Source organism: Martes martes, assembly GCF_963455335.1.
Source record: "Martes martes genome assembly, chromosome: 13".
NCBI lineage: Eukaryota > Metazoa > Chordata > Mammalia > Carnivora > Mustelidae > Martes > Martes martes.
In genome coordinates this window covers 82,998,747-83,138,327 of record NC_137901.1, presented here as the reverse complement: position 1 = coordinate 83,138,327, position 139,581 = coordinate 82,998,747, and the positions used below count along the sequence as shown (strand labels likewise).

General features: G+C 53.6%; 5 protein-coding genes across 8 annotated transcripts in view; 4 read left to right on the top strand and 1 right to left on the bottom strand.

Moving 5' to 3' along the window:
- OAS1 (2'-5'-oligoadenylate synthetase 1) overlaps positions 1-7,026 on the top strand; it is a 10,169-nt gene extending 3,143 nt beyond the window's left edge. Inside the window, exons 3-6 of the mRNA XM_080821127.1 lie at positions 1,945-2,129; positions 4,720-4,952; positions 5,306-5,459; positions 6,514-7,026. Of these exons, the coding sequence (XP_080677253.1) occupies positions 1,945-2,129; positions 4,720-4,952; positions 5,306-5,459; positions 6,514-6,675 (734 nt within the window). The 3' untranslated portion in view covers positions 6,676-7,026. The remainder of the gene's footprint in view (positions 1-1,944; positions 2,130-4,719; positions 4,953-5,305; positions 5,460-6,513) is intronic.
- A 5,531-nt stretch (positions 7,027-12,557) lies between these two features.
- On the top strand, positions 12,558-32,873 carry OAS3 (2'-5'-oligoadenylate synthetase 3). 2 transcript variants are annotated; one of them, XM_080821123.1, is made up of 16 exons: positions 12,558-12,825; positions 15,173-15,455; positions 17,088-17,263; positions 18,338-18,576; positions 20,185-20,338; positions 20,774-21,118; positions 22,214-22,496; positions 22,812-22,987; positions 23,777-24,027; positions 24,461-24,605; positions 25,546-25,719; positions 27,012-27,297; positions 28,355-28,530; positions 28,859-29,097; positions 29,845-29,992; positions 30,189-32,873. In XM_080821123.1, the coding sequence occupies exons 1-16, from the start codon at positions 12,649-12,651 to the stop codon at positions 30,198-30,200; spliced, it is 3,264 nt and encodes a 1,087-aa protein (XP_080677249.1). In that variant the 5' UTR covers positions 12,558-12,648; the 3' UTR covers positions 30,201-32,873. The 2 variants fall into 2 exon arrangements, with proteins under 2 accessions (XP_080677249.1, XP_080677250.1); XM_080821124.1 differs by having other exon boundaries at positions 12,567-12,825; positions 25,633-25,719.
- A 6,928-nt stretch (positions 32,874-39,801) lies between these two features.
- Positions 39,802-58,297, top strand: OAS2 (2'-5'-oligoadenylate synthetase 2). Of its 2 annotated transcripts, XM_080821125.1 has the most exons (11): positions 39,802-40,118; positions 41,680-41,950; positions 44,682-44,860; positions 45,991-46,226; positions 46,686-46,827; positions 50,073-50,246; positions 52,061-52,343; positions 53,499-53,686; positions 54,687-54,925; positions 55,815-55,968; positions 57,153-58,297. In XM_080821125.1, exons 1-11 carry the CDS (start codon positions 39,942-39,944, stop codon positions 57,243-57,245), a joined length of 2,136 nt encoding a protein of 711 aa, XP_080677251.1. In that variant the 5' UTR covers positions 39,802-39,941; the 3' UTR covers positions 57,246-58,297. The 2 variants fall into 2 exon arrangements, with proteins under 2 accessions (XP_080677251.1, XP_080677252.1); XM_080821126.1 differs by lacking the exon at positions 57,153-58,297 and having other exon boundaries at positions 55,815-56,912.
- An 18,642-nt stretch (positions 58,298-76,939) lies between these two features.
- DTX1 (deltex E3 ubiquitin ligase 1) lies at positions 76,940-109,457 on the top strand (the record flags this gene model as incomplete). 2 transcript variants are annotated; one of them, XM_080821674.1, is made up of 9 exons in its annotated part: positions 76,940-77,198; positions 92,609-93,290; positions 105,641-105,702; positions 106,035-106,196; positions 106,474-106,535; positions 106,872-107,030; positions 107,123-107,284; positions 107,390-107,479; positions 108,134-109,457. In XM_080821674.1, the coding sequence occupies 9 exons, from the start codon at positions 76,940-76,942 to the stop codon at positions 108,356-108,358; spliced, it is 1,863 nt and encodes a 620-aa protein (XP_080677800.1). In that variant the 3' UTR covers positions 108,359-109,457. The 2 variants fall into 2 exon arrangements, with proteins under 2 accessions (XP_080677800.1, XP_080677799.1); XM_080821673.1 differs by having other exon boundaries at positions 106,872-107,051; positions 108,134-109,456.
- A 687-nt stretch (positions 109,458-110,144) lies between these two features.
- RASAL1 (RAS protein activator like 1) lies at positions 110,145-138,514 on the bottom strand. Its single transcript, XM_080821592.1, has 21 exons — positions 138,171-138,514; positions 134,059-134,115; positions 131,410-131,523; positions 131,210-131,271; positions 126,933-127,062; positions 124,821-124,902; positions 124,610-124,741; positions 122,857-122,945; positions 122,077-122,194; positions 121,795-121,948; positions 121,360-121,424; positions 120,900-121,012; positions 119,740-119,932; positions 116,752-116,889; positions 116,047-116,191; positions 114,664-114,836; positions 113,540-113,677; positions 113,313-113,448; positions 112,408-112,528; positions 111,497-111,573; positions 110,145-111,245 (listed from the first exon to the last, which is right to left on the bottom strand). The coding sequence occupies exons 1-21, from the start codon at positions 138,233-138,235 to the stop codon at positions 111,106-111,108; spliced, it is 2,442 nt and encodes an 813-aa protein (XP_080677718.1). The 5' UTR covers positions 138,236-138,514; the 3' UTR covers positions 110,145-111,105.
- Positions 138,515-139,581: the final 1,067 nt, after the last annotated feature.

Sequence of the window (139,581 nt, the reverse complement as noted above, 5' to 3'; positions counted from 1 at the left end):
ATCTTAGAATGAATGAGGTCATAACCGGCCACAGGGGGTGACAGGAAACAGCAAACTGGCACAATTTGGGGGCAAGACATTTCTCAGGGAATTCTCGTCTGGCTGGCTGCTTCTACTTGGGACTTCTCTGGCTGAAAATGAGGCAGCGTAGACCCGGCCTAGAGTCAACACGTGAACTGCCTCTTTTACCCCAAACACGAGGAGACCTCGCTAAACTTAGCTGAGGGTTGGAATCTCTAGATAATCTGCAGAAACATTTGGACGGGAAGCATCACCTCTCGGAGGTTCGATTCCCCCAGTACAAAACTGGTTAAACCAGGCCAGCTAGGTCATGCACTTGCTTTCAGCATTAATGATCATCTGCCTTAAGCTCTTACACAGGGTCTGACCCATGGGAGGTGTTCAAAATGTAAGTTCCCCAACTGTGTCCCGAGGCACCCTTGGGGACCACAGTGAAGTAACTCATAGGGGTGGATGGAATAATTTAGATTTGAAATTTTGGAAGGAAACACCATGACAGCTGTCGGATGCTGCAGAAACGACAACTGGTCCCTCGTACTCAACTACATACATGGAACTGGGGTGGGTTTTATTGTTGTTTGGGGTTTTTTTGTGGTTGTTGGTTGGTTGTTTTTTGGGGTTTTTTTTTTGCTTTTGTTTTTGTTTTTGTTTTTGTTTTGTTTTGTTTGGCATAGGGGACCTGTGAGAATAATACCAAAACTCTAGAAGCACCTGGAAATGCGAACGTTTGGGAAATCTTTCCTTGGTGCCACATCTGGTGTTGGGAGCTGGCATTCCATTGGCTACTAAAAACATAAGAGGGGGAGAGGGAACGGGGGCGGGGAGGACATGCCAGGCGGAGGGAAAAGCACAAGCAAAGGCCCAGAGAAGAGAGGTCAGGTTGGTTGGGAGATCTGAAGGATGGTTGGGGGATCTGAAGGATGCTGAGGATGAACAGAGGGTAGAGGGCAAGGGGGAGCGGGGGAGGCGAGGAGGGAGGGAGCTGATCCTGCAGAAGCCTGGACCCTTGGCCGTGGATTTCTCCTGAACACGTTGGGTAGCTGTGGAAGGGTTTCAAGCAGGGTCAGATTTCTCTTTTAGAACGACGGCCCAGCTGTAGTGTGGAAACAGGTGGGAAGAGGGGTAAGACCAGAGGACAGAGACAGCCGATCAACAGTGATAAGCACAGACTATCCACTGGCACCTGTTGTGGACCAGGCATTGTTCTCTGGCCATGCGTGAACCCAACAGGGAGCATAAGTACGGAAATAAATGGAATGATACCTGCTGTGACAAAAAACGTAAGAGGATTGACACAATGGAGAGCAACGGAGGGTGGAGGGTTTTTTCCAGACAGAGTGATGACGGAGGGTCCCCTGAGGAGGTGACATCTGAGCTGAGGCCCAAGGGATGGGTAGGAACCCACCTGGGGAAGATCTGGGGGTTCCAGCAAGTGCAAAGGCCCTGAGACAGCAATGAGCTTGGTGCATTTGAAGATGAGATGGAAGGCCACGTGGTGTCCATGGCAAGGGAGCGATGTAGGAGGCGAGATGGGAGCGGTGGCAGGAGACAGATCCCATCTAGTTTCATAGGCCATTGCAGGGATGCGGGACGTTATTCCAAATGTTGTAGGGAGCAAGAAGCCACGTGCCCAGGTTTTGAAAGGCCTTGCTGGGAGCTGGGTCGAGAATGGGCTGTGGGGGAACCAGTGAGGAGGCTGCAGCCGGAAGTCCCGGTGGGAGAGGGGGGTGATGGCCGCCTGGACGGGGTGACAGCAGGAGATCTGGGAGAAGGGAAGGCTGGGGACAGACTCCAGACCCCCGGGCTCTGGGCCTGCTGCCCCTCCTGCCGTGCCCCACTGCCAGCAAGCTTGTTGCCCCAGAACAACTGAAAGGACCCTAGAGAAGCGCTGACATCTTCAGGTTATGGATTTGTCCCTAACAGGTCAGTGGACCAATAACGGCCAACCCAACCCGGAAGTCTACATCACGCTCATCCAAGAGTGCCAGGCGCTGGGGAGAGGGGGCGAGTTCTCCACCTGCTTCACCGAGCTGCAGCGAGACTTCCTGAGGCAGCGCCCAACCAAGGTGAAGAGCCTCATCCGCTTGGTCAAGCACTGGTTCCAGAAGGTATGTTCCTCCCGCCTGGGGAGCAGAGGAGGAGGAGGAGGGAGCGAAGGAATGGGGGGAGGACTATAGAATGGAGGGAGGGAAATAGAGGAGAGAGGTGTGGAAAGGGGAGAAGGAGGGGGAGGAGGAGAGGGAGGAATCAAGAAGGATGAGACGGCAGGAAGGGGAGAGGAAAGGGAGGTGGGGAGGGGATGTGTGGGGAAGGAGGGGCTCCCTGCTCAGCGGGGAGTCTGCTTCTCTCCCTCTCCCTCTGCCTCTCTCCCCAGCTCCTGCTCCCTCTCTCGTGCACACATCTCTCTCCTTCTCTCTCCAATAAATAAATAAATAGAATCTTAAAAAAATTAATTAAGGCAAAGCAAGACAATCCTTTATTTGCCAGACATCCTAGTTTGCTGTTCAAGGAAATGGGATCACGGAGGCTGAGCATCTTAGAACTTACAAAAGTGGTTCTTGACAAGTGTAACAACTGCCCCCAAGGAGATTGAAAATTCATGAGGACGTTTTTGGTAACCATGGCGATAGGGGGGCAAGGAGGCTACTGACAATTAGTGGAAAGAAGCCAGGAATATTAGTTGTTTGACCATGAGCAAGACAGTCCCACACGATGAGGAACTGTCTCTCTCCCTCCATCCCTCGGCTCCCTCCCTGCCCTTCCTCCCCTCCCCTCTCCCTCATTCTTCTTTCCATAAAACAACATAGGAATCCCACCCTACTCTAACTCCACTCACCACCTCCATCACCACCTGCAACTTACATGCCACGTTGTTGTGTGTTTCAAGTCTCTATATCTTCAAGTACTGCAAAGCGTTCCTATCATTTTCCATACCTAAAGCTCATTTCAACTATGTGTGTATTTATCACATTTTTCACCATCAGCTCTTTCTTATATCTCTCTCCTTCCTCCCAGGAACATGTTCCTTCTTCCTGAAGTGTGTCCTGGAAGACTGATTGATTGATTGATTGATTGATTTTGCTGATGGTCTTCTGATAATGAGCTCTTAGTTTTTGTTTACCTGAAAATGTCTTGATCTTAACCTTCATCGTTGATGGGTACTTTTGCTGGATTGGCAGCCATTTCAGTACGAGGAAATATATTACTCCGTCTTCCAGGGTCACTAGTGAGAAGTCAGTTGTCAGTCTAACCGTAGATCCTTCGTAGGTAATCTGTCTTATTCCTCTGGCTGCATTTATATTTTTCTCTTTGTCTTTGATTTTGTTTCATTTCAATGTGAGGTGTCTTTTTTTTTTTTAAGATTTTATTTATTTATTTGACAGAGAGATAGAGAGAGCCAGAGAGCACAAGCAGAGGGTAGTGATGGCAGAGGGAGAAGAAGAGGCAGGTTCCCATATGAGCAGGGAGCCTGATGCAGGGGTTGATCCCAGGACGTGGGGATCACAACCTGAGTTGAAGGCAGATGCTCAACCAACTGAGCAAGCCAGGTGCCCATGTCTGAGGTGTCTTAATGATGATTCCTTTTTTACTTTTTGCCTGAAGTTCACTGGGTCCTTCACTGGGATTCCTGAATCTGTGAATGGATATCTTTCATCAGTTTTGGAAACTCTCAGCCATTCTCCTAAAACATTGTCTTTCTCTCTCTTCCTCGCCTCCTGGAACTCCAATTAAATGTATGTTAGACTTCACTCTATCTTCCATTATCTTTATACCCTCTCCCACATTTTCCATCTTCCTGCCTCTCCATGCTTTATTCGGAACAGTTTATTCTAACATACTCTCTAATTCATTAATTTCCCCCTTAAGTGTATCTAATTTGCAGCTGAATTATTAATTACAGTTTTTGTAAAGTTTTGTTCAACGATTTCAATTTTATTCTCTTTCCAATATGCTAAGTTACTTCTCATGGCTTCTAATTTCCTGTAGTTCAAGCTCTTCTTATATTTCTGTAAACAGAATATTTCTACTTGTTTTAAAGTCTCTATCTGATTCTTCAGTATTTAAAGTTTTGTGGACTTATTACTATTTTCACTTTTTTTTTTTTGATGGTTATTACTCTTGGTGTCTTATTTCCTTGTGTGCCTGGTTATTTCTGTGCCAGTCCTGGTACTTGAAAATTACTTCTGAAATCATTTGGGGCTTTGGGTTTCCTATCTTACTCCAAAGGGAATTTTGTTTGGCTCTTAGGAATTCTACAAGTTCTTCCTCTCAGTTAATTTTCACAGTATCCTTCTGGGCTTGGTGCTATGACGACCCTTCACCTGGCGGGTTTGAAAAACGAGGCTCCACGAGTCTGAGTTGTCTTCCTGGAATTGGACACCAATGGAGCCAAGACTCAAACCCACATCACTCAGAATCCAGAGCCCAAGCTCTTAGCCCAGGAGCGAGTAAACATTTTTCCATAATGCCCTAGGTAGTAAATATTTTAGACCTCGTGGGCCACAGGGTCTCTGCCACAACTACTTAAGTCTGTATTGTGGAAGCACCCTAGACTCCATGGGAACGAATGGCCGTGGCTTTGCTCCGCGGAAATGTTATTTACAAAAGCAGATGGCAGGCTGGATTTGGCCTTTGGGAAATGTGCTTTCTGCCCCAGCTGGACAAGTGCATGTTTCTGATTCCTTTTCCTCCTCTCAGTGTAAGAAGAAGCTTGGGAAGCCACTGCCGCAGCAATACGCCTTGGAGCTCCTGACGATCTATGCCTGGGAGAAGGGCAGCAACAGAACAGAGTTCAACATGGCTCAGGGATTCCAGACCGTCTTGAAATTAGTCCTGAACTACCACCAGCTCTGCATCTGCTGGACAAAATATTACAACTTTGAAAACCCGATTATTGAACAATACCTGGAGGGGCAGCTTGCAGAGCCCAGGTACCCTATCTCCACATGGGTCAGCTCTCCCATGTAAATGAGTCCCTGGGTGCGGGCGTGGCACCTTGGCAATGAGGGCTCCTTGTTTGCTGGTCCTTTGCCGTGGCCAGCCATTGTGCTGAGCTTTTTCCTGCTGCCATCTGATTTAAAAAACAGCCTCCAACAGCGACGATCCTAATTGCTCCCGGGGATGAAGGGCTTGATGTAAGACTAACGCCCCACGAAACAGCCCCCCGCTCCTGTCCTGAGTCCCAGCCTGTGTCAGGCTGGTGTTTTGCCCTGCTGGGAGCTTCTGAATCCCCCAGACACGGCCCTGGTTTGTGACCCATCCCTCTCTCACTGTTTCTCTCCAGGCCTGTGATTCTGGACCCGGCTGACCCGACAGGAAATGTGGCGGGTGGAGACTCATACCCCTGGCGGCGGCTGGCAGACGAGGCCAGGGCCTGGCTGAGCTACCCGTGCTTTAAGAAAGGAGATGGGTCTCCAGTGGGCTCCTGGGACGTGCCTGTGAGACCTTCTGCTTCCTCCCTGTCATCCCCCCCCCGCCCCCTCTACACAGCATGGGCCATGTGAGACTGATGCATTCTAACGTACTTATAAGCGACTATGGTCATTATCTGGCGTGTACTGACCTCTCATTACGTTCTAAGTCCTGTGCGGAGCATTTCGCATGTTTTGTCCCATCTCTAACCTCCCATCGTGTCCCTTGAGATAGGCGTGTCCTACTCTCCCCATGTCCCAGGTGACGAAGCAGGCTTAGAGCAGTCAAGTGACCTTCATTCTCTCCAGAGAAAGTGTTCTTTGCTCCAACTCATATCCATAGGGTCTCAGGCTGTGCTCCATAGTTTCCGTCATCTTGGCCCCATTCATCGGCTTCCTGGGATGTGCATATCCCTTGTCCAGACTTCACTCTTCAGTTAACATGACCCTGGCCAGAGGCAACTCTGTCGGCAGCCCCAGCGGGCTCATTCCTCTATGAATAAGAATAAATCATAACAACCACCGCTTGCTGAATATTTGCTTTGGGCTCAGGTTCTGTCCTAAATGCTCCCTTATTTCATTAAATCATCACAACACCCTTTGAGGTGTGTATGTGCTACTCCCAATCTCACATATGAGAAAAGGAGGCTCGGAGACATGAAGTCACCTGCTCCAGGACATTTATCTAGGGAGCGGTAGAGCTGGGATCTGAAGTGAGTGGACTCCAACGCCAGAGCTCAGCGCCCCCGTGCTCAGCTCTCCCTGTGCCCACACAGGGGGTAGCCTTCAGAGTTGCCCGGCTCTGGTCTGGGGGTGGTCAGATCTGTCCCTGCATGTGGGCAAGTCAGGAAGGGGCATAGCCTTCAACGTGGGGCTCTCTGTAGTCGAGGCAAGCCTCCAGGGGCTGACTGCTGGCATCTGTCTGCTGACCCCCGCCCCAGCAGCTGAGACTTCTTTGTCCTTCCTCAAGAGGGATCCGGGGGGCCCTGTCTCACAGTATGTACCCTAACTGCTCACGGAGACCCAGCGCCGAGGTGGAAGGATCGGTTCTCCCAGGTGATCGTGTGCTTTACGCTTTCAGCTTGCGGAAGACATCGAGGACCGCTGGGCAACTTGTGAGCACAGGATGTATTCTCCCGAGGCTTATGGATGGCACCCTGTAGCTGCTGGGAGGAGCCTCAGCGCAGGCATGATGCAGTCCACTGCCCCAAAGGAAGATGACTGGGCGTGTGCCATCCTCTGAGCACCAGTGAGCCTTACGGGGAAGGGTTCCAGAATCATCTAGGCCTGCCCCCTCATCGCAGGGGTCGGGGGAGGTCCCTTGATCCAGAGGGCAGAAGACGACGCGGATCCCAACAGTGAGTTGGTGTCAGACCTGAGACGGGGATGCAGGCTTCCTGACCCCCACCCTTCCCCTGTTCTGTGCTCCTCCTCCTCTCAGCAGTGATTTCCCTGCAGCCCCACCTGCCCCAGCCTGGTCTCTGACCATCATCTCTGGGAGACAACCAGAGAGCCTTAACTTTCTTCTGTGTTCCTGGTGCGGGGCCTGCTGTCCAATTTACCATCAGTAACAATAAAAAGATCAGCAAATACCATGTGTTGGGTGTTTATTAACTGCAAGTCCCATGGCCAAGATCTATATATCTGCATATTATAGGTGTGCATATATAAACCGATTCAACTTGAAATATGTATTGAGCACCTACTGTGTTCTGGGCTCTGGGATCCCTGCCTCCTGGTCTGATGTTTGCATGCACTGACTTTTAATAGTGGATCATTTTGGATCCTTCTAACTTTCAGAAGGATCTAAGACTGGCCTCTTTGATTCATTCATCCCCTGTCTACATTTCTGATTATTTATGGGGGAGAAGTTTCAGAACTGCCCTGTCTGATGCAGTAGCCTTGAGTCCCACGTGGCTCCCTGGGCACTGGAAATGCAGCTGGTCCAATTCCAGATGTGCTGGGGGAGTTTGTTAAACACATGCCTGGTTTCAGAGACTTAGCACGCACACACCAAAGAGAAGAATGTCGCATTCTTTTTTTTTTTTTAAGACTATTTATTTATTTGAGAGAAAGAGAGAGAGCATGAGTGGGGGGGGGGGTCAGAAGGAGGGGGAGAAACAGGCTCCCTGCCGAGCAGAGAGCCCGATGCGGGGCTCGATCCCAGGACCCCGGGATGGCGACCTGAGTCAAAAGCAGACCCTGAACCCACTGAGCCACCCAGGCACCCCAAGAATGTCACATTCTTGACAACTGATCATGTTTTATACTGATTGCATGTTGAAATGACAAAACTTTTTGAGATATTGAGTTAAATCAAAGCAGATTCTGTTTCTTTTTGCTTTTTACCGCGGCTCCTAAAAATGTTAAAATTATACCCTGCGGCACACCTTTGATTTCTATATATTCCACAGCTCTGTCCCAGAAGGTGACTCGCTGGATTCAAGAGTACCCTAGGCCATCAGACATTGTCACACTGTCTCATCCTTGGTACCAAAACCAGCATTTCATTTACAAGTCTCGAAATATTTAAAAAAAAAAAAAACAACCCAGGACCAAGCATGCTCTTATCACCTGGGTCACCGGTCACCTTGAGTGGCTGACCAAGTCTTGGGCTTGTCCATCTTCCTACTCCTGCTTTTAAGTCTCCAGCATCCCTGTGAGTTGCGTTTTATTCTTGTTGCCATAATAACACACTGAGGTCAGGACAATTGCTTGGGGTCACCTGGCAAGAGAGACAGAGCCTGAACTTGAACCCTAGTCCTTGCTCGGGATCTCATCAGGCCCTTGATCACTGCTGCATGGTCTTAATGCATCTTCGTTCCCCACTCTGGCGACCCCGAGAACACACCTAGCCCAGGAGCTCCCAGGAGAGGGAGTCCCAGCTGCTGCCCTTCCAAATCCATCCACACGCTGACAGCCAAGTCACCCCGCACATGAGCTGCTCAGTGAGGCAGGGGCACTAAGGCAGCCCTGTTCCTGGGAGACATGGGGCTCCTCTGACAAGTCACAGGGCTAAAGGACTCCCCACTGGTCTTGCAGACCTTCTCTAGACTGCAAAGTCAGCTTTTCTAACTTCTTGCCTTTGTTCAGAGTCAGACTCAGACTCAACCAATCAAGGCCTACCCTTGATTGAAAGGCCTACTTTCCCGGAGGCTCCCATCTTCCTCCTCAATTTCTCTTGCACATTTGATCCTACATCTGCTTCATGGAGTTACCAAGACCACCAGGTTTATACCCAAAGAATACAAAAACACTGATTTGAAAAGATACATGCATCCCTATGTGTATTACAGCCTTATCTACAACAGGCAAATTATGGAAGCAGCTCAAGTGCCCATTGATTGAAGAACGGACAAAGAAGGTGCGGTGTATATATGCAATGGAATATTACTCAGCCACAAACAAGAATGAAATCTTGCCATTCGCCACAACACGGATGGATCTCGAGAGTATAACGCTAAGTGAAATAAGCCGGTCAGAGAAAGACTAATACCATATGATTTCATTACTATGTGGAGTTTAAGAAACAAAACAAACGAACAAAGGAAAAAAGAGACAAACCAAAACAGACTTGTAACTATAGACCAAACAGGCGGTTGCCAGCGGGGGTTGGGGGGGGGGGCGCGGCGGGGAGGGGTGTCAAACAGATGAAGGAGATCAGGAGCACACTTACCTTGAGTAATGTACAGAATTACCGAATCACTGTCTGGTGCCCCTGAAACTAATATAAGACTGTATGTTAAATACACTGAAATTAAAAATAATAATAGTGATCCAAATTGGAATCAGCTGTTAGAATCTAAACTCAAAATGCTTTTTCCTTTTCCTAGCCAAATACACTTATCTCAATTACTCTGCTTCCAACAGTGAAAGCGATTAATCTTTGTAAATCCACGGGAGAGTCTCCTGGAAATCATGGTTACTATTAAAAAGTAATAATAAATAAATCTTATATTGGAGGGGGGAGCCCTCGCCTCCCGTGGCCCTCTCTATTTCTGTGTTAATTTTCACGCAGTGTATGAAGTTCCACCCAAAATATGGGGAGGCAGTGGATTGGAATCATATAAATAAGTTTAGAAAGAATGACATCGATATTCTAGTGAGACCGCCATCCATGAACTTGGAGTTTCTCTTCACTGATTTTTTTAATGACACTGTAACTATTATAATTTTGCACTGTGTACATACCTCATGTCCTCTGTCATATTAGTCTTACATATTTTTTTCTATGTTACTGTACTCAGTATGCTTTCTTTAATTATATTTTGTAGCATTTGGTTCCTGGAAGACCTAAATGTCTTCTTAAATATTTTTATTTGTTATTTATTTGAGAGAGAGAGAGCAAGAGAGCACAAATGAGGGGAGGGGCAGAGAGAGTGGGAGAAGCAGACTCCCCCCTGAGATCAGGACCTGAGCTGAAGGCAGACACTTAACCAACTGAGCCACCCAGGGGCCCCTGACTTTGTCAGTTTTGTGCAATAAACTTGTATTATTCTATGACCACAATAAAGGAATTTTTCTTGCAAAAATAATAAAGCGTTTTGGATAAGCATTTCTCTCCTGCTAAGCTCTGGTAGCTTATGCAAAGCCAGCCAGCCCAGGGTTATAGAAAGCTCTAGGCACTGGTATGCTGAGCTGCTGGTTCCCGCACACAGTCATGAGGTTTGGAAACAGAGGGGCAAGGTGTGTAAGGAGGAAGGAAGTGATCAGATGAAAATCACAGCACCTGAGTCACACATTTCTACATTCTCAGAGGTCTTGCCCCACTTCCTGGCAAGGAAATGAAACTGAGAAAAGTAACTTTCAGTCCACAGAGATGAGGGCACAACCAGAAGGCTGGCAAAGCGAGGAAACGTGTGGTTAGGAAGCTGGAGGTCCAGGATTGATGCTGAGGTTCCCCCCCCAGCTCAAGAAAAGAGGAATTTTAAAGTAATCTCACCTTTGAAGGCCGGAGTTAGCGCTCCCAGCCACCCACACAAAGCCCTCCCTGCTGACCCCTTTGAGTCCCTCCCTCCCTCCAGCTCCTCAGAGCCCTCCCCAACGTGCAGAAGCACTTTCTCCCTTCTGTGTGTCAGACCTAAGTTCCCCTCCATCCCGTCCCGCCCCTGGGTCAGGGGTCTCACAGCTTCTGCTCACCAGTGGTGCCTCGACTCAGGGTCCAGCAACATGAGTACATTTTTTTTCACGCCTTCCCTGTGATTTCTGGTGTCTAGGGCAGTAGTTGAAGGCTTGTGTATGTGAGCAACCCACCATCTTCATCCAAACTTGACCCTCTGCTTTCTCCTTTCTCAACATCCCTCAAATGTTCTGGTCCCTTGACGGCGATCTTTCTTGATTTCCAATCCATCGAGTGAGCTGCACAATACTTTTAACATACTTTGCTGTCATCATGGTAGAATCTCAGGCGCGTGTACAGGATACCATCCCCCCATGGGGGATTTCTAAAGTGACCTGTGAATCAAGAAGATGACTGATGGATGGGAGAGCATGAAACCGGGGCTCTATGGCTGAGGACACCTGGCTTGAAGCCCCCCAACACCCCTCCACAACATCGAGCCTACAAAACCATCTTCTTCCTACACTTGAATACCTCCCAGTGATGTGCCACTCACTCCCCAAAATACAAACCCGGTGCACACGGTGGTAGTCTGGCACCTCTTCCTCTGGTTCACTATGAACTCTGACGTTCACCCTCTGTTTCCTTTAGGTTAAGGCAGACTTCAGGAAGTCCTCATTAACATTCATTGCTGCTGGAGGTACACTCCGAATCAGAGTATATCCCTGAGCGATGAGACAGAGGACTAGTTTTGAGTGACAGAAAGGAGGAGATGGACTGGGAATGAGCTCAGGTTCTGGTCCACTGAGTAGAGGAGCAGCAGCCAAGCCACCAGAAAGGGAGAAGACAGGCGTGAAGACAGAAACATCAATGAGCTACCTGGTAGATTCAGGTCTCCACTCTACAGCTTTCTATCCGCCTCATTTTGTGCAGGTCCCCAAAGAGACTTAACTCCCCTCATAGCTTTATAACATCTTAAAATGTAGTTTTGTGTGAGGCATCATTCTACGCTGACCTTCCTTCCTCCTTTTTCCCTCCTTAAAATAATTCTTACAGACGGACTCCAGAATGATATGTTTGAAGTTTTTAAAAAATGGAATTGTAAACATTTTGGAATTGCATTAAATGTATACATTATGTAGGAGGAGTTGGCTCCTGTAGGAACACAGCGCTAGTACTGATAGCTTGCGCTGGGTTCCGGTCCAGTCTGAAAACTGTCCAGCTATGTATGTGACCTTGGCCAAGGTGCTTCCATTCTCTGTACCTTAACCTCCTCCTCTATCAAATGGGTATGATAAGAACAGCACTTACAGGGGCGGGCACCTGGGTGGCTCAGTGGGTTAAGCCTCTGCCTTCGGCTCAGGTCGTGATCTCAGGGTCCTGGGATCGAGCCTCACATCGGGCTTTCTGCTCACAGGGAGCCTGCTTCCCCCTCTCTCTGTCTGCCTCTCTGCATACATGTGATCTCTCTGTCAAATAAATAAAATCTCAAAAAAAAAAAAAGAATAACAATTACATCCTGGTGGTTAGGAGAACTCAAGGGGAGGATGGTCGAAAAGCAGGAGGGACACCTGTTTTGCATGTTTTCTTTGTTACTGGCGGTGTTTAGAATGCCTCCTTCAGCCAGAGAGCCAGCCAGGGGATCTCTGAGGGAACAGGCTCCTCCAGGCTGCTCAGCTGGAGGTGTGACCACGTCCTCCCGTGAATCCTGCACGTTTCTTAAATGCTCAGGGTCCGTGGTTCGGTGAGAGCGCTCGAGCTCTGTGCACCTGCTGCTGTCCCGGCGACTCGTTCAGGCGCGCGCTGTTCACAGGAGCTGGCGGCGGGGCGGGGCGGGGCGGCGGGCGCGGGTCCAGGGGAGGCGGGCCCAGTGCTGGCAGCCGGGAGGCAGAGGAAAAGAAACCAGGCTTGGGACTGGAAGGCGGAAGTGTGTGCAAAAGTCTGGAGCTGCGGAAAAGAAATGAAACTGAAAGCGGGAGGGGAGTGGCATGTCTGCGAAGTTGGGAAGGAGGGACGCGTGGGCAGGCTGGGGCAGCAGTGCCGCCCCACCCCCGGCCTCTGCGCGCAGAGCCGAGGAGGCCTGGGGTTTGCAGGCACCGGGGAGCGCGCAGAGCGCGAGAAGGAAGCCAGGGCGCATCAGGGTACCTGAGCCGGGCCATGGACGTGTACCACACCCCCGCCGCCGCGCTGGACAACCTGGTGGCCAGCAACCTGCTGCCGTCCTCCGAGTTCCTGGCGGCTGCGCGGCGCGCCCTGGGCGACCTGGCAGCCTCCCTGCGTGAGCGCGGGGGCCGCGCGGCTGCCCAGCCTTGGAGGGTGCTGAAAATCGCCAAGGTAGGCGCCTTGGGAAGGGGTGAGGGGTGTCACCTAGAAACGGGAGCAATCCTCGGAGGATGTTGGCGCGTGACCGCGGGCTTCGCGGACAGGGATGGTTTCTATCGGCTCTTTTCATTCTCGTCTTTGAGATTTAAACAACACACGTGCTGTGCGCCAGCGCTGTTGGAAGTGCCCTGAAAATAGACAGCACACCACAGACCCGCCAGGTAGGGACAATGAACCCCACCTGACACATGGGAAACTGAGGCACAGAGACGAAATAATGTTTCCGAGCTTGTAAAAAATCCAAAATTCATTGACTCACTCAGTGCTTCACCTGGTCCAGACAGACTCCAGTCCTCACACCACAGCCTGATCCTAAGGGTACAGAATCACAAGTATTCTATAATAGCTATAATAGCCATAATAGCCTAATTTACTGAGAAACTACCCAATAACAATAAACGTCTCGTTAAATGAGTCATCTCGCTTAATGCTCACATTCAGTGAGGTGGGGATTATTGTACCTGTTTTAGGACTTGAGAAACTGGGACTGGATGTGGGTGACCCACCGCCGCAGGCCACTTTTTGTCACCCCAGGATGCCCACAGACTCAGGGAGGAGACGGGCGTCACCCACGAAACCCTCAGCACAAACTCAGGGGCGCCAGGGGAGCGTCAGGGGAAGCTGGCTGGAGTAGAGGGACTTGGAGCTTGTCCCGGAAGGGATGAGCAGGGGATGACCCCAGAGCAGCTGGTGGTTTCCTAGGGCTGAGGCTTGGCTTGGGAGGCAGGAAAGAGGAAGGAGAAGGAGAGACTCGCAGCCTATGAGATGTGGAGGTAGATTTCTGCCTTGGAGGTGGACAGGGAGAATTTCTTAGGAGCAAGAGTTTAGGAACCTCTAAAGCTTTGGCATCCTTCGCTTCCCTGGAAGATCTGGAAACAGCTCTCGTGGCTGAATGTAGCTTATGGCCGCCTGATCGTTCCAGGCTTTGAAGGAGGCCTTGGTGAAGTAGGTAAGGGCTACGGGCTACCTTTCCAGTCTTGAGATGCTGCTCCCTGCGGAATGGGCTCCTTGGAAGAATGTCTGATTCCAGGGCGGGGGTAAGATGCGACATGAGCCTGGGGCTTCTAGGTAGACCAGAAAGCAAGGAAGGCATGGCCTCTGGAGTCCTGTCAAAAGACACACCCTGCCAGGGCCAACATGAAGGGGCTCCCCTGCTCCAGCTAGGACCACCAAAAAAGTCTCTTGGCATTGCCAAATGTCCCCTGGGACAAATGTCACCACCACCCCCCCCCGCATTGGGGACCACCATGTTCAAGATGAAATGACACAGTGGCTGGAATTTCTTTTTAAATCGTATAAGGAAGAAAAGAGGGGTCGAATTAATGGAGCAAATGTGGCAAAGGTCTTTTTACAACCCTCTCTTCTTTTGTGTAGGTTTAGAAACGTTCATAATAAACAGTATTTTTTAGTGAGTTAATCTATGGGGGAGGGGTGCAGGAAGAATGTAGGCTTGGAGCCGGACCTCGGACCTCCCAGAGTTGACTTTCTGAGTTCAAAGCACCCGGTGCTGCCTCTGGGCGGGGAGTTGGTAAACAACCTGCCCTGCACTTTCGTTTTCCTGTTTCCTCCTTGGTGAAGTGAGAGCAATGGTGATACCTTTCTCCCAGGCTTGTTAGGGAGCCTCAGTGAGACGATCGTGTGCAAAAGAGCTCAGTCTACACTATTTCTCTTTGCTCTGCCCCGTTTCCCCTCGGTTGGCAGCCCCCGACGTGAGGAGCTGGCGGCAAAGGAACTGGGATACCATTGAGGTAATGAACGATCCCAGCTTGGTGGTGCTGGTGCCCCTGGAGGGCTAACTCTGGTTCTGGTCTTCTCTGGCTGTTACTCACTTCACCACCCTGAACCTCCCTGTCTTGTGTAACCACAAGGAAACCACATCAGGGGTATTACTTGGAAGTGAGACTATGGTTTGGCAGACATTTGACAGGGGGGAGATTCTGATCGTGTGTGTTTCCTTCCGGAGTCCTCGGTGGACAGCTTTACAGGGAGAAACACCTGTGAGAAAAGTCCCGAAAACTCAGGGAGTCCGATCATAGCTCTGGACCACATCCCAGGCAAAGGTCACAAATGTGTTCGGCAAAACAGAATTTGTTTCACCCACCGTTTTCATTTTTAAAAAAATTTAAAAATTTTGAACTCACAACAATGGTCGACATCGGTTGCCAACATTTAGAAATCAAGGATTCGCAAATGAAGTTGGCTTTTCTCAAAAACCCAGGGCCGGCTGTGCTCGACGCGCCTTTCTGCATGGAGTCGAATGCCAGGAGCTGTGTGCCCACGGTCTCCCCTTTCTTTGTAGGGAGGCTCCAACGGCCGGGGCACAGCTCTGAGCGGTGGCTGTGATTCCGAACTTGTCCTCTTCCTCACCTGCTTCAAGAGCTACGAGGATCAGCGTGTTCACCGGGCAGAGATCCTCAGAGAACTGCAGACCTTGCTACAATCCTGGTGGCAGAAACCCATCCACGGTCTGAGCTTCGAGTTTCCTCGGCAGGACAGGCCCGGGGTCCTATGGTTCCGCCTGGCATCCCCGGACCTTGAACACTGGATGGATGTCAGCTTGGTGCCGGCCTTTGACGCTCTGGGTGAGGGGTGCCTGGCCCTTTCCAGGCTTGGGGGTGGGATCATTAGGAGTAAGACAGAGCTTCCAGTTTGGGCCCTGTTCCCCCCGCCCCGCCCCCGACCTTCTGTGTGGCCTGGGGAACCGTCTCTGGGCTCTGGTGTCCTCACTGCCCATACTGAGTCTGGGCCAAAAAAGCCCAGTTGCTCCTGGGTCTGTGGTCTTGGTGTCCAGATGCTTGGCCCTCGCTTAGGCAACTTTCCTTCAGCCACTGCCTAGAACTGGGGCTGCTCAGCTCTTCCACAAATACCCCAAAGGAGAAGGCAAAGGGGCATGCGCCCGGCAGTAGGGGGCTGGGGACAAGGCCAGAATTCTGCAAAGTCTTGTCTTTTATCTTAAAAGCATCAATGTGATCTTTGCGTTCCCCTTCCCAATATACCCATGCCTGATTTAATATAATAATGAGCCCCTGTGCCCGCATCTGTAAAATGGGGTTAATAATAATGGGACCCTAGTTATCCATTTTACGGAGTTTTTGGAAAGACTGTGTGTGTTCATGTATGGGATGAATTTTGAATGGTGCCGGGCACATGGTGGGGCTATATGAGGGCTTGCTTCTCTTCTTCTTCTTCTTCTTCTTCTTATTATTTTCCACTATTATTATTATTAACCATGATGCCCCTGCAGATAGCCCTCTTGAGTTTCTCCAGTTATGAGGTCCTGGCAGAGAGCCACACTCTCCCCCACCTGGACACCCACCCGCTTGGTACATAAACATTAATCATAATAGCTACTCCTTATTAAATGCTGCCCTATTCCAAGCACCTGACATATTTTTATCTCATTGCAAACAAACTGACCGAGCCTGTGCTGTCTTAGCTTCCTTTTCACCAAGAGGGACGCTGAAGCACAGAGACAGACAGTAACTCACCCAAAGTCACACAGCAAGTAGGCGGTGTCAGGAACCTGGGAAATTACGGAGCGTGCTTACTTTTCCCAGGCCGGGCCCACGGGAAGCGGTGGCGGGAAAGGCACCGACTGTGAAGCTGGCCCGCTTTGGGTTCCCATCCTGTCTCCATCACTGGCCGGCTGTGTAACCTTGGGGAGAGCCTGAGTGACTCTGCGCCTTGGGGTCCTCCGCTGTGACATGAGGCGAAGACTACTTGCCCGATTGGGTTTTGGTGGGGCTCTGGGGGACTCACGTGAAACTTTCAGCCCGGCGCCCGTCTGGCGTGTCGGGTGCACTCAGACATATTAGCCGTCGCTCGCTGCTAAAGCATCAGGACCTTTTGCCTTCTACTTCTCCAGCTTTGTTTCCTTTCCCTAAGGCACTGATTAATTAAAGGTAGGTTTGGCGTTATTCTAGCGCTGCCCGAGGGAGCCTCGGGGAGGGAAGACTGCGAGGTTCTAGGCACTCCCGACCCAACCGGAAGCATCGCTCCTACGGCTGCCCTCCTTCAGCCTGGCCCTAGCTTTGAAAGGAAGGGACTCCTCCTTCTGGTCTCGACCTTTCCTCTCTGCCTTCTGAGAAGCTCCAGGCTCTCGTCCTCATCCTCCAAACTCCCATGCTAGTGGATCCCCTGCCACCAAATTCCCCCCAGTGTCTCCGTCCTGTGCCTCAGAACCTATCCCGACTTACAGCACTTCCCACCCCCAGGGCCACTCAATTCCAATGGCAAACCCGCGCCCCAGGTCTACTCGACCCTCCTCAACAGCGGCTGCCGGGGCGGCGAGCACGCGGCCTGCTTCTCAGAGCTGCGGAGGAACTTTGTGAACACTCGCCCGGCCAAGGTGAAGAGCCTGATCCTGCTGGTGAAGCACTGGTACCGTCAGGTGAGGCCGCCACCGAGGCTCCTTGCGCCAGGCACTCGCGACTGTTTGAATTTGTGATTTCATGCCAGCGAGAATATTTTCTGAGGCTTCACAGCCATTCATGTGTCTCTTTATGGGAACTTGCCTGTTCCTGTCATTTGTTTATTATTTTCTACCGCATTAGCTGTCTTGTTGTTGTTGGCTTGTTGGAGATCTTTATATATTCTGGGTGCGAATCCTTATTGCGTTGATATAACGCAAATCTTTTTCTCCTAGTCCCAGGCTTGTACTTCCACTTTGTTCATAGGTCTTTCGTCACAACAAATGTTTGAATTTTAATGGAATCGGGTGCCCTCATCTTTTTCTTATGTGATTTGTACTTTGTGTCTCGTGTAAGGAGGCTTTGCCTATCCTGACTTTCTAAAATCATTCTTCCGTGTTTCCTTTCGAAAGTTTTTAAGATTTTTCTTTTCCTGTGGTTTCAGGGCTTTGAAACTATCTGGAATATTTTATGTATGGTGTGAAGTAACGTGGAGTTTGTACACCTCCCGTCCCAGCCTCAGGAATAACGCCCTCCCTCCGAAATATTCATGTTTGTGGATAGACTCTTGGTTATGGAGGAAGGGGTGCCCAGCCTGTGCCTGGAGGAGAGGGGTCAGCCCCACAAAATCTTAGGGCACCTAGCTTGGTCCTTGTGCCAGACCACGCATCCTAAAGCAAATCTGGTACGAGGAGGTGCTGGATAGCCGTCCTTGCTCAGCCGCTGACTTGCCCTCTGACCCTGGGCGAGTTCTGCCACGCTTTCCCTTGGGGAAATCTGTAATGATCTCACACTGCCCGCTAGTCTCTCTCTGACTGCTCCCAGTCCCAGCAGCTGGGAGCTCACATGAGCCCACGACTTTGCTGAAGCTCCAGGAGTGGGGGCGGCTGAGAAATATCAGTTTGCTCCTAGAACCCAGCCTCTCGTCCCCGGCTTCCGCCTGCGGGCTCCTGCGGCCCCGAGACTGAGCGATCCAGCCAAGTTCTGCAGAAAGCTCTCTCCTTCTCCTTGCTTCTCTTACCTTAAGCTCTTAAGCTCTCCTTACCCTCTCACAGGTGTGCCGGGAGGAGGTGAGGAGGGAGGTGCTGCCTCCAGCCTATGCCCTGGAGCTGCTGGCCATCTTCGCCTGGGAGCAGGGCTGCGGGAAGAATGCCTTCAGCCTGGCCCAAGGCCTGCGGACCGTGCTGGGCCTGATCCAGCAGTATCGGCACCTGTGTGTTTTCTGGACCCTGCACTATGACTTCGAGGACACTGCGGTCAGCCGATTCTTGAAGCAGCAGCTCAAGAGACCCAGGTACCTCCCCACACCCCCTCCCCACTCTCCTGGGCTGGGGGCCACGGGAGATCATTGGGAGATCATTAGCAATGATAAAATAAGTCTCCTCGGGGTGCCTGGGTGGCTCAGGGGGTTAGAGCCTCTGCCTTCGGCTCGGGTCATGATCCCAGGGTCCAGCTCTCTGCTCAGCAGGGAGCCTGCTTCCCTTCCTCTCTCTCTCTCTCTGTCTGCCTGCCTCTCTGCCGACTTGTGATCTCTGTCAAATAAATAAATAAAATGTTAAAAAAAAAAAAAAGTCTCCTCTCCTGCGGGCCTTTGTGGGGGCCGGAGCCAGGTGCCGCCCGTGTGGTTCCCAGTCCCTTGGACTCGGCCCCAGAGGGAAATTGCAATTCCTTGGGGCAGTTTTGTTTTTAAAGATTTTATTTATTTGAGAGAGACAGAGCACAAGGAGGGGTGCAGGGGCAGGGAGAGAGGCAGATTCCCCAAGGAGCAGGAAGCCCGATACATAACTTGATCCCAGGACCCCGAGACTATGACCTGAGCCCAAGGCAGATGCTTCACTGACTGACCCACCCAGGCCCCCTGCTCGGGGCAGGTTTTTGTTTTTTTAAAGATTTCATTTATTCCTTTGAGAGAGAGAGCACAAGCAGGGGGAGAAGCATAGAAAAGGTGAAGCAGACTTCCTGCTCGGCGGGGAGCTCGATGCGGGGCTCCATCCCAGGACCTGGAGATCATGCCCCGAGCCAAAGGCAGACGCTCAACCATCTGAGCCACCCAGGCGCCCCTCACGAGAGTTTTTTAAAAAGATTTTTCTTGTGTGAACATACTGTGTGCGTGAACATTTTAGCGACGCACAGCATACCCATCCAAAGGGCCCGTTTTGTTGACTTAGTATAAAGTGAAGGTCCACCACCAGATCAAGGGAGAATATTTCCAGCGCCCCAGGAGTTTCGCTTTCCTCTCTCCCGCTCAGTGACATCCCTGGGGTGACCCCATTCTGACAGTTACCCTCCCAGTCCTATTTTAAAATCTTACTGAAAGGGAATCAGAGGGCACGTGCTTTCGTGTCTGGCGTCTCTTCCTCAATGTTAAGTTTGTGAGGTTCTGCCGCATCTTTGTGTGTCTTGTTGATTGCTGTGCATTGTTTCGTGCGGCTGAATCGTCTTCCACTGTGGGGATTTATCACACTCCGCCTCCCAGTGCGCTGATGGTGGACATCAGGCGGTTTGTGTTAGGAGAGGGCTGGTAGGAGCCGCCTTGTACGTGTGCTCCTGTGTGCATGCCGGGTTGGAAGCACGCGGAGGAAAGACAAGGCTAACCTTAACCCTAACCCTAACGCTAACCCTAACGCTTCCGTCTTACGACTCTAATGTGCATCTAGAGTTGAGGACTCTATCTAAGTCGCCCCAATTTAATAACAGCCCATAACAGCCCACCGAAGCAGGCACTGTTGTCATCCCCGTTTTGCACAAAAGGAAACGGGCTCGGAGGAGGGAAGTCATCGACCCCAGGTCCCACAGCTGGGAAGTAGAAGAGTGGGGATTGGCACCAGCTCGGCTTGACCTCAGAAGCCCCAGTCTTGACCATCGTACTAACCAGAACCTTCCTGTCCCTCTGGCTTTGCAGGCCTGTGATCCTGGACCCAGCTGACCCCACGTGGGATGTGGGGAACGGCGCAGCCTGGCGCTGGGATATACTGGCCCAGGAGGCAGGGTCCTGCTACGAGCGCCCATGCTTTCTACAGGCGGCAGGGGGCGCTGTGCAGCCCTGGGAGGTGCCTGTGAGTGAGGGGCTCCGGGGATCCTTGTTAGGTGTAAAGCCACACCTACTTCAGGGGCGCAGTGTTTCCTGAGCATCATCCACCGGGCGCTGGGGCCCCAGGGTGGGGGACAGAGTGGGGAGTGGGGGCCGCGGACACGCGAACAAGCTGTTCACCAAGCCCAGCCTGCTTGGAGGAACACCTCTGTGCTCGCGGGCTTATTGTCTGCTTGTCACACCGTGTCCGCCCAGCACAGGGGTCCTTTCTAGAACTGATCCTGTCTGTAAGCGCATCCTTTTCTAATCTGCACAAAGGCACCCTATGGGCTAGCGGTGGTTCTCCCGCTTCCCCATTCTGAGTCTCAGTCACCCTGACTGTCCATTGGGAGGGGGCTGGTGAGAGAAGGGATGGGGAAACTTCAATGCCTGTAAGACAACTCCTTCTACATACTTCCAGGGTCTTCCGCGTGCTGGGGCCGCAGGTGTAGACCACCCCATCCAGCAAGGCATTGCCCAGAGGCCCCCTGAGGAGAACAGCAGTCTCCATGCTGTGTGCCCCAGGACAGGGGGCAGGTGGCCCCCAGGCCCAGCTCCTGGCCGCTCAGGGGCAGCCAGCATCATCCCTCCCACGCTGGGGACGGCCTCGGATCTGTCCCAGATTGCTGCCAAGGACCTGGACCGCTTCGTCCAGGACCACCTGAAACCAAACCCCCAGTTCCAGAAGCAGGTCAGCAAGGCCATTGATGTCATCTTGAGCTGCCTTCGTGAGAAGTGTGTCTACAAGGCCTCGAGAGTCAGCAAGGTGAGTCTGTGGGGGGAGACACTGATGGGACTGTCCTGGGGCACCGCAGTGAGGAGGGGAAGGAGCCGAGGGCCGGCAGGCAAGTGGACATCCGTGGAAGGGGAGTTTGCTGCCCTCCGAGGTGAATATCTGAGTGCCAGCTTTTAAAAAAACTTTGATGATGGTTTTTTAAACTGCTATTACCATAATCAGACAGCTTCCCTCCTCTGCTCAAAATCCCCTGCTGTTTCACGGAGTGTAATGGCCTCACGGCCCGTAGGATCTGGTCCTGGGTCTTTCTCTGACCTTCATTTACTCCGTACCGGCCTCCTGGCTGCTTCTTGAACTCACCAGGCACTGGCTGGTGTCTCTTTCTGGAAGGCTCTTCCTCTGATCCACTTGGCTCCCTCCCCTCCTGTAAGTCTGGGACCCAAGTCCCCTTCTCACAGAGGCCTGACTGCTCAATTTACAATTACAACCTCCCTTCCACCCCTGGTCCCCCTTCCTGACTGACTTGCCTCCACACAGCACTTAGCATTTTCTGGGAGCTGTTGTCTGCTGACTGTCCCTCCCTCCTCCCCCCTCTGCTAGAATATAAATTCCGGGAGAGCTGGGACATTTTATGTACTCCCATATCTTGGTACACTTGAGTGCTCCATAAATAAGTGTTGAATGAATGAATGGGTGAATGATGGATGGATGGATTGGTGGGTTGATTGAAACAGGCCAACAGAGCACATCTGCAGGCCCCATCTGGCCCTGGAACCTCAATTTGCAACCAGTGATCCAGATGTGCCATCAGTAGGTGCTGCAGATATTTGGCTAAAATCTTTAATACCGCGCCCCCTGTTATCTGTTGCTGCACGTTGGTCTGATTTTGTGCAGGGCCCGGGGGTCAGAGGGCAGGTGCAGACAGGTATAGTCAGACTCTTCCAGGCTTCCAGGAGTCAGAGGTCGCAGCCCTCGTGCAGCCTGCCTCTGTCGTGCTGTCCCCGGTCCTGGCCTCAGTGAGCCAGTCACATCTGGGCCACAGATGGGGACCAGCAGTTGGGGTCAGAGTCTGACCCCTGAGCTCACGGAGACACTGGTGGGTCTGAGATGGTCCTTCCTCTGCAGGGGGGCTCCTTTGGCCGGGGCACAGACCTGAGGGGTGGCTGCGATGCCGAACTCATCATTTTCTTCAACTGCTTCAACGACTACAAGGACCAAAGTGCCCGCCGCCCAGAGATCCTTAGTGAGATGCGGGCACAGCTGGAATCCGGGTGGCAGGACCCAGTCCCTGGCCTGAGCCTCAAGTTTCCTGAGCGGACCGTGCCCGGGGCTTTGCAGTTCCAGCTGGTGTCCACGGCCCTAGAAAGCTGGATGGATGTGACCCTGCTGCCCGTCTTTGACGCCGTGGGTGAGGGCCGCCTCCAGCCTGTGCCTTGGAGACTAATTCCTTTACCCGCTATGCTACATAGCTTGTCTGGGGTCAAGATCCCCCACTTTGCAGAGTTACTGGGTGCATTAGTGAAAATTACTAAAAAGCACCCGGCACGTATTTGGTGCTTAAAAAAAGAGTCCCGATTGCTGTTCTGTTGTACATTGTGTATTGTTGATTGCAGGGCTACGTAATTAACGTTCAAATATTAATAAGGGCTGGTGAGTGGCTGGGTTGGGACATGCAGATGTCTTCGTTAGAGCTCTGCCCTAAGAGCGTTTCAAATTTCCACAGGGCAGCTCTGCGCTGGCGCCAAACCCGCGCCCCAGATCTACTGGACCCTCCTCAACAGCGGCTGCCAGGACGGCGAGCACGCGGCCTGCTTCTCAGAGCTGCGGAGGAACTTTGTGAACACTCGGCCGGCCAAGCTGAAGAGCCTGATCCTGCTGGTGAAGCACTGGTACCGTCAGGTGAGGCTGCCAGACCCCCTTGCTCCACTCAGGAAGCAGCTGCTGTCATGGCAGCTGCCTCAGCCAATCAGCTCCTCTCCTGGGCAGACATCTCCCTTCCTTCACTTCTTACTGGCCATCCCCAGTAGAAGGACCACCTCCTCCATCTCCATCCTCCACTTCCTGCCCAGACCGGAAGCCCATAGCTACGAGGAAGTCTTTTCTCCATCGGACCGCCAGGGCTCGTTTCTTGTGGCTGAGTTCACCATCCTTCTCTAGCTGCTCAGTTTCTCCTCGCTCCTCCCACTGCTAATGCTCTCCCTTCCCCTCCTCCCCCCAAGCCCTAGCTTATGCTGTTCCACCATCACTGCCCTCTGTGCAAATTGTATTAAATAACCCCTGAGCATCTTCCGGAGCGGCCCCACCTAACACTTCTCTGAAAGCCCTCGCGGTCATGTGCTCATTCAACAAACACCTACTGAGCACCCACTGCTGCTTACATCACTATGCTGACAGATGTTGGCATCCCAAGCTGAGGATATTGCGGCCCGCATTTCTTTACACTCTGAGGAGAGACTCCAGGCAAAGACCAAGTCTGAGATTCTTAGTCTTAGGTCACTGTGTGACCTTGGACAAGTCACTCCCCAACCCCCAGACCTCAGTTTATCCACCTGTAAAATCAGAAGGGTTCTATTTTTAACGTGGCTTTGTTTTTATATACCCCTCCCTCTCCAAGTCCCTGGGGCCATGCTTAGCACATAGTAAGATGCTCATGTCCACTCATTCTTTGATTGGCTTTCGGTGACATAGGTCGCAGCTCAGAACAAAGGACAGCAGCCAGCCTGTGCCTCTCTGCCCCCAGTCTATGCCCTGGAGCTCCTGACCATCTTCGCCTGGGAGCAAGGCTGCGGGAAAGATTCTTTCAAAACGGCCGAAGGCCTAAAGACCGTCCTAGAACTTGTCCAGCAGCACCAGCAGCTCTGTGTCTACTGGACGGTCAACTATAGCTTTGAGGACCTGGCTATCAAAACACACCTTCTTGGCCAGCTTCAGAAAAAGAGGTGCAGACCCACTTCCCCATTGCCTTTCCTCCATCATCCTTCACCTCCCTCATTGTTGCCCTGGAGTCATTGTGTCCAGGAGAGGTCCAGAGTGGGACCTGGGTACCCCAACCCCATTTGTCACTGTGCTTCCTTCCGGCCTCTTTCCTGAGGAAGCATGGACACAAGGAGCCCCCAAAGAAGCCAAGACCAGTTTCATTAACACAATAAAATACCATTTCTGAAATTAAGGGACCACCCAGTACCTTCCTGACCGAGGTGGCCAGGCAGGAACCCTACTACCGTGCTTAAGAGAGACTGGGCCAGCCCTAAGGTCCTGACACTCTTCTCCTTCTCCCCAGCTCCCACACCCTTCCCTAGTCTCTCCCACCCCCTCTGCTCCTTCACTGATTCCCACCTTCCCCACCTGCCCGCCCACCCACTCTGCCCCCAGGCCCCTGGTCCTGGATCCTGCCGACCCCACCTGGAATGTGGGCCAGGGCAGCTGGGAGCTGTTGGCCCAGGAAGCAGCAGCTCTGGGGACACAGGTCTGCTTTAGGAGTGGAAAAGGGACGTCTGTGCAGCCCTGGGATGTGATGGTAAGAGGGGAGTCCCTGGAGTGGCGGACGGTGTTGAGGCCCCCCTTCGCAGATCGCCTCTCCCTGCTGGTGCACACATCCCCAGCTGCTGGGAGAGGTCACTGATGATGCCTCGCCACTGAGACATAGGTGGTTCGGTCCCAGCCAATGCATGAGTGACATGGGATACAAAAGGCCCACCCTTGTTTGAAGGTGAGGCCGGCTCTGTGATGTAATTCTTAGTCCAGTGTTCCCCCGGGGGGGCTCAGCAGAGGCTTTCTCCAGCTGGAGCCTTACTTAGCTCCTTCCCTGGCTCTCTCCTACTTCCCTCACTCCCCTTCTCCTGCAGACACCACCCCCAGTTAATCCATGCACAGGAATCCCCATCACGGGCTCTGCTTCTAGGGAACCCCACTTAAGACGACAGCCAGCTCCCAAAGGGATGTGAGTTTATCGCATTTGCTGTTGTTCAGCAGAATCTCATAACCAGCGCTTAACACTCAATTCAGCCCGTGAAGCATGGGCCTTGTTCTTGCCCCCATTTAAAGTAGGGAGACTGGGTGCCTGGATGGCTCAGTGGATTAAGCCTCTGCCTTCGGCTCAGGTTATGATCTCAGGGTCCTGGGATCGAGCCCTGCATCGGGCTCTCTGCTCAGCAGGGAACCTACTTCCCCCGCCCTCTCTGCCTGCCTCTCTGCTTACTTGTGATCTCTGCTTGTCAAATAAATAAAATCTTTAAAAATAAATAAAGTGGGGACACCGAGGCTTTGTGATGGTGGTGGATCCAGAACTCGAACTCAGGTCCTGTGGATGCTACTACAGAGACCTACCAACCAGCTGAGAAAGTAAAATGTTATGGGAGATAGTGAGAGTCTCATCCTCTTAGGATATCAAGAGTTAGGGCCAGGACGGTCACAGGGAATCCTGCCTCAAGCTGGCCCTACCCGGATTCTTTCCATAGCCTGCTCTCCTTTACCAAACCCCAGCTGGGGACCTTGACAAGTTCATCAGTGAATTTCTCCAGCCCAACCGCCAGTTCTTGACTCAGGTGAACAAGGCCGTCGATGCCATCTGCTCATTCCTGAGGGAAAACTGCTTCCAGAATTCTGCCATCAAAGTGCTCAAGGTGGTCAAGGTAAGTCCCCGGAGAGCTGTGGGCAAGGCGGGTCCTGCAGGCTGGTGATCTTTCCTAGACCAGGGCCTGGCCTGACCCACTTCTATCATCCTTATGACAATCAGCACAAGGCCAAGCCTAGAAGAGAAACCAGAATGTGGTTGTGGGTGGATGGCAGAGGAAGGACCCAGACATGTCCAACACATCTCTTTTGTTTGCTTGTGACAACTAACTCAAAAGGAGGAACAAAAAAATATATAATAGCTGATGCAAATGGAAAGCCCTGGAGTGGTGCTACTATCAGGTACAGTTCGATCTAGGAGCCCATGCAGGGTCATCAGGAGTGAGCTTTTCATCCCAGCTCTTGGCTCTGCCATCTTCTGTTTTGGACAGGCCCTTTCCATATGATGGTCCTTGGCATCTCTAAACTTCCAGAAAAGGGAATTCTGTTTTCTTAAAGTTCAAATAGAAGTCTTGGAATTGAGTCTCATTGACCTGACTGGGATTTATACCCATCCCCAAACTAATCCGTGGGGCCAGGGAGACATGCTCTGACTGGCCAAGCTTGGCTCATATGATGGAGTCCTTTCCACATGGACCTGAATGTGTGGGAGGAGTGATTCCCCAGAGAAAACCGGGACGGTGATCCCAGAAGACAGAAGGGATGCTCTGTGTTAAGAAGTCACATTATCCACTGTATCAGATACAACCTCAGTCCACAACTGAAGTCACAAGTGAGACCCAGGTCAGCTCCAGAAGATGGTCAGCATGGAGTCAGTCATTAAAAAGTCCCTGGTGATTTGCTGTGTGACCTCAGGCAAATACCTTTCCCTCTCTGATCCTTATCTTTCTCGTCCATAATACTTGAAGATGATAACCTGGTTCACTGGTTGTCCACCATGGTTTCACTTAGAGCCACTTAAAAAATTATACTGATACCCAGTCTCCCTCCCAGGCCAATGAAATCACAGTCTCCGGGGCATAGGAGCCAGACATCCGTCGTTTTTTAAAAAAAAACTCTCCTGATGCAGATAGGCTTGAGAGCCACAGGCCAAAAAGAAAAAAGAAAAAAATCTCTCAAATCTCTCCCAGCCCCCAAACGTGATGGGATGAGAAAGTTTACATTTGTTGAAAGGTTTAAACTTCTGTCTTGCACATTTCTTTTCCTCATAATCATACTATGTATTAACCTCATATGAAAGAGGTAAAACAGAGAGGTTAGGTGACTTGTCCAGGTTCACACAGCACGTTTCTGACCCACAGGCTCCAGCAGGAGTCCTTCAGGGGTCAAACCACCTCTGTGTCCTCCCCAGGGCGGCTCTTTAGCCAAAGGCACGGCTCTGCGAGGCAGCTCGGATGCGGATCTAGTGGTTTTTCTCAGCTGCTTCAGCCAGTTCGCGGAGCAGGGCATCAAGCGGACTGAGGTCATCTCGGAGATCCGAGCCCAGCTGGAGGCATGTCAGCAGGAGATGCAGTTCGAGGTGAAGTTCGAGATCCCCAAGTGGGAGAATTCCCGCGTGCTGAGCTTCTCCCTGACGTCCCAGACAATGCTGGATCAGAGTGTGGACTTCGATGTGCTTCCAGCCTTTGACGCCTTAGGTGAGGTACCCAGGCATAGTCTTGAGAAGGGGAAAAACGGAGGCTGGGCTGCCAGGGATGGTATTCGGGGTGGTGCTTTGCACAACCAGAGCACAGCTGCTCACAGCATAGGCCTTATATGTGGGCATGTTTATCATCACCCTCCTGCAGAGTGTCTGGAGAAAGGGACACTTTTCTCTAATTCACGCAACAGTGTTATGTGGCCTCATGGTGGCTCTGGGCTGGGTCCTAGTGTCAGCAGTTGCACCGGCATGGTGGTTGACCTTGAGTGAGGGACTTCCCTGCCTCGAGCACCAAGGTCTTCCTTCACCTGACGATGCAGGTATCGGGGTGTCACCCTGCATCCCGTCTTTACATACCTGTGCGCCTTCTCCTCCACCTGCCATGGACCCATAGGATCCACGAGTTCTGTAAACGTGCCGCATATGTGCCCAGCATTCTCCAGGCACCGAGGATAAAGCCCTGAACAAAACAGACACAGACCTCTTAGTATCGGTTCAGTTCTGAGTTTGCCTCGGCGAGTTTGCAGGAGGACGTCCCCTGTATCTGAATGTATTTGGTTCCCGAGGTTGGGAAAACAAGTGACAAGGAAGGGATTCATCCAGAAAAGCATCCAAAGCTACACGGTTTCTTCAGAAAGCAGGAGTTTGAATGTCAAGGAATGCCTTTAAGGACAACGAAACCAGAGAGTGACATCAGCTCGCCGCGTGCGGTCCTACCAGAAGCTCTGAGACCGAGGCTCTCCCTTAGTTAGAGACGCTTGAATGAGCATCCAAGAGCCCTTAGGGATGTGTTAGCTCCCAGCCGAGACTTTCCTCATTATAGGTAAACGGAAGGGTTGAAAGGGGACAGGAAGGAAAATGAGATATTTTAACACTGGGTCATGCCATGTCTGTGCTCCAACTAAAATCACCCTGGGACTCCCCGCCGCCCCCCAGTGGGTCCCAGCCCAGCCGTTAGGGAGATGCCCAAGTAGGAGGTCCTGGACATCCTTGCTCAGTTGGCCCCAGCAGGACTCTGGGGAATGAGCTGATGGTGGCCTCCTCTCTTTCTCCAGGCCAGGTGGTCCCCGGCTACAGGCCCCCATCTCAAGTCTACGTCGACCTCATCCACAGCTACAACCACGCGGGCGAGTTCTCCACCTGCTTCACGGAGCTGCAGCGGGACTTTATCATCTCTCGGCCCACCAAGCTCAAGAGTCTGATCCGACTGGTGAAACATTGGTACCGGCAGGTGTGATGCGAGGACGCTCCCCCCAACCCACCCGCCACCAACCTTCCCATCGAGGTCCTGGGCGGGGGCAGGGGGCAGAACCCTGGGTTGGTAGAGCAGAAGGAGCGGCACTCCCCAGCCTGGGGGACCTTAGTTAGCTTATCTGGAAAATTGGATTGATGTCACTACTAGGTCACAGGACTTGAAGGGATAATGCACGGCCGGGCGTCTGACACGTGGAGGTGCTCTGTAAAATTTGGGGGTGGGCTTGCCAGCTCTGGAATGGTCCCTCCTGCTCCTCTTCATTGCCAGTGTGAACCAACACATCCTCTTTCCCCTTATTCCCCAGTGCAACAAGATGCCCAAGGGGAGAGGCTCCCTGCCCCCCCAGCACGGGCTGGAACTCCTGACGGTGTATGCCTGGGAGCAGGGCGGCCAGGACCCCCAGTTCAACATGGCCCAGGGCTTCCGCACTGTCCTAGAGCTGGTCAGCCAGTACCGCCAGCTCTGTGTCTACTGGACCGTCAACTACAACAACAAGGACAAGACTGTCAGAGACTTCCTGAACCGGCAGCTTCAGCAGCCCAGGTTCTGGTCCTCCCTCCCCATCACAAGGTCTCAGAGATGGGGTAGCTCACTCTCCCACATCCGGAGGGCACAGAGCAGGGAGAGCAAAATCCTCTTCCTAAGACCGAGCTCCTTTCTAACAGGGATCCCCTTAGCACCTGGGGGACAGGCAGTCCGTTTCCTCGTCCCCTGTAAATAAGGTTGCCAGATGAAATGCAAGGCTCCAAGTCAAGTACCAATTTCATATAAACAAGGAATCACTTTTTAGGATAAGTATATCCCATGCAGCATTGGGGATAGACTTATGTTTATCCAAAACTCAAATTTAACTGGGCATCCTCTGCTTGCATTTGTTAAATCTGGCAGCCCTACCTGGTAACCCGCCAGGTAATGTAGGCATGCCTTATTCTTTGGGATTTTGCCTCTCTCTCAAATGGTGCAGAGAGAGCAGAGATGCTTTCACACCTCCAGCCCGTGGGTAACTTAGCATGGTGTGCTGAAAAAGACTCTGAGGTGGTGCCATCTGCCACAGATGTAGGAAGGGAGGGTGATAGGACCGGTGCCATGATCAGTTATGGATGCCAGGTACCTGCTGCCAGGGTGTGGCCCAGATGAACACAGTGATCGATTAGTGATGTCTGCCCTGGATGCCGATGGGAGAAGTGGCCCGTGCAGAGTGTTGGCTGAGGGAGGAGACTAGTCCAACCAATCTCTCAGGAGACACCCCGATGTGACCAGGAATAAGCCTGACTCTAACGGCAATTGCAGGCCCATCATCCTGGATCCGGCTGACCCGACGGGCAATCTGGGCCACAATGCCCGCTGGGACCTGCTGGCCAGGGAAGCTGCCGCCTACATGTCTGCCCTGTGCTGCATGAGCAGGGATGGCACCCCCATCCGACCATGGCCGGCGAAGGTAGGAGAGCGGTGGAGCAGCAGGGGCAGGCTTCGTTGGGGGCAGCGTGCCCAGGGAGGGCCAGGACTCCGGCCAGAGGGGCAGGCCTTGCCGTGGCCCCACGTGCACCCCCTGCCCTGTACACTCAGGGTCCCTGTGGTCTCGGCTTCACCGGGAAGGTTAGGGCTAACCAACTTCTTCTGCCACCTTCCCCCAGGCTGCTGTGTGAAGGCCAGAGTCCATGTTTGTACCAGATGGACAAAAGGACACCAGCCCTCGGCATGAGGAAACTCAGGGTCACCTACCAGATGTGTGTGTGTCTATGTGAGAGACACACACACACACACACACACACACACACACACAGACCGATCCAGCCTCTCCGTCCAGCCTCCCCATTCCGTGCTCTCCTCCTACTCTGTGCAGCCTGCCCACCTGATACGTGTGGGTCTGTGGGCTGGCAGCAGCCTGGGTTCCCAGCCTCCCCGCCGTGCTTCTGCTCTCGGACAGCGACAGTTGCATCCCACACTGCCCCTGCTGAGAATGTCCTCCTCCTTCCCGACTTCTGTGCCTGTCCACACCAGCTCATGTCTGCTGCCAAAACCCCTCCCTGTCCTGCCAGTGGCCTCTCCTTCTTCCCTAGTCCAACAGCTTCTCACAGAGAGGACAGTCTTCATGCCTTTTGTCAGCCACGGTCCGTTGCTAGTGACTGCCTGGAGCCCTGTGTCCTGGAGGATTCTGGAGAATGGATACATACCTAGGAAGAGTGACCTAATCAATTAGTGATGTCTGCCATGGACACAGCAAAGGAACGTCACGGCGTGATGCTGTGATTGATTAGCAGTGTCTGGCCTGGATGCAGGAAGAAGGTGCTCAGGGGCCTACAGTGTATGGCTAAGCTCCTGAGTTGCTCTCTGAGCTCAGCCGCTGGCAGGAGAGCATGCTATGTGGGCTAGTTTTATCTGTTATACATGGAGTGGGGCACATGTACCATGCAGCCCCTCTCAAGGGATGCCTGACTGCCATTTCGCCAGAGCCTGATTTTCTTGCCCCTTCCTGCTGCACTCATTCCCCACATGTGCATCCCGAGACCATGCCCTGTTGGCCTCCTGAATTTTTACTGGGCTCTTGTCTTCTCTCCTGGCCTGTGGGAGCGTCACTCGTGGGATTCTCCATCCCCAGAGCCTGGACATGAACCAGTGCACCAAAGACAGTGCTCAGCCTGCTTCTCTGTGACTTTAGAGCAAAGGCACCAGGTCCGTGCAAGGGGCACTCCTGACCCCTGGGCCAGCAACAGCATCCCTTAGTCATGGCTCAGCACAGAAAACAAAACAGTCCAAGAATCGTAAGCAGAAAGGGCTTCCATCTAAATCTCTGGGTGGTCTGGAGGAGCGAAGGGCAGGGACCATGACCAGACCGTTGGGGTCAAGATTAGACCAATGTGGTTAAAGCAGAGGTCAGGAGGCCACTGCCACCGCTGACACTCACACCCACAAAGCGGGGGGCCGGACCCAGAACGTGGGCTCTGGTGGTCACAGGCATCGCTCAGGGCTTGCTGGCCCCCAGCACGGCAGGAAGATGCCTCCGGTCCCCCTCTGTCAGCACGGTCTAGATTACAGCCAGAACTCGGACAACGGGGCAGACTGGAGGGGGCTTGTGTCTCCCACCCACTGTAGCACAGGGCGGAGCAGGTGCCCAGTGCCGACAGCCCAAGTCGGGGATGGCAGCCCCAGCAGATGCACTGTGAATGTCTGTTGGGTGGGTGAGCGGGTGGTCCATCCCAGGGGGAGAAGCAGAAGGAGACAGAAAGGAAGGAGCCCCAATGCATGCCCTGCGTGCCCCCCGCGGGCCTCAGCAAGCCTGACTCCCCATGGCCCGTGGCTGGGCATGCTCTAACAGAGTATGTCAGATCTGCTCTCTGGGAGGGAGACCGTGACCGAGAACGGTTCCTCTGCTGCCCCTGGGACTATAGGGAAGTCTCAGAGACCAAGCCCACCAGCACCTCCTGTGCACCCCCATCTGGTGTGAGGGCACATGATGCCAATAAAGTGTCAGACTCACCTCCCTGACTGCATATCCGGGGGTGGGACTCTCAGGACCCCAAGTCACACCTTTGTGGTTGGCCAGTCCCCAGGACTCAGGACTGACACTTGCGGGCCACAGAGACCTGCCCCCGCCAAGCACGCAGCAGCAGGTGAGGACCTGGCCTTGACCTTGCTCCTCCCGGGGGGAACCGGTGATGGGTCTCAATTCGGTAATTCCCATCTTCATTGCACAGACTCTAGCTCTCACCCCCACAAAATGGCTCTTGAATGAGGGGAGTTGTGAGATAGTGGGAATTGATGTAGCCCCAGTAGGCAGGAGGTAAGGAGGACCTGTCCATCACCTGGGCTGGGCTGATCCCTGCAGGGATTTATTCTACTCTAGCTCCTTGGTCTTTGACAATGACTGCCCTGGTATTGACACAGTGACTCCACCATGACTTTGGAGGGCTTAGCCATAGCCTTAGATGGATGTCCGTACCAACTTGATTTCTACATTTAATGATCCTAGAGATACTCCCCAAAATGCCCACGAGCACTTTTCTCTGGAACTAAAGGTCTTAAGGAAACATACACGTGCAAGGAAAGTTCAGATAATGCAGGGAAAAAGAGCTCTGAGGAGAGAGTAGCCCAGGCAGTATTAAAACTTACTGTGGGAGGGGACACCTGGGTGTCTCAGTCGGTTAAGCGTCTGCCTTCAGCTCAGGTCATGATCTTGGGGTCCTGGGATCGAGCCCCGCATCGGGCTGCCTTCTCACCCAGGAGTCTGCTTCTCCCCTCCTCCCTCTCCCTCTGCGGCTCCTCCTGCTTGTGTTCTCTGTCTCTGTCTCTCTCAAATAAATAAAATCTTGGGGAGGGTATGTGCTATGGTGAGTGCTATGAACTGTGTAAGACTGATGATTCACAGACCTGTACCCCTGAAGCAAATAATACATTATATATTAATTTTTTTAAAAACCACCTTAGTAGGAAGCCTTAGGGGATAAAAAATAACGAAAAGCTAAATGTGATCAATCAGCCATTGCGAGCCCCGCAGAGCCAGGGGGCCTCCCCGGTAGCTCACAGAGGCTCTATCTCCTGCGGCTGGAGAGTTGGGGAGAATGAGGGCCCGGTCCAGAAAGGCAGCACGCACGTAAAACAAGACTCCAAAGAAAGTGTCAGGTTTGTTTGTTTTTTTAATGCTTTAATTTAATTTTTAATTTTTAAAAAATCATCCTTGACATGTAATTCACGCACGGTGAATCTTGATTTATAAAGGGAACAGCTCAGCGGTTTGGGGATAGTCACAAAGTTCACATTTAGGATACTCACCAGGTGAGCCATGTCACAAGGGGCATCCGCTATCCTGATTCTAGAACATTCTCACCAGCCCCAAGGGAAACCTGAAATCCATCAGAACTCACTCTGCATTCCAGCGGCCCCTCCCCACCCAATCCCTGGCCACCCACTCATCGGCTTCCTGACTCTATTAGCAACACTTCCTACAAATGAGATCACACCGTATTTGTCCTTTTGTGTCCGGCTTCTTTCACATAGGGGCACGTGCTCAAGGTCCGTCCGCGTGGTGTGGGAGCTTCTACGTCCGTGGTTCCCCCTTATTGTTACTGGACGATATTCCACTGGGTGGAGAGACCACACCGGTGGTCATCCCCTGGTGGGCGTTTGGACTGTTTCCACGTTTTGGCCTTTATGAATGTTGGCGTGGGATTTTACGCAAACATGTATTTTTATTTCTCTTGGGTGTATCTAGCCCGGAGTGGAATCGCTCGCTTGTATGATAACTCCGGGTTTAACGGTGACGAACCACCTTAACGAGTCCCCTGGCTCTGTGCCAGTCACCCCGCCTCCAGCAGTGAGGGGGGCTTCTCCATATCCTCCCCAACACCTGCTATTGGCTCTCGGTTTGATGATAGCGCCCCCTAGCGGGTAATCAGGTCTGCTAACTAAGGTCAGGACCCTGCTCGGGAAAGAGTGGGACTCTAGACACGCAGCCCGGCGACATAAGGGCTGGAGACCCTGAAGATCTGGATTCCCCAGATTCCTCTGAACCCTCAGAGCGGCTCCCCTCCCGTTAAAAGCTAGCACCTCCCCCCTTACAAGGAGACCCTGCAGATGCCTCTCTTCTATAAATCATCCCCCTGCGGGGTTTGAGGGGTAGGAAAAGAATAAATGAAACGAGATGAGATCGGGAGGGAGACAAACCATAAGTGACTCTTAATCTCACAGAACAAACTGAGGGTTGCTGGGGGGAGGGGGATCGGGAGAAGGGAGTGGGGTTATGGACATTGGGGAGGGTATGTGCTATGGTGAGTGCTGTGAAGTGTGTAAACTTGGCGATTCACAGACCTGTACCCCTCGGGATAAAAATACATTATGTGTTTATAAAAAAAAATAAAAAATTAAATAAAAAATTGAATAACTTATCTATAGGATTCAAAGAGGAGATCGTAAAATAACATTGAGTGGAAAAATAGCTGTAAAATATTAAATATAACTTGTATTATTAACATAATCTTCATAAGTACTCAAAACAATATCTCTTATTAATTTCCAGCTAATATGTATAGTAAAGTGATAAAAACATGAACTTGATCCATGACCTTGGATACTTCTGGGGGATAATGATGGGAATGTGATTGGAAAAGAAGGGATTTTTGACTTTATCTGATTATTGCTTTTACAAAGACCTGCAACAATAATAAAATATTAATATTTTTTTAATTGGAAAAAAAAATCATCCCCCTGCCCCGTGAACTGCACCCATGCCCCCTCCTGCCCAGTGGGTGAAGTCCCAGAACAGCCCAGCCGGGGATGCTGGGCCGAATAAGGGACAGATGGACCTGTACCCCAAACAGCCGGAAAACCCAGCCAGCGCAGACCAAGAAAAGCCAGGTGGGTGTGAGTGGGAGTGGACCCCAGGGTCCGCTGACCAAGGGAGCCCCCTGTGTAAGACCGGATGAGGAAGAGCTTATTGATTTGGAAGCCCCACGTGGAATTCAGGACTTCATACCCTGGCCAGGAGTCCAGGAGAAGGGGCAAGCTCGCTGCTAGCAAAGCTTCTAGAAAAATGGAAAAGGTGAATAAAAGCCAAGCTGAGTGAGAGCCCAGTGATGATATTGCCTGAAGGATGGGGGCGATGGGACTCGAAGGTCGGGGAGGTGGGCATGGGGGGGCGGGGTATGCCACATAAGGCCAGAAGAGCCACCAAATCATCACCCATGGAAAAGCAGAGAAGACACCTTCCCCGGGCCAGGAGGAACAGGCCAGTGAGCAGAGCCGGCATCACTAGGAAGCTCGAGTAGCCCCCTCCATAGAAGACATCGTCACGGTCCCCAGATAGCGCTGGGGATGGGGGGACTTTGAACTAATATCAGCCACAAGACAACACTGAGCCGTCAGGTGGACAGAATCCTCCTGTGAGAGGTAGGGGTGAGGGGGCAGTGGGGAGGCCCTGAGCCCCAGAGAGTTAAAGAGCTGATAGTAAAATAGGGCGTCTCTAGGAGCAGACTAAATGGGTCACAAACCAGGGAACTACTCAATTTGCACCATCAAGATACTTCAAAGACAGATAATTAGGACACGGGGAACTTTCCCCCCAAATGACACCGTCCCTTCCCCAGCGCTTCCCAGGAGTCCCATCTGGGACCCGTGACAACTCCGTACGATCCTGGAGTGGGGTGAGGACGGCGGGCGGAGGAGGATGTGAAGATCAGTACTAGAATAACTATTAAAATTTGAATAGAAGGATTTATTCTTTATATGTGCTGTAAGAAAGGATAGCATCGTATCAATCTTAGAATTCTAAATCACATCACTGCTCTGTGTTTATGTAACAAGATATCCATATGTTTAGAGAATACATATTGAAATATTTAAGAGGAAAGAGGTCTGGGCAATTCTGACATGTAAACAGCCTCATCGGTTCAAACAAACATTCCAGTTGAGGTGGGGGGGGCGTGTTGATAGTGGCAGAGGTTGTGCTTAGGAGGGTAGGGGGTCTCTAGGAAATCTCTGGGCCCTCTGCTTAACTTTACTTTGAAATACGAAGTCTAGGGGCGCCTGGGTGGCTCAGTGGTTAAGACTCTGCCTTTGGCTCAGGTCATGATCTCAGGGTCCTGGGATTGAGCCCTGCATCGGGCTCTCTGCTCGGCAGGGAGCCTGCTTCTCCCTCTCTGCCTGCCTCTCTGCCTACTTGTGCTCTCTCTCTCTCTCTCTCTATCAAATAAAATCTTTAAAAATAAATAAATAAATAAAATACAAAGTCTATTTTAAAAGAGAGAGAGAGATGGGGCACCTGGGTGGCTTACTTGGCTGAACATCTGCCTTCAGCTCAGGTCATGATCCCAAGGTCCTGGGATCGAGCCCTGAGTCTGGGTCTGCTTCTCCCTCTGCTTCTCCCCCCGGCTCGTGCTCTGTCTCTCATTCTCTTTCTCAAATAAATACATAAAATCTTTAAGAAAATAAGAAAAAATGGGCATAATATCTGTAACATGCACTCAAATAGAACTGTGTGATACCCATAAGATGTCCACGTGGAAAGAATGAGGAAACAATGTGCTGAATGAATATTGTGGGGGAAGGGCATAAGGGATTTCTTTATACTCACCTTGCACATTTTCTCAGGGTTTCAAATTATTTCAAAATAAAATTTTAAAAAATAATCATAAAGCATGGACTTTGGAATCAGGTCCTGTGGAGTGAGAGCCTAACCGGACAACCTACGAGCTGTGGGACTTCCCACCTCTCTCTCCCCACCTTCCTGTTCTCCTCTAGAAAAGGAGCCTGCTGATCCCTGACCAGCCTACCTCTAGATGTGGCAGAACAGTCCTAAGGACAAGGAGAGATGCTCACAGGGTGAGTGTGGTAGTTAAGATTCTCTATAGAGAAACAGGACCAATGCAGTGTGGAGATCCAATTCAGGGAATGGCTCTGGCTGTCCCAAAGGCTAGCAAGTCCAAATTCCACAGGGGGAAGGCTGGAGACCCAGAAAGAAGTTGATGTTGCAGCTTGAGTCTGAAGGCCACCTGCTGGTGAATTTCCTTCTTCCTCAGGAGAGGGCAGTCTTTTTTCTATGAAGGCCTTCAACTGATTGGATGAGGCCCACCCGTGTTATGAAAAGTCTTCTGCGTTATGCAAAGTCTACTGATTAAAATGTTAATCTCATGGGGAAAAGAATAAAACACACACACACACAAAAACCTTCACAGAAGGATCTAGAATAAGGTTTGACTAAATATCTGGGTGCCATGGCCCAGCCAAGCTGACACACAAAATTAATCATCACAGCAGAGAAGGGCCTTGTTCTTCCCACATCTCAGGGAATTTTTGCCCTTCTGCATTATTTTTTATTGCTAGATGGAGAGAGCCGGTGGGAGCCATCTGGGGGGTTTCATTTTTCATAGAGCTCTGAATGGACTTGCACATCTGACTCCCCTTTGGCCTGTGCAACCCTGGGCCCATGTCCTACCCTTCCTGGGCCAGGTAAGCATGTGCTGAGACCCCACAAGTATCCACAAGCATGCTGACCAGTCCTGGACCTCTATGTGCCCAGGGATGTAGCTGTGGGATGTTGGTGTGTTTGGTGGGGTCTGAAGCCAACAACCAAGAAAGGATTCTTGAGGGACGCCTGGGTGGCTCAGTTGGTTAAGCGGCTGCCTTCGGCTCAGGTCATGATCCCAGCGTCCTGGGATCGAGTCCCACATCGGGCTCCTTGCTCCGCGGGGAGCCTGCTTCTCCCTCTGCCACTCTGTCTGCCTGTGTTCACTTTCTCTCTCTCTCTAACAAATAAATAAATAAAATCTTTAAAAAAAAAAAAAAAAAAAAAAAAAAAAAAAAGAAAGGATTCTTGAGACGTCGTTGGTGCAAAAAAAGGTGGTTTTGTTAAAGCACGGGGACGGGACCCCTGGGCAGGAAGAGGGGCTGCCCTGGGATTGTGAGGGGTGACTGATTATATTCTTTGGGGGTTCGGGAAAGTAAAACTAAGGCAAGTCCCAAACCAACTAACTTTCTTTCTTTCTTTCTTTCTTTCTTTCTTTCTTTCTTTCTTTCTTTCTTTCTTTTTTCTTTCTTTAAAAAGATTTTATTTTTTATTTGAAAGAGAGAGAGAGAGCGAGCCCGAGCTGGGGGAGCGGCCGAAGGAGAGGGAGAAGCAGGCTCTCCCTTTGAGCTGGGAACCCGATGCTGGGCTCCATCCCAGGACCCTGAGATCACAACCTGAGACCAAGGCAGCTCCCTAACCGACTGAGCCAGCCCGGTGTCCCCCGGAGGGTTTCATACGCTGAAGAAGACTCAGCATCCTGGAGGCCTTGCCATTGTCAAGCTCAGGCGGCGTTTCCCTCTAGCAAAGCGCTAGCATTAAGCCAGTTGGGGGTTTCCCAGAGGAACGCCGTCCTCCGCGTGCCTCCTCAAGAGTTTGTCAGGCTGCAGATTTGAAGGTGTTTCATTTTATCTACATTTCCTTCTGCCTTGGTGTCCCACATCACCCAGCAGCACAATTAGAACCTGCGTCCGGCTCAGACTTCGCCTTTCTGTGTGTCCCTAAGCAAACCAAGTCCCCTCTCTGGATCCCTTTCTCCTCGCTGCTCTCATGGACTCGGACTTCCCAGGCCTTGGACTCGATCCCAGGACCCCGGGATCATGACCTGAGCCGAAGGCAGATGCTCAACCACTGAGCCACCCAGGCGCCCCCTTAATTACAGTTTTACCTATGCCTGGAATGTGACCCTTGAAGGGTCAGCCCGAGATTTCCCCAGGAACACTAGGGATGTCATCTGTAGGATAAACATGCGGCCGGCCAAGTCCCTGGGCCCCAAAAAGGGGCCCGAAACATCCTTTCTTTTCCTGTTACCAGCTTCTTGCCCCGCCCTCCTCCCTATGAAAAGCATCATGCAACAACTTCTGGAGCTCTTTCTACTTTCTAGATCGGATGCTGGCCCATTTATGAAGCACTTAATGAAGCCAATTAGACCTTCAAATTTATGCCACTGAGTTTTGTTTTTTAACGAGGGGAGAAGGGAAAGAGCCCCGAGAGATGACCTCAGTCCCCTGCAAAAGCTGATTTGATTAGCAGCTTTTTAAAGAGCATTTGCCAAGTGCCCCCTCCCCATTCTTCTTCTTCTTTTTTTTTTTTTAGATTTTATTTATTTATTTGACAGACAGATCACAAGTAGGCAGAGAGGCAGGCAGAGAGAGAAGGGAGGAAGCAGGCTCCCTGCTGAGCAGAGAGCCCGATATGGGGCTGGATCCCAGGACGCTGGGATCGTGACCTGAGCTGAAGGCAGCGGCTTTAACCCACTGAGCCACCCAGGCGCCCCTCCCCCACTCCCCATTCTAACGTGAACCCTACGAGAGAACTACGTTGTTATGCCATTTCACAGATGGGCAAGTTGAGGCACAAATAGAGCAGGCAATGTGCTCAGGGACATGCTAGCTTAGATCAAGCCATCCTAAGGGGGCTCCAGAGTCTGTTTAAGTACAAAGACAGGGGATGCGGCACCTGGGTGGCTCAGTCGATTAAGTATCTGCCTTTGGCTCAAGTCATGATCCCAGGGTCCCGGGATAGAGTCCCATATCACGCTCCCTGCTCTTCAGAGAGCCTGCTTCTCCCTCTCCCGTCTGCTCTGTTGCTCACTGGCTCTCTTTCAAATAAATAGATAAAATCTAAAAAGAATTTAAAAAAAAAAAAAAAAAAAAAGGACGCCCAGGGAGGAGCTGACCACCGGCCGCCCACCCTGCGGGGGTGGGCAGAAATCTCAACAAGGAAGTCAGCTGGGAGCATTCTGTGAGTTTCGGTTTCTAGACTCTCGCCCCCGGTCATTTGCAGTTTCCTGGTTCTTGAATGTGAGTTTTGGTTTCCTGGCTGTAAGCAAGGGAGTGGATCCTTCTCCTCTCCTTTCCTTCCCCCGACACCACTGCCGCCGGCGGGAGCAATGGGCATCTGGGGGTCGCATCTGTACTCCGTGCAGCCTGAGAAGCTGGACGAGCTGATCGAGAACTCCCTGAGGCCCTATGAAGAGTGTCAGAGACAGATCCATGACACGGTGAACGCCATCTGTGCCATCCTGCAGGAAACGGAGCAGATCCCCCCCACGATAAGTGTGGTCAAAGTGAGTGGAAGGCTGGGGGTCTGGGCTTCTGGGACCCTGAGGTTCCGTGGCCATCAGAAGGAGGAGTGACGGGGTGCTGAGTGCCTTCCGGGCGACAGGCTTTGGGTGATCAAGACATCCTCTTGCCCTCCCCACCCTCGAGGGAGGTGATGGAGCACGAGAGTAGGAGCACTCTGCTTGGCTGCTGTGTGCCCCGGGGCAGGTTGCTTAACCCCTCTGTGCTTCAGTCTCTGAGTCTGAAAAACGGGAGAGGAAGAATAAATTCAGACTGTAATGAGGATTAAGCATATAATGTTCTTAGTATGGGGCCTGGGGCATAGTTAGTCCTTGATAAATGAGCTGTGATTCCTCTCCATCGTCGTTTCTATCCTCCCCATGTCACGGGGCAGTAACTGAGGCTGGGAGATGCAGTGAAACTACCCCAAGGTCGCTCCATGGTTTCTCAATGGCAGGAAGGGGTGGATCTTATCAAGTGGAAATGTTTGGTGCTGGGGGTACAAATCCCAGGGCTGAGGCTGAAGATCAGAGGCTTTAGGGGGAGGAAAAGGTGCTGGGAAAAGTGCCAGGACTGCAGGGTGGGAGGGACTTAGGGGTCCGCCAGCCCCAGAGCCCCACTTCTCTGCACGCACCGTGCCTCCTGGCATCTGCCTCATGCATGCGCAGCAGCCCTGACAGTAAAGACGCCTGGATACCTGGCATCCCTTGGGCTTGGCCCAGATGAGGAAACTGAGGCACAAGGAAGTGACTTAGTAGCTGGAGGCAGAGCTGGGCTTTCAGCCCAAATAGTCTGCTTGGTTGCACGTGCCCTGAACCACCGCCTTTCAATATGGTTCAGTTTTTCCTGACGAAAATAAACATAGGAAAGGGGCACAGATCTAAGTGTACAGCCTGATGGATTGCCACAAATAACACACCTGTGTCACCTATGCCCAGACGGAGAAAGGAAACGTTCCCAGCCCCAAGAGCCCCAGGACCCTCTATCCAGTCCCCGGGACCCCTAGTCCTCCCCTAACCACTCTCCAGACTTCTGATAGCCTAGTTTCGTTTTGCTGTTTGTTTGTTTGTTTTAATTTTGCGTAATTGTGGGGTGACCAACCATATTGGTTTGCCCAGGACCGAGGGGTTTTCTGTGCTGAGACTGGGAATGTCCTGGGAAAACCAGACAGGCTGGTTACAGGATATGAAGGAAATCATGCCCAGTGTAGCTTTGCTGCATGGCTTCTTGGACCCCATCCTGTTTAGGAAATGTACGTTGTCGTGTGTGAGCGTGTGTTTATTGATTCGACGCTGGGTAGTGTCCCAGGGTGCGAGGACACCGCCTTTGTCCCTCCTCCTGCTGACCGCCGCTTGAGCTGCCTCCCGTCGAGGCTCGTATGAGAGGTGCTGCGACGGGCATCCTCGTTCAGGTCTTTGGGCGGACAAAAGGACACCTGCCACTCAATTTTAAGACTCTGGTGACACTTGTGGCTTTGGCTGGATTTGAGAAATACTAAAGCCTGCTGGGGCATCCGGCGACCCCAGAGGGTCCAGAGTCTCACATCTGTGTCTCTGTCACTGGCAGGGCGGCTCCTATGGCAGGGAAACGATGTTGAGGGGCAACTCCGATGGGACGATTGTCATCTTTGTCAGTGACTTTGAACAGTTCCAGGATCAGAAAAAAAACCAAGATGAAATCCTCACCAAGCTCTGGCTGTGTCTGACAGAGTGTCAGTTCACCAGGAAGATGCCGGCCAAAATGGAGGTGCAGAAGTCCCCCAGTGGGCTCACCTTCCAGCTGTCCACAAGATCGCAGAACATCACGTTCAAGGTGCTGCCTGCTTACAACGCTCTGGGTGAGTCCCTCCTGGGTGTGTGGACGGCACTGGTCTGGAGAGGGGTGTTGAGAGAGCAAAGCCAAAGAAAGGGGTGTCAGACAGCCATGGGGGTCCTTGAGGCTGGGGATGGGATAGACACCACTGGTATGTTCCAAAGCCAGGGGCCACATCCCTTTAAGAGAGGGGGTCCCTCCTGCCCTAGGCTTACTCTCTTCTCTAGAACTTTCCCCCCATCTCCTAAATGACTTTGAAGAAAATGTCCTAGATTCCAGAATCTAGAACAGAGTTTCTCAAACTATGACATGCACACAAATCACCAGGGAACCTTGTTAAAGTGCAGGCTCTCATTTGGAAGATTGGGGCTGGGCCATGGACTCTGTATGTCTATCCAGGGCCGTGCTGCTGGTGCTGGTCCACACACCACCCCTGGGGATTTAGGCTAGAATAAATGTTGATTAGAGGAAGAGGATGGGGCAAATATCTGGGAAAAGTTCGGCCGGGGCAGGCATTTGAAGTCTGCTTTCTGCCCAAGTCAACATCAAGGCAACTGGTTGCCCTTCCATGGGCAACTGGTTGGACAAATGGATGGTTGGTTGGTTGGATGGATGGATGGATGAATGGGTGGGTGGATGGATGGAAGGAAAGAAAGAGGAGTGGATGGGGCGCCTGGGTGGCTCAGCGGGTTAAAGCCTCTGCCTTCGGCTCGGGTCATGGTTTCGGGGTCCTGGGATCGAGCCCCGCATCGGGCTCTCTGCTCAGCGGGGAGCCTGCTTCCTCCTCTCTCTCTGCCTGTCTCTCTGCCTACTTGTGATCTCTGTCTGTCAAATAAATAAATAAAATCTTTAAAAAAAAAAAAAAAAAAAAAAAAAAAAAAAAAAAAAAAAAAAAAGAAAGAGGAGTGGATGGATAGATGGATGGTAGATGGGAAGGAAGGATAAAGCTCAGCCTAATGACAGCATAGTCTCGAGCACAGGTGCATGTAATCACAAACTTAAATGCTAGAGCTGAAATTAAACCCCTCATTAAGCAAACAGGAAAACTGTAGGGAAAAAAATGTCCCAGAGACACACACCAGTTACTGATAGAACTAGAAACGAAAGCCCAGATCTCCTAAGCCCCAAGCCAGGATGCCTTTAAGATGAACACACACACACACACACACACACACACACACACACACATACACACACCCCTCGGTGACTTGCATTCACGGGAAGGTAACCAAGTTAGAGAAAAGTACACCCATCTGGAAGGTAGGCAGCTCTCACTTCTATCCCGGTCCCACCACTTACCTACTTTTGCCAACTCTAAGATCAGGCTCAAAATGGCTAGTTTACAGGCCCTTTAAGATGATAGGGACTACCCCAAACAAGGTCTGGGGTCAAGGTGAAGAGACCTCGTGTGTCTCAGAATTCATGGGAAATCCTATATTCTCTCTTGTTCAGAGTATGGTGGCTGGAGACTGGGCCAAAGCACCTTCTGCTGGGTTCAACCCCAGCATTGCAAGGACGGTGTGAAAACGACACACTCTTCCTCGCATGTGGTATCCAGACGCTGCCACTAGATGGCGCCAGAACTGCACATTCCCTGCTGAGATCCCTCTGGGGAAGGACAGGATGAGGATCTTTTTCGGGGGAAAGGAACCTACTGGGGAATTCTTAAATATCTGTGGGAGTGAATGAAAGAAACAAGCTGGCTCCTGGCTCCTCTTGTTTATGTCTTTGTAAAATGTGCTTGGAAGCAGTAGAGCTCAGCCAGCAAGAGGGGAAATCTTATTGAAGTTCTGTGACCCTATCGTTATCCTTCCCCTCTGTGCACAGGCTTCTTTGGCCCCCACACCAGTGGTTCTCAGACGTCCCTGGGGATCAGCATCCCCTGAAAAACTTAGTTAAAAAATAAGGGGCGCCTGGGTGGCTCAGTGGGTTAAAGCCTCTGCCTTCGGCTCAGGTCATGATCCCAGGGTCCTGGGATTGAGCCCCGCATCGGGCTCTCTGCTCAGCAGGGAGCCTGCTTCCCTTCCTCTCTCTCTCCTGCCTCTCTGCCTGCTTGTGATCTCTGTCTGTCAAATAAGTAAATAAAATCTTAAAAAAACAAAAACAAACAAACAAAAAAAACTTAGTTAAAAAGCGAGGCCCGAGCTCTCACCACTTGAGTGTCAGATCTCCTGCAAAGCTAATCTGGATTTAAGAGCCTCTTGGGCCCGTACTCTAGATTAGCAGGGCAGCAGGATTCCGATGGGCACCCAGTTTGAGAACCACTACCCGGCATCACAGGGTCCCGTTCTGAGGGGCCCACTGCCTCTAACGCCAGCCTCCAGGGCCCTGCCTTCCCCTTACCTGCCTCCTCAGAGTCCCGGTCCCCTTGACTCACCGGCTGGGCTCCAAAGCAGAACACGCCGTGTGCATCCACGGACCCTATTTGCTTCCAGGTCTATGCCAGCCATGCCAGCCCCAATTGTTCAAGAAGCCATCTTTCCCTCCCCTCTCGGAGCTCCCCCTTCCTCATTTATATTGTGTTTTCCACCATCCCATTTCTGTCCATCTTGCCTCGAGCCAGCACCGTGGGGTTTTCACGACAGTCATTGAATTATTGCGGGAGGCGCGCCTCCCTTTTAGGCGAGCACACCGCGTCCCTGACAGGTGAAGCCACCGACGGGTGCTGCCGAATCCCAGCAGACCTTCACGGCTGGCTCCATGGGGACAGGGTGCCCCAACACCACCGCTTCTCCATCTCTCTCTTTTCGCCCCAGGCTTGAGCGAGAAGCCCACCCCCCAGACCTACCGAGAGCTCAGAAGAGCCCTGGACATGACCAAAGCCCACGCTGGCGAATTCTCTGTCTGCTTCGCTGAGCTCCAGCAGAGGTTTTTCCACAACCGTCCGAGAAAGCTGAAGGATTTGATCCTCTTGGTAAAGTACTGGTACCAAAAGGTAATTTTCAAATTCCGTTTCTAGGGCGGTCGTCCGATTCCCCTTTGCCAAGACCATCCACAGCCAGGAAAATATGGTGCTCTTAAGTATAGAGCTCAGTGCATTTTTTAAAAATTCATTTATTTATTTATTTATTTAGAGAGAGAGGGAGATCATGATGGGGGAGGAGGCAGACAGAGAGAGAGAGACTCTCAGGCAGACTCCCCGCTGAGCACAGTGCTCCGTCTGAGGACCCCGAGATCATGACCTGAGCTGAAATCAAGAGTCAGACGCTTAACTCACTGAGCCCTCCAGGCGCCCCCAGCTCAGTGCCTTTTTATAACCTTTTGAGCAATGTCCAGATCAAAATAGGACACCTTTCCTGCCTCCCAGCAGCTGCCTCAAGCCCCTTCCCAGTGAATACTCCCGCCAAGTGACCGCTGTCCTAACGTCTGTCTCCACCAGTCAGTTCTGCTTGTTTTTGAACTTGAAATCAGTGGTGTGTACCATCTGCTCAGCGTGAGGTCTGAGACATGGGTCTCTGTTGTTGCAAGTAGTTGTGGTGTCTCGTTGTCCTGTAGGATTCTGTCGTCTCGGCTGGCCACACCTTTCTCCATTCTGCTAATGGACACTTGGGTCGTGTCCAGATTGGGGCTATTACGAATTAGGTTACTATGGCTATTCCCCTACGGGTCTTTTTTGTGAGTTTAAGCACTCATTTCTCTTGGGTAAATATACAGGAGTGGAAGTGCTGGGTTGTAAGTTATCTGAATACATAGATAGATAGATACATATCTACGTGACGTATTTATATATGTATATATGTGCACATAATAAATACATATGCAGGCTATATAATATATTATTATATGGTATATAAAACATATATCATTACATAAATGTATATAATATGTTAAATATATGTAATAATATATATATATTAAACTTTAGGAAGTACTGCCAACCGTTTTCCAAAACGGTTGTCCCTAATAACACTCCCATCAGCGACGTATGACAGTTTCAGGTTCTCCACACCCTTACCAACACTTGATACTAAAATCCATCGGATCTGAGGCATGGCGTCCTTTAGGCATAATGGTTGTGCGTAAGTGGGTCCCCAGATTAGCCACTGTCCCTTTCTTCTCCCACAGTGCCAGGAGAAGCTGAAAGGTCTGTCCCATCTACCCGGGTATGCCTTGGAGCTGCTCACGGTCTATGCCTGGGAAGAGGGGTGCAGAGCAGAAAACTTTGACATGGCGGAAGGCATCCGAACTGTCCTGGGGCTAATCGGACAACAGGAGAAGCTGTGCATCTATTGGATAGTCAACTACAACTTTGAGAATGAGACAGTCCGGAACATTCTGCTGAGCCAGCTGAGGTCACCCAGGTAGCAAGCTTCCTTCCACCCTCTCTCTTTACCTGTTCGCCTGCAAGCCAGGCTGTGCTGTCCGCGTGAAGGCTCTGCCCCGTCCTTCCCGGCCAAGGATGCTCCAAAGGAACCCCAATAGCGGTGGGGAGGGAGGCAGGGCAGGAAAGAGGGGAACCTGACCGATGCCTTTCACATTTCAGACCATCGTCATATTTTGCCCCCCAAACAAACACTCGAGAGGTGCCTCCCCTTAGGGAAGGAAGGGACTAACCATTTAATTATGTTGCTCACAGAACGTCTCTGCAAAGCACAGAGGGCAGGCACAGAAGGTCTAGCCGTCTCAGACAAAGCACCCGAGGAACCGAGAGGAAGCGTGGGTCTGGGTTACCAGATGCCCCGTCCAGTCCTCCCTTCCCAGCGCGGACTTCTACAGGCAGCCCAACTGATTTTTTTTTTTTAATCTAATGGAATTTATAGGCCGGTAATCTTGGATCCAGCCGACCCAACCAATAACGTGAGCAAAGATGAGGCGTGTTGGCAACTGTTAAAGCAAGAAGCTTTGAGCTGGTTGTCTTCTCTGAACCTGAATCAGTCACCTGGACCATCATGGAATGTTCTGGTGAGAGAGCTTTGCAAATACAGCTCATGTCATGCTGCAGGGAGGGTGTCCTGAACACCCTGTGTGGATTTCCTATAGCTGGGGTGACAAATTGTGCGGATTTCCTATAGCTGGGGTGACAAATTGTGCGGATTTCCTATAGCTGGGGTGACAAATCGTCATACGCCGGTGGCTTACAGCAACAGAAATGTATTCTCTCGCAGATCTGGAGGCGAGAAATCTAAGGTCAAAGTGTGGGCTGGGCTCTGTGAAGGCTCCTGGGGAGGATTCCTCCTTTTTCTGGTGGTTGCTGGTGCTCTCTGCATGTGGCTGTGTCCCTCCCATCTCTGCCTCTGTTGTCACATGGCCTTCTGTGGTGGGTCTTCACAATGTCTCTTCTCTTTGCGTCTCTGTCTCCGTGTCCCCCTCCTCTTAAAACTGAGCAAAGAGAGAAGGGCACCTGCAGATGAACGATTTCAATGAATTGCCACAGAAGAGAGCAGGTGGAGAGGTGGGGGGTGGTCCCCACGGAGCAGAGCTCCAGGCGAGTACCTGGCAGCCGCCCTCTCCCCAGACTGGAGTGCAGATCAACGGGCCGGCTTCCCCTCCCATCCCCCAAAGAGAAGTCCGTCTACCACCACGGAATGCCCCTGCGCTCTCAGAGCTTAAGGACTATGCGACAAGAATAGTCCTTAATAGTCCTTAATAGATATAGTCTAGGCCAGTGAATCCTTTCCATTTTTCTGGGGGTCATGGGATGGCAGGGGGACAAAGGTGTCATTTGAGACCACATAGGTCAACCAAATTCCACATTGCACAGACACGCAACTAATTTACATCCGAAGAACGGTGGGGGTGATTCTACATTCCATTTGGCACAGAAAGTTGAGGGTATACTGAGCAAAGATGGGATATAAGTGAATTTCCCAAGTGCCCCGGGGCCCTGGACGGGGAGGACCCTGTGGGCGGGGAGCTCCCTGCCCGGATCCAGAAGGAACATGGTCCGCCCACTCCTTGTCCCAACTTTCCCTGAACTCCGGGCTTTGCTCCTTGACCTCAATTTTCCTGGCTTCCTAAAACAGCCTTTTAAAAAAATATCCACCCCACCTCCAACTCTATTCTGAGCACTTTTAAACATACAGAAAAGTTATAAAAATGGTTCAGTGAACCACTGCATCGACCTGGACACGCACACGTTTAACCCTTGACCTCTCCAACTGCTCTCCGGTCTGCGTGTGTGTATGCACGCTCGTCATTGTCAGTGTTGTGTATGTTGTTTCCACTGGGCCACTGGAGTTGGCTGCCCGAGAGGGACATTCTCTTAGCGAACCATACTCAATGATCGAATTCCAGAGTCCAAGACGAGTACATTATTACCGTCCAGTGGTTTCCAGTTCTTCCCAGCTATCTGAAGAATGTTTCTGGTAGCCAGTTTTTCCCCAGCCCACGCTGCTTTTAGTTCTTGCGTGCTGCCCCTAAGACGTCTTTTGATCCCTGCTTTTGCTCTGTTTTCTACCCAATCAACCTTTTTCCAGAACTAGGAGGCCGCCCCTCTCACGAGAGCCGTTGGAGGCCACTCGGGCCCACAAGCTGCTGCATCAGGGCGCTGGGCACCGGAGGGCACACACGCACACGCACATGTACACACACACACACACACACACACACACGTGCCCCCCCCCCCCGCCACGATACTCAGCCGGGTGAGAAGGGCAATACTGGTAATGAATTTGCCTCCAACCAGTGGAGAAGTCCATTGCCAACATCGGGAGGCAACCAAGGTTGACCTCCAACTTTAAAACTAACCAGCCAACCCGTGTCCCCAGGGAGAGGTGGTCCATCTTCTCTGTGTTCACCAGCAAAGAGACAGTGTCTGTACAGAGCAGTGTTCCTTTTCCCGCTGGAAGGAGGGAAGGAAGGGAGGGAGGAAGGAAGAGGAAAGAAAACCACAAATTTCAAGGCTGAGGAATATCACAGATTTAATTTAATTTAAAGCTTCTAGCCCTCCATTCTCTCTATATAATGCTGATGCTCCTGCCTCCCTCTTGAAAGGACCCTGTGATGACCCTGAGCGCACCCAGATAATCCAGGATCATTCCCCCATCTCCGGAGCCTTAGCTGAACCACATCTGGAAAGTTCCACGTTCCATATAAGGAAACCGATGCACAGTTTCTGGGGACTTAGATGCGGACACGTGGGGAGGTGGGGGTGTCACCCCCCTCCACCTCCGCGGACGGGGGCCTCTAGGGTAGACGGAGCAGGTGGGGCCTCCTGTGGGGTGTCAAGACCCATGACATGTAGCAGACCGCACAGTCTGAGCTTTTCTACTGAAGAGGAAAGAATTGCACTCCTGTGCAGGCCAGACCCCACTTAGAGATCAGAATATGCTTTCTTTCCAGAAGTGACCCCAAGTGCAAGGAAGGGGCACGTCCCACCCTCCACGACCCCTTTTGGAGCACAGAAGTGTCCCTTCAGACTGAACCCACGGGTCCTCCGATCCCAGGCTGGCTCCCTGCTCAGCACACTGAGAACAGTACCGAGGGTTGAATAGTGTCCCCCCAAACTCATGTCCACCTGGGCCCTCGGAATGGGAGCTTCTTTGGAGGGGGGTCTTTGCAGGCATCATTAGTGAGCTGAGGTTATCCTAGGTTGGCATGGGCTCTGACTCCAGTGACTGGTGTCCTTATAAGAAGGTACAAAGAGACCCAGATACGCCAGTGGCTGGAGTGGTATGTCTACAAGCCAGGGAAGGCGAGTTGTTGCTAGAGCCTCTGGAAGGGCAAGGAAGGCTCCCGCCCTACAGCCTTCAGAGGCCGCCCGGCTCCGCTGACACTTTGAGTGCAAACTTCAGTCTCTGGAACACGAGAGAACATACATTTCTGTCGCCGGAAGCTCCCCAGGGGTATGTTGCTAGGGTAGCCCCTGAAAACCAATCCCCAAGGGCACGTGTGTGCAGCAGAAGCCGATGAGGTCTGAGAAGGCTCGCGTGTGAGCATTTCTCCAGAAATCCGCAGTCCCTGCGGTCAGCGGAAGAGAAAGGGGGCACAAAGGTTTAGGGGGGTCCAGCCACAGAAGGCATTGCCACACCCAGAATAGCTTCGAGTCCCGGGAAGGGTCAGATCTTTCTTGGGGGTAGGAAGGAACGACTCACCGTTTTTGTTTTGGGCTGGGGGCGGCGGGGAGGGCCTTGGGCACTGCCCTGAATGTTCCGGAATGTTCTCATGGTGTGTCGATGAAAGCACTGAGCCTCTGTCCACCTTCCCAGCCGGTGCCGCTGTTCGCCACCCCGGGCCATCATCTAGACAAGTTTATCAAGGACTTTCTCCAGCCCAACAAACAGTTCCTAAAGCAGATCGCCGTAGCTGTTGAATTCATCCGTAATTTCCTTCAAAAAAATTGCTTTAGCCATTCAAGCACGAAGGTTCAGAAGACCGTGGAGGTGAGCCTTGGCCCTTCTCCCACGTGGTTCCCGGAGCTCTGCAGAGCCCGCCCGTGGATGGAGGGCAAGGGAGGAGGGGGGAAGCGGGGGCGATGGGCACCCAGGACTGCGGCTCTCAGTGGGGTTGCCCACGCCCTGCTTCCATCACTGAGGGTCCGTATGAGCTTCTGGGGGGCTGCCGCGACCCTTCGTGGCCTTGGCCTGGGACCTGCACCTCCCCCAACTCTGCCTCTGTCTCCCCATCACCTCTTCTCTGAGGGTCTCCCCTTCTTCCTCTTGTCTCCTAAGGACACCTGCCATTGGATTTAGGGTCCGCAGACCCCTCACTCAATAACATCGACAAAGACCCTTTTTCCAAGTTAGGTCACGTTCTCACATTCCCATTGGGAACCACTGGGGCTACCATTCAAACCACAGCATCTTCTAAGCTCGGTGTGTAATGAACCAGAACGTGACCTCTTTCTTGCTTTAATGACCACAGCCCGCTAAGCCCCATCAACTGAGCTAGAGGTTCATTCTTGTCCAAGACTCAAGGCCACGGGCTAACCCGCTACCCTCCATCTGTTGGTCAGCGACCAGATCACCAGGTGCCGGTCCCAAGGAGGGAGCAGGGAGGTGCCCATACGGTGCGAAACAGACCTGGGAGCCTGCTGTCCTGAGACAGACCCGGGGACCGGTACCAGTGTCCCATGAGTGTTGAGTAAAATGTCTCACTGAGGGTCACTGGACTGAGTTCATGGTCACAGGCTGAGTTCACGGTCAGTGCTAGAATTGTCAAAGCTTGTTTTCTCCCCTCCGAGATTCCCATTAACCCGACAGTAAAAAATAAGAAAATGTATAGTGGCGTATCACAGAAGAAAATAGGAAGAGAACCACCAGGGCACAGGATGTTGCTTTCTGTCTTCCTGAAGTTGGAAAGGGTTGTCTGCTGGGTGACATGGGATGTGTGCCCTGAATGTGAGGAGGGGGCGTAGAGTGGCCTGCTAAGGCCAACACTCACAGACCAGCTGCATGAACGAAGCAGGTTTGTGCATCTGTTTATACCCTCCCCTCGCCCCTAACCCGCTGCCAGGCATTTACCACCCGTGGGTAAAACAAAGGTGTTCTTTATAAAAATTGAATGAGCTTTTTGGGGGCAACCAGGGCAGCACGTGTGAAGTTCGGTGCCCAGAGCAAAGCCCCCAGCATCGCGTGCGGAACGGTTCTCTGTGGGGAAGCTGGCTTCTCCCCCACCTTGCCCTCAAAGCAGCCTGTCAGCTAAGGTCTGTAACAGACTCTTTAGAGCAGAAAGGGAAGGAGGAAGAGGAGGAGGAAGGGAGGAGGAAATAGAGAACCCTGTGAGGCAGGGACATACATAGCCCCCATGTATTACCCGACCCCTTACGGAAAGTTTGCCGAACGCTGTACCTGAATCATCAGCATTCACCCCACGATCCACAGCTTGCAAGAGGAATCAGATGAGTCAGGGAACATTCAACACAATGAATGCGTCCAGCTTGATTTCTCTCAGGTCACAGGAATTCCCATAAAGCTAAATGCTCTTTGGGAGAAATCTTGAGGAAGTTGACATGAGAAGTGGGTGATGGGTAAAAGCCCCTCCATTGTTCATGGGTTAATAAGCACATCAAAGGGCATGAGAAAACCTTTGGAACCAAACTATTTGTTTGAAAAATTGAATGCTCTGCTTTGGACTCAGCCCTAACCGGACCCTAACCTTGGCAACCTCATTAATGAGCCCGCTGCTGCCAGCCTGTGGGGGGTGAGGGGCTCGGGATCTAGAAAATGCTGGATCTCAGCTTGCCTTTCTTCACTAGGGAGGGTCGACAGGCAAAGGCACAGCTCTGAAGACTGGCTCCGATGCCGACCTCGTCGTGTTCACAGACTCGCTTAAAAGCTACACCTCCCAAAAAACCGAGAGATGCCGTATCATCAAGGAAATCCATACACAGCTAGTAGCCTGTCAGCGGGAGAAAGAGTTCGAAGTAAACTTTAAGATTTCAAAATGGAAGGCTCCCAGGGTGCTGAGTTTCTCTCTGAAATCCAAAGTGCTCAACGAAAGTGTGAACTTTGATGTCCTGCCTGCCTTTAATGCCCTAGGTGAGACCCTCTCCCCCAGACCTTTGCTGCTGGAGGAGGAAGCCGGGTTCTGGGGTGATGGGGCAAGGAGGGTGGAGGGAAAGCCATGTGACCTAGTATTGGCTCGTAGGTCTAGTGCCCCCAACAGGCGGCACGAGGAATGGCAGCAGCCCCTTACACCTACGTACCTGTTCATTCTCCTTTCTCACCTACCCATCCCGAGCATGGCCAGGACCATGTTCCTTATATTCTTCTATTCCTGTAGTATCCCTTGCAATATCTATCAAAGAACGGGGCCACAGGAGTTCTGTACACATTTACAGACAAAATGCCACAAGTATTAGTGAAGGAAATGGAGGAACAGACTGGGAAGAATTTGAGGCAAAGACAGGAAATCTGGGTGCCTTCAGTCTGCTTTGGAAATTCGGTTCATGAACAACAGATATGTAATGTTGTATTAAAATAAACCAAGACCATTTCAGCAATTTTTCAAGTCAGAATCAAAAAGACTCTGATACCTTCCCTCTGAATAGTTCTTAGTGTCTCTAGAGAGGAAATAATAGTATAAATTGGGGGTCAGCTATTTTTTTTTTAAAGGCAAGGTAGCAAGTCTTTTCAGCTTTGACGACTACACAGTTTCTGTCACAACTACTCAACTCTGCCACTGTACCCTGAAACCAGCCATAGACAATACAGTAACAAAGAAGCATAGTAGTGTTCCAATAAAACTTTATTTACAAAAACAAGAAGTGGGCCAGATTTCGCCTGCCATCCATAGTTAGCAAACTCCCGATCAGTGCTGTCTAAAGTGTCTTTCTGTGATAATAACCACGTTCCACATCTCCTGACAGCTTGAAATGTGGCTAATGGGACGGAGGAGCCAAATTTTTAATTTTATTTCCCTCTAGTTAGTTTGAATCCAAATAGCCACATTGTTTGGTGGCTACTGTATCAGACAGTATACATCTAGATAATACATTGATAATAGCACCTGTCCTCCTACAGACCGTATAATTTTTTCACCTATCCCATTACTCCCAGTATCTTAGACATTAATCGTTCAAATATAACAACAGAATTCAGAGTCATCGAATTAAATCACATTGGGCAAAAATATTTGGAAATGGTTACTTTTATGCACAGCAAAGAATAAACGAAACATCTCCCCCATGCTAGGTCAACTGAATTCTGGCTCCCCACCCAGCCCCAAGGTCTATGCTGATCTCATCGATCTATATAAATCGTCAGACGCTGTGGGCGGAGAATTTTCCACCTGTTTCACGGAGCTGCAGCGCAACTTTGTTGTCTCTCGGCCCACCAAACTGAAGGATCTAATTCGTCTGGTGAAACACTGGTACAGACAGGTATGGCCGCTCTCACTGCAGCTGTCTGGAAGCACCCATGCGACCGGTTCCCATCAAGGGTTCCGTGGGCCCATGCTCTCCCGTGCTGGGGGCTGAGCCACTCTGGGGACCCTGTCCACTAATCCTGCTTGTCTCTGTGGCGTCCCCATCACAAAACCCATGAAGCCGGGTGGGCTGTAGAGCACCCTCTCCCATCAAAGCGGCCGCGTCTGTCTTATTTTGCCTCTGCTCTGACCCCCCAGAGAATTGGGCAGGAATCCAAGTTATTCTGCTCCCCAGGGCAGGTGAAACCAGGACTTTCCACGCCCGCAGGTCACCCGCACGGCTTAGCCCCCGCTCAGCGCCCAGCGGAGCACACACAGATGCTAGCCTTGGAAGACAGGTTGCAAGCTACAGGCGGGAACAGGGGTTACCTTTTCTGTAATGGTTCGCCTCCCTCCATTTCTGTCACTGTCTCGCACACAGGGGAGCCTCTGAGTGTCTCCGCAGCAGACACCCAGCCCAGCAGCAGTTGCTTCCTGCGTACAGAAACCTGAGCTCTGTGGTTTCCAACCCAGAAACTCAGAGAAGCTGCCCCAGGGTGCTCAGAGGGCTTGGGGCTACTGCGTGACCTTGAGCGAGTCACTTCCCCTCCCCACGCCTCACGTCTTCATCAGAAACGTCGACCTGTGCCTGCTTGGTGGGGGTGTTGGAAGATTAGGAATGATGTAAAATGTCTGGCCCCTCTGTCAGCCCGCCGTGGGTGTTCTGAAAGCGGTCGCTGTTGTAGAACTAACTCTAGGGAGTCCTATATGGCCGAAGCCCAACCCAGAAATCGGCAAGCCGCTAAGGGAGGCCCCGCTCAGATCTCCAGCAGCCCCGTCCCATCAGCCCTGCATCTCGTGCCTCAGTTGCCCCGTTGTGGCCCCAGGGACCATTAATGGGTGGTGTCTTCCGCGCTCTGAGCTCACTGCTTCTCCCGGCTTCACCAGCACTGTCTGACCTTCCCCTCTTCCCTCAGTGTGAAAGGAAACTGAAGCATAAAGGGTCTCTGCCCCCGAAGTACGCCTTGGAGCTGCTCACCATCTACTCCTGGGAGCAGGGCAGTGGGGCAGAGAATTTCGACACCGCGGAAGGTTTCCGGACGGTCCTGGAGTTGATCACAAAATACCAGCAGCTCTGTGTCTTCTGGACAGTCAATTACAGCTTTGAGGATGAGACTGTGAGGAACTTCCTACTGACCCAGATCCAGAGGACCAGGTGCCACCCCCTTTCCTTAACCAGATTCCCTCCAACGCCGTGACAGCCACCCGGATTCTCCTCCCCGGGCTTGGGATTCGGTGCTCCCCCCAAGAAACAGGACGGCGGCGGGTGGGGATTGGAAAGAGGCGAACCAACAGAAGCTCCCATAGCCTCCGGGGAGGAAGTCCTGATGGGGGAGGGCAGGAGAGAACATTATCCAGGAGGATTAGAGAAGGAAGGACCAAGGTAGGGGTCTCTGGGCTGCTTCCGTCTTCCTAGGTTGGAAGGAAAAGTGTGAATTCGTTAGCAGGTCTTAGAGCTGTGTGCAAGCGGGAAGTGTGTCCCTGAGAAATAGCGCTATCCTTCCCTTGTGGCTGATTCATCCTACAGGAGAGTTAGATTTTATTTGATTTATTGGATCAGCTCTCATCTCCCCTTTCAGACCTGCATCCCGCAAAAGCGCTATCCTTCAAGAATAGCGGGGAATCTTAGCGTGTCCACTCAGGGCTGCCGGCAGAGCCCAAAAACAAGGGAGGCAAAAGAAAAGGAACAGGAGGAGAGGAAGAAAAGCTCTGAGAAAGAATAGAGTAGAAGAAAGACAGAACAAGATACCACGGGCGTGGCCGACAGGACATACGGTTGGTTAAATTACGCAGCGTATTTCAATCGATCTAACAGGAGGGAGATGTTTCTATTATGCCGTCCTGTGTACAGGAAGGAACAGCTTTCAAAATACTATGGGCCAATATCACGGGATTCTCGAAAATCACTTTGCACTGACTCAGTACATTTGAATTACCGGCACCTGAAACGTAGGACAGGTTGTTTCGGTGCCAGAAGAGGAATGGGCCCCGATTCTGAGATTGCTGGTTTTAAAAAGCATGTCGTGTTTCGGACTCTCCTTTAGGCCCGTGATCTTGGACCCAGCGGACCCCACCGGCGACGTGGGCGGAGGCGACCGATGGTGCTGGCATCTCCTAGCAAAAGAAGCTACCGAGTGGTTGTCCTCTTTCTGCTTCACAGATGGGACTGGATATCCTGTGCAATCGTGGAAAGTGCCAGTAAGGATAATCTAAAGGAAGTGCCGTCTGGAGATGCCCCCGGGACGCCCTTACCTCCAAGAGCTTTTTCCTTCTGCAGCAACGTGGAATTGGTTCCACCCCAAATAACAGATAGTCCAACTCAGGAGCTGAGAACAAAACAAAATAGGCATTTTTGGTTGTTTTTTTCTTTTTTTTCCTTCTTGTTCAAGCAGTCCTAAGGCAGGTGACCCAGGACTCCCGCAACAGCTCTCTGAGCGGGGTTTCTCCACCAGTTGGTGTGTGGGGGTCAGCTCGTTCTTTGTGCAGGGAGTTGTCGGATGCTAAGGGCATCCCTGTTCTCTATCCCCTGGAGACTGGGAGCAGCACCCGCTATCGTGGCCACCAGAAATAGCGGCAGACATTGCCACATGTCCCTGGGGGCATCACCAGCTTTTTCTGGCCACACCTTCCTTAGCCGCTGATTTTTGTCCCGATCGCACTGCATCTACAGGCGGCAGGTCAGGTCCCGGCAGGAAGAACCACGAGGGGGAAGATACTTACCCGGGGTGTCTTCCTAGAAGCCTCATCAGGCAAATTCTCTTAGGTTTTATTGCCTGGGAGGGTCATGAGGTTCCCCGTAACTTCAAAGTGACTCCAAAAGGACGCGGTATGTGGGGCGGGGGTCTTCACTGTGGATGGAGGTTGGCTTCTTTTTCTAAGAGTGTCGGTCACACCCATTCAAAGCTCCGCCTCCTACCAGGACACCTGCCACTGGGTACTGTGGTTGCCCCACCAGCTTATTTCTCACGTTTTTCAAAGCAGGTTTTCTCAGCCTCAGCAGCTGCTGACATTTGGGCTGGATAATTCCTTGTTTTCTGGGGCTGGGAGGCCCTCCTGTACATGGTAGGGTGTTGAGCAGCAGCCCAAATCTCTACCCTCTAGACGCTACCCGGTCGTGACTATTAAAAATGTCTCGAAACATGGTCTTTTGTCCTGTAGGGAGCAAAACCCCGGGTGAGGACCCAGCTTGAGAAGACCCGCTCGACCCTAGGGTCCGCTTTGGTTATCCAGATCTGCACTAGAACCAGTCCCAAAAAGTTGTTCCTGGTCATACTAACCCTCTCGGATACACTCCCGGCTTCTTTTCCTCTGACTCTTTTAACCAATGGTGTTAAGTGCGTGGGATCTGTCTTCTTCCGGCCCATACATTTCTTTCTCTCCAGATAGTGCAGACACCAGGCAGCTGTGGCATGGGGATTCAGCCTCTGGTCAATGAGATGTTCGCATTCAGAAGTCCTAGAACCCTGGAATGGTAATGCTAGAAGAGACTTCTGGGGGTCGTCCGGCAGCTGCTTTTTAAAGAATCCGCTCGTTGTCACCGCCAGATCCGCTCTCCTCCATTCCTCCTCTCGCGTCTTTGACTCCTCTTGAAACCAAGACCGCCAAGTCCTTCCCAGCATCGCCCCGCTGGACTCTCGCTCTGCACGTGACCCGCCTTCCCAGACACACCCGCTCTCACCCAGCTTCATGGGCTCCATCGTTTTGTCAACTATGGCGTGTTTTCCATTTAGCTCCTTGCTTTTCCTTCAAGCCTTAGCAGCGCGATCTCTCTGTAGTCCCAGAGGGAAGCCCTTTACCTGCCCCTGGGATCCCATAATTCCATGATCTCGCTCTTACCTCCTCCGTCATTGCCCACCTCCTGCCTATTTCCCTCCGCACACCGATCCCTGTCTACACCTGCTGAGCCGAAGGTCTCCCTGGCAAGTAGCGAGCCGATGTCTTTTTAGCCCTTAAAACTTTCTAGAAGCTTGGATTATAACTGTTGCCTCACATGCATAATAGCCTATTGTCTTTTCCTCCTGAGCCTACCTCTCCCCACCCACCACGATGAGTGCCTTCTGGCCAGATCTCAAGGCTTTATGCTCTGGCTTTAGCTTCAGAGATACCTGGATGTCTACGTGTTTTAACCTCAAATATCCACTTCAAGTTTTACCACCCCCCATTATGCCACTACACCAACTGTCACAGAATGAAGAGGATGTCTAGTCTTTGTCCCCAGCTCCCAGCCCAGAGCCTCAGAACCCCAGGGAATTTCCCTATAGGAGAGTCTTTTCCACCCCCAAGGAGCCTCGTTCAGCCATCGTTCAGCCATCCCTGAGCTTACGCTAATGGGGTTTAGGGCCTTTGGTGAGAGTTTCCAAGGAGGGACCGGCCACGCCAGCAATGCCCGGCATGTGATGAGAGAGTAGAAAGTTTCAGCCCCTATCCCCTCAACCTCCCAAGAGCAGACTGAATTCAAGCACCTAGCTAATGGTTTAATTAATCATGCCTTTGTAATGAAACCCCAATAAAGACTCTGGACAGCAAGGCTTGGAACGCTTCCTGGTTGGTGAACAGAACTGTGTGCTGTGAAGATGGTGAATCCTAACTCCAGGGGGAAGGGCCTCTGGTGCTCCGGACCCTTCCAGCCCTCCCGTCCTGTGTTTTTCCTCATCTGCCTGTTCATTTACATCCTGTATAACAAAATGGTGATGGTAAGTATGGCATTTTTCTGAGTGTTGTGAGTCATTCCAGCAGGTTATTGAACTGAAAGGGAGGCTATAGAAACCCCTGAATTTGTAGCCAAGTCAGGGAGCAGGGGGTCCAAGTAGTCTGAGCCCCCCGCTCGCAGCTGGCATCTGAGGAGGACCTCACCCTTTCACTGTGAGCCCTGCACGGTCTCCAGGTAATGTCGGGGTTGGAGTGACCTGTAGGACCCCCAGTTGGGGTCGTGCCAATGGGCTGGGGTTGGAACACATCACTGCTCTTGTCCAGAACAAGGGCAAAAGATAGAGCCCTTGAAGAAAGAACGACCACTCTGCCTTCACGTCGTCTCAGCCCACAACGAGATGCCAGACCCTTCCAGGGGCCCCAACTCACACTAGAGACATAGAAGGAGACCATAAGGCCATAAGACACTGCCCCAGCCTCACAGGGCTTACGACGTACCTAGAGGTTACATCACCTGCACCCCTTCTCTAAAAATGAGCAACTGTGTACAGCGGTGTGATCAGTGGGACGGGTGTAGTGGGCTAAGACTTGGAACGAGAGAGAAAGTAAGCAACTCAGAGCTTACGTCCCAAAGGAAGGAAGGAACCATCCTGGGCCTTTTCTGCCACTGTCTTCTCAGCATTCGCCAGACGTTTAAGTTCATTAAGAGCAAAGATAAGAGAGCGTCCGCAGTGATCAAGAAACACGTCACTGGCTATCACTGGAAGGCACGAGAACACCAACCCTTTTCTTAGAAGTTCGGCAAGTCCCGGCAATGAATAGGGCATAACTAAGCCCATCCTTTCCTGTACAAACTGTATTTCAGGATAAACAGACAGCTATAACTAATAAGGAAAAACATCTTTTTTACAAAAGGATTCGACTTAATATTTGTTGAAAGGGTGAAAATGAGAAACATCGCCGCTCGGCAACCTTTGCTGAAACGAACAATGAGGCAGAGATTACGGAAGGGAGGGACCGAGGAGGAGATTCCGGCAGGGGGCGCTCTGTGACCGAAGTGGGCAGACCGCCGCTCCCCAAGCCCTCAGTGGGATCAGGGCATCAGGAGGAGAGGGACATGGCTGTGCCTGCGGGTGGGAGGCAGTGTCGAGCGCACAACACCATCCATTAAACGTTTTGCCAGGTTTAAAAAAAAAAAAAGACCATAAGAACAAAAGGAATTGAGTTAGCAAATCCCAGAATAAATGTGGAGGCCAGACACATTTCATAGGGGAGAACGTCAGGGTAAAAGGCCAGGAGAGGAACTGTGTGTGAAAGGGACAGGAGCCAAGACCCTACAAGAGTCCAGTTAGGCAGAGCTAAAGGTCAAGGTCCCAGGCCCATTGGCCACTCTCAGTTACCCTGGCAACAAGGCCGCCTCTTACCCCCCGAAGGAAGTAAGCAGTGATTAGAAGTGGGGCTACACATGGCAAGTGGCCAGCGGCCCAGGAAGAGTTTGGGAAGAGTTTGAGGGGGAGACCTTAAATGAGGTCATCAATGGGGAGAATTTGCTGGTCAAAGGATCCTCTGGAGCCTGTCTGCTGGAGGCTCAGCTGCTCCCAAATGAGGCTTCTCCAGCCAAGTTTGGTCAAGTCGGAGCAGGTGAAAAATGGTACCGCTCTGCTTCTGTTTCTTGACATCAGCGCCCGGGACGGATCTCACACAAGGAAAAGATGCAGAAAACTCACTCTCTGTCTTTCCTGGGGCTGCCCCGAGTGGGGCGTAGACCTGGAGGGAAGCACAGGGAACAGAATGTGAGGACTCAGTAACCCAGCGCAGCGGAGAGATGGAACCGATCAGTTCCATCTGGGCACCCACATGCCGGGCATGCACACGTCTGATGGAATTCCTCATATATGCGCCGACCCCAAGGCTTTTTTTCTTGCCTTTCCCTTCGTTGGGGGACCAGGCTGGGAATTGCAAGGGAGAAGCTCTTGTGTTCTAAGGGACAAGGCTCCAGTTGATGGCGCAGGAAGTCATCACCAGGGGAAGGGGAAAAGCTCAGCTGCTGTTAAGTATGTATATAGGGTAAGGGTTACGGGGGCAGGAAAAGGGATCCTTCCCCAAGGCTTGGCCACGGTGAAGAAGGTGCCACTGTGAGCTCTGACAGTGGAAGAGGAAATGCCACAAAGCCCACAGGAGGCCTGGGGAAGCCAGGAGTGTGGCAGACAGAATAATGGCCCCCCAAGGATGTCCATGCCCTGGTCCCTGGAGCCTGTGGATATGTTACCAGGGACTCTGCAGGTGGGAATGAGTAAAGGGTCTTGAGAGGGGGAGAGGAATCTGGGTATTCACGTGGGCCCAGTTGAATCCCATGAACCCTTAAAAGCTCAGAGCCTTTCCCACCCAAAGGTGAGAGATTCAGCTGTTGAAGACGCAGGAGGACGTGAGTGGCTGTGGCTGCCTTGGAGATGCAGAGGGTCCCGAGTCCGGGAACGCAGGCCGCCTCTAAATGCTGCAAGTCACGCAGGAGGTTTCCTCCTCTGCCCTCAATGCCAGAGAGCGGACAGAGAGGGAGGAGGAGGGAGAGCACCTTGCTATCCCTGATTTCTCCTCGCTCCCACCATTCCCGCCGTAAGAGGAAAACACCGGTTTTCTAAAAATTGTCCGCGTGATCTCACGCAAGTGAGCGTGTCAGCCCACTTACACTGGGCAGTTTCACACCCCCGGTCCGTATCGCAGGCCTGCCGGGGGTGCGACTCCGGGGGTGCCATCCGCACCGAGCTGTGTCTGTCGGGCTCACACTCTCACCCCCGTTCCTCCCGCCTTCCCCTCCTATCTCCCCGCCTTCCCCTCCTGTCTCCCGAATCTTTCCCTTTGCTCTTTGCTGCCATCTTGTGGTCATCGAGAGAATTACAAGTCCTAAAAGGCAATGAGGTATGCTTAAATGTTAGGGGAAATGGAAAATGTTAGGGGAAGAGGGAGGTTCCCTCTTCCTTGGAACCATGATCCAGACAATAAGGCATATTTAAGCAATCTGTTATTTCCGCATACTCACTAGGAGCAGAGAAGGGAAAGGCGTCCAACGGCTCTTTAAAAAGCATAGGGACACTGGGCAGATAATTACTGAATTAATCCTCTGAGGAATTTCCAAAATCATTCTATGGTGTATATTAGAGAGACAAACGGGTCTTGCAGGGCGCCTGGTGGCTCAGTCAGTTGGGTGTCCAACTCTTGATTTTGACTCAGGTCATGACCTCAGGATCATGGGATCCCACATTGGGCTTGGCACTTGGCTTTGAATCTGCTTGAGGTTCTCTCTCTCTCCCCCCTTCTGCCTCTCCCTACCCCACACTGCGAAAATAAGTAAATAAATAAATAAAATCTTGAAAGAAAGAAAGAAAGAAAGAGAGGGGTCTTTCCCCTTGACCTCAAATGTGACCAAGAGGAATAGAGGGATTCAAGTCTTCGAGTTTGGCTACCTTTCCCACTTTTAAGAATTCCCTATTAAAAGGTTAATGCGGGAGATCCTAAAATATTGATGGAATTGTGTTCATGGATTAGGAGGCTTAATATAGTTCAGATGACAATACTACCCAAGGCCAAACGCAGATTTAAAGCCATCTCTATCAAAATCCTCATGGTATTTTTCATTTTTATTTTTAAAAATATTTTATGTATTTATTTGACAGAAATAGAGAGAGCCAGAGAGCACAAGCAGTGGGAATAGTACAGGGAGAATCAGGCTCCCTGCCGAAGGCAGACGCTTAACTGACTGGGCCACCCAGGCATCCCCCTCCATGGTATTTTTTAATGGGAAAATGGGAATGGGAAATGGGAAAAACTCGTCCTAAACTTCATGGGGAATTTCAAGGGACCCAGAATAGCCAAAACAATCTTGAAAAATAAGAACAAAGTTGGAGGACTCACATTTTCTGATTTCAAAATGTGACACGAAGTTACAGTAATTGGAACAGTTTGTGTAAGAATCTGTGTAAGAATGGACAGACCAACAGAAGAGAACTGAGATCCCAGAAATAACCCCTTACGTTGATGGCCCACTGGTCTCAACAAGGGTGCCAATGTCACCCTTCTACAGAGGAGAAATTGGTCTCTCTGACACATGGTGTTGAGAAAAGAGGTTGCACGCGTGCCAAGAATGAACCTGGGCTCTTACCATACAACGTATATAAAAATTAACTCAGAACTGAACCAAGACCCAAGTTCTAGGAGCTAAAACTACAAAGCCGTCAGAAGAAAACAGGCACGGCCTTGCACTTAGCCATGGTTTCTTAAACTGTGACACCCAAGCATAGTCAACCAAAATAAAAATAAATAAATTGGATTTTGTCAAGATTAAAAACTGTGCATCAAAGGACACAACCTGGGAGCGAAAAGACCACCCACCGAATGGGAGAAAACTTTCGCAAACCCTATCCGATCAGGGTTTCATACCCAGAATATATAAAGGACAACGACTCCACAACAAAAAGACAAGATTGCCGATTTTAAAATGGGCAAAGGAGTGGAAGATAAACAAACGGCTGGAAAATACATGGAAAGATGCTCCACATCATCAGGGAAATGCAAATCAGAATCCTAATGGGCCGCACTTGGCCCCCAGGAGGATGCCTATCATTGAAAAGCCAGAGAAGACCGAGCACTGGGACGGGCGTGGGGAAGCCGGGACCCTCACACATTGCCGACGGGATTGTAACACCGTATGGCTGTTGGGGAAACAGTTTGGCAATTCTCCAAAAAGTTACATGCAGAAGTGCCGTCTGACCCAGCATTTCCACTCCCAGGGATACACCCAAACGAACGGACCACAGGAACTGCAATAGTCCTACCAGCATGATTCTCGGCAGCCAAAAGGCAGAAACAGCCCATGTGTGCAGCCACAGACCAATGCACAAGCAAACCATGGCCCATCCGTGCAATGGGAGAGCAGTCAGACATGAAAGGAACAAGGGAGGGACCTTGAAAACATTCTGCTAAGTCGCAGAAGCCAGACACAAAAGGCCAACTGTTGTATGATTTCACGTATACGAGAAATCGAGAAGAGACACCTCCAGAGACAGGAAGGAGATAAGAGGCTACCAGGAGCTGGGAGGAAGGAAGAGCAGAGAGTTCCTGCTCGATGGGGACAGAGTTTATGTCCAGGATGATGAAAAAGTTTTGGAGAGAAACAGAGGTAATGATTGCTGAGTATCGGGAATGTCGTTATGAGTAATTGTACCCCTGACAGTGGCTGATGGGGCAAAGCTTAGGTCGTGTATGTTTTAACCACAATAAGAAAATCATAAATAAATGCTCACACAACCTGGGAAAAGACCATCTCAATCAGTCCACTAAAAACAAGAGCCCAAATTGTCGTAATAAGTGGGGATAGGAGGACAGGCTGGATTGTGAAGGGATCTTGAGAAATGAGAAGAACGAGAAGAAGCTGATGGGACCTTTAACTTGCCTCGCACTGCGTCCCGACGCGTTACTAACCCTTACATCGTGAGCCCGTGGCTTCTGTAAGATCGTAAGTACGCGGAAAGCTGCAGATAGCCTGGACTCTTAGGAATCGTCCCCTTAGCACTGTCCCTGGCAGACAGGACCAGCCCCACCATCTCGCAGAGACCAGAGAAAAATGAAAACACAAGACCCCTTGTTCAAAAAACATGGAGAGTTTTTCAAGACCGTGACATCAGAGCATCGAGCCAAACACACCTCAAGTGAGGGACCCATGCGGCTGGCCTGCTGGCAGCTGAGAACTAGCAGGTGCTGAGCAGGTGCTGGGAATCCAGGGGCGCTGGACAGACGTAAAGAAGAGAGAAGAGGGGGGCGGGTGGTCCCACGGTGCCCAGTGGCGTTAGCGTAGCCAGGCCAGACTGGACAGGTGTAATACACCGTACCACACCCTCACCCCGCTCTTCGCTCAGCCTCGGCCAGGCTGGGATCAGCTCTGCGCATCTGGTCCCAGAAGGAACGATCAGAAGCTGCTGAACGTCACTGTGTTCCGTGCGCCTGGCGAGGAGCTCTTCCTTCATCATCTCCATTATCTCATTTGATTTCTGCCTACGAGATAGATACTTTCCTCCATCTGATGAAGGGGGAAACTGAGGCTCAGAATGGCTCTCTTGCTGCAGGACCCTGCCAGATCTTGACCAGGAGACCTTCTCCTGCTCACACTTGGGACCCCACCCCCCCACCACCCCACATGAGGAGTCTCCTCTCTCAGACTCAGCTGGAGGACAGGGAGCCTTGTCCCCTCCACCGGCCTTTGCAGGACTCCTGAAAGCAACAGAAGGCTCCGTGTCCTTCTTCCCCCTCCCTGCTCTCATCCTCCAAGTCTCCTGCAATAAACAGCCCAGACAGGCCCAGTGCCAAGGCAGAAACTCCATTAGCAAACCTGATTCTGGGGGCACTGCCCGGCCCTGCTATTTCAAAGCCGCTCTGAGTCAAAATGTCCCAGCTAATGGGCAAAGCATGCCTCACTGCTTAGCTTGATTTAGAAGCCCTGGAGGATGGACGCCTCTGTTGCCGCAGCAGAAAGTCTGAGCCAAGAGGGCAGGGAGGGAAGGGACCCCGCTGCTGGCTCTGTCTGGCCTGCGGGGGTGGGGGGAAGAACATGGTAAGCACCGCCAGCATGGACGGAGCACTCGGTTCCCTTGGGCCGAGAAATGAGGTAAGTGCCTCGTCACTCTAAGTCCTACAGTGATTCCCATTTTACAGATAAGTAAACTGAGACCCAGTGAAGCCACTTCCCTGGCCCAAGGGCCCACGGCTAGTAAGGGGGCTGGTGGAATTTTACCCTGGGCTGTTCTGCCTCCATATGTAAAGCTTTTAACCCCTTAACTATATGGACTCCTGGAAACCCAGCCTTGGGGGGATGAGTGAACCATGTGGATCTCAGCTTGCGCCAAGAAAAGGTTCCAAAGGCCACAGGTAATTAGAACCAAAAGATTCTCCTTGAGTGGTAAGAGATCTCCTTCCCAGCTAAGCTTCAAACCCAGGCTCCAGCCGCCATTCAATGCGGGGCCAGTGATCCCATCTCAGTTGTAATGACCCAGACCCCAAGGGAGGACCCTCACCCACGGGGGGGTCACCTGTCCCACCCGAGAGCCTGGCAGACTCCCTAGCTGCAGCTCCCAGGGCCCGCCACCGATTAACCCAGCCAGCAGGCATTGGTTAAAATGAAGATTCCCATCTAATTACTATCACGATTTGAAAGTAGTGATGAGAAAAAGTGGTATTTTTTGAGATAGCTCCAACAAGGAAACGTGATGTAAAGGTTTTGTCATGTCTCCTGATGCCACAGTCTTACCCACTGCCCTGGGTTTTGTTGCCTGTGTTCGTAGCAGAAGGAAATGCTACACGGCAGTTAAAGGTTAATGAGAATAAGGATAATAATTTTTTCCCATTCCAGTTCAAGGGGTCAGTGGTCCCAGTCTGCAGGGTCTCCAGGTCCCCCAAATCCTCAAGGAACCACCTCACTTCTGCCCCATCCTTCTTCCTCCAGACTAAGCCCAGATTCCATTTCCCACCCTGAATGTTGAAACCTGTGGCCCCTGCAAGGTTTTTCCATGGCCACACCCAGGATCATCATGGACAAGTTCTTGTTGAAGATTGTCCCTTGAAGACTCCAGAATGGACACGGGCCTGCCATCACCTGGACTATAGGACTTCTGACCTCCAGAGCTGTAAGACTATAAGTCTGTGCTTGAAGCCACTCAGTTTTTGGTCATTTGTTAAAGCAGCCATAAGAAGCTCATACAGTGACCTTGACAACGACCTTTTGGTTTTGCGGGCCTCTGGTGCCTCATCTATGCAGTGAGGAAAATGATGTCCATTTCCCCCACCCATGGGGAGATTTAAACAAAATAATAAATATAAAAAGGCTTGGAAAGTGTCCTATAAATGAGGATTGGATTTTTTGGTCCGTTACAGTGTATCCTTGACTACCTCTCTCTCTGGCTGTTAGTTTTGGGGTCAAAAGCTCCTCCTCTTCCTCTCTCCTTCTACTGCCTCTTCCGTGCTGGGGAAATCTCCTGTTTTATCCTCCTTGGTCTCCCCCTGCAGATTCAGCTTCTAGATGAAGAGCAGGTGGCCGGCCAGGGGTCAGTGGGTTGGCCAGGGCCCCGGCTGGGATGCCGTGGGACAAAATCAGATTGTCACAGCAGAGAGGACAACAGCCGGTGACAGCCTCTTCCTTGTCTGCAGCTGGGCTGCCCTGTCTCCCTGACCCAGTGGAGTCCCCCCAGAAGCCCATTAACCACCAAAGGCACTGGGCAAGCCAGGACAACTAATCCCGCTAAGGGGAGTCAAGCCAGCTCTCCACATGCTTGTCTTCCTCGGTGGGACCCTCCCCTCTACCAAAATTCACTCGTCATGCCTTCACTCTCCGAGGACATGCTGAAGTTGGCAGCACCGAGTACATGACAACAGTGTTGATTGCCCATCCCACGGCCACTCTGCCCTTCTTCCTTGCTCCCAAAACCATCCACCGAGTCCCAGGGGATGAGCTTTGATTGGTCTAAGCTAATCCTGGCATCCTGTGCCTTCTTTCTCCCTTCTGTCCTGTACACGTTGTCTGAGGTTGGTGATTTCTAGAGCTTCAGCCACCATCCTTTGACTTTGAAGGGACCGTGCTAAGGCTGAAATATCAATATGTCTAGGAAGGAAAAGCTGAAGGATGGAGGAGCTTTGCTAGCTGGAGTGGTTAATTTTATGTGTCCCCTTAGCTAGGCTATGATGCCCAGATGTTTGGTCACCCGCCAGTCTAGATGTTGCTGTAAAGGTGTTTTTAGATGTGATTAGCATTGAAATTAGTAGACTGATTAAGCAGATTACCCTCCATAGTGAGGGTGGGCCTCATCCAATCAGTTGAAGGGGAGCAGGAGAGAGAGGGGGTGGGATGGAGAGAAAGCAAATACAGTAAAAATGTGAATATTTGAAGAATCTGGGTGAAAGGTATACAAGAATTTACTACATTCTTCCCAACTTCTCATATGCCCCAGATGAATTTAAAATAAAAATTTAAATCAAAAAAAGGAGAGGGAGGGAGCCAGGTTCAAACCTGGTTTATCTCACATAATGCCTGGCCTTTCCTTGGGAACCTGGAGTCAGAGTACCAGCTTCTGGATGCCCGGGAACCAGCTCGGGTCAGTTATGGTCCCTCTCATACTCAAAACCAGTGTCTCCTGGGGCACCTGGGTGGCTCAATCAGTTAAGCGTCTGCCTTCAGCTCAGGTCATGATCCCAGGGTCCTGGGATGGAGCCCTGCATCAGGCTTCCTGCTCCGCAGGAAGTCTGCTTCTCCCTCTGTCCCTCCCCTCTGCTTGTGCACTCTCTGTTTCATAAATAAAATCTTTAAAAAAAAATAATAAAACACTGCCTCCTTGAAGCTATGAAGGTTAATCCCACCGAGCCATGGAAATCTTTTCCAAACTGTACAGTACCACGTACACACCAGCAGAGCTACGTTTTTATAGCAGCAGATCCTCCCTCCCTTGTGGAGACTTCGGGAGAATTTGGATTTTCGTAGGCGAGATTTGCTTGGAGCTATGTGTGCTCCTATCGCGGCAGAATAGGGCACTAGATTCGAATCTGGGCTGTCCTGTTTAGCGGCCACGTGATCTTGGGCCGGCGCTTAAGTTTTCTGTGCCTCTGTTTCCTCACCTAGAAAATGAGACTAATAATCGCACGCCGCTCATAGGAGTGTTCGTGAAGGCAGAGGGCTGTGGCTGGCACAGGGATGAAGCCCTGTAGCCACCAGCTGTCATCGTCGCCAACTGTCATGGTCCTGTGCCTGGCCTTTGCTGGCTGATGACACTAAGTTAGTGACTTGTCCCTTCCAACCTCCGTGTCCTCCTCTGTAAATGTAGACAATGCTACAGTGGATTTGATCATGAAGAACATGGGATACACTTAGCCCGGTGCTAGGCACACACTAAGCCCCTCCTTGAAGGGTCAGGGAGGAATCATGACCTGCAACACCCATTAGGATGACTACCGTTAAAACAAAACAAAACAGCAAGTACTGATGTGAGGGTGCAGAGATATCGGAACCCCGTGCACCGCTGGTGGGAAGGTCGCTCTGCTATTGTGGGAAACAGCGTGGCAGTTCCCCAAAAAGTGCCAAGACAGAATCCCCCTATTGTATTAGCCCAGGCAGCCATCACAAAACACCATAGTCTGGGGGGTTCGAACAACATTCATTTTTCTCACCGCGCTGGAGGCTGGAAGTCTGAGATGAGGGTTCTGCTGAGGGGGTCTCTCCCTGGCTTTGCCTGCGGCCTCCTTCTCACTACACGCCTGCGTGTTCTTTCCTCCATGTGAAGGCAGAGGAGGAAGGAGCGCGAACTCAGTGTCTTCCTCTTTTTCTAGGGCCACCAGCCCTATCAGGTTAGGATCCCACCCCTATGACTTCATTTGATCTTAATTGCCTCCTTTGGGGATCTGCCATGTCTCCAAATACACTCTCATTGGGGTTTAGAGCTTCAGCACGTGAGCTGCGGAGGGCGGGCACAATTCAGTCATCGTGCAGATAAAGGATCGCGCAATCCCACTTCTGGGTTTCCGTTGGGAAGACCTGAAAGCGGGGTTTCAGAGAGATGTTTGCACACCCACCTTCAGAGCAGCATTCTTCGCAATGGCCAAAAGGTAGACGCGGCCCCGGTGTTCATACCTGGGATGAATAGGAAACCAAATGTGGTGGACACATGCGATGGAACCTTCTCCAGCCTCAAGAAGGGAAGCCCCGAGCCGGGCTACAACACGGATGAGCCTTGAGGACATTATGCTAAAGGATAAAAAGCCCGTCACCAAAGGACAAATACTGTATAATTCCATTTGTATGCAGTATCTAGAGCAGTCAAAGCCATAGAGACAGGAAGTCGAATGGGGGTTGCCAGGGGCGGGGCGGGGCGGGGGTGGGGTGGAGTGGGGAGGGGGAACTGGGGGGTTGTTCAATGGGTGCGGTGTTTCAGTTTTGCAAGACGAGAAAGTTCTGGGGGTTGATTGCACAACAGTGTGAATACACTAAAACACTACTAAACTGTACACTTAGAAATAATTAAGGTTATAAATTTGATGGTATGCATTTTTACCGCAATGAAAATAAATTAAAAAATAGATAAAAATTCATTACCTGGAAACCCTTCCAGCATTAGAGCGACGGGCCCAAAATGGGCCACCAGGGGGCGTTGTGTACCCATTCCGGTTCATTCACAGCCTCCCCCTTCCTCCCCCTCAGCAGGAGCGGGCGGTTTGGGGGGGGGGTGCAAAAAGCACGAGGGGCCTGGAGAAAGTTAGAGCTCTTTCTTCCCTCACCCGGATGGACCAGACCCAGAGCTGCACTCCACTCCGGCCGCAAACCCCTCCCCCTTGACTCTGGCTCTGGTCTTTCTCAGGGTCCCTTCCCTCTGTACTGGAGACATGGGGACTCCTGGATGAAGGGCGAGGTCCCTCCCTGCCTAGCTAGCTTCCCGCAGGCCTCCAGACTGCCCAGGGGGTGGGGAAGAGGGAAATAGGAGTCCCCCGCCCCAGGGCACCCAAAGATGAGGGGACTCCACAACAGAAATGGGTCAGAGACCTCTTATCCCAGGCGAAAGCGCCTCAAGGTCACCCAGGCCTGGGGTTTTTTTCCAGCTCGGCTGCTTATTCCCTCCCTGGGCCCCGGACTCCTGATCTATACAATTTGGAATGACACTTGGGAGGATTGAAAAACTTAGTGACATGCCTGATGCCTAGAAAACATTCAGTAAATGAGCAAATTACCGTCCCACGCCCCGTGTTTGATGCCCGCCCAGGTCTCCTCCCGCCTCCTACTGGGTATCCACTGCACAGCATGCACTGTCCATTAAGAAAACTCTCCTGAAAACACTCCAGCCCTGATTTCCTGGACGTTTAACCAGGGATTTAACCGGTAGACTTCCTGGGTTACACATAACAGAAACCCAGTTAAGCACATCAGGGAAACTGAAGGGTCTCATGAAATTCAAGAAAACACTGAGCAGCAAATAGCTGAGCAGAGCAGACTCAGGATCTGGGCTCATTGGAGAACCCTGGAAAGTCCTTCCCATTTTCCCTCCATCTCTGTCTCTCCTTCCCTCCCTCAGCCCTCTTCATCCCCTCCATGCAGGTGATCCCCAGGACATTCGCCTGCCCACCCTCTTTCCATGTCAGAGACTCCACTGCCATTCCTAGGCCATGCCAAACACACTCCCACCTCAGGGCCTTTGCACTTGCTATGCCCTCTACCTAGGACCCTCTTCCGTAGATCTCTGCCAAGGTTAATCAACTACATCCCTCCTTCAATTCTTGGCTCAGAGGTCACCTCAGTGGCCCCTTCCTTAGCCAACAGATTGAAAATTGCCACCCACCCCCACCGCAGCACACTCTAGATCCTTCCATGCTTGCCTGCTTTTTTCCTTTAACTGTGGTGTACACACACACACACACACACACAAGTTAGTCATAATGCTTGCATCATAACCCACTCTCATCAGCTTTTAATGATCCATTTAACAATATAACAAACATCCAGGAAACCACCACCCTAAACTAAAACTAGAATCTTGATAATAACTACATCTGACCATACGTCCTCCCTCATCCCAGCATCACATCCTCCCCACCATAACCCTCACCAGCATTTATTCTTCTCTTGTTTCCTTTCTGTAAGTTATTATTGCATTATGTATGTGCAATTTGAGTTGCTTTTAGCTTTATAACACATTTCTCTGTTGGGACATTGCCCACGGGCCATTCTATGTCAGAGATCCATCTGTCCTATGATGTGTGGCCATAGCCCCTTCCTTCTGATGGCTGCATAATACTCCATCGTGAGAATGTATTCATCTGCTTTCCCATACATGGGCATGTGGAGGTTTCTCCATTGTTGGCCACTGTAAAGAGAAGCCTTATGAATGTTGTGCCACGTGACTCGTGTTGTGGATGGGCAAACTGTGCAAGGAGAATGCTGGGTCATGCTTACATTGTGCACACACTCAGCTTTAAAAGATGAAACCAGACTGCTTCCCAACATGGTTGCATGCCCACCAGCAATGCAAAGAGGTCTTTGGAGCACTTTTACGCTTTATGATAGACATACCATGGGTTTTCTTTGTGCATTTGTTTACTATCTATCTCCACCCCATTCCCATGTCAGCAAGGCAAGGATTTTTGTCCGTTTGTTCACCATTCTGTCTCCAGTGCCTAGAACAGCATCTGGTGCATAGCAGGTGTTCAATAAACATTTTCTGATTGAATTACCCATGGATGGCCAATGCAAGACCTGAGTACCTTTGGATTATTATTATTATTCATTTCCTGCAGGTACATGGATTCACCTCTCCATTTCAATGTCCCCAGTCCAGAGAAAGGACCTTTGGCCAAAACTACTGATGCCTGGAACCCCAGGCCACCTAAAAAAAAAAAAAAATCAGAGTTTCTTTTCTTCTTTTTTTAAAATTTTATGTATGTATTTGACACAGAGAGAGAGACAGCAGGAGAGGGAACACAAGCAGGGGGAGTGGGAGAGGGAGAAGCAGGCTTCCCGCCAAGCAGGGAGCCCGATGTGGGGCTGGATCCCAGGACCCCAGGATCATGACCTGAGCCAAAGGCCGACACTTAACAACTAAGTCACCCAGGCCCCCCCCCCAAGATCTGAGATTCTGAGGGTGAAACTTCCCCTTCCATAACCTTCTATGGCCCTTCGGATAAAAATCTCCCAACCATGCCAGGACTTACAAGGCCCTACACAGTGACTGCTACTTCATCTTACCCTCTCTTGTCCCTGTTGCTCTAAAAAACACATTGCAACCCACCCACGCTAAGCTCTTTCACACCTCTGGGCCTTTGCACCTCCGTGTCCTCTCTGCTCTGCTTCCCACCCCACTTAACCACATGAAGACTTCAGGCAGTAGCTGAACTGTCACGTCCTCTGAGAAGCCCTCCCTGGCTCCGAGACCTGGTAGGACCCCGGTTAGAGAGCCTCACAATACCCTGAACTTCTCCTTCATGGTTCTTGTGAAATCTTAGGATCTTCACTGCGCATGACACTTTGATGTCTCACCTTCGCACCAGACTCTGAGATGTGGGAGAGCGGGGACCAATTCTGTTTTGGCTATGCCTGCATCTCAGCACATAGCCCTGTGGCTGGCACATAGCCGGGGCGAATATTTTGGAAGAGATGGGTGGACAGATTGATGAGCGGATCGATGGACAGAGGGATAGGTGGATAGGAAGATAGAAAGAAGGAAGAAAGGGAGGGAGGGAATGAGGGAATGAGGGGAGAATACTTACACGGATAGCCGTATAAATGATGGAGGGATAGTGGGGTGGTGGGGAGACGGACTAATGGATGAACGGATGAATAAATGACGGAAAGAATTAAAAACTGAGTTGATTTCCTGCCACCTTCCCATGCTGCCATAATGCCCATGAACGAGTGAATCGGGCTCCTGGCTGATGTTCTCAAAAGCACCAACGATGCTAAGAAAAAAGGCAAACTACAAGTTCCTTTCTGTTCTGCTCCCTGGTTCCCAACTGCGATGGTAAAGCGTGGTTATGCAGGAGAATTTGCAATCCTTGTTATCACAGAACGAGGACATCGCTGTGAACCTCGCATGCAGGTTAACTCAGCGCGATCAGCCTGAAATGTGATGTGTAATTCAAAGACCCAGAAAAGGGGCAGAATCATTGTGCTGACAATCTCAGCTAGTATCGTAGCCACGAGGAAGCAAGATGAAAACACACAGAAGAGAAAATCCGGGGATTCTTTTTCTAGGGATGTAACACATACATGCAGATTTTTTTAAATAAAAGCGTTTGTGATTGCTTTTGTTCTGTTGGCTTCTCCACTGGTGTCTGAGCCATCTCCCCAGTGGATGGTTGGCTCCTTAAAGGCCAAAATTCCTTTCCCCTCCTTGAAATCCCTTTCTCCCACGGTTCGCCGGCATCCAGGCTTTTGCACTTTCAGATTTTCCACAGCCCAGTGGAGAGGGGCCACTGCACCAGATCCTCAGCTGGATGTCATTCATTAGTCGCTCAACAAACACAGAGGCAACATGGTCCTGTGGGAGTTGCAAAAGGGCTTGAGATTCAAACCCCAACTTTGCTACTTACTCCCTGTGGGAACTTGGGCAAATGACTTACCTTCTTTGAGCTTTGGGCGGTTTTTGTTTTTTTTTTTTCCCCGTCTGTAGAATGAGCACAATATTCCCCACCTTTGGGGGCAATTATAAAGAGTAATATTATGTAAGTGCCTGGCACATAAGAGGCACTCAATAAATGATAACCACACCACACAAGACAGATAAGACACAGCTCCTCATCTCGTGGGTATTTCACTCCAGCAGGGACAACACGGGAGTGCCTAATTGTGATACAGGCTGTCACATCAAGGTATGGGCAAAGGAACATAGAGGAAGATGGGAATGAGTTCACGGAAGGCTTCCTGGAGGAAGTGAGACTGAGTCAGAACTTAAATAGCATTATACAGTCCAGAGTCACGGGTTCTTCTTTCTAACTTGCTGCTAAATTTCCATGTGACCTTGAAATAGTCATTTCCCCAGACTGGGGTCCCCAGATCCCCTTCTGTAACGGAAGGTTCACAAGCATTAGCCCTGAATCTTTTGAGTCACAGGCTCTTTTGAGAAGAATCTCTGAAAGCCAGAGAGCCCTTCTTCTCAGAAGAATGCACAGACATGTAAGTGTGTCTGTATTGGGGGAGGGGGCCCTCATGGACCCCGTAAAGCCACCCTAGACTGACTCCGAGGGTTCAGGGATCCTGTTGGATCGATACCACTGCAGAGCTGGCCCCGTCCTCACACAGAGCCTCTCTCTTTAGTCTGTGGCAGGCACAAGCAAGCAGGATCATTGGTTCAATCTGGGAAAGCCCATCAGGCACTGGACTGCAGGACAGAGCGGGGGCCTGGGGCTGGGGAGGTCACTCCAGCTGGCTGGGGAACCAGAGTTTGGTTCTGGGAAAGCGCCCCTGACCAGTCCTCCCCTGACCTCACCTAGTTTATCAACATCTGCCCTGGGGAGGAAGAGGAACGTGGGCCGCTCTGGGCAGGCTCCCAAACAGGCCGCTGACCCCCATCTGTCGCCCAGGCTGGAGTTCCCGGACGCATCCTTCATCTTTCCTAATCTAAACACCCGCAGGCCTCGGGTGGTCCATCCCCCTCCCAGCTAATGTGTGTGCTCAGCTGCGTCCAGCCTGCCAGAGGGAGAGCTGGCCATCCCATTAACACTGGAGCTGCTGCCATCACCTGCCTCCCTCTCCATCCAGCCCACCCTCACCCAGCATTTAGTAAGCACCTATTGTTTGCAGGCGTCTGTGAATGAGATGGTGGAGGGTCTCACCTTACCTTCCTCCAAAGTCTCTGTCTCCTCGGCTAGGTCACCTAAACTCCCCTCAGAGAGCAAGATGCTGTAGCTATCCCACTCCCCAGTGGTGCTTTGGGGAAGCAGGCTCTGAGCTGCCTAATTAATTCCGCGCCGGGAGGAGAATCAGCTCCGGGTTGGTGTCTGGGCACTGCTCAAACCTGCTGTGTGACCCTGGCAGTTTCTTACCCTCTCTGCTCCTCAGTCTTCCCCTGTTTCATGATCCCATTTGGCTCTGAAATGGGCCTTGCTAGCCCCTCGCCACTCCCCTCTCCCAGAATAGTGGAAGGAGAAGAGAAAGCTACCCTGGAGTGCTCTCAGATCTTCCTTTGGGCAGTCTCTGGATGATAATCATTCATTCAAGCATTTATTGAGCACCTATTGGGTTCCAGGCCCTGGGACTGGGCAACTGGAATGTGAAGACGACTAGGATTCAGGCAGGCGACCCACAGACACCTCACTCCAAGCCTGGCTTCCTGCAAGGGGTCAGGAGACCTCCCGGGGTCCCAGATGGGCCTAGCGGAGGATTTGGGGCGTCCCGGGGACTCGCGTGTCAGCGCCGGCGGCGCTTCGGAACCCGGTCTGTCTCCTCCCCTTCCTCCTTCTCCGCCCCCTCCACCGCCCCTCCCCGGAGCGCGGCCGCGGCCGCCTCCCACCCGCGGGATCCCGGCTTCCAGAGCCGGCGCGTGCGTCCGTCGGTCGGCGGGGCAGTCTGTCCGCGCGCGGAAAGCCCAGCGCCCCGGCGTGCGGCGGCTGCGGGGCCTGGAAGGGAAAGGGCGCGGAGGCGGGACCGCGGTTCCCTCCCACTCCGGGGGGAGCCCAGGAGGCGGCGGTGCTGAAGCGGCGGCGGAGAAGGAGGCAGCACAGCGGAGAAGGCGGTGAGAGCGCGGGGTGCTTAGGGACCCCACCCCCGGCTCCTGCAGGGGGCCGGCGCGCGCAGGGGGGAGGTCTTGGCTGGGGAAGGGGGGCTGGTACTCCCAGGGCGGGAGGCAGGGACGTTCCAGCTCCCGGCTTCGCCTCCTCGGTGACGCGACCCCCGAGGGGCCCTGGGCCGCGCCTGCAGCGCCGCGCATCCTCGCACATCCCCGCGCATATCCGCGCATCCCCGTGCACCCTGCATCCCGGCCCGGCGCGGGCCCCGGGGGAGGGGAGCGCTCGGGGAGCTGAGGAGGGGGCGCCGCAGGCGAGGAGCCCCGGAAAATCGCGCCCCCGGCCCCAGTCCTCAGTTCAGGCCTGCCCCAAGGGAACACGGGCGGCGACCCCCTCAAGCCCCCCTCGCCGGCCCCCCCATCGGTTCCCCATTGTTCTCAGCCGATCCCTCTCCCGGGAAGGGGGAGGGGGTGCTGCGCTCTCCTCTTAAAGGGCCCTCTCCCCTTCTTGTCTCCCGGCAGGTCGCGAGCACGAGTGGGGTGGGGCGTGCCCACGGGCCCCCGCCCCCCTCGTCCCCCCCGCCCAGCTCCGGAGCCGCAGCCCGGCCGGCGGGCCAGGGGTACGCGGCGCACCCTCCCCCGTGCGTTCTTCAGCCACCCAGGCCTACCAGGACGCCGTGTGGAGCAGGAACCAGGGGGACTGGGACGCCCCCCTTCAGCAGGAGCCGTCGGAGGGGCGGACCCAAGACCAGGCGAACAGCCCCACTGGAGCCAGGCGCAGGGTCTGGGACGCAGTTGGAGGCGCAGAGGGCCGGCTGGGCGGCGCAGAGGGCCGGCTGGGCGCCGCAGAGGCAGCAGCAGGCTGGCCCGGGCCTCCTGGGTGACAGGCCTCGCGTGGCTGGCTGGGAAGAAGTGACCAGAGACCAGCGACCAGCAGGGAAGAGACTGGACCTAGAGCAGGGGCGGCTGCCTCACTCCCTTTCCTGAGCGGAGGGAGCCAAGGAATCTAGAGCGGCGTTTCCCCCATCACAAAAAAAGACACTTGCTTTCCGGAGCAGCACCTTTATGAGACAGCGCTGGGGGAAGGGGTCCCTGGAGCCTGGAGCAGCACCCTGCACGCCTTTCACTGAGGCCTCTGGGCCTCAGAGAGGACCCCGAGGCAGAAAGGAGGCCAGTTGGCTCTTGCTGCCCACCCTGGGGAGAGAGGAGGTTCCCTGCCTGCCCCCAGGCCCAGGAGGAGCTGGGCCTGTCCTAGGGGGGTCCTGGCCCCTGAGGCTGCAGCAGCGGCCATGTCCAGGCCAGGCCAAGGTGTGATGCTGCCAGGGAGCGGGCTGGGGTTCCCACCGCAGAACGTGGCCCGGGTGGTGGTGTGGGAGTGGCTAAATGAGCACAGCCGCTGGCGGCCTTACACGGCCACCGTGTGCCACCACATCGAGAATGTGCTCAAGGAGGACGCCCGCGGTTCCGTGGTCCTGGGGCAGGTGGACGCCCAGCTGGTGCCCTACATCATTGACCTGCAGTCCATGCACCAGTTTCGCCAGGACACAGGTGAGCAGACTTGCCTCCGCCCCTCCCCACGTCGCCCCTCCCCACCCCTCCTGCCAGGCTGAGACTGAGCCCCCACCAGCCCACACCACTGTTACCACCCTTCATGGTGGGATGCTGGAATCCCCACAGCATCCCTGAATCGGGGAGACAGGGACTGCAGGAGGGCTGGTCTGCTGATCCAGAAAAGGAACAGCCTAGACTCGTCCAGCAGAAGACTTGGGCTCCAGTCCGGCCCTTGTATAAGTTGTAGGGCCTTGGGCGAGTCACATCAGGTCTCTTAGCCTCAGTTCCCTTATCTGTGAAATTGGGGAATCAGTGTCTCCCACAGCTGTGTGACGATTAAATAAAATTGTGCTCACTGAGCACGGGACCTAGAAAAGCCTTAGCACCCAGGAAGAGAGCTTTCCAAGCACTTCCTCATTTGATTCTTCTCCAACAGTCACAGACACTAAGTCTTACAATCATGTAATTATTATGGTCATTATTAGTCCCACTTTACACATAAAAAAACTGAGTCTCACAGAAACGGAGTGATTTAAACTCAGAGCGGAGATTTAAACCCAGGCAGTTGAATTCCAGAGCCAGTGCTCTTGACTGGTTTCCTGCACTGGTTCTGGGTGTTGGCGGTATTGAGACAGTGTTTGGGGAGGGGGGTGGGGGGGTAATGATGGGGGTGGGGTGGCAATGGTGGGGATAATGATGGTGATGTTGCCAATGGTAGTGTTGACCGTGGAATTGGTGGTGGTGGCATTGATGGTTGTGTCGGGAGTTGTCTTGGGGGGCATTGTGATGGGGCGGTAATGATGGAGAGAGTGAGGTTGGTGGCAGTCTTGGCGGCTGTGTGATAGGTGGATGATGGTGATAAAGATGGTGAGGTCCACGCTCAGCCTTCTTGTTCTGGAAACGTGCCATCCCTGTGGAGATCTCTCTGAGTCATTGTGGCATGGTGGTCTCTGACAAGCTTGGGAGGCAGTGGGGGACAGTGAGTGCCTGCCTCAAGGAAGCTGCCACAGAATCCTTGGCATGTTTGACCCCAAGGACCAGTGATAGAGGTTTGGGGAGAGTCCCTGTTAATCCCTGGTTGGTAGAACTGTGCATAACAGCCTTGGAAGTAGTAGGACACTTCCCTGTTCTCTAGAGCCATCTAGTATGGTCGCCATCAACTACATGTGGCTATTGAAATTCACGTCGATTAAAATTAAACTTTAAAATTCAGTCCCACAGTCCCCCACCCCCATTTCAAGTGCTTAACAGCCACATGTGTCTCATGGCTACCATATTGGACACCATAGATCCAGAACATTGCCATTACCACAGAAAGTTCTAGTGGATAGCTATACTCTAGGACATTGCTTGATGTTTACAGAGTGGTCACCAAGTATAGAAACACAGATGAATTCATAATACATGGTTTTAGTTCATCTGTTGCCATAACTCCAGGCACTGACTGCAGTCACTGGTGGTACCAGGCATCCATTCATACTATCATACAGTCATTTATTGATCTCGCTGTGTGGCAGACCCTGTGCTAAGCACTAGGGAAAAAATGCATGGAGCAAGACAGAGAGAGTGCTGAATAGAGGTTCACTGGAGGACCTACACTAGAGGACTCACGCTGGAGGTCCCAGGAAGCAAGCAAGCACAAAATGCACAGATAATCAGTTGCGGGCCTGAGAACATGAAATAAACCTGGGGGAAGGGTGGTGATGGAAGGTTAATCTGAGGAAGTGATGTTTGAACAGGAATCTGAAGAATGAGGGAAGGGAGCAGTGTTCCAGAGGGAACAGCCAGTGCAAAGGCCCTGTGGTAGGAAGGAGCAGCGTACATTCAAATCCACTGTGTGTAGAGTGCAGTGAATGAGAAGGTGGTGCAAGACGGGGTTGGAGCACGGCCTGGACAGCCATGAAAAGGGCTTTGAATTTTCTCCAGACAGTAGGGAAAATCGCCATTGAACCCTCCTGCCCATTCGTCCACGGAGGCAATGAGTCCCTGATAGAGAACTGAGAAATGCTAGGCATCCCCTGCCCTATTCCTCTTGTGTATCCCCAAACCCTCTCTGGCGCAGGGCAGTAGCTGGACATCAGGAGGAGGTGGGTTTTCTCTTTGGTTTGATGTTCGGCTTCTGCAGGTTCAGAACTAGCACTGGGTGTGGAAATTTTCCAGGGTCTGGCTTGGAGGGTGACCCTGAGTGGCCGGGATAGCCACCTTCCCACCCCCAAGGCTGTCAAGTTGACCACTCGGTTTCTGATCCCCTCTTTCGGGCCCCTTTTCTATACCCAGCACACCCACTTGGGCCCCTAGCTACCCAGACTGCCTCTGTTTCCCGCTTCAGCAGTCCCCTTACTCTCTTGGCGACACCCCTTTTATGGTTCAACCTCGCTGAATCCCTCAGAAGTTCAGCTTCATTTACTTCCCCGCACCTCCACCCCAGAGCCACTCACCCACACCTGCCCCCTGTTTGCCAGAAAAGGGAAAAAAACACTTCTCCCTCAACAGGCTGCTGGGAGGCTGCCAAGACCCCCCAGTGAGGGAGGAAGGCCTGGAAATCTATGGGGTGGAGGGTGGGGCACCTTGGTTGGGGAAAACTGTTGGAGGGAGGGGCTCAATGCCTCCCCACCGGACCCGTTATCATTATCGTGTGCCCCCTGCTCCTCCCAGAAGTAAGACAATGGCAAGAAAGGACATCTTGTTCTCACTGGTAATGGTCCAGGGGAGACCTTCAAGCAGGTGTCCTTAGCTCTCCTTGCCTCAGTGTCCACATTTATGAAACGAGCAAGAGTATCACCTTGCTAGCAGGGTTGTTGGGTAATGGAGAGAACCAAGCCTGTTATTTTATCCCACAAACATTGATCACCCACCATGAGCCTAGCATGTACTAAACACTACAGATGAGGAAGAAATGGGTAGGAAATGCTCAATGTTGAAGACTATGATTTTGTCTCTTTTTCTTTCTGTCACACACACACACACACACACACACAAAACCATATAAAGTTAGGAAACTGAAAGCTCTCACATATATACTGAAATGAACACAGCTCCTATCTAGATTTTCTAATAGCAAAATTCTTGATAAGTTCACTGAAGCTGAATTTGAACTTGGTTTGGGGGCAGGTAGCACTGAGCCCCAGCTTTGCTAGGGCCCTAACGCTAGAGCTGAGCTGACAGACTTTCTGATTAGGTCAGATAGTAACTATCTTAGCCTTTGTGGGCCATACAGTCCCGTTGTAAGTGCTCACATCTGCCGTTGTGGTACGAAAGCAGCCACAGACGGGAAGCGAGTGAACAACTGGGCTGTGTTCTTATAAAACGAGTTGTGGACGCTGAAATTTGAATTTGTAGGATTTTCACAAGTCATGAAATAGTCTTTGTTTTCCAACTATTTAAAAATGTGAAAACCGCTCTCGGCTCATGAGCTGTGCGAAAGCTGGCCGGGGGAGGATTTGGCCGGCACGCTCCAGTTCACTGACCCCTGCTGTCTCGTGTTCTTGACCTGCCCCTGGGGTAACACAGGGGCGCCGCCCCCCCCAAGACACAGCATATACCGAACTCCACATCTTGTGGTGGGCGCCACGGTGCACACGCGTGTGCCTACAAACACACAGCACCAACCCGCTTGGATGCCCCTGACGCAGGAATGCCCTGTGTGTCGTGCAGCCAGCGGAAGGAAGCCCGGGTGTCAGGCTCGGCCCACAGGAGAGAGGCCAGGCCGGTCCCGCAAGGGCTTCTGTTTGTTCAGCCGGTGCCTCCTCACCTCTTCCCTGCTGGGCTGTTTTCATCACTCCCCACGGGAGGTGAGGTTCCCTTTGAAGCTCTGCAGGTCCACAGCCCACGTGCAGGGGGAAGGCTGTGACCCTGGGCCACGTGATGTTAGATCCCTGACACTGGGGTCCCAGGCATAGGCCTGAGAGGGAGAGCCAGGGTAGGCGAGGGAGAAGGCGGAGGCGTGTCCTCCGCAGTACCATGATCTTCTCGCTGTTTCCCCGACGCTTTCCTCATTCTTCTTTGGCCTTGAGCTGCCCCTACCATGGGCAAATCAAGAGTCACGAATGGGAAATGCGGGTCAATGGGTTTGCCCAGGTGGGTGCAGCAAGTGGGGCAGAGGTGTCCCCAAGGGTCACAGCGGTCTTGGGGACGGGGTTGGCTCCCACTAGCGGTGGGGAACTGCTATCCGCCTCCCTTGCAAGGCCACAACTTCCCTGACGGTAATTGTCCCCCACCCTGCCATTGGGGTGGTGGCTTCTGAGGGCCTCACCCAGACCCCGGATTTTCCACGTGGTCCCCACAGCTGGACAGCGATGTGACTTAGCCACCTCCCAGGCCACTCCCACATTCCTCCCTGAACTCACATGGTTGGGACGGGCCGGGCCACCTTTCTGACAGATTGGCGTCTCCCATTCTCCCTTGCTAGAGGGACTTATGGCAGCCTTCTTCTCACTCTGAGGATGGGACAGCAGAGGCTGGGGACCATCCACAGCTGCTGTCCCCGAGGCTTGAAGCTTGGCTGCACCAGCACTTCCAGACCGTAGGGCTGGAGTGACAGGGACGGCTGGTTTCAGTTTCCTGAGCCTACATCATTCACTGTCCAGGGAACTTGGGCTCCTCTCACCCCTGGTCACTGCCCTTATGGAATGTCCTGTCTGAGGACATGCTTAGGCTGTTGGAAACCAGAGGGGCCACCCAGAGAGGGGAGGGGCCATCACCAGGGGAAGCACTGCCAGAATTTAAACTCCTAGGCGGGCCATTGTTACAGATCGAGAGACTGAGGTCAGAGAGAGTGATTGACTTGCCCCCAGTCACACAGCCATTCAGCCCCAAGCTGGAATCCAGGCCACTCAGACAGGTCTCAGGGATGGAGAACAGGGGCTGAGAGGGTCCCCTCCCCTTTCTCCATTGAGGGCTCTTTTGGGGCTTGTTGTCAGGGTCCAGTCCAAGGCAGGAGTGGCCTGGGCAACGCCAGAGGCCTCCGGGACCCGCTCCCTAGTTACAGCACCCCTGGACCCTCTCCCAGCCGAGACTCCAGCAGCGGGGCTTGACAGCGGAGGCAAGATGGATGCTGTGTGTTTGGGTGGGGAAGAGGTGCGGGGAGGGGTCTGTCCCATGAGGGCAGCGGGTCCAACAAACGGAAATCCATTCACGGTTGTCTCCCAGCACTACCTGCCACAAGGCCTCCATTTCCACCACCACAGACCCGCCCTTTTAGCCTCCAGGTGCTTTTCTGGCTCCCAGAGACTCTTCTGATAACATAAACTCATTCTCACTTTTATCTGACAGTTCAGCGGTGCCTGGTCAGTGACAGGCTCTGGGCGGGGTCCTGGGGACTCCGAGAGAGGGACAGGACCCTTGCCAGAGTGATTTCAGAGTCTGGTGACGGCCAAGGCAGATCCCTAGTGTGGGAACAGCAATTGAACCCTCTGACTCAACTGCAGAGCTGATTTCCAGTCCGGTCCTTTGCTGGCTGTGTGACGGTGGGCACACCCCCTAACTTCTGGTAGCCTCCGTTCCTGCTTTGGTAAAGGGACAATGACAACAGTCCCTCCCCGAGAGGGCTGTCATGAGGATTAAATGAGATAATATCAGTGAAAGCACAAAGTATATTACTTTGCCCATAGTTATCCCTCATGCTCAAGTAGGAAAAGGATTGAAATGTTCCATAGGCGAGGTGCAGGTTGCCTTCCGCCAGGTAATGTGGGCAGCGTGAGCCTGGGGGCTCTGAGAGGGAGGACCTCCTTGAGGACCAGACCTCCAAGAGTCTGTACGGTTTGAGGAACACTTCCAGGTGGCAGAAGCAGCATCAGCGAGGTCCGGGAGGAGATCTTAGGCCCAGGTAGAAGAGGGAGGTTGTGACACAAGAGGGGAGGGGGTAAGGGAGGCCTCTTGGGTCCCACTGGGTGTCACAGGGCTGCCAGCTGCTGCCCGTTAGCGGGCGGGCCCCAGGGGACCCAGCGCCGCGCTGCAGGACCAGCCTCGTTAATCACGGACCCTTGGAAGCCAAAGCTGATGCAGACTGGGGGTGGGGGTGGCTGACGCAGGCACATCCTTATAACCCCGCCCAGCCAGTAGGCATCACCCCATTTTCCACACAGCAAACCTGAGGTTCAGAGGGTGGGGAGCCTGAGCTAGGAAGAGGCGGGTGGGACATTCAGATTCAGGTCTGTGGGCCCCCACCCCTTGCCAGGCCTGGCAGCCCCAGCACCTTGGACAGCACTGCCAGCGCCCTGCCCGTGCCTGTCGGTTGGTGGTGGGTGGGGGCTTGGGGGATCCTGGGTCAGATCCTCTTCATACCCAGCTCCTTCCCTCTCCTCTCCTGTCCCTCCCCTCCTTTTCCCCCCTGCATCCTTCCCTGCCTTCTCCCATCCCCCCAGCCTCCTTCTTTGGAGGGAGCTATGGAGTCCAACCCAGAAGGGATGAGGCTGTGGCAGGGGAGGGGATGGGGCCTGATGGGCCAGGAGGCCAGGCACCAAGGAAGTGGGGCTGTTCCTCACCTCGGGGCCCTACGAGCGACCAGGTTGGGGACTCAGTCCCCTCGGGATCCTGTGTGGCTGTGTCCTTGCTCTGCCACCCTGGCTGAGCTCCTCTCCCTCTCTGGGCTCCTCCCACTGGGGCTCTGGGGCTGCTCGAGGCGGCCACCTCCACCTGCCCAGGCCGTAGTAGCAGGCTGGTGATGGGGTACGGGAGGGAGTCTGGCACCCGGCCCTGGAGCTGAGTGCCCTGAAATGCGGAACAAAGGACAAGGCAATCAAAGCAGGCAGTGCTGGCGGCCCCGCCGGTCCTGCCAGCAGCCGCAGCACAGCCACCGCTCCTCCTGATGACAGGCCAGGCCCGCCACTGCGGGGGCCTTTGTCCCCTCTCCTTCCAGCCACAAGCAGAACACACAAGAGGAAGCACATGGTTTACCTGAAACCACACCATTATGGGGCTCTCCTTGTAGACCGGCTCCTCTCTCCTAGAGAACGAGGGTTCATTCATGCCAAGGTGTTAATTATCTGACACTGTGGAAGAAAGAGAAGGGGCCTGAGCTCAAGATCTACCTCGATTTCTAGGGGATTGGGACCAAATCCCTTCTTTTTCTGGGACCCAGTTTCCCCATCTTGACAGGGGCGGAAAACTCCAATGCCCATAGAGCCCGGGAAGCTCAAAGAAGTGTGTGCAGTGGCTGGGAAGGCAAAGGTTCTCAGTTGTTGTTCTCTAGTGCTTGGTACACAGTAGGTGCTCAATTAATGCTCAGACCCATGAATGTGGTGGCCGTGGCTCAGTTTCTGGGAACGGTCGCCAAGGAGGCCAGCCCCTGTGGCCACATCTTTGGATATTTGGGGATTTTTGAAATCCAGACTTGAGTGAGTCTCCCCCAATTTTTAAATGCTGGTCATTCGTAAAAATGTAAATAGCACGCAGACCAAAACACACTCTCATCCACCACTAACTTGCAATCTCCGAGCTAGTCATTTGTAGCTTCAGTTAGTTGCCCTCACATATATCTGGTCCTTTCTTCCTTCATTCAGCGAGCGTTTTCCAAGTGCCTGTCCCTGTGTTCCCAGCTCTCAGGGGATGCTAAGGTGGCTGAAAGCCAGCCCAGTTTTTGGGAGCCTCCCAGGCTGGAGCGAACACAGCCTCGATATTTGAGTGAGCTACGTACTTCAGCGGGGTATCGCAGGTGCACGGTGCTACGGGAGCCCCAGGAAGGGTGTGGTTCTCCCTAGGGGTGGCAGAGAAAATTCCAAGAGGATAGCACTGGAGCTGAGCCAGGAAGACCAGGAAGATTGCAGGGAGGAAAGTGGGGTAGGTGAATGGAGCGTCGGAGGGAGCGGTGTGTGCAGAGTCACAGAGGCACAGGTATGCACGACATGTTCAGAAAATAACCGGAAGTTTGGTGTGGTTAGAGTGTCAGGCTTCACAGCTTGTGAGGGGTCTCAGAGATGAGCTGAAGAGCTTCGACTGATTCCAAAGGGCACTAGGGAGCCACTGATGTGTGGTGAGCAGGGGAGTGATGTGGTCAGACTTCAGTTTGGTTCTGGTTGCCACGTGAGAACACACTGCAGGGCACAGAGGCTGGAAGCTAGGACCCGGGGCAGAGGCTACCACAGAAGTTGAAGCCAGCCCTGATGGTGGCTGGGACTGGGGAGGTGGCGGTGGAAGTGGGTAGAAGTTCAGATCCGTCTAGGTTACATCCGGGTTTCATAATGTAGTAGCTGTGTGACCTGGGGCAAGTCGCTTCACCTCTCTGTGCTGCAGCATCTGTACGATGCAACAATAATAACGGAACGGTTCTGAAGGGCGTTGTGTGGACTGAGAGTTGGCCAAGTGAAGCACTTAGAACAGACCCTGCCACACAGTAGCCCCTCGGCGGGTGTTTAGTACTATGATGTCTATTTCAGAGATGAGGAAGGAGATGCTCAGAGCAGTCGAGTCAGCTGCCCAGGGCCACACAGCGCTCCAGGAGCTGGAGGCTGTCTGTTCCTTCTATTCCCCACCCCCTTATCTCCACTTGTAGCTCTTGCTGTTGTGCAAAGGGGCTGAACCCAAGTGTGCTAGAAGCCAGGTGACCAAAAAGCCCCCACGCGGCCCATAAAATGGGCACAGGCAGCTGCCAGCATCCTGCGGGACACAGGCCTTTGGAAACCCACATGAAGGTGGCCGCCTCCCCCAGTGCCGTGGCAGTCCCCCTCCCCCAGCCTTCCTTGCCTTGCCCCTCCCCGCTCCTCTCCGTGGCCCTGGCCTGGCTGCCGGCCGACCCTGGGGAGCCTGGGCCAGCTTCAAACGTGCAGAAACCACTAATGGGCCACGGCTCTGCCTGACGAGTCCCCCGGGAGCGTTTGAAGGCAAACAGAATGCTGCGGGATTATTGATCCCGAGGCGTGGGGTGGGGGAGAGGCACCCTGGGGCCAGAGGCTGTGGTTCAGATCCCAGCCAGGCTCCTGCCCCAGCCACCCCAACTCATCTTCTCAAGGAGCCTGACTCTCCCCATCTTCCAAATGGGGCTGAAATCCATCGGGCTGATGTGGAGACGGGGTGGCGCACGGAGCTGACACAGCCAGAGCGTTCCAGCAATCAGGACGGTTATACTGTTACCATTGCTGCTGCTTCAGGGGGCGCTGGCCGTGCGGACGGTCAGTGGGGGATAAAGGAGAGGAAGTCTATTCTCGAAGGTCAAATAGCAGGCTGAAGCCTCAACCGTGTGCCTTGCCCGACCTCTGTGCCTCAGTTTCCTCCTCCAGGAAATGGGCAGTAGAGCAGACAGTAAAGGGAACAGCGATGGGAGCCAGGCAGCCGGGTATGGGGTCTGGCGAGACCCACTTCCTCACACGTAACCTCGGGCATCTCCCTAAACTTCTCTGTGCCTCCGTTTCGTCGCCCCTACCATGGGGGTAAGGATATCCCTACCTCATCGGGGTGTCACGAGGATTATGTGAGTTGACATGAACCCAGGCCATAGACGTGTGTCCTCTGACTGGGAACTGTTGGTGTTATGATTACACCTAGGTTGGTGGAGGAGTCAATGAAGTCCCTCACTGGGGCCCAGCATCTCGTGGGCACGCAACTCACACTCAACCCACTGCCCAACCTCCAGTCACAGGCCTGCAGCAGGACACCTCCCACCTGACAGGAAGTCCCGTGATAGCCTCCCACGGGGCCTTCCTTCCCATTGGGGTCTGGGTGTCCCCAAACTGAGTTCACTTCCCTGCAGGAAGCTGCCCCCAGAGGGAGGGGTGTCCTGCTGGGCCTCGGGGCTGGCTCAGTCTAGGCAGGGGCCCTTTGGAGGGTGAGGGGCAAACAGGAGGGCATGGGCCCTCCCTTCTCTACAGTCAACTTCTTCTTAATACCAAAAGCTGGGTGCTAAGACACCCACACAGCCCACCTCCAGGAAGGGGTTCGGATCAGTGCTACATTCTCAGGGCAGAAAACTCTCACAGCTAAACACAGAGGTCAAAGCTGAGGTAGTGAGTTCCCCGTCGCTGGAGGTATCCTAGGCTGGGTTACTGCTTAGCTGTGTTGAACCTCTGAGAACCAACCCAACCTGGCCTTTCCTTTATTCCATGAATGGAGCATCAGTCCCAGCCCTCCCAAGGTTTCACTTCTCTGGGGCTCAGTTGCCTCATCTGTAAAACAGGAATAATTCTGGTCCCTCCTGGGAAGGAACCCTGTGCAAGAAGAAAATGAGTTAGTGAAGGAAAGTGCTGAGCAGAGCATCTGGTGCACAGTAGGCGCTCAATAAATGCTCACTCCGTTGTTACAGCCATAGTTACTATCGGCTCCCTTGTCTCTCCTCCCGGCTCCTCCCTGTCTCTTGGCCTCACTCTCTTGTTCTTTCTCTGTGACTCTCTCAGTCTCTAGATTGGGGATTTTTTTTTTCTTATGTCCCTCCCACCTGGTCTCGCGCTCTGCCCCCAGCTCTCCTGGCACCTCCACGCCACAACATTTCCCATTTTGAACTTGGCCTTCCTTTGGTGGTCTCTCTGTGCGTGTGTGTCTCTGTCTCTCTGCACCTCCCTCCCCCTATCCCTCACTCCCCACTGTGTTTTGATCTCTCTGCTTGTCTCTGCCCCAGGCGTGAACCACTCACTGGCTGCAGTGGCCTTGGCCCCCCCACGCCCGGTCTCCACGGGCCCAGCTCCCGAAATCCTCCAGCCAACATTTGGCCAAAGCCCCCCTTCCCTCAGTGCAGCTGGAACAAGATTGGAATTTTTCAGCCAAACATCTTAAGAAACGAAAGGAAGTTTGGGGGACAGACAACAAACGCACACACACAAAAACAGGCCCAGAAATGGTCCGTGCTTGACACAGGTCCCTAACAGCCACGGGAGCACAGTCCCACCCCCCCCACCCTTTTCCCGCCCCCCGGGGCCCCTGGAGGCCCAGGAGGGAAGCGGTCTGCTCAGGGACACCCAGTGGAGTGGGTGGGTGAGAAAGACCAGCTGTGCTTCCAGGCCCCCAGTTTCCCAGATTCCCAGGCTGAAGAACCTCCGGCCCCATCTTAGACCCATTGTTTTGGCCAAAAATCTAGGCCAAAGACACTGGGGAGAAGTGCTTCTGCTCCCTGGGAACTTGGAAGATCGCAGCCCAGGCAGGTCACCCGGGATCCAGCAGGCCCCCCGCGGCCTGGTGCAGGGCCAGTCTGAGCCCAAGGTGGATGGATGGGCCGGCGGGCAGGCGGGCGGGCGCGGCAGGGTGCAGGGCCCAGCAGGGAGGACGGCAGCTGCCCTAATTACTCCAGCTCTTCAGGTTCCAATCTCGTTTGAAAAGGACTCCAGGGACGCAGCCTTTAATAACTACCAGTAAACAGGCAGGAAAATCGATACCGGGTAAATAGAGCCCTGGAGAGAGGGACGCCTGGGCTGGCTGGCCCTGACCTGCTGGGAGGGGCTCCCAGAGTCCTTTGTCGCCGGGCTGGCCACACCGGTCTTCCCAGCCCTGTCCCCCCTTCCCCGGAGACCCTGTGTGCGCGTTGGCTCCGGCCGCAGTCTCGGCTCCCTCTCCGCTAAGACCAGCCTCTCCTCCTCCTTTCCATTCCCTCTGAGCCCTGACCTGTGCCAAGTAGGTTGCCTGTTTCCGTTGCAGACACCTCTGTTGCACCAGGCTCTGTGCCTGGTGCTGGGAACGCAGGCGTGGGTCCGACCTGGTTCTTGTCCTCCTGAAAGTCATCCACCAGCAAGGAAGATTAAGAACAACAAGTGATTTAATGACGATGCAAGGACACTTGTGCAATTTAAAGCTGCCAGTGCCAGCCAGAGCAGCAGAAACAGAAAAGCAAGTCCAGGAAGAGGGGGACACGGGGAGGGTTTTGCTGGATGAATAGGAGTTCACCAAGCGAACAAGGGCTGGGAGAGGGAGAATGCGGTATGTAGTATGGTTGTATCATAACAGCTTCTTGTTAACATTCACTGAGCACCTACCACAGCCAATCACTCTGCTGAGCACTATGACCAGCATTATCTTGTTCTGTCCTACAGTAATCCTTTGGGGGTATATATTCATACCCCCATTTTGCAGATGAACGCACTGAGGCTATGTGTGGAGCCAGAATTTGCCCATGGTCTCTGAGTCTTCTGAATTGCCTCTCTCAACCTCTTCACGCTGCACCTCCCACCTCTGACCCTGCCTAGCCCCGCTCAAGGGGTGATTAACTAAAGCAAGTTCCCATCCTTTCCCTTACCACCCAGGGCTTACACCTTCCAGGTAACACAGCACCTTCACCCTCACTAGGAGGCTCAGGGCAGAACTCCAGGCATGTCAGACCTGAAGATCATCTATGACGAGGCCCCATTTTGCAGACGGGCAAACGGACTCTCCAAGGAGACCCGCCCTCAGGAGCAGAGCAGGATGACGATCCAAAAATGTTTCCTCTCATCCCCTCTCAGGCCTGCCCTGGAGGAACAGCATTGTCAAGGAAAAAATCGATATGCACACACTCAATTAAAATGATAAATCAGGCATCAGAACGAGGCAGCCCGGGAGACGGGGGAGGGGGGTGTTCGCATGGTTGGCTTGAACGATACAGGCGTCCAGGGACTCTAGTCTCACAGGTCTCTCTCCCGTCCCTCGTCTGCCTCGATTTTCCCAGCTCTTGGGGGCTGGGCAGTTGACAGAGGCAGGGGTAGTCCATAACCCTTGGGATTCTGACAGAGGAGAGAGCGGAGGGTTAGCTGTCTCAGCCTTGGGTGGTGACCCAAGTGAAGGTCCGGGAGAGTCTAGGCTCAGGAGAGAGAAGCCGGAGCAAGGCTGGGGGAGGCGGGGATCTTGAGGAAGGCGTGTGGTGGGTTCCCGCCCATCTGGCTGCCGATCCCCAGACCGGGCACCCTGGGGTTATTCGAGTTAACAGCCAAAATGCATTCTTCGTTGTGAGGGTTTACTGCCTGCCAGGCTCTGTGCTTGGCACTGGGGTAGAGCAGTGAGCAAAGCAGTCAAGATCCCTGACCTCTTGGGCCGACAGCCTGGTGGGAAGAGACAGAGAGTAAAGAAAGTATGCAGATTAATGTGTCATATCAGGTAGTGCTGAATGCCCAGAAGAGAAAGAACACCAGGCAAGAAGACGGGAACCAGGACAGCTGTATTAGAAGGTGGTCTGGGAAAGTCTTTCTGGATGGGTGACATGGAACAGAGACGAAAGGAAACTAGGAGAATATCAGCCCCTGCTCCAACCACCAAGTCATATTCCAGGTGGAGGGAACAGCAGAGGCAAAGCCCCGAGGCTGGACAGTGCTTGGAGTGTTGGAGGAAAGGCAAGGAGGCCAGGGTGGCTGGAGCGGAGTGAGCGAGAGGGAGGCGGGAAGTAATAATTCAGAGAGGAAGACGAAACATGGGACTTGGGAGGAGCTTTGTAGACAATGGGGGCTTTGGAGGTCATAGCGAGGACTTTGGCTTTTACTCCCAGTGAGAGGGGAGGCCATGGGAGGATTTGGGGCAGAAGAAAGATGTAATCTGATTAGCATTGAAAAAGAAACAGACTACCGAATGCAAGGGCAGAGGCAGAGGACAGTCGTGAGTCTACTGCAGGAGTCCAGGCTGGAGAGAGACAGGGGTTTAGACCAGGTAGAATCAGTGCAGTGAGAAGTGGTCAGGTGTGGGATGTATTTGAAGGTAGACGTGACTGGGTCTGCTAGTAGGCTGGATATAAGGTGTGAGGTCAGACAGGGATGAGGCCAAGTTTTGGGGGAGGGGGCGGTATTGGGGCCCAAGCAGCTGGAAGGATAGTGCTCTATCCAGCCATCACAATGAGGACCACTTCAGGAGGAGCAGGTTTAGGATGGGGAAAGATCAGAGCTCTGCTTTAGCAGGGGTGACCTTGAGATGCCCTCTGGACCTTCCCAGGAGCGTGCCCAGGAGGCAGCTAGAACCGCAAGTCTGGCTCCCAGAGGGAGAGGGTGGGTCTGGAAATGATGGATTGGAATCACCTGAGTGGTCCTTCTCACAAGCTCACAAAGGGGTTGTGGGGTTGCTTATGCCCATTTTAGAGATGAGAAAGCTGGAGCTCAGGGATGTTGAGTCACAGGACCACAGTCACAGAGCTGGCCCATTGGGCAGTGGGGACTTGAAATGAAGTCTGTCTGCCTCCCAGCCCCTGGGGCCCAGCCCCGTCCCTGGGTTCTGTGGCTATTCTCACGGAATCCTCCCTGCAGGTCTGTGCAAGGGGGAGGGGCGTGTCATGGGCTCACATCACATTCCTTTTTGAGCTGGGGACACCAAGACCTAGGCAGACTGAAGGGACTTGCCCACTGTTGAGAAGCGGTCAAGTGTGCAGCCTTCCTGCAGGTATGCCAAGTGAGCCTGGCAAAACTATCCCTCCAAAGTGGTCCCAAGGCGCAGAGCAGGTTAAAGCCTCTGAGAAGTCCTGCAGCCTGGACTTCGCCTTATCTCTATTTTCACGCAGTGTCCCAGGGAGCCTTGCTCCCAGGGAGCACCTCGAGCTTTGGGAACATGAAGCAGTGGTTGAGAGCAAAACCTCAGTGCCCTCCTTTTTTAAGTGGGGGCATCAACACCCACCTGGCTGGGGTTATCATGTGGTTCTGTGCATTTTCAATGAGTCCTAGGCATGGAGCCCTCGAAAGCACAGTGGGCAGATGTCTGTTAAAGGAAGGAACACATGAACAAACAGATGAATAAAAAAAACAAAGGAACTGGTGGGCGGAGGGATGGACAGATACAGAAATGAGCAAAAGGCGTGAAGGAACACAAGAGTAACCAAACCCAAAAAGGATCGGGGTCTGAACTAGTGAATGCATTCATACATTCAGCACCCACCTGCTGAGCACCTACTGTGTGCAGGCATTGGGGACACCACAGTGAGGAAAACGAAGTCCCTGCCTTGGTGACATTCTAGTGAGAGGAGACAGAAAACAAGATAAATAGGTAAAATATAACGTATGCCAGATGGAGAAAACCAAGCAGGGAAGGAGAGAGAGAAAAGGAAGTATGTGGAGGGGTAGCACATTTTTAAATAGGGTAGCGGTAAATGAGGGAACGGCTGAATGCATGAATTAAATTAGGGAGTGCGGAGACATGCATGGAAGAGAAGCATAAGGGATGATGGCAGGCTCGGGTGAAGGAGCTAATGAAGGAATTCCTGAATGAACCCAGACAGGGATGCCCGAACTAAGGCATGAATGAATGAATGAATGAATGAACGAATGAGCCGACGGAAGAGCCCTTGATTAAAGCTCCGATGAGGGGGTGGGTGAAGGAAGTTTGGACTGAGGCAAAAAGGCCGGCCTGCCCCCCACTGCCTGCGTGGCCCCGGCTGCCCCTGCTCCCCGCGCAGGGTCCCTCCGAACAGCCCCTGGGCCCCGCCCCCCCCGCCACTCCCCACTCCCCTGGGGCCTGTGCGGCCACCGCTGGGGTGTGGGTGCTGATGGGGGGGGTGCCTGCCCTCCCCAACCCCCACCCCCGCTCTGACCGCCCTCCCCTTGTGAGCGCAGGCACCATGCGGCCCGTGCGGCGCAACTTCTACGACCCGTCGTCGGCGCCGGGCAAGGGCATCGTGTGGGAGTGGGAGAACGACGGCGGCGCGTGGACGGCCTACGACATGGACATCTGCATCACCATCCAGAACGCCTACGAGAAGCAGCACCCGTGGCTCGACCTCTCGTCGCTCGGCTTCTGCTACCTCATCTACTTCAACAGCATGTCGCAGATGAACCGCCAGACGCGCCGCCGCCGCCGCCTGCGCCGCCGCCTGGACCTGGCCTACCCGCTCACCGTCGGCTCCATCCCCAAGTCGCAGTCGTGGCCCGTGGGCGCCAGCTCTGGCCAGCCCTGCTCGTGCCAGCAGTGCCTGCTGGTCAACAGCACGCGCGCCGCCTCCAACGCCATCCTGGCCTCGCAGCGCCGCAAGGCGCCCCCGGCTCCCACGCAGCCGCCGCCGCCGCCGCCGGGAGGGCCGCCGGGCGCGCTCGCCGTGCGCCCCAGCGCCACCTTCGCCGGCGCCGCGCTCTGGGCCGCGCCGGCTGCCGGCCCAGCCGAGCCGGCGCCGCCCCCTGGGGCGCCCCCGCGGAGCCCGAGTGCCCCCGGCGGCGCGCCCACCCCTGGACAGAACAACCTCAACCGGCCCGGGCCCCAGCGCGCCACCAGCGTGAGCGCACGCGCCTCCATCCCGCCGGGGTAAGACGGGCCCCGGGCGCAGGGTGGCTGCCCTCCAGGGCTAGGAGCGCAGAATCTCCGTGATCCTCACAGTCACGAGAAGTATCTAGCATCTAGTAGATGTTCACTTTGTGCCAAGCGCTAATTAAGCACCTTAACGCGTTCTCGCTGGTTTCCCTCCATGCACGGGGACGCATCACCCCCAGTTTACAGATGAGGAAGCCCCAAGCACAGGGAGGGTTCCTAACTACCCCCAGGATCCCACCATTCACAAGTGAGGGCGGGGTGGGGGGGGGCATACTAGCAGTCATGGTGTGAGCTCCGTGTGTATCCCTTGCTGAACTAGTGCTCCAGACGGTTCTATCATGCCCAGGTTGCAGGTGGGGCTGGGAGAGGTATGTCCCCCAGCTGGAGAGCAGGGATTGGAATTCAGAGCCGGGGACTTCCAGAGACTGTGTTGTGTTGTCTTGGAATTTTTCGATGGTTCCCGCCCCTTCCCTAGTCTCCTGTCCATCTTTCTCATGAAGGCTCCAACAGGCCCGGGGCCACTTGTTAGGAATATTTCCGCGCCTCAAATTTCCCTGTTGCTTCGGGCTGATACTGTGGCTTTGGGGGGGCTCCAGAGACTCCCGGGTGACATGGGGTAGTGGCAGCATGGGGTGGTGGACCAGGAGAAGTCAGGCCCGCAGGAACCAGCCTCTCTGTTCTTGTTTTAGCCAGAGCAGCCCTTTAAGGAATCTCCTAGGAATTGGCTTTCCCAGCAGGATTTCACTGAGGAAATCCCCGGGTGAGGGCATCCCAGGCCCCAGGAGACAGACCCAGCCAGAGTCTGTCATCTGCTTGCTCTAGAGCCCTGACTCCATCCGTCTCAGCCTGACCAGTGGGAATGAGAAGGAGGAGCCAAGACCTTGACCTTGAGACAGACCAGAAGGGAAATGACCAGGTGGGGTGGGCACCAAGAGCCAGCTCTGCTCCTCTCACTGTGGCCTGATCCAGGAAAGACCAGCAAAGGTCAGATGGAGAAGGAACACTTGAGGTTACCCGCTGCAGGCTGAAGAAGGGACAAGACCCTAAAGCTAGCTGCCTTGTCTGCCCTCTGTCCCTTTGAAGGTGACCGCTTGGGCTCAGATGCCCTCTCAGCTACTTCTGAGTTAGGCGGGCTGGGGCGCGCATCCTTTCCCTTCACTGACCCTCAGCCTCGTCACAGTGGCAAATGGGAGCAGGATCTCCGTGGCATGAGGACTCTGTGGACCTGAGCACGGCGTCTGGTCATCGCAGTGGGGCCATGGTGGCAGGGAAGACTCTGAGCATCCAGAGAGAGGGATGGTGTGGAGGCAAGGGAGCCGCCGCCAGGGCTCAGAGCAGCGAATGTCTCCTGGTTCTTGGGGTGGCTTCCTGCAGCTGCCACCTGCCTCCTCACCCTTCCCTGGGCCTTCCCCCCAGGCCGTTCCTGAGGGAGAAGAGCGCGGGCCATGGGGACAAGCAGAGGTGCGCCCCTTGTGGCCTGGTGCCAACAGAGAGGAGCCCCATGGAGGTCAGAAGTCTTCTCGGGGAGGCGCTGCAGGAGGGAGTCACTCAGTTGGAGTCATGGGACTGGAGTGTTCCCTGTAGGTAGCAGACTGGCTGTGTTATGAGAAGGGAGGGCCGGCAGGCCCCCGAATGACAGCAAGGGTAGTCAGCAAGCTGAAGTGGGTGTGGAGGGGGCAGGACCAGGGAAATTCAGGGACCTCAGCGGCAAACATTCGAGAACCTTCTCTCTGGGGCTGTATTGTTGTAACCCACTAATGGGTTATGAAATCAAAAAGTAGTAACCAGATTTTTTTTTTTTTTTGGAATGGAAGAGAATGGAATAGACTGGAGTGGAATAGAACAAATAGGAACAGAGTAGAATAAAGTAGAATATGCAGGCATACATCCTACATAGTGATCGTAAGAATGGGTCCAGGAACCTTTTGCATCACTTTCAAGTGTGTCCAGCGGGTTTCCAGATGAAGTCGATTTCTTCGTCACTGATGAACTTTGGGCAACCCAGTGTTTCAGAGCAGGCTGGGAATTACTCAGCCTTTATTGCTCAATATTAATTCTCCAAGTATGTACTGTGGGTGTGTGTTCACAGAACTGAACGAGACACATGGGGCCCAGAGTGACGGGGAGACAAACATACAGCCAATAAATGAGTAAATGAACACAATCGCTGGAGAGGGAAGTGCTGGGAGGTATGCAGAGAGGGTGGTAAGGTGGAGAGGGAATGGGGGTGGGCGGGGAAGACCCCCTCTGAGGAGGCAGCCAGAACTGGAGAAAGGCTGTTCCAGGTTGAGGGAACAGCATACGCAGTTCAGCGGGGCTTGCAGAACATGGCACAGGCAGGGAAGGCCGTCTCAGGTACCGGCACAGCAGGTGCAAAGGGGCTGGGATGGGAATGTGTCCAGCAGGTTCTGGAGACAGTACAAGGATGGAGGTTTCCTGCTGGAACAGTAGGGGCTGAGATTTTTCCCAAATGGAGGTACAGAGCCAGATTGGAGCCTTAAGGCTTTTTGCTGCCAGCAGTGGGGAGCTATAGAGTGTGCTTGAGCTCAAGAGGGCTATAGGGAGAAGAATTTCTCCTTGGGAATGCTGTGCTGACCTTAAACATGTCCTCCCGTGACCTGCTGGAACTCCGTTCTCCCAGCCATGTGCCTCCGCCCAGTGCGCACTCCTCCCCCTGGGAGCCGTTTGTTACCCTCTCTGAGAACAGGCATTGGCCTGGGAGGGGGCGGGGTGGGAAGTGTCAAGGGCTTTCTCATCCCTCCAAAGCCATGCAGACCCTGCCCAGACAAGACTGTGTCGAGACCCCACCCCTCCAAAGACCCTGAGCTAAAATACTCTCTGTGGCTCAGAGCGGGGGACGGGCACAGGACCTGTGGGTTCTGCCTCCAAACGAGGGGCATGTGAGGAAGGTGGGTGGGGGTAGGGGACCCTGGTTCATCCTGGCTGAAGCCTCTGTTGCCAGGGCACAGCCTATGAGGGGAGACGGATGGAGGTCTCTGAGGAGCCAGGCAGCCAGCCCTCCAGGCCTCGCCCGGGTCCCCCACACCCCCGTGCCCTCGTGTCTTCCACACGGCCTCTCTGACTCTATGTTTATGTGCCCGTTGTCCACTGTGTGAAGACACCAGTCATAGGCTAGGGCCTGCCCTAATGTTAAAACATTCTAATCCCTCATTCTAATCCCCTCGGCAAGGACCCAGTCTCCAAAGCGTCCGAGGCACTGGGGGTCAGGACTTCAACATCGGAGCTCTAGGAGGGTACAGTGTAGCCGATAACAGGATCTGTGTATCTCTCTGTCCATCTGTCTGTCTGTGGTTCCCCTCGCCACCTTTCTTTTTCCTTCCTGTTCCCTTCTCCGCACTTCCTTCTGTCCCACAGGACTGACACAGACCCCGGGTCCAGTCCTTTCCCAGCTGGGTGACCTTGGGTGCATGGCTTCACTTCCCTAGCCTCAGTTTCCCTCTCAGCACCACTCGTACGCCCTGACTCTGCAGGGCCCATGGTAGGCAGAGCTTTAAATTTGTCCCCACAGTGTGATCAGTCCCCAGCCGCATCTCAGCCCCGGATGGGGAACAGGACAGGAGAGGGGCACCGACTTGCCCAAGGTTACACAGTGCCCCCGGCCTGGGTATTTTTCCACTGCCCCTGTGTTGGGGCAGGGAGCCAGCTGGCAGCCCGTGCCTGGGGGACACGCAGGGGTGGGGAAGACCCGCCCTGTCTCCCGAGAGGGCAGTGTCCAGCACTTTGGAACACAGCTGCGGGGCAGACTCAGAGTTTCCATCCCACGTGCTGGAGGGGAGAGAGGGGACAGCTGCAGGCCTGTTTCCATTTACTGAGCGCTCGTTTTGTCCCTGGCCTCATGTCACGGCCTTTCCACACGTGGCCTGTCATCGTGCCCACAGAAACCCCACGTGGCGCGTCCGATTTTCCCCACTCTTCACGGGAAGAAACGAGGCTCCGAAAGGCTGACACCTGCTCAAGGTGCCCCAGTCGGGGGAATTCGAAATCCTCAGTCGGAGTCAGGGTATTGGGGTGCCCTACCCCACTGCCTGTCCACCCCAGGTTTCTTGCCAGGGTCCCAGAGACCTGGCCCTGATTGCACAGGGCCTCAGGGAGCCCGGGGAGTGGCCGGGCCCAGCTCTGGCCCCTCCTCTCACAGTGTGACCCCAGCGGGACTCATCGCCCCCTCTAGACGCAGTTGCTGCACCTGTGACGCGGGGCCGCTGTCCAGCATGAGGCCCGTGTTTTCAAGCCATGCCGTCTACACCACCCACTAGCTGTGGGAAGAGGTGCTTCTCCCGTTCACCCGCATCAGGCCGGCACACCACGCCAACCTGAGCGATGCCATAGCGATGCCCCTTCAGTGGCATCTTCCTACCTCTTGTTCTCCGTGAGCCTGAGAACCTCTTCGTATTTGCCGGCCGCCAGCGCTTCCTTCTTTTGCCAATTACTTGTCTGTTCCTTTTGCTTGTCCCTCTCTTGGGCTACTTTTTGCTCCCTTACTGATTTGCACACTCTGCTTGTGCGTTAAGGGACTTAACCCTTTATCTGCCATCTTTTTATCTGTCACAGTTTGCGGGGTTTTTTGACCTTCTTTACAGGATCTTATGTTTATCTGTTTTTAAAGGAATTAGCCCATATCCGTGGAGCAACTACTGTGTGCCAGGCATTGTTTGGGGCCCTGGGGATCCAAGAGCGGACAAAGCAGATAATCCCTACCCTCCCCGAACCACAGTCTCGTGAGACTCAAACAAGAAACTAAATAAATAAATTCTAGAATGTGGTCCGGAGAGGAGTAGCTGCTGCAGAGGAAATGTAAAGAGTGGGTGACACGTAGGACCGATGAGAGGGGCAAGATTTTTAAATAAGGAGGTCACAAGAGGCCTCCCTGAGAATGTAACATTTGAGCAAAGGCTAAAGGAGGTTAAAAAGCAAGCCACGTGGAGAACTGGGAGAAGAGCATTCCAGACAGACGGAACAGCTTGTGCAAAGGCCCTGAGGCGGGAGCAGGCCTGGTATGTTTGAGGAAGTCAGTGTGGCTGGAGAGGCTGCAGGCAGTGAGCATGGAGGGTGGGAGATAAGGTCAGAGATGAAATGGGGCCAGTCCTCTAGGGCCCTGAGGCTGGGAGGGCGGGGGGTGGGGTGCGGGACTTGGGCTTTTATTCTGAGTGAAATGGAAGCCAGGAGGGCTGTCAGCTGGAAAGGTTGGTGTGACTTTGTTGTAACAGGTTCCCTCCGCGATATTGAGACTATGCCACAGGTGGGGCCAATGCAGGAGGCAGGAGCCCATCCTGGAGGTGGGCTTTGATATTGTCGGTATATTTGGGTGTTTTCTTCCCATTTTTTACTTCCACCAGTGATTTTACGTTTTTCTTTTAAAGACTTCATATTTTGTTCTTCAGTTCTTTAATAGGTATTACATTTCAGTGTTTCAAAGGACATCATGAAAATCTCACCCTCACCGTGTCTCCCCCCACTCCCCGCCCCCCCCCCCCCGTCAGGCCTGTGGCCTGCCCACCCTCCCCCTTTTCCTGGCCTCCTGTGCAGTACTCCCTCCCTCCTGGGCGCCTCACCACAAGGTCAAACCAAACACCCCCACGCCCCAGACCTGAAGCACTTCCTGCCCTGCTCCCTGGGAGGCCAAACCACACACCCCTGTCTGCATGTGGCTGCCCCAGGCCGTGGGAACCGCCAGCCCAGCCCTCCCCTCCCCTCCCCTTCCCCGGGCTTCTCTGACAGAGCCCTGCTCTGGGGGGTTGGGAGCCCAGGGCGTTGAAGGAGAGTGATGCTGAGCCCCCAGGCCCCTGGATAAATCTGGCTCTAAGTGGCCACCAGCCCTCAAAAAGTCTCTCTAGCGGACTTTTGCACACTTTATTCCCTAGGCGTAGACAGGGGCAGGGATGAGAGGTTCCACTGTACAGAGGGGAAACTGAGGCCCACAGGAGCTCAGAGGCTTGTCCAGGCAGAAAGCAGAAGTGAGCAAAGGCCTCCAGACAGCAGCTGTTGATGGCCTGTGGTTTTGCTAGGCCCAGGGGGCACCCTGGAGCTCAGTGTAATGTCCTCAGCCCTGGGCCCTGCAGAGGGGAGTGGAGACTTGGCTGGTCCCAGGTATAGGTAGAGGGAGCAGGTGAGGGGAGCAGGCCCAAGGAACGTGGGGGATCCCCAGGGACTGTTCAACTTCCTTCTTCCCTGACATGGCACTCTCACTTCTGCCCTTTCCTCACCCACTTGGACCCAACTGACTGAGGCCAGAGCCTCCCAAGGTTCCCCAAGGGACCACAGGGTAAGCACCAGGTGTTCCGAGGGCCCCTGAGCCCATCAGGGGACCTGGAAACCATCACCAGAGAATGGGACTTGTCTAGCGCCTACCCAGGGCACAGGGGCAGGGGGAAGACAGGGAGCCCAGCTCTGGGCAGAAGGATGGGAACGCAGCTGGTCTAAAGGGAGTGTCCGTGTGGCTTCCTTCTTCCCTGGGGTCCCGAACCCTACTTCTGTGCCTGGGACAGAGAGAGGAGTAGCCAGAGCAGGCCCATGGGTCCTCTGTTCGGCTGCTCAGGCAGCCTACCTGGGCCTGAGCCAGCTCCGGGGTCTACGTCAAGAACTTCAGGGTCTGGTGGGCTCAGAAAGCTTGCTCAACTCCAGATGGCCCCACAGATCCACCTGGTGGGGTCAGCCCTGGCCTCTGACTCGGAAACTCCAGGAACTGGTGCCAGCTGCACCGCGAACCAGCTGGGTGACCTTAGTGAAGTCACTTCCCTTCTCTTGGCCTCAGTCCCGTCATCCCTAAAACCAATGACAAACAGATTTCATCTCATGCACCATCTCTGCTCGAATAGTTATGTCTTCCAGGAGCACTCTTGAGGAGGAGTCTGAAGTTGCATTTGGGCTTAGTAGGAAGGAATGCTGGGATCGATTGGTGATGCCTGCTATGGGTGCAGGAACGGCAAGAGTACTACACATGTCATGTATGTGCCATCCCCGCTCCATCCTTGTCTCTGGGGGGACACTGGTATTAGAACTGCACCATGGGTCCTCTGAAGGACCACAGAACTAGCAGGCCAATTTTTTCTTTGGTTCAACTCCTCCATTTAGTACTTCCTGAGAACCCATTTGCATGGGGTTTCATCCACAATCCAAGGGCCCGAGGGCTGTTTCAGACACATTTCTAGAAGATCACAATCTGGTGCAAGAGATAGAAGTGGAACCATACAATCAGAAAGCAAGATAATATGTCTGTGTCCTAAAAACAAAACAAAACAAAACAAAAATGGCAGGGTGGGGGAGAGAAACATGGTCTCTTGGGAATTAAAAGGAGTAGCTATGGATCCATTTGAGGTAGATCAGAAAAGCCCTCATGAAGACAGTGGCCTTTGAGCCTGTCTTCAAAGGACAGATATGAATTAGGAATAGTAGGAACAGGCCGGAGGAACAGTGTGGCAGAGATGCCCAGGCAGGAAAAGGCAGGGAACAGTGTGAGGAACAGCAGCTAGGAAAATCTTGCATTATCTCATCCTGCCTTTGAGCACTGCCTTCCAGTCAGCGTAGACAGGAAGCCTCTCTGTTCTTCCTTGGCAAGAAGGAAAGCCGAACACCCCAGCCCTCTTTCTCAGACCAATCCTGGGGGGTTTTCTCTCAGACAGAGCCTCCTGCCTGGGCCACTGAGCCATGGTGAGGAAACTCGGTTCATGTCACATGGCTAAGCATGGACTCTGGAGTCTGACAGCCTGGGCTGGAATCCTGGCTCTACCACTGGCAAATTACTTCAGCTCTCTGGGCCTCAGTTTTTCCCTCTGTATAGTGGGGATGTCATAGACTTTGGGGAATGATTAGATGAGGGGAGTGAAACAGGACAACAGCATTGGGCCTATAGTGAGTGCTTGGAATTTTTGACCACAGAGAATACCCCTCTGTCTGTCTCTGTGTGGCGCATTCACCAAGACAATTTCTGTGCAATGCCCGGGATCCTCAAAACCTCATCATGGAACCTTGGCCCCAAGTGGGATGCAGAGCATTTCTGGGAATTTCTCAGGAAATGTTTGCTTGGGCCTTTGGGCAGGACGTCCCCTGAGCGTGAGTGCTGGCAGAGGAACTCCAGGAAACTAGAGGCCATAGATGGTGTTTCTCTGGGACACCTGCTTCAAGGCTCACTTCAAATATGTGTAGAGAACACATGGGGAAAAAGGGCCTGAACGTGTGCTCATGAGTCACCTGCTCAGAAAGTTCCCACCAAATTCAGCCTTCCTTCCTTCATGCAACAAGTGTTTCTCAAACACCTGTTATGTGCTGTATACTAGGGTTGAGGTCAGGTGGTCAAGGAAGGTCTCTGTGATGAGGTGGCCATTGCCGCAGAGACCTCGGAGAGCCATTTGGCATCTGGGGGGAAAGCCTTCGAGCAGAGGCCCTGACAGGGGACTATGTTCAGTGGGTTAGAGCCACAACAGATGTGTCTGGAGGAGCAAAACGGAGCGTGTAGGAGATGAGGCCACAGAGTCAGGGAGGGCCTGGTCAGATCAAAGACTTTATAATCAGGTCATGGTTAGCACTAAGACAATCAACCAATCAATAAGGTAATGCAAAGACAGAGATTTCTCTGGAGTTAAATGGTAGGGAAGGTCTCTGATAAGGTGACATTTGAGCAGAAATCTGTGTTAAGTGAGGGATCAAGGCATGAGGACATCTGGGGAAGAGCATTATGAGAGAGAGATCAGCAAGTGCAAAGGCCCTGGGGTAGGAATATGGCTGGTGTGTTCCAGAACAGCACAAAGACCAGGGGTAGGTGGGGTGGGGCTGGGGTAGGGTGGGTGAGGGGTGACTACAGGGGAAACAGAGTTCAAGGGGTAGGTACTGGCTATCTCACATAAGGTAAGGAGGTTGGATTTTACCCTGAGCAAGGTAAGATCTGTGTGGGGTTGAGGGCAGAAGAAGAACAGAGCTGATGCAGAGGTGGGGAAGACATCAGGAAACCCAGTGTGGCAATGGGACCCATCTCCATCCTGGGGTGGCCAGCCCTGGCTTCCGGTTAGAGCAGATCTCAAGGGGGTCCGATGGCTTCCTCTTACCCTTTGCCAGTCTGGGCCCCAAGAGGGTGGAGCAGAGAGTGCAGGCCGGCCCCCCTTCCGGGAGGCCTGCGGGCAGCAGACTCTTGTCCAGGGCATGAGGATGTGCTCGCTGACTCGGAGGAAACAGTGCATCCCACATCAAAAGGGGGCCCCGGGTGGCTCCCACGCTCGGGCATCGTGGGAACCCTGCTACCCTGGGTTCTCTCAGAGGGCCTGCAGATTGAGAGAGGCTGGGGGCTGCCTTCACACTCTTCCCCGGCTCGTAATGAGTAAATAAAAAACAGCCCCACCGTCACACCCTATCCACCACCTTCCCAGGAGCAAGACTAATTTTTGTAAATTGGGTTCTGTGGTTTTTAAGGGCTGCCAGAAATTGTTGGGTGGCTGAGATTTTAGAAACCTTCCCTTTCCGAGGTGCCCTCCTGCCTAAATCCCAGGACAAAGACTCAGGAGGACCAGGGTCATGAACTGGACCAGATGCTGGGCATTAGGTAGACCTGGGGTAGTGAACTGTCCTCCCTGATGGGCAGAGGCTGTGCTGAGGATTCTGCTTAGCTTGAGAGTGCTGCGATGGATTAGTGATGTCTGCCACCAGTAGAAGACAAGCAGTAGTGGTTTGCGTGCTAAATATTGTTCTTGCTATCCATTTTACAGATAGCCCTGGAGAAAAAGAAGGATTTTTTTTTTCATGAGACAGAAGGGGAGATAGGAGGTAGGGGGGGACCTAGATATTCTGAGGGCCTTAGCAGTGTGCCTACACTAGAACTCTATTAAAGAACAGGGCATGGAAGAGGAGAAGCTTGAGGTATGTGCCCCTTTGTTTTCCTGTAAGAGTAAGAGGAGGGATGAGATTAGGTGATATCCTCCTGCAGGAAGGTCCTAGAGGATTATGACAGACCCTTGGAGGGTCAGATGGAAACTCAGCCCCATCTCTTGGGTCCCAGCAGGCTACAAGAAGGAGAAAATCCTTCTCCGCTCACACCCCTGCACCATACTATGAGCTTTTCATGTTTTAACTCACTGAATGCCCACAGGGCTTTATCCCCATTACAGATGGGGAAATTGAGGCACAGCACCTTTCTGCACACACACCTCAACTGTGACCAGGTGGTACCCTTCTCCAGGGCTGTGTTCAGTGGCTCAGGTCACCAAAGTGTTTGATGACCCTGATATCTGCTGCAGACCCCTCCCCACGCCATCAGAGAGGTCTGGGAGGAGTGTTGCAGGGAGCCCAAGTTCAGTCTGTGCTGCTGAGCAGGGAGAGTAGAGGCTGTGTGCAGTGCAGGGGTGAACAAGACTCTGGGCAAAGTGGGGGCCTCCCCAGCCAAGCATCTGCATGTCTCTGTGTGTCCCCATGTGCACCGGGTGGCTGCATGTGCACCAGGTGCACCGGGTGGCTGCATGAGCTGGCTTCTCTCGTCCAGTGGCATGCCCTTACACCGTGTGCATGGGTGTGCCTCCGTGTGCATGGTGTGTCCCCTGCAGAAGTGTGTGTGTGTGTGTTCCCTGAGATGCATCTGTGTCTTTGGATATCTGTGTGTGTGGTATATGTTCCCTAGTGTGTTGGTGCATTTGTGTGCTTTTGTGTGTCTGTGTGCAAATGTGTGTGGTGCGTTCCCCCACGCACATGTATTCCGTGTCTGTGTCTGGGGAAGGAGCTTCCCGGGATGTGTGTATCTGTGTGGGGAGGTGCACGTTGGTGCAGTGTTCTCTATGTTGTGTGTGTGTGTCTGTGTACTTGGATGTGTGGTATGTTCCCCCAGTATATGTGTGCACGGAAAAATAACGCCTGTTCCCCAGGAGTGTGTGTGTGTGTGTGTGTGTGTGTGTTTCTGGATCTGCTGCAGCTGTGCCCAAGCCTGCCAAGCATACCATTTGCTCAAAGATGCTTTCCAGCCGGCTGCCCGGGATCGCCTGTGCCTGCCAGGGGCAGGTAACCAGGCAGCCCTGGCCAGGCTCAGACCTTAGCAGGCAGGCAAAGGGGATGGTAGCAGCAACTTCCCCAGCTGTCCCTGCCCCCATCCCCTCCTACACCCTCTCCTGGCACATCGCCCAAGCCCCTCTGGCTCCCCTGGCTTTAAGAACACGTCTCTGCATGGAGACTTATCTACCCAGCACGTCAACAGCCAGACAGACCGTAGTACACCTACGTAATCCAGCGCTGAAGTCGTGACAACTCAGGCGGGCATAGTGTACAGATCACCGCAGCCATTCTCATTCAGCCCTCCCAGCAGCCCTGGGGGTGAGGTGTGATTATCCCCATTTTACAGATGAGGAAATGGAGGGTCACAGAGGTTCAGCGACTTGCCCAAGCTTGTCACTGCAGTACTTTCATGGTTTCTTCTCCAAGGGGAAGGGGAGATACACCGTGACTTAGCGGGCCGAGGTGTAGAGAGGTGAAACTGCTCAGGCAGGGTTACTCATCAGTGGGGTGTTGGTGATGGGTAATGGCTTTTTTAGGTGCCAGGAATTCTGCTGGACCCTTGACATGCAGAATTTCATGGACTCCTTGAAGCAAACATAAGGAAAGTGCCACTTTACAGATGGGAGACAGGCTTATGAGAGGTGCTGTGATGTGCTGTGTGACACCCAGCCAGTTAGTGCTTGAGCTGAGATATGAGAGTAGCTCTGGCTGATTTTAAAAGCCAGAGCTCTTTGGTGGGGAAGGACAAAGAGGGGAAGCAGGCTATGGTTTCCTAGGGCCTCTTCATTTGAAGAGAGGCAATGCCTCAGTTATAGGAACCGACATTAGTAGATCTTCAAGAGGGGTAAAAAAGTGTTCACTGTAAAATGTCTTTGGAAAACCCGGATTTATCCTTCCCAATCACATTTCTTTATGCAGGACTTATCAGAGCCTTCAATGTGCTCATATATGTTGTGAATTTTCAAGGAGACGGTGACGTGTTTTGTAACTTATTTGATCCCTGAATGCCTCTTTCCCAGAACCTTTTATTGGGAGAAATGCTGGAATGGCTACATCACTCATAGTTGGTTTTAAGGCACAGTGGCCAGTGGAAGGGAGCTGTTGGACCCCAAGTTCTTGCAAGGGAAGCCAGCTGAGGTGTGGGGAAGAAAGTACTAAGTCTAGGGGTCCATTCCATTGTAACTGGGGCAGAGATCCCAATCACCCCCCCCCAAAGAAGGATGTTTGTGACCCTGGTGATCATTCTAAATGACGGGACAGGCACAAAGAGGTCAGAGCATGCCCAGGAGCCAGAAGGCAAACCAGGATCCCCTGATCTTCTGGTGTGGGGCTGGAGTCCACTACGGCCTCTTTTCTCCCCTCAGGGTCCCCGCGCTCCCAGTGAAGAACTTGAATGGTACCGGGCCAGTCCATCCGGCCCTGGCAGGTGAGATCCAGCCCTGAAGGGACAGAAGGGCGGGGCCCACGAGAAGGCGGCCCCACCTGCCTGTCCTGTGGCTCCGCCCCCTGACGGGACTAGTGGGCGGAGCCCAGAGGAAACGTCCCACTGACACCGGGGTGGGACTGCAGAAGGCATCCCACTCGGCTTCCACCCGCGGTGGGGCGCAGGGGGCCCCAGCCTACCCACCTGAAGGCTCCCGGATTCCCGGGCCGAGCAGGTGGGCGGGGCCTGGGGAGGGCTCTCCCAAAGGCGGGAGGGCGGGGTGGGAGGGGACCAGGTGGGCGCCCCGCCCCCTGACGGCCCCGCCCTCTCAACAGGGATGACCGGGATCCTGCTGTGTGCGGCGGGCCTGCCGGTGTGCCTGACGCGGGCCCCCAAGCCCATCCTGCACCCGCCGCCTGTGAGCAAGAGCGACGTCAAGCCCGTGCCCGGGGTGCCCGGGGCGTGCCGCAAGACCAAGAAGAAGCACCTCAAGAAGAGTACGCCTTCCGCGCTGACCCTGACCCCACTAACCTCACCCTTGACCCCAGCGCCTCTGACCCCTAACTCCAGTTTGTTCTTAGGACTTAGAACTCCACCTCCATCTCCTGATCTCAGCTCCCTTTCCCCTGACCCCCTCTGCCACCAACTCTGAGTGCGGCAACCGCTGACAGGTGACTCCTGCCAACCCCTCTCTGACCCCTGACCCCGTCCTGAGCCAAGCCCTCAGGGGGAGATTCTAGGCACCCTCGAACCCACCCCGCTGTGTCCTTGCAGGTAAGAACCCCGAGGATGTGGTTCGAAGGTACATGCAGAAGGTGAAGAACCCGCCAGATGAGGTGAGCCCCCACGGGCGGGGCCTGGCCCGGGCACTTTTCGTATCTTATTTTCACCCGTATTTCCCACCCCATATTTAAATGTTTCTTTTGTATAGTTAAAGCTGTAATACCTCTGGAGGGGGGCTGCGAGGGGGCCCCGTCCTCCTCTGCCGTGTGTCTGCATTCAGTGTAAGGGGGTGTCTTCGCCCTTTGCCAAATGGGTACCAGAGGCGAGGCAGTCTGACACTCTTGGGGAGTTGGGGGACTAGGGGCATGGCCCCGCCCAGGGGCAGCGCCCACCTGAGGGTATCCTGCCCCGGCCCGTCCTCAGTCTCCTCTCTGTGCCCCTGCCCGCAGGACTGCACCATCTGCATGGAGCGCCTGGTCACCGCATCCGGTTACGAGGGCGTGCTTCGGCACAAGGGCGTGCGGCCCGAGCTTGTGGGCCGCCTGGGCCGCTGCGGCCACATGTACCACCTGCTGTGCCTCGTGGCCATGTACTCCAATGGCAACAAGGTGGGCGGCGCGGGCCAGTGGGTGGGGCGCAGGTAGAGGGGCGGGGCCGGGATGCCTGGGGGCCTCACCGCCAGCCGCTGTCCCCGCCCCAGGATGGCAGCCTGCAGTGCCCCACCTGCAAGGCCATCTACGGAGAGAAGACGGGCACTCAGCCGCCCGGGAAGATGGAGTTCCACCTCATCCCCCACTCGCTGCCGGGCTTCGCTGACACCCAGACCATCCGCATTGTCTATGACATCCCCACAGGCATCCAGGTGACCCCCGCCCTGGCCCCCTGGTCTCAACTCCTCTGAACCCTGCAGAGCCCCCCCCCCACACACACCTATCTGCGGTTCAAGCCTGTGCTCCCCTCCCCACAGGGCCCCGAGCACCCCAACCCAGGCAAGAAGTTCACCGCAAGAGGCTTCCCGCGCCACTGCTATCTACCCAACAACGAGAAGGGCCGGAAGGTGGGTGCCCTGAGGGTGCAGGGGTGTGGGAGCTGGCCAGGGTCCCCCTCACCCCCAATCCCTGTTTCCTCTCTGCACCAACATCAACCACTACCCCCTAGTGCAAGTCCGGCCCTGCCAGTTGCGTCACACCCCGCATCTCATTTGCAGCTTGGTGAGGTCAAGGTCTTGACCCCATTTTACAGAAGTGTCCGACAGGCAAGTGACTTGCCCAAGGTCACACAGCTAGTAAGTGGGAGAGCCTGGATTTCACCCCATGCAGTCCGGGCTCTTCACCACCACACTCCCGACTGTCGGCGTCACTTCCTGTTTTTCAAGAGAAGTCAGACCTTCTGACTCTCATGGGAGAGCTCCAGAAGTCACCAAGTGGCTATTTAGTACACCAGATACGGCTGAGGGCCTTCCATTTGCGACCCAGATGAAACAGGCAGAGAGCCTGGAAAGAGCTCTTACTGGGAGCCCACCTAGGGACATGGCCAGGCTGGGTGGCCACTGGGAAGGCTGCAGGGCTTAGAAGGCACTAACGGAGCCACAGAGTGGCCAGGGAGGGAGGGAGGCTGGATTAGGGGGCGGGGGACGGGGGCTCCAGCCACAGGGTGGGGCTGCCGGGGCCCTCCCCTCACGCCCACACCTGCCCCGGTATCTGCCCACCAGGTGCTCAGGCTGCTCATCACGGCCTGGGAGCGGAGACTCATCTTCACCATCGGCACATCCAATACCACGGGCGAGTCGGACACCGTGGTGTGGAATGAGATCCACCACAAGACCGAGTTTGGGTCCAACCTCACAGGCCACGGCTACCCGGACGCTAGCTACCTAGACAACGTGCTGGCGGAGCTCACAGCCCAGGGCGTGTCCGAGGCTGCGGCCAAGGCCTGAAGCCCGAGGCTGCCCACCTTCCCTCTTGCTTGGCCCCCTGGTCCGGCACTTGCCTCCCTCCACCAGGTGTGTCCTGGTGGCCCAGGTTCAGGGCTGGGGAGGAGCCTGCGGAAGGAGCCAGAAGCATTCTGGAGATGTGGCTGGAGGTAGCTGGAACATGCTGGGAGGATGGCAGGCCAGCCAGCTCCGACTTGTAGCTCCCCGAGAGGGTGGCGGAGACAGTACCAGGAACCACAGCAACCTCCCTACCAAAAAGAAAGAGCCCCACCCCCTCACGCAAACACACGTGTCCTGTTGAACACATGCACGCACACCCACGTGCCTCTACTTACCCCCAGACTGGGGGGGAAGAGACAGACGACCCCTGTGATACTCCATATGGATTCCCATCTGTGTCTCTATCACATCAGTACAGGCTTGTCTGCAGGCAGGATTCAGGTCAAGCACCCCGGGGGCCTGCTGGGGCTCCAAGGGGTAAGGGGCCCTTGGGAAGCTCAGCCTCTCCCCGCCCCCCCCATCTCTGTCACCCATCTCTGCCACCCACTGATGGACAGTTGTGGGCCCATGAGGTAGAAGCCCCAGCTTAGTCAGCAGGTTTGCAAAGGGGCAGGCCAGAGAGAGGGGCGGCCCCTCGAGAGAGGGCCAGGGGGATCTTATTCTGTGCTGGTGTCTCCATCCTTCTGGGACTCTGACGTCCTTCTTCTCCCCTCCCATCCCCAGGCCTTCTGTCTGTCCCAGATAAAGGCACTGTCCTCCCCACCCCATCCTCTCCACCAAATGCTCCCAAACGTCAAGATCCAGAGGCTGGAGCTTTTGGCTTCAGGAGCAAGACGAGGAGGCCTAGCTTAGGCCAGCAGGTCTAAAAAGCAGACCGGACAGCAAAGAGTCCATTTTCCTTTCCTTGGGAGTGGGCAGTGGGGTGGCTGATGGTCTTGGCCAACCAGGGGCCTGTTGCCCAGGCAACTCACCAGCTCCGCCTCTGTTGATTGGCTGCCACGGTGGAAGTCAGCCAAGATTTAAAGGGACGCCAGCGATTGCTCTTTTGAAAACCTACCAGTCCCACTGTGGGTGGAGAAATAAATGGTCTTTCTCCTCCTCACTCAGTCTTTTCCTGCGGAGGGGTGGAGTGGGGTGGGTAGCTCTGTCCCTGGGGGGCCTCTGGCCCACCCCATCGGGGAGCTTGCAACAAAATGATGGCCCCAGGACCATTGCCCCTCTCAGCCTTGGGCAGCTGGAGATGAAGGGTCCCCATAATTCTCTAGTCTTAGGGCACACAGGGAGTGTGAAGGTGACAGAGGCAGGCCCTCCCAGCCCTAGTCCCCAAGAGGCGGGGCTGAAGGTGCTGTTCTCAGGCACGGCCCAAGGCAATGCACACAGCTGCTCCCTAGTAGAGTACTGGGAATGAGGGACCCCCCCCCCCACCACCCAACAGTACTGGGAATGAGGGAGTTGGGCTGGGAACTGAGAGCTTACGGAAAAACATGGACGAGCTGGGAGACACCGTGACTGGCTCCTCGAGCCCCAGCCCCTGCCCTAAGAAAGGAGGGCCCAGTTCTGTCTAGGGACAGATCCCAGGATCTGCAACAAGCTTCCTATCAGCAAGGCAGCATCCCAGGATGCTGGGTGGCGGAGGCAGATTCTGCGGCTCCAGGCGACCCCTGCTGGCCACGCTAGGGATAGCGCTGCATCTTCCTGGGTCCCCCTAATCTCCAGATACGCTTTGGTTTCTGTCCCACCCTCTAGTCACACAAAACCCAGAAATGAGTCCTTAGAGGCCCTTCCAGTTCTGCCAGTTGGGTGTTCCCAAATATTTTACCCTCTATGATTCATTCTCAAACAAAATCTCACTTCAAACCCCACTATACAAAATTGCCCAGCCCCGTGATCATCAAATCCTGTATTCGACCATATCACCAGGGAACTTGTTAAAAATCCTGGTCCATGTGCCCACACTCCTTCAGATTCTGATTCAGTAAACCTGGGTGGGGGCCGATAATCTGCATTTCTAGCAGACAACCTAGGGCGTGAGTTTTGGAGCACAGTCTAAGAAACACCTCCCTGGCTCCCAAACCAGTTCCATGGAACCCAGTTTGACAACCACACATCTAGACACTCCCTCATTTTATACAGCATGAACTGAGGCTCAGAGAGGGGGTCAGAACCTAGGCCAAGGTCTCCCAGGCTCCAAGGGTCTGAGTCTGGCACGCTGAGCTCCAAGCCTCCATTATTCCCAAGGGAACCAGATTCTGGAAGTTTGTGGTTAGGACTCTCGGCCAAGGCAGGGTTCAGGAGGATCAGTGAGGTTACACGTATTGGCAGACATGAAAACAGGAAGGGCTGAGCCTCTTTAGTGCCTGTCTGGGGCAACAAGGCCACGTGGGTGTCAGGGATTCACAGAGAGCTGTATCCAGCAGCTCAGGACCAGACGGGCCTGGTCGGTGTGGGTAGGAGCCAGTCTGGTTTAGCAGAGACCTTCCGCTGAGCCGAATGAGTCAGGCTCCTTATCCCATCCACTCCCATCTGCTTCAGCCCAGAGACTGAGATTCATTCAGTACAAAGGCCAGCCCCCTGCCACAGGGCTTCCGCGCCCGGGGTTCTGCACTTAGGGCACAGAGACTAGGAGATCTGCAGAAGCCTGCACCCTACAGCATCAATGAGGAACAGGACAGCCTCAAGACGCCAGGGTGCTCCGAGAGGGGGGTCCTCTGGTGCCTTCCTCCTCCTTCCATGCTGGTTCTGGCCTTTTCTCAGTGCCCGAGGGGGCTCAGGGCTGCCCTCTGCTGCTCCCGCTGCTGGAACTCTTCATGGGCTCTGTCCAGATCTTCGAGCACCTCCAGCAGGCGGGCAGCTGCCTCTCTGTGCCGGGCCAGGGCATCGGGACAGACCCCTGCGAGGGAGACAAGGAGCCACAGGGGCTCAGCCAGGCCTAGGCAGGCTGCCATAACCCAGACCCAGTGGCTTTCTCAGGCTCCAGGCTGGCCCTACGCCCTGAAAGCCCACACACTCCATCCCCCCATTCACCAAACTTGCTGGTGAACTGCGAAGGGGAGGGGAGTGGGGAAGGACATAGGTGTGTGTTTGGCAAGTTATGGCAAGTGGCCGAGATGGCAAAAAAACGGGACCTCCTTAGCCGCTCACCTTCCGTGGCCCCGGAGCCCTTCTCTGCGTCTGCCTCTGGACTGGAATCTATGTTGGGATCCTCCTGGAATTTCATCCTGGAAGTTGAAAGGGAGAAAGACAGGGTTGGTCCCTGACTCCCGATCTTATTCTCCGCCCCGGAGATTCTCTGCTGGTTGCAAGAGACATGACAGGTTCCCACCTGTCACCATCACCACCACCATCATCACAGCAAATACTTACAGAGTACCAGACACTATTATAAGCCATTCCCGTGTATTCTCATTTAAGTATCACAAAAGATGTATCCAAGGTAAGGACTTACTATTGGCTCCATTATACAGTCCACTGAGATACAGAGAGGTAAAGTAGCTTGCCTAAGGTTGCACAGCATAATAACCGTTGCTGTCTATGTGGTGACTGGGCATCTACAAAATGCCTTACCTGCATTAGCTCATCTGACCCCTCAGGACAACCGCAGGAGGAAGGTACTATTATTATCCCTGTTTTCCATATGAAGAAACAGAGGTACAGAGAGGGTAAGCAATGTGCCCGAGATCACACAGCCAGTAAGTGGCTAGCCCAGAATTCGAAACCAGACAGGCCAGTTTCAGAACCCACTCTAGAAGGAGCTGAAACAAATCGGTCACTGGGTAGCACTGAAGCCCACCAGGAAGGAAAAGGAACACATCCAAGGTCTGTGCCCGTGTCTCCAGGGACCCGGATATGAAAAGATCCAGGACACACTTCTGCACTGGGGCCTGCCCGAGGATGCCTCCCCGTCCTCCCCTTGAGCCTGCACGCCGTGCACCGGGAAGCTCAGCTGAAGCAGATGGAAAGAATGAATAAATGAACGTGGGGGGCCATGCTGGGCAGCTGGCCCGGCTGGCCATTGCGAGGGGCGGGAGGGGAGGCTGGGCAGGGGCACCCACCTGAGCTGGTCCCGCCCCAGGAGCAGCTGCCGGTACACCATCTGGATCTCAGCGTCAGGATCCAGCGGGTCGCTCCAGTCCCCCAGGGTGACGGCCGAGTGTGTGCGGCTGCAACCAGCAGCTGAGGGGGACACGGCGCCATCAGGACTGCCTCCTGTCACCCCCTCCAGAAGCCCCCGCTGCTGATGGTCCCCAAGCCCCGACCCTTCTGCCTCTAAACTCACTCTTCCGACCTACTTCCATCACGCCCCACTGCCTCTGCTCCCACCCAGCAGAGCGGTAGCCTCACCTCCTTCTAGCCTCCTCCCGCAGTCCGGGCTCCAGCCACGCAAACCCTTTGCAATCTTTCAGCCTCCCTCTGCCACCTCCGGGCCTTTGCTCATGCTCTATGCTCTGGCTACACTTCCTTACCCCATCCCTGTCTCCAACTTTGTTGCTTAACGCCTACTCTTCTTAGGTGACAGCACCTCCTCCAGGAAGGCCCCCTGATCTCCTACTCTGGGGCTGGGTCAGAGGCATTCTCTGGAGTCTCAAAAGCCTCATCTTGGTACTTAGAAGACTGTATTACAATTGTCTGATTATTCACTTGTCTTCCTCCAGAGCAAGCCTGATGTCTGTGTTCCACTAGATGCTTGGCACATAGTAGGTGCTTAAAAAAACAAGACCTCATATATACTGAGCACTACATGCTCGGCAGCGTTCTACGTGCTTTGTGTCTATCAACTCACTCGCTCCTCACAACCCTAGGAGGCAGGGACCGTCATCAACCCCGTTCCACGCTTCAGGAGACTGAGGCATAACGAGGTTAAGAAACTTGCCCCAGGTCGCACAGCGGCCAGAGGAGGTGGGGCATCCGCTGATTGACAGGTAGGGAGGGCCGAACCCGAGCCCACCCTGCCCCTCACCTGAGCGCTCAGCCTGGAGGCAGCAGGTCCAGCGCGAACTGCGGAAGGCACCAGGGTGGCAGGCGGCCAGCTTGTCCGGGTTGGGGGCGCTGGCCTTGCGCAGCGCTGACAGCCACTGGTTGAGCTCATTCACATTCTGCGGGAAGCCGGGGTGGGGGGAGGTGCGGGGGATGTCAGGGGTGCGGAACCTAAGGGATGCCCTCCGCCCCATCCTTGCGGCGCCTTACCTTGCACTGGAGGTAAGTGGTGTGCAGCACGCCAGCAGCGTCCTGCGTTAACACCTGCATCACGTGCGGCAGCTGGAAGGCGCCCTCGTCCACGCGCTCCACGGCACGGATGTGCGACACCGGGATGGAGGAGCGCATCTGGGAGACAGGTCTGTCGCTGCAGGGTGGGCTGGGGGCCGGGGTGGTGGCGCCCAAGGACAGCTTTCCTTTGGGGATGTTCCCCGGGGGTGTGTCTCTAATCTGGGCTCATGACCCCTGTCTCGAGCACTGAGTCCCCCAGTCCTGCCCCGTCTAAGGAAGCGCCGACTACCCGGGGAACCCGTGTCCATCACCGTCATCCATCCATCAGCCCAGCAACCATCGACATGGCAGACGGGATGTGCTTTCCAGCACTCCGCAGTTACCAACTAACACCAACTTCTGAGGCTGGGTCTGTGTGCCGAGGAGGAAACTGAGACCCAGGAGGACCCATGACCCTCCTGAGGTCACTCAGCTAGTAGAGCCAGAGTTGAAAACCAGGGAGTGAAACTCTGGACTCTATGCTTTGCTGACGAAGTGGGAATAATGAGCAAGCAGGCCCTGTCCGGTGTTAGCTGTCATGCACCGACGTGCAGACACAGAAATGCGTACACACCAGCAGGTGCCTGAGTTCTGCTGCATTTCAGTGGCAACCCTACGAGAACAAGGATCCTATGCCTTGTTTAGTGCTGTATGTCCAGCGCCTAGAACACTGCGTGGTATGCAGGAGGCATTCAATCATTGTTTGATGAATGACTGAGTAAACAAGTGGCTGTGTGTGTGTGTGTGTGTGTGTACATAGACATCCAGGCGGGGACCTCTGGGCGAGCAGATCCAATTTTATGTGAACAAGATAGCACCAGCTAAAGGACGTCTGATGGTGTGTGTGCAGGCGGATGCCTATGTCTGTCCTGTGCCCACACTGGCCCAAAGGTGTGAGCAGAGCCTGGCCTGAGACTTTGGACTTGCTAAGTCCTTGCTCCCTCCCGGACCTCAGTTTCCCCCTGCTTACAGAGAGGCGGCTCAGGGAGGGAGGCCGCAGCTGGAAACCGCCTCCCCGCGCCCCCCGCCCCCCCCCCCGCCCCGGCTGTGGGCTGGAGCCCCACCTGCCACTCAGGACTCTTGGAGTAGGAGAGCGCCTCCCCGCTGAGCCAGAAGTACCGCTTCTTGAAGGCGAAGCGGGTGGTCAGGCTGGCGGGCTCCTCCTTGCGCTTCAGCAGGTAACCTTCACGGACGATCACCGAGGGGGCCACCAGGGCCCTGGCTGGGCCCCCAGCCACTGGGAAATGGGGGGGGGGACAGTGAAACCCTCATATCCAGGCTCAACTTGCCCTGCCCGCGTGCCCAGGTGCCTCTATGGACGAGCATGACTCTGCCCCCTAGAGGCAGGAGGGTGAACAACAGGACCGCTGCAGACGGCTCCTGCCCTTAGAGAGTGGATCATGGAAGGTGGGGCCGGAAGCAGCACAAAGTAGACGTCCCTCTCCTGAAGCTCTGTAGTCAGTGGTGCAGGCAATCAGCAGAGGGGCATGCCTCATGAAGTCAGTCCAGCGAGTACATGGGATCTAGCCCCCCTTCTGTGGGGGGTGTTCCTCCCCAAGGTCACAGGGACCCTGCCATGCCACAACAGGGGCTCCACATTCTGACAGGTTCCTCTTATGCGACTTGGACCCAACTATATCATGCACTGGGCCCTATACTGTGATACAGACTTAGCCCCAACTCTTCTGCTTAAAAAACTGTCCCAGGCTCCATTTCACTCCCCATCAAAGCCCAGCTGCCTGTGAAGCCCCCCTACAGTCTGGCCCCCACCTCTCCGTTGTGCCCCCTCATTCCCTCTTCTACATTGGCTCCTCCCTATGGTTCCCTGTTCGCCACCTCAGGACCTTCGCACATGCTGTTCCCAGCCTGGAATAGTTTTCCCTGGGATCTTCATGGCTTGCTCTCTGTCCTCCTTGGGTCTTTGCTCTGATAGCACCCAAGTGAGGCCATTTCTGGCCACCACACCTAAAATCTCAACCTGTCACCCCACCCCAAAATTCTCTTCCTTCCGTTATTTTTTCTCCCTACACAATCACTCCTGAACATACTGTACTATTTGCTAACTCCTCTTGCCTTTAGCCCATGGTCCCTGCTAGAACAAAACTTCCATGAGAACAGGAGTTTCTTCTGTCTTGTCCACCGCTATTTCCCCAGCACCTGGAACACTGTCTAGTAAGCACTTAAGAGATATTTTTTGGTTGTGTGCGCACCATGCAACAGCACCCACACACATCTCCACATTGGCTGGGATAGCCTGGAGGACGGGGCCTGAGCTCTGTTCATCTCTGGGACCTAGCACAGGAGGGGCCAGGAAATGTTCGTTGACTGACTAGCTGACCCACAAGTCCACAGTCTCAGTACTGGGGTGGGGTTGTGGGAGGGGGAAGGGCAGGTCCCAAGGGTCTACAGAGTGACAAGCCAGATGTGGCAGGAACGCAGGGACTCACCCTCCTCTCCATCCACATCCACCAGCTCGTCCAGGAAGTGTCTCACACGTGAGATACTCTGTAGCAGGAAAGGGTGGAGGGGGGCCATCCATAGCTCCTTGCCCTGGCCCAGCTGCTGGCCCAGGTTTCCAATGCTCTGCACAGCCTGGAGTAAAGAAGCAAGGGATGCCAGGGCCAAGGTCACTGCTGGGGGAAGGGCTGCCTGCGGACCCAGAGCAGAGCCCCTGAGTCCTGACTCTCAAATCAGTGCTCAATGAAAGGGGAAGACTCATAGCAGCACCTGCTTCGAACAATATCTACCCCTCCCTGTGGACAGATGTGCACCCCCAGTGCCCTTACTCTGTTCCCTCCAGAGCTCGATTCCCCTACTAAGGACTGCCCTATCCTATCATGCATACTTTGGAGCCCATCAGAACCTCAAAATATGGCCACTTTGCAAAGGATGGTCTAATTCACACTAAGGTTTAAGTGACTACTAGCCCGCTTCCCACTTTGGTCCTGGAAGGGTAGGGTTTTCATTTTAAGAGACAAAATTAGAGAACATGTGAACAAATGCCTTCACATTCAGGATGGAAGGCTAATGGGTGTTTCAGATGGATTTCTCTGGGTGTCATTTGGGTCTTCTGTCAGTTTGGCTTTCCACCTCTGTTCCTATGCTTTTCCCTGGCTAAGAACCCCCAGGCTGTGGGACTCCACTTTTGGCACCTTGGCAAGCAGTAGCAGTGAGCGGCTGGTCTGGGGATCTGCATGCTGGTCCCAGAGGTCAAACAGCTTTGGAGTGAGGATGGCAGGTGCAAAGAATCGCAGGAAGAGAAAGCCACTTATGGCCAGGTACTTCACATCCTGCCAAGAGGAGCAGCAGGTGAGAGGAGCCCCCAAGGACCCACTTCCCAGATGGGGAAACTGAGGCAGGAAGGACTATAGATTGGTCGTGCAAGGGGAAGTGGGATGGGAGATGGGCCAGAAGACCATACTGGTCTGCCAAGATGGCTTTTTCTCTCTGGACCTCAGTTTCGCCACCTGGAAAATAGAGTAACAATACCAATCCTGCATGATCAGCTTTAGCCCAACATCCTCAGAATCTGCTTTGTTCCAAGCACCGCGCTAAGGGCACAGCCCTAGAAAGGAAGCAGCATCATTATTCCCCTTTTACAGATGACGAAGCAGAAATTCAGAGATGCCAAGTGACTGGCCCAAGATCACACAGCAGATGAGTGGTGGAGGCAGAACTTGATCTCCAGACCTATGATTTATTTTATTAATAGCACCGTGCCAGATAACTGGCCATACATTTGTTTATTTCATACTCACCCTGGGAGGGATTCTATATCCATTTTACAGGGAAGACAACTGAAGCCCAGAGAGAGGTCACCTGCCCAAGGCCACACAGCTGTAAATGGCAGAGCTAAGACTTGAACCCAGGTAGGACCGGAGGCCTCGGCTCTTCATCACCCTCTCCTGCATCCGACCCTCGCTACTGCACACCGCTTGCTGAGTGTCAAGAACTCATCTGAACTGCTAACCATCCCCTGGAGTAGGTACTCTTGTCCCTATTTTCTGGACGAGGACACAGGCTCAAGAGTGAACCCAGCCCAGCTGGCTCCTGAGCCTGTCCTGTGTGCGCTCCCCGCCCCAGCCTCTGCCTCCTACAAACTGTAAAGGGCGGTGCCCCCCTGTGTGAGTCCCGGGCCTGGCCCACCTGCAGGTGAGTCCCGGGCCTGGCCCACCCACAGCGCCAGCAGAGGCAGCTCAGAGAGAGGGCGTGCCTTTATCCTGGGTGCATCTGGCTCTCCCCAGATCACTCCCCACCTACCTTTCACACTTGCCCGGCTATATTTAGCCCGAGAATGTGCGCCAGTATTTATTTAGGGGCCGTATTCACACTCGAGACAATACCCTCCCTGGGTGCGTGCCAACTTCCTATGGCACCTCCGCGCTGACAGTGAGCCCTGGCGACAGCCAGGTCCCTAACGCTGCCCAAAAGGAGGGTCTCTGCCCCTAGCCCCGCCCTCATCTGGGACCTGAGCTGCCCCCAAGGCCACCACCCACCTCCCATCTGCCGTATTCCAGGGTAATTTTAGTCTTTGACATCAGCTCTGACTTCCTTTCTTAAGGAGGAGGAACAGGTGTCAGAGCAGCAGAGAAAGGAGTTCCCCTGGGTTTCTGTGACCCCATTCACCCTTGTGGGCCTGAGAAAGTCCCTGCTCCCTGCCCATGGCCTCTGCCCACCATGGGAGCTGAGGACTGGAGGGCACTCGGGAGTCACACTGGGTCCCTCATAAGGACCAGGCTGTCTAGGGAGCTGGCCTCCCCTCTTCCCTTCCCTCCTCCCTGCCACACTGTGTCCCACTTAGCACCTGCAGCCCAGGCGAGAGCCTGGCAAAGTGGGGCATAAATCCAGTGAGGTCCCAGTTTGGAGGCCCAGAGCTCACTCCTCAGCGGGGGCCGAGGGGAGAAGGGAGAAACCCCTGCTGGGAGACCAGAGGCCTCGCTCTGGGTCCACAATCCTTGGCCAAGGCTCTTTACCTCTCTGGGCCTCAGTTTCCCCACCTGTAAACAGAACGTGGAGAGAAGTGTGGCGTAATCAAGGGCTCTTAACTCGAGCTCTAGGGACTGGGCCGTTACATCTCTAACACTGAGCAGATCTCAGATTTTTCTGCAAAGTGAACCCCCAGTCCGCGTTTCTATGACATCAGCACTGTGTAAGAGTTAGCCTGATGTGACGCCATTTGTAAGGCAGGGCAAAAACAGCCACGTGGAAGGGATGCCGACCATTACACCAGGGGGGCTCCACTGGGTAACCCTTGGACCAGTCCAGCTGCAAACGTGTAACAGCTGGCTCAAAGCGTTGTTGTGTTGTTGTCGTTGTCATTAGGCGAATTAGTGCCAACATTTAAAAAAATGAGAGACTTCACATAAAATCCAGAAGGTTGCCTTTAGAAAAGAAACTCTCATGATCTGGCAATACTGGGTCCCCATTCCTACATGGCAATGACTGACCGTCTGGAGTGGCCCCCTTAAGACCAGCCGTGGGAGTTCCAGCTTGCCCAAGTCCCTACCACTCCCTGCCGCCCCACACCGGCCTCATGCCTTCATTCAGCTCACCTGCCCGAGGTAGTCCCTGGGGTCTCAACTCTTAAGTCAACAGTGGCAGAGCACGAGCACATGTGGGGGTTTATCTGGGGCTATTTTGGGTGTCTGCTACAGAGCACCTACTGGCATCAGTGGGCTCGCTCGCTCTCAGGTGCTCTCACTCCCTCTTGCTCACACTCTCTTTCTGAGAGCTGCATTTAAGATGCACTCACTTTGTGCCAGCCTGCCTAGACATGTGCCAATCCCAGCATCACAGGACTCAATCTCTCTGGGCCTCTGCTTCCTACTCTGGGAAATGGAAGAATATCGGTGCCCGTCCCATCGGGTGGCTATGACAAGGCAAGGAACACGTACAAGTAGGTCTGACCCCCGGTGAGGGCTATATAGAGCAGGAGCTGCTGTCACTACTCTTACCACCACCCCTGGATCCCAGACCTTGCCGGGAATACCATCCCCACTTCCGACAGGACTCATACTTGAGCGTGAGCAGCCCAGGTTCTGTCCCCCACCCCACCCCGCCTCCCTCTGTGACCCTGGACAAGCTACCGCCCCTCCCCAGCCTCAGTCTCCCCATGTGCTCCATGGGGACACGTGGCCCACCTCATGCTCCACCTGGGGGAAGCGCTCCTTCACGCATTGGTGCAGCTGCTTGAAGGCAAGGCGCATGGCAGGCGGACAGCGCCCCACGGAGCCCACGATGGCGTCCACGATGGGCCCCAGGTAGCCCGTCAGCAGCCCCAGGCTGGCGTCCCGCACGTGCTCCTCCGAGGGTGTGCCCTTGAAGGAGATTCTCCTGGGGAAACAGAGGGGCTGTGCCTCTGAGCCCAGCATCTGTCTGCTCAAAACCCTCCACCAGCCCCCACTGAGCTGAGAGCACCCACCTTCCCAACCTCCCCTCCTACCATTCCCGCCAGGCTTCTGGCTGCTTCTCAAACATGCTGAGCTCACTCCTGTCGCGGAGACTTGTCCACGCTGTTCCCTCAGCCTGAGACACTCTGGCACCCACATTCAGCTTAAATGTCCCCTCCTCTAAGGGGCCATCCCTTCCCCATCACACATCATTACAGGACATGTCGGCAGGGACGTGCCGGACACACGCTCCCACCTCAGGGCCTTTGCACATGCTCTTCCCCCTGCCCGGGATACTCTTCCACCAGATGTGCATGCCTCCCTCCCTCCTCTCCTTCAAGTCTCTGCTGAAAGGTCCCCTGCTCCATGAGACTGTCCCTCTGGCCACCGCTTGAAACACTGCAAGTCCCTGCTCTGTTCCTGGCACTTCCACAACCCTTCCCTGCTCTAGCTCCCTCCATTCCCCTGACGACCTTCAATAACCTTTTTTAGCTGGCTTGCTACCTCTCCCTGGAAGACGGATTTGCGTCCACATACTCCCTGCTCTGGACCAGCATTCAGCCAGTGCCTGAACGATAGGTTCTCAACCATTGTCTGGTTGAGTGGATGCTGGAATGACACTCTTCTACCTGTCCCTTCTTTCTTGTTCCCACACAGGTGTAGGGTCTGTCTTGCCCACCTCAGAGTTGGGTTTCGAACCCAGGAGCTCAGTTTCAGGGTCCTGCCCATCCCCATACACGACACAGCCCGAGGATCGCCATGCTCCCAGTGAGGCTTTCTGCTGGAATGCGGAGCTCCTGGGCCACCGCTCCGGGGCGGGGGGGCATTAGCACAGACCCAGCCTGGCCAGGCTCTGGGCAGACCAGGGGGCTGCCAGGGGGGTTGGGGTGCACCCCTGAGGCGTTGCTCACCTGGTGCGGCCCAGGTCCATCTTGCACGGGTCCAGCTCCATGTACTTCTTTTCCTCGAAGACGCGGTGAATCACCGGCTTCAGGACCTCGTGCAGGTAAGGCATGCCCACGAGCTGGGGGCAGGGGGACCACGTGGGACGGGGGCGAGCGTGAGATCAGGCGTGCCCACGAGTTGGGGGCAGGAGGCACCGCATGGGATGGGGCGGAGCGTGAGGCCGGGTGTTCCCAGCAGCCGGGAGAGGGGGGACATGCAGGGAGAGGCTCAGAGCAAGGCCGAGGCATGCCCAAGAGCGGGAGTGGGGGCGCTATCTAGGTGAATCTCAGGGTGAGGCCAGGCATCAGCCGCCAGCAGCCCGGCTCGGCCACCCTGAGCCAACTGAGGCCGGCCAAGCTCTGGGGTCCCAAGAAGCACAGAAAAGGAGAAAAAGCTGCAGCCGAGCCCCGGGCTTTGCCTGCTCACCTTCATGAACTGTTCCATGGCCTTGGATGCCAGGGAGTTAGAACGGAAGAGGGTGTTGGGGTCAGCTGGGAGGACAGAGGGAAGTGTTTGCTGGGGTTTGGGGCCGGATCCACCTCACCCCACCCACCCAAGGTGGGAGTCATGATTCTTCCAGCCTCAGGAATCAGGCAGAGCTGCAGCATCAACGCCATTCACGGTCCAGGGGTACAGAGAGGTTCAATGAGCGGCCTAAGGTCACACAGCTCAAGAGTAGCGAAGCCAGCACCTGAATTCAAGGCTGCATCCCCAGAGGGCTGCTGGTGCCAGGCATAGGGACCCCCCCACCCACACATCTAGGAGCCCTTGACCTCTGCCTGAAGCACCCATTTCTCCCTGAGAGACCCGTGTGGACCCATCCCTGGGGTGTGATGTCTGAGGCTCATGCGGGCAACTCACTGGTCCGGGCAACCTCACGCCGGGTGAGATAGTCCAGAAAGGGCCCGGCCAGGCCTTGGCCAAGAAAGAGCTTCACCAGCTTGGTGGCAAGGTCCTGGCGGCAGTCCCCCAAGGTCAGCTCCTCCAGCATGGCCAGGGGACTGGCAGCATCCTCCTGGGCAAGGACAGGAGGCAGGAGAGGTGGCCCAGGGCCCTGGGACCCCACAGCAGAAGAGCCCTGGGAGGGGTCCCTGTAGCAGGGGGAGGCTATCATCTGGATCACAGTGGAATGGATGCACCCACCTCTGCTGGGCCCAGCACAGATGCCATGAGCAGCTCCGTGAGTGGCTGGTAGTACTGGGAAGGGAGGACGCGGTCCTCGATGAGGCGCACCTTCAGCCGCAGTGCGCCCAGGGTCCCCCTGGCCGGGGTCAGGTCGCGGGTGAGGGAACAGTGAGTATGTACGCGCAGGCGCGGATGGCCGAGAGAGACAGGTGCAAACACAGATAAGGAGCATGGATGTTAGCAAAACAAGGCAGATGGGGACAGCTGTGGGCAGGTGGGTACCAATACTGATGGGGATACACAGAACGGATGAGTGCAGACAGTGTCAACACATAGGACGGGTGTGGAAGGACGTGGCCGGCGTCAAAAAACATGTACACTGTGAACGGATAGTGGGGGCAGGTGTGGATGGTGTAGCCCGATGCAGGCAAGTGTGGACAGGTGAACAGATGTTGAGAGGGACACACAGGAATGGACAGGTAAAGTCGATGTAAGCCGTGTGGCCATTGTAAGGCCAGGGTGAACAGGTGTGCACAGGCACGGAAGGACCCAGGGTTCGGAACATGCATCGACTAGTGTGAGCTGATATGTTCATGTGCAAACAGGTGGGTGAGTATGAGGTGAACTCCTTTGGACATAAGTACACACATATTGTAAGACTTGTGTTAAATAAGGGAACGGAGTGACATGGTGACAGCCTGGGGGCTGACATGGGCACCCCACAGGACCTGCCCACAAGCTGAAGATGGCAGTCACCATGAGTTCAGCCCGGCCACCTCCCTCCACACCCACACTTACCCAGAATCCTCCTCGGCTCTGGGAAAGGGCAGGAGACGGAACCAGCCACTGGGGGCGTTCTGCTGCAGGACCCGTGGGGGGAATTCCACCTGCGGGGGGACACGCAGACTCTCAGATGAACCTGAGCTTGCCAGGCCTAAGGCCCCACCCAGGCCTAGAAGATCTCAGACTGCTCACCCAAGCAGGGGAGGCCTGGCCTGCCAGGGGCCACCTCCTCTCCACTACCATACCCCCGTCAATGCAGCCGCAGATACAATCCCTCCCCCAGCCCCAAATTATTAGCTCCTGCCCTGACACTGAGGGCCTGCAGCCACCACTCAATTTACACTTGGGGAAACTGAGGCTTGGAGAGACGGAGTGACTTGTCCGAGGTCACACAGCTGCTAGAGACCAAACATCTAGACTGAGGACATTTTCAGCTCTTTCTGGGGACACACGTCACATCTGTCTGAAAGCTTAAAGATAGTCCCAAAGGGCCCTGAACCCCCACCGCCTCTCTTCTAAAATAACTTCATAAAGATGTAATTTGCATCCCATACAATTCACGTCTTTAAAGTGTGTAGTTCAATGGTTTTTGGTCTACTCACAGAGCTGCGCAACCATCACCATTAACTTCAGAACATTTTCTGTCTGCCCCCCAAACACCTGCGCTCAGTGGCTGTCAGTCCCCGTCTCCCACCCCCGCCACCAGCTCCAGGCCACCACTGACCTACTTTCTGTCATTACACAGTCACCTACTCCAGACATCTCATCTAAACGAAACCATGTTTCTAGGATTCATCCTCATTGTAGCAGGTGCCAGGACCTCATTCTCTTTCATGGGTGAGTAATATTCCATTGTAAGGACTGGCCACATTGTATCTACCCATTAACTGTGGAGGGACATTTGGGTTGTTTCCACTCTTGGCTCTCATGAACAACGCTGCTGTGAACACCTTCATGTATGAGCTTCTGGGTGGACATGTGTTTTCATTGATCTTTGGTGCATGGCCAGGAGTGGAGTTGCCAGGGCATGGGCAGACGGCCTTAAACCATTTGAGGAATGGCCAGACTGTTTCCCAAAGTGGCCACTCCATTTACTCCTCTGCCCCCTTCCCCGCTGGCTGTGCATGACCAAGCCGACCCATAACTTGCTCTAATCTTGCCTCCTTTTAAAAACTGTTAGCCCTGACTATACATCCATTCCCACTGAGAGGCAGGGCAGTCACACCCATTTTACAGATGTGTAAACTGAGGTTCTAAGAGAAAGATCTTGAGCCCGGTGCTTCCCGGGGGAGGGGTTAAGGGCTGGGATTCTGGAGTCAGAGAAACCTGAACTCAGATTCTGGCTCTGCCCTTTCTTGGTCATACAACCTCGGGAAAGCCGCTCAGCTTCTCTGAATGAACCTCAGTTTCCCCATCTATAAAATGCAGACAACAGTCCCAGCCTCACAGAGTGGCCATGAGGGGTACATGAGCGAGATTATGCTAGAAAAGCACTTAGCACGTGGTCATACTGAGTCCTCTTATCCCAGAATGAGAATCTGGGCCCACCCTGTGACCTTGGGTAGGTTCCTGCCCCTTGGAGAGCCTCTGTCTCCTCACCTGCACAATGGGGCAATGGGACTGCATCACCCAGACCTGGCCAAGAGCCAGCTGAGACAGCTTTCACATCTATCCTTCCAGATCCCAGGACGCACAGCCCATCTCCCCTCCCCTTCCCTCTTGGAGGCAGTGGGGAGCCATGGAGGGTGTCAGGGGAGGGGGCGCTCACCATACCCAAGAAGTCATTCTTGCCCACCATGTCCCAGTCCCAGAGCTCCACCCGCAGCGGGGCTGGGGCTCCCGGCATCTCCCGCAGCTCCAGCACTTCATCCCAGTGTGGGAAGCGAGTCTTCTTGATGGTCTGGGGGAAGGGGCGGGAGGGAGAGCTGAGGAGGGCCCGCCTCCGTGCCCACCCCTCCCCCATCCATGCCACCACTCACTGATGTCTCCACGCTCTGGCTGCCCCAGAACACACGTGCGAATGGGTCAGATGTGCCGGTGATATCTCGGGGGGCCAGGTCCCTGCAGACAGATGAGGAAAGGAGCAAGGGACACAGGACCTTTGACAACCAAGACCCAAGCCGGACCTTGGAAAGGGGGTCAGGATAGATCATTCAAAGGCCTCTGGCCTCCACTGTAGGGACCCAGCCAGGAGCACCCTTCACCCTGCCCAGCCAAGCCCAGTATCTTCCTGTTGACCAGCGCTACCCTAGGAGGAAGCCCTAGTGTGCCCCTATCTTCCAGATAAAGAAATTGAGGCACGAGAAGGTCAAGTCCTAAATCACAAAGTCCAGGATGTGAAGATTCAGTGGGGAGTTGGAAGAGAGCCTCAGTTTCTCTGGAGCCCCCGGGGAGGGAGACCGGATGCCAGGCTCAGAGCCTGGCTCCACCACTCATTGGCTGAGTGACACTGGGAAAAGTCCCTTCATGACCCCGAGCCTCAGTTTCCTCATCTGGAAATTGGAAATAATAACAGATCAACCTCACGGGGCCAAGGCTTAAATGACATGACGTATATAAAAGGCTTAGCATAGCAGCTGGTGGGATGTGAGTGCTCGCTCATTCATTAATTCACTCATTCAACAAATACTCATATCCGCACCCTGCCTAGGACCCAAGAAAAGGCTTGAGGCAAGGACCCCCTGTCTCTGGTTGCCATGACAACCCTGAAGTCTCACCTCAGACAGCTTCCCCAATCCCTCCTTCCTGAAGTCCCCCAAATCCAGTGACAGCCCCCCACCAGGGGCTGCTTGCTTCCTCCTGCTGCTCCTCTCCCACCCCTGCTTGGCATCCAAAGCCTTCTTTGGTTTCCTAGGAGCCAGCCCAGTTGCTAAGCGACAGCAATCAGTCCCTCTCCTGCTTACAAGGCTCCTGCACAGCCTTGTGGCTGGGGAGGAGGCCGCTGGCACAAAGCAGATGAGGAGCCCCCTGTCCCATGCTCAGTGCTTTTGCCTATCCAGACTTCGAGGAGCCCCAGCTGGCAACAGAAATCTGGAGATGGTGAGAGAGGCACAGAGAGGGCAAGAAAAGGCTTTAAGGTCACACAGCAAAGCAGAAATAGAGATTCTCCACAACCTGAGTGAGGACTGGTCTAAAAGTGAGGGTTGGGGGAGTAAGGTGTGAAAACAAGACAGAAAGATGGGAGATGAGGGAGGGAAGGGAGGGGAGTATTTAAGGAAGCAGAATGATGGGGGAGCTGAGGGAGAGAGGAGGGGATTACAGAGTGATAAATAGGCAGGAGGGGAGATGGATATCCATGAGCTGGTGCCCCTGGAGGGTCATCTGTGGGTTTTGCTGGTCCTGCATCCATCTTCCTTCTCCTCTTTCTTTGGGACAGGACCTGCCCCTCTCTCACACTCCCAGCTCCCATAACTTAGGTAGGCTGAAACCTCTTCCCACTCCAGGAGTGGGTGTGGGACTCAGGCCTGACCCATCAGAGTCCAGGTAATTAGTTCAGAGATTGGTATGTGCCCCAGATTTGGCCAATAAGAATCAGTCCCAGGACATTAGTTGGAAATAATGAAGGAAATTTCTTTTTCAGTTGGACCTACCAAGTTGGTAGGATGCCTTCCTGAGACTGCTGGGGTCCTCTTTGTCCACACCTGGAGAGAGACTGCCTGAGACTGAAACTAACACAAAAGATAGCCGTGAAATCTGTCTCTAGATTCCTCATCTCACTGTTTGAGCACCTGGATCCAGCCGTACCTGTAGCTGCATGTCATTCATATAAGCCAATCTGCTTAAACTGGTACAAATTGGGTATCTACCACTTACAATTTGATTAATACACCTCCACACTTTTTCTGGCCATCCTGAGTGTCTGACCTCTGGCTGCTGGTCACTGAGGACCCAGCAAGGATTTTGCTTGTGCTCTGACCCCAAGAACTTGCAAACCTGGTGAACTTGGACTGTTTGCCTGCAAGGGATCCTGGTTGTGAGCCCAGAAGTGCCCCAGGAGTGAGGTGGTCTCAAAAGCCAACACAACTAGAGAATCCAGTGAACACTTGTTCATTCTCAGACCAAACCCACACTGTCCCCCATCCTGACCATACCTGGCCTGGAGCACATGACAGCGAAGACAACGGCCCCGTGTATCTTCCAGCATCTGTACATCCAAGCAGATCTCACCCTGAACCTCTGCATCTGGGTCCACACGGCTCAGGTTGATCCAGCTATCAATTCCTGGAGGGCACAGGTGCTAACATTTATTAAATACCTACCAGACACTGGCATTGTGTTAACTTAAAAATTCGATTAACATTAAATATGTATTAAATCGTGGACTTCTCATGTCAGCCTTCTGATGTAGATGCTGTAATTACCCACACTTGCAGACAAGGAAAATGAGACACAGTGAAAGAGCTTTGCCCATGACCCCGCAGCTAGGAAGTGGCAGAGTTGGGATTTGAATGAAGGCAGTATAGTCTAATTCCCTTCACCCTGTACTATCACACTCTTCACCCTGGTACACAAAACCCTCCATTATTTAATCCCAACACATCTCCCCTCACAAAAATGTTGGGCAGGCCTACCTCTGAGCCTCCATCCAGGTAGTTCTCCCTGCCTGAATCAGTCAAGTCAATTTCAACCTCCCTTCCCCTCTCTCTCTATTTCTCTCAACACTTTGAAGAGCTCACTCGCTGACTTCTAGATTCCATTGTAGCTAATGTAGTCATTTCAGCCAGATAACTGATCTTGTGTCAATGGTCTATCTTTTCTCTTTAATTTTAAGGATCATGTGTTTGATGTTCACAATTTCACTGCATGGGCAGGTAAGGATTTTTTTTTTTAATCCTGCTTACTGTGGTTTGTGCTGTTTCTACTTATGGAATCATGTCCTTCCTTGAGTTCTGGAAAATGTCAGGTCAACAATTTTTTTTTTATCCCTTCCTCTCCCCGATTTTTTCTATTCTTTCCTCCTAGGACTCCAATTAAAAGGACATTAGACCTTCTTGGTAATTTTTTATGTCTCTGAACTTCTCTTTTATATTTTCCTTCTTGATTCTCTGGGCCAAAGTCTAAATAACTTCTTCAGATCTCTCTTCCAGTTCACCAATTCTGTCTTCAGCTCTGAATGATCTGCTGTTGAACTCACCCTCCCAGTTTTCAATTTCAGTGACTACTTTTTATCTCTAAAAGTTTGATTTGGTTCTTTTTCAAATCTGTTTTTTAATGTATCACTTTATGATTATTGCTGTCCCTTTCTGGTGATTATATTTCAGTGTACTTAAATATTTTATTCCTTTTAAAATTCTGTATATCATAAGTATAAATTCTAAAATCTTCATGGTTTCAAATCTGGTGGTTATTGTGTCTGCTGACACTTGCTCATGGTGGTCCACTTCCTTGTGTGTGTGAGGAAGCACTGTCCCACCTCACCTCTTTCTGTCTTCACTGCTACCCCCCAGTCCAGGATGCCATCAGCTTCTTCACTCGACTATGACAACAGACTCCTAATTGATCTCCCACATGTACTCCTGTCCCACTGTGATCCAGTATCCACAAAGCAGCACAGAGATCTTCTGAAAATGTATCTAATCTCTCCTGTCACTCCATCCCGTGATAATACGGCTCCACTCTCTTTGGTGTCATGCTCATGGACCATCGATGGCTCCCTAGTGCCTCCAGAAGAAAGTCCAGACTCTAGCCTGGCACTTACAGCCGTCTCCAATCGAGACCCACCCAGTGCTCCACCTGGCCTGGCCTACACCTGACCCTAAAAGAGAATCTATGGAGACATGGTTTAGTGTCTCTGCCAAAGCACCTTTAAGAACCAATTCATTCCCCTTCATCCAGGCAAACTTCCTTGACTACACCAGCCTCACTGTCTGCTTATCCCCATCCACCATCATGCCAGTGATATTCCACATGCCTCCACCCCCACATTCCTGTCTTGCTTAAAAAATAAAAAGCACCCACATCCAGACACATGGACAGCTTCCCTTTTTTCCTTGCTCCTTGCTTTGTGTAAGCATATTTTGTGTTTCTGTCTGGTCCATAAGCTCCTGAAGCTTGGCCTCATACTTCCATCATCTAATTCCACTCCCTTGGGTGGATGTTTCAGGCACAACGGATGCAGGTCAGCAGACAGGTTGAAAACACAGACATTGGATGCAGGCACAGCCTTGACTCAACTCCCAACTCTACAACTTCCAGGAAGGCCAAGTGCCCTCACCTCTACAAACCTCATTTTCCATCAGCCATAAATTCAAGATCATTCTAGAGCACACTTCACTTGGTGTTGTGAAAACTATAAAGTGTTTAGCATCATACCTGGCACATAGTAAGTCCTAATTAAATAGGAGCAATGATTATGATGATTAACATGTACATTTTCAACTAATCCCCACTGATGAAAAAATACATTATTCGATTACTGACATCAAGACAATTAGTACTCATCTAGACAAAAAGTAATAAAGTTCAATCCCTCTCCATATCTTGAATCTGGATAAATTCCAAATAGATCAAAGACTTGAATGTTAAAAAGGAAAACAAATTGCTGTGAGAAGGAACCATGTAAAAAAAAATTATCTTAGAATTGGGAAGACCTTTTTAGATATCACAGAAAAACAAGAGCCATAAAAACTAGAGAAAAAGAAACAGATTTTATACAGAGAAAAAAATGATAAGCAAAAACATAAGTGACAAAGGGAGAAAAACTATTTGCAGCTAATATGACAGAGTTAAATTTGCCTAATATGTAAAGAGCTCCTACAAATCAATAAGACAAGCCACACAACCCCATGGAGGGCAATGCAACAAACAAACAAACAAAGAACAAACAAAACAAACAAAAAAGGGAAAAAAAGCAACTTTTAAATATGCAAAGAGGCTTTCAATCTCATTCATAGAGAAATACAAAATAACCTACACAAAGAGACAATTTTTTACCTATCAGATACAAGATCAAGGAGTTTGGTAATTGCTGGCAAAGGTACCCTGGCAGGGTAGGCAAATTGTTACCTCCTCCAAAGAGGGTAACTTAGCAACAACTCTGTAATGTGCTAATATGGGTACTCTATGACCCATCTACTTCTACGAATTTATCAAACTGATTGATATAACTTGCACACATGTGAAATCACATCTGTACAAGGCTATTCATGGCGGCTGTATTGTTTGAGCTAGGGAGAGACAGTGAGCCACCCGAGTGCCCATCAGGAGGGAACCAGCCAAATAAACGATGATATACGCACACCATGGAGTGCCACGAAGTCAAAGATCAAAGAATGTGGAAGCTCTTGAGGAACCAATACGGAAAGATCTCCAATGTAGATGATGAAGTAAAAGACAAGGGACAGAACAGTGAGTCTAACAAGCTGCCATTCCTATGAGCAGAGCACCAAACACATACAGTGTCGTGTTAAGAGCGCAGACTGGAGGTAGACAATCTTGGTTCAAATCCTGGCCATCCCACTTAGTAACTTTGTGATCCCAGGCAAGCCATCTAACCAATCCCCTCTACCTCGGGAGGTTCGCCTGTGGAACGGGCAGAATAAGGGTACCTACCTCACAGGCTCATCCCGATAATTAAATGAGTTGATTCATGGAAAGCACTTGGAATAAATAAACCTATTTAAAATATTTCTAGGGGTGTCTGGGTGGTTCAGTCAGTTAAGTGGCTGCCTTTGGCTCAGGTCATGATCCTGGGGTCCTGGGATTGAGTCCCATATCGGGCTCCCTGCTCAGCTGGGAGCCTGCTTTTTCCTCTTCCTCTCCTGCTCCCCCTACTCCTGCTCTCTCTCAAATAAATAACTAAAATCTTAAAAAAATGAATAATTATCTCTAGAAGGACATACAAGAAACTGACAACCTTAAAATGAAAATGGAATTGCTAGGTTAGAGAGGGATAGTTTCCCCCGCTAATTATACCTTTTGAATATGGAACTACGTAAAGTAATTAACTACTCAATAAATAAATTTAAAAAAAAAAACTTTAAACCAACAGCTGATGGGGCACCTGGGTGACTCAGTCGTTTAAGCATCTGACTCTTGGTTTCAGCTCATGTCATGATCTCTGGGTCATGAGATTGAGCCCAGTGTCAGGCTCTACGCTAGGCAAAGAGCCTGCTTAAGATTCTCTCTCTCCCTCTCCTTCTGCCCCTCCCCCACCCCACTTGGGCGTGATCATTCTCTCACTCTCTCTTCCAAAAAAAAAAAAAGAAAGAAAGAAAGAAAAGAAAAGAAAAAGAAAAATCAACAACTGAAATAATTTCCCCCTGAAGAATGCTTCCCCTGCCACTTGCTACATGTTCGCAAATGCCCAACCTAGACATGGCCACCCATATTCCCTCTGCCCAGCCGAAGCCTGCTGCCCCTTGCCCACCTCTGGGGTCGGCTGCAATCGCTTCCCTGCTCAGCGAGATCTTGCCAATGACGTCATCATGCCTGTGGAAAGGCGGGCAGGTGAGGGTCTGAGTCATTAAAGAGCGGGAACAGGCATCAAGGGTCAGTTGGGGGGCTACTTTGGTTTGGGGCATCCCGCCTTCCCCCAGGTGCTCAAGCAGGGGTCCCCAGTACACGCACCCCACTGTATCCTCGTCCAGCACATAGAAGGCCAGGTGGTGGAAATCCAAGGGCAGGTGAATGGTGTACTCCTCCCCCCAGAAGGGGCTCAAGCTCCTCCAGACAGTTGCTGTTCTGCAGAAGAGGGCACAGGGGGCTGGGGACCCTTGGGCCACACAGGTGGCAGACCCCTGGGGACCCAGACATACACATGCACACAAACCACACACTTATATCCATGATGTGCATAGATACACACACAAATACACACACAGAGGGGCCCCTGGGTGGCTTAGTCAGTAAAGCATCCGACTCTTGATCTCAATTCAGTTCTTGATCTCAGGGTCATGAGTTCAAGCCCCACATTGGGCTCCATGATGGGTATGGAGCCTTCTTAAAACAACAAAAACAAAACACAAATACACACGCAGAAACCCCAACATTCATATACCCCGAGACCTACACACACACACACACACACACACACACATTCCCACAAGGTTGGACATGAAAAGAGAGACACTCACAGACACACCAAGAAAGCCAGAGACACATTCCCATACACACAGATACACATAGGCATCCTCAGAAATTTCTAGAAATGCATATCTATGTGTTTCTACATATGGACACATACAGATACAGAGAAAACAGATTCACATAGATACACAGATAAAAAAAAAAGCCCAGCACATAGAGACACAGAGACCCAAAGACACACACTTACACACGTATGGTGACAGATGGCAGATACACACACAGAATCCCTTACACAGTAACTGACAACATGCAAATTCCATTCATGCTCATTCACTCCATGAGCACCTTGTGTGCCAAACCTTGTGGGCTATGGAGAATCAGAGGAAGAGGTGCCCAGGCCCCTGCCCCCACAGAGCCCCCTTCAGTGGGCAGGTACTCTCTCCTGAACTCTTATGACACATGACACAGTGAGACACGTCCTGTGGATGGGGTGAGCTCAGTGGCACTTGGCTAGGTCTGGGGGTGTGGATTGGAGGAGTGAGAAAAGGCTTCCTGCAGGAGCCAGTCAGGCAAAGGGGGAAGAGAAGATGAGGACGAGATGGCTGGGACAGCATGTGCAAAGGCCCTGAGGCAGGAGTGAACTTGTTGAGTCTGAGGAACAGGAAAGCGCTAGATGGGGAATGGGAAGTGTGAGGGGCCAAGAGACCTTGAAGTCAGCAGGAGCCAGAGCACTCAGGAAATGAGAGGGAACCACAGGTGGGTTAGGGACCCAAGCAAGCCTAGAAACAGACACACACACAGAGCATCCTCACCCCGACACCCCTGCCAATGCACTTTATCCAGCAGGGAACGAGGAACCCACTTTGCCCAATGAAGACACACCCAATCTGTGGCTGCAGAATTGGGTCGAACCCCTGCCACTCCATTTACCCTTTGCCCTGCCCTCTTCCCCAACAAAGACTGTGAACATATCCACACACAGGCACACAGAGATGCACACTCTGCCCTCTACCCCAGCCCAGAGCACCACAGTCAGATGGACCTATCTTCTCAAACACCCTCTTCCCCCTGTCCCCCTCTTTTCATAGCTGGAAGTCCCTCTTCAGGGCCCAGAGATGCACAGAACAGCAGCCTGGGATCATACAGAAATCTCTCTGCGGGTTTGGGGATGGTATCACAGCATGTGGGGAGGGGGCGGCATGAGCATAGAGAGCAATGGAGGGGGTCAGCTGGGGCGCTTCAGGCTGACCTTCCCCCATGCAGGCTCCCCACCCCTTCGCCCCCAGCCCCTCTGGATGGCAACGAGCACCAGAAGCATCCTGAATCCTGCTGTCTCCATAGGAACCCAGGCCTCAGCCACCCGCCCACCTGCCCACCCACACCCCTCAGGCCTGCGGGGGCTGAGAGCTGTCCCTCGGCCTGCGGGGGCGGGAGCCAACCACCGCCAAGCCCCGCATCCCTCCACCCCGCCCAAACTCACTCACGCAGCAAACACCCTCACGTCCTCACTTGTGCTCACGAAGGCGTCTGTGTACCCAAACAAGCAGACACTGGTGCTCACGTGTGTATGCAGGGCAGCCCACGGGTGCGCACGCACGCACACACACACACACACACACACACACCCTCCACTGGTACACAATGTGAGCCTGTGAGCTGCACACCCCCGGGGACACGCACATGCAGTCACAGACATTCACGTCAGCCCTCCAACACCCCCCACCACTCACAAGAAGGCCCAGCTGGGCACGCATGCACACACACACACACACACACACACACACGCCCCAGTGCCCGTAGCACCCAGCAGGCCCGGAACCAGCCAGCCCAGCCAAGCGTGAGATGCCCGCCTCCAGGGAGGCCACGGTGGGAGGCACAGACGGGCAGCCGCTGAGTCAGCCCCAGGACACTGTCAGGGACATCATCTGGTCCAGGGGGAAGGTGTCGGCCAGTCGGAGGGACAGGATGGAGAGGGGAGCTGGGAGCCCCAGCTGTCTGTCCCCAGAAGGGCCAAAGCACAAAGCATCCACTGGCAGGCCCCTCGTCCGCTCTTGGCATAGGCATTGCCCTCACCCGGCTCCTCTTTTCAACGTCAAATCTTGTGCCTGGACCCCTCAGGTCTAGAAGGAGCTCCTCCTCCATTCCCTGCCCTGTTCCTCTTCCCCCAGGCCCAGCCTGTCCACTCCTCACCTGGCCACCACCTCGTCGTCCACCTTCACGATGCAGTAGGGGTCACTGCTCCCAGACCTGTGGGAGGAGGACGTTCAGGAGGGAGGTTGAGAGGGCAGCCACGAGTGGAGGTCCCAATCCACCCTCATTATGTATGGCTGGGGCAACTGCGGCCCAGAGAGGGGAGGGGACTGGCCCAGGGTCACACAGCAAGTCGGGGTAAGAGGCAGAATCTCAGGGGACTGGCAGGAGATGTCATGGGTACACAGCCCACCCACTGCATGCCCGGCCCCCATGCATGGTCTCTCTAGGCTTCCACACAAAGATACAGAACACTGAGGACTGAAGCCAGAAAGTTCCCAGGGCTGGTTCTAGGAAACCCAGAGCTATGGTCAACAGCCCATGTTAGAGAGGTTTCTCGAGGTTACCACCTGCTCTCCGTGGAACCCAGCTAGCCCCACCCCCCCATCTCTGTGGGTGCTGGTTTTTCCTCCCTATAATGGTAACACACATCTCCTGGTGGGGGTGTTGGGGGTAGGGGTGGCTGGAGGAACTAAAGGAGATAACACATGGTGGGAGGCATCATGGGCTGGCCCCAGAGCTCTATTCCAGGACCCCTACCCTCTCAGCCAACTTTTCATTTCCACCGGATTTTCTCTGGTTGTGGGGGGTGGGGAGACTCCCAGTGCTCAGCCCAGTGACACCACTTCTGCTGGCACAGACCAGGGCACCCAGATCTCAAAACCACAACCAACAGCAGCCCCTTGAGGAGGCATGAGCCATGAGCCAACCAAACGCAGCTCCATCCCCCCTTCATAATAATAGTTACCAGCCCCATCCCAAGCTGTTCACTGGGGCCCTCATCTCCCCTCTGTCCCATCGCACAGGCCTCCTTTGTCTTCCCCCAAGTTCTGAGTGCAGCCTCAGGGCCTTTGCACTCGCCATTGCAGCTGCAGAGTGTCTTAACACTCTGTCCCCGATCTTGTCATGGCTGGCTCAATCCTGCTATTCAATCCTCAGCCCCAAAGAGTCACCTCCTCAGAGAGGCCATCCCTGACCACCTCTGTCCTTTGCGAAATTGACGTCCGATCCCCCTGGGCACCAGAAAGCATCTTGCTCCCTGTTTCTCTCTGTGTTTAGTGTCTGTCTCCCTCCAACTTCTGAACTGTGAGCTCCTTGGGGGAAGACCTGTATCCTCCATCCCACAACCGCCCTCCTGAGCCGGAATTCAAACCCAGGTCTAGGGGGCTCAGCACGCATGCTCCTAACCCATGTCCCCTCCATCCAAGCTCAAATGCTTTCCCCAAGTCACCCCCTCTTTTGATGCCCCAGACCCCACACTCTCTCTCTGCCATCTCTAGTCAGTCACCAATCCACGGTTACCACGGGATTTCAGGGGAGGGGCTGCTGGCACCAGAAGCCGGTGGCAGGCTGAGCCTTGTCTGCTGGATGAGTCCTTCCTTGTGCCTCAGTTTCCTCTCTGGACTCCTGCCCCCAGCTCCCTCCGTGTGGGTGCTCCAGTGCTCCATTTCCCCATCTGGCCTCTTTCCCTGAAAGCTCGGGCTGGGTGGTGGCCTATGTCCTTACATTCTTTTCTGGGTTCTACTGCTGAACTCCCTTCTGAGTAGTGCCCTAGGCCTCAGTTTCCCCTTCTGAATCTATCTCAGACCCTCTGGGCTGAGTAACCCTGAGAGCCTCAGTTTCCTAATCTGGCTCTACGCCCTGGGATGCCTGTAGCTGGGTGACCCCTAGATCTCATTCCTCTGGCTGGGTTCTCTATCTCTGAGCCTCTTTTAGGTACGGTCCCATTCCTCAGTTTCCCCAACAGCAGATGTGGAGGAGGATTGGCTGGGATCCCAGTAGCAAAGAGCTGGGAGACACGCCCCCTTCCGTCAACCAGGCCTGACCCTGGCCCCCCCCCCCCTCGGGAGCTAAGCTTGCTTGTCGGCTCCACGGCTCTGACGCACAAGGGCCTTATCAGGCTCCCATCAGGTAGGAAGCAGCTGGAGCAGGAGGGGTGCCCCCACCAGACTCTCAATCTCTCCAGAACCTTGACCTCTCCCATGGGCCCTGCCCCAACTCAAGCGTGGGAAAGAAGGCCCCTCAGCCATTGCCTGCCCAGTGTGGCTTTCGCACGGGGCCAGTCAGGGCTCAAATCCCAGCTGTGTGACCTCGGGCAAGTGACTTTGCCTCTCTGGGCCTGTTTCCCCCATTTGTAAATGGAAATGCTTATAGGACCTCAGGAAGTGTTAAGTATAGGCCCTGGCCCAGAGTAAGCCCTGGACGACTTACAGCTACTATGATTAACACGAGTAATTCTCAAAATTGTCAGTGGAGGCCTCCTCCGGAGTCAGGTCAGCCGCCCTCAAACCTGATGAGGCTGGGTCCTTTCCCTTAGGAAACCAGAAAGAACACAGCCCCATCTAAGAACCTCCCTGGGGGTGGAGATCCCAGCAGGGTCTGAGGACAGCCCTTCTCGAGAAGGGAGCCAACAGCTAAGGAAACTGAGGCAGAGGGCTGGATCCCCAACTAGGGCTTAGGGACTTCTTCCCACCCTTGCTCTGGGGCTCACCTTGACCTGAGAACTTGGGGGGAGAAAAGGTGGCCAAGAGGTGTAGGAAACAGGTATGAGTTAACTCCATCTGCAGGAGAGGCAGAAGGAACCCCCCCCCCCCGCCGCCGCGAGCTGTGTCCACCCCACAAGCCATGTCCCCACCATGAGCCATGTCCAGGGCCAGGGGCAGCACCAGCCCCTCCCTCATGGCCCTCACCCAGGACCGGGAGATGGAAACCTGATTTCTGGAGGGCCCCCCCCCAGTCCTCTGGCAGTTTCCAGGCCCCCATTCCTGGCCTCACTGCTCTGACAGTTCCAGAACGTCATTCTCCAAGGCTCAGAGAGGGTGTCCCAGAAGGAGGGAAGCAGGGGCTTGTCCAGATGCTGCTTTCACACAGCAAGCGCTCTGCCTCTATCCCGGGTGCATGTTTATTTGGGGTAGCTGATGAGGATGAAGGGAAGCTAAAACCTCTCTTGGCATCCCAGGGTTGGGGAGGGGCGAAGTTCCTAAAATCAAAGGCTGGAGACCCTTCGCTGGGGACCCACAGCTGGGGGGCGTCAGAACATAGCTAAGCCCTCGTCTCAACTTGGGTAGAGGGTTAGAAACCAGGTTTCTGCTCACCCTTGGCCACGGGGTAAATCCTAACAGGTTCTCCACCCCCCACAGCTGCTCCAGGCTGGATAGCCCCTGTCCAGAGCTCCCATTGTCCAGGGGGGGAAATCGAGACCCAAGAGGACCAGGTTCAAGGTCACATGGCTGATGTCCTGCCAAGGATCCCACACCTGTCCCAGGTGCTGACACCTCAGAGCCCCTTCTGGGCTCCAGGCCAAGCAGAAGGGGGACCCCTCCTGCCATTCTGCTGATTCGGCAACTGCTGACTCAGCCCTAGAGGAAGTGGAGCCAAGGACTGGTACCCACAGGAGCCCTAGGGTCTTCCAGCCCCCATCACACCTGGCTAGACAGGGTGTTGGGGGGGTAGGGTGGGTCAGGGGGTGGAGTCTTCAAGAGGCTCAGCATGCAGGGAAGGCCCACACAGGGAGCTCCTTGCTGGGGAGCTCAGGGCTCTGGGTTCAGAGGACCCAGTTTCCCCAGGTCTGGCTAGTGGGCCATCTGATGACTGTCTCTGAACCTAAACACCAGATGCACACAGAGGAATGCTGGGGCCATCCGGTGCTCTGGGCTTTCTTCCCAGGGTTCCTTAGATAGGCACCCACCCTGGTCTGGAGAAGCCCCACCTCTGGCACCTGCCTGAACTAAGGAAGAGACACCCCCCCCCACTACCCTCCCAGCTCCAACAAAATCCGACCCTCCAATCCCCTTTAGTACATCCCAGAAACAAAGGCATCCCCCTTCCTGGGGCAGGGTGGCGCATCTGCTAAGTCTGGGCGCCCCTTTCCGATAGGACAGCGATGGGCATGAGGTTTTAGCCCTGTGGAGGCGGATCTGCACCAATATTGTGTCTTAGACAGGAACCCCCTGCCTACCTCACCGCTCCTCCCCGGCATGCGGAACGGGCGACCCCCGCCCCATCCCATGTCCGCTGCGCCCCTCACCCGCGACTCGCCCCGGGGTACTCACACGTCCTTGGCAGGCAGCGCCCGGCCCTCCACCACGCGAACATTCAGGGAGCTGCTCTTGGCCATGGCGCCCAGCCCCAAACTTTACGGGCAGAAGGGTGCCCAGGTGCCGAGGCTGGACCACCGAGGGGGCGTCTACATGTCACCAGCTGCGAGCCTGGCGCCCCGTCCCGGGGTCCCAGCGCCGCCTATGCGAGACGCGGGTAGCTAGGCGGGAGGTTTCTGGAGGAGAAAGAATAGGTGTCCGGGGAGGGGGAGTCCCTCGGACTCTACAGGTAGGAGCCGGGCGCGGAGGAGACAGAGCGCGCAGGGGGCACCCGCAGCTCTTGCCTCCTGGTCTGGAGCTCCGGGTGGGCGGGCAGGGGGCGGGAGGGGCAGCCCAGGGCCCTCCCCCCAATCCCGCCTCCTGCGTGTCCCCCGCCCGTCCCCGGGCCCCCTCGCGCGCCCTCTGCCGGCACCCCAGCCAAGCGCGCCCGAGCGCACCGGCCACGGAGACCTGGGCGCGCTGAGACTGCCAGGTGGGGAGCGGCCCACGGCCAAGGCGGGCGTGGCGGCTGGCTCGTGGTGAGCTGGCACGGAGCTCAGAAGACACAGCCTGTCCCCTGCCTGCCCTCCCTCCAGCACAGTCGCACCTCCCCAGCCCTCCCCTGCCTCCCATCCCGGCGCCGCCTCCTCGGTCCCAGTCGCGTGCTCTGTACGGGAGCAGTACCCGCGGTCGGCGGGAGGTGTCGCTAAAGAGGGAGTCGCACATGCCCCGGGGCGAGGGGCGGGATGGGGGGGGTCCGTTCAGAGTCAAGGGAGGGGCCTCGAACATCCCCTTCCTTCTCGTTTAGTTTCCAATTAAACCCAGACCGTGCGAGCGGCAGCTCCCACGTCACGGGCTGGCACTGCGGGGGAGGCAGCCGCGGCCGGAGGGGGAGGGGAAGCCTGAAGGCAACCGCGACGGCGGCGACAGAAGTCATTTACAACTCTTTGAACACGTACTGTGTGCCAGGCACTGTTCTAAGCGGTTTCCGGGGATTGTATCTCACCATAATTCTGTGCACTAAGTACTACTGCACTATCGCCCTCATTTCATGGAAAAAGAAACAGGTTCAGAGGGATTAGACAGCTCAGGGAAGGCGTCGGGCAGTCATTGGCTTGCCTTACTGGATTTGAATCCTAACTCCACTGCTTGCTAGCTGTGTGGTCTTGAGCAAGTCACTTAACCTCTCTGTGCCTTGGCTTGCTTTTCTCCTCTGTTCAACAGGAATAACATAGTATTTTGCTCCTAGCGTTTTGAGAGAATTGGATGAGATAAAGCAGATATGAAAGAAGCAGATACAGGTCTCAAAACATAACAAAACATAAAGCACATAAGAAGCTTATAGAAAGGGTTTGTTATTATTATTATTACTATTATGCTTCAAGGT

Bases quoted from the DNA above. Each gene is read 5' to 3' on its own strand.
- OAS2 (XM_080821125.1), top strand. From the start codon at position 39,942: ATGGGCATCTGGGGGTCGCATCTGTACTCCGTGCAGCCTGAGAAGCTG. The intron at 41,951-44,681 runs GTGAGTCCCTCC...TTTTCGCCCCAG, and splicing joins GCCTGCTTACAACGCTCTGG to GCTTGAGCGAGAAGCCCACC. The intron at 55,969-57,152 runs GTAAGGATAATC...CTTTCTCTCCAG, and splicing joins TGCAATCGTGGAAAGTGCCA to ATAGTGCAGACACCAGGCAG.
- OAS3 (XM_080821123.1), top strand. From the start codon at position 12,649: ATGGACGTGTACCACACCCCCGCCGCCGCGCTGGACAACCTGGTGGCC. The intron at 24,028-24,460 runs GTGCAGACCCAC...CTCTGCCCCCAG, and splicing joins GGCCAGCTTCAGAAAAAGAG to GCCCCTGGTCCTGGATCCTG. The intron at 27,298-28,354 runs GTGAGGTACCCA...CTCTTTCTCCAG, and splicing joins TCCAGCCTTTGACGCCTTAG to GCCAGGTGGTCCCCGGCTAC.
- RASAL1 (XM_080821592.1), bottom strand. From the start codon at position 138,235: ATGGCCAAGAGCAGCTCCCTGAATGTTCGCGTGGTGGAGGGCCGGGCG. The intron at 121,013-121,359 runs GTGAGCAGGCAA...CCCTGCCCCCAG, and splicing joins CCATGGAACAGTTCATGAAG to CTCGTGGGCATGCCTTACCT. The intron at 114,837-116,046 runs GTGAGTCCCTGC...CCCATTTCCCAG, and splicing joins GGATGTGGATGGAGAGGAGG to TGGCTGGGGGCCCAGCCAGG.